General features: G+C 34.9%; 3 protein-coding genes and 1 long non-coding RNA gene across 10 annotated transcripts; 2 read left to right on the forward strand and 2 right to left on the reverse strand.

The window, feature by feature from the left end:
* Positions 1 to 1,841: 1,841 nt before the first annotated feature.
* CGGBP1 (CGG triplet repeat binding protein 1) lies at positions 1,842 to 5,689 on the reverse strand. The gene is given in 1 exon segment (XM_028503876.2): positions 1,842 to 5,689. A coding segment is annotated over 1 exon segment (504 nt). The 5' UTR covers positions 5,675 to 5,689; the 3' UTR covers positions 1,842 to 5,170.
* A 2,538-nt stretch (positions 5,690 to 8,227) lies between these two features.
* ZNF654 (zinc finger protein 654) lies at positions 8,228 to 85,449 on the forward strand. Of its 6 annotated transcripts, XM_028534125.2 has the most exons (9): positions 8,229 to 9,137; positions 38,159 to 38,304; positions 52,472 to 52,553; positions 69,090 to 69,225; positions 71,820 to 72,022; positions 72,621 to 72,760; positions 78,518 to 78,659; positions 81,911 to 84,254; positions 84,801 to 85,449. In XM_028534125.2, exons 1-9 carry the CDS (start codon positions 8,949 to 8,951, stop codon positions 84,806 to 84,808), a joined length of 3,390 nt encoding a protein of 1,129 aa, XP_028389926.1. In that variant the 5' UTR covers positions 8,229 to 8,948; the 3' UTR covers positions 84,809 to 85,449. The 6 variants fall into 6 exon arrangements, with proteins under 6 accessions (XP_028389925.1, XP_028389926.1, XP_028389929.1 ...); XM_028534124.2 differs by lacking the exon at positions 84,801 to 85,449 and having other exon boundaries at positions 8,228 to 9,137; positions 81,911 to 84,642; XM_028534128.2 differs by lacking the exon at positions 69,090 to 69,225 and having other exon boundaries at positions 8,231 to 9,137.
* Positions 31,709 to 90,644, reverse strand: LOC118498870. The gene is made up of 3 exons (XR_004901358.1): positions 90,511 to 90,644; positions 84,203 to 84,284; positions 31,709 to 32,232 (listed from the first exon to the last, which is right to left on the reverse strand). It is a non-coding gene; the product is annotated as an uncharacterized LOC118498870 (long non-coding RNA).
* Positions 90,465 to 97,310, forward strand: C2H3orf38 (chromosome 2 C3orf38 homolog). 2 transcript variants are annotated; one of them, XM_036017956.1, is made up of 3 exons: positions 90,465 to 91,002; positions 93,413 to 93,654; positions 95,352 to 97,310. In XM_036017956.1, the coding sequence occupies exons 1-3, from the start codon at positions 90,876 to 90,878 to the stop codon at positions 95,925 to 95,927; spliced, it is 945 nt and encodes a 314-aa protein (XP_035873849.1). In that variant the 5' UTR covers positions 90,465 to 90,875; the 3' UTR covers positions 95,928 to 97,310. The 2 variants fall into 2 exon arrangements, with proteins under 2 accessions (XP_035873849.1, XP_028360381.1); XM_028504580.2 differs by having other exon boundaries at positions 90,468 to 91,002; positions 95,349 to 97,310.
* Positions 97,311 to 117,054: the final 19,744 nt, after the last annotated feature.

Genomic DNA, 117,054 nt, shown 5'->3' on the forward strand with positions numbered 1-117,054 from the left:
TGTTCTGTAGGATGTCAGAAAAATAGAATTGCTAGATTAAAAATAATGCATATTATTACAAGTGGATACATGAGCATGGTAAGAAAAAATTCAGAGGGAAAAGGACATAAAAACAAGTTTTCATTTACATTGTTTTAACATTTCCTTCTATGCTTAAACAGAAAAGTTTGCAGTCTGTCATCTTATAGAATAAGTACCTTGGCAGAAATGAGACAGACCTAAGGATCCCACCCTATCCTGTATGTTTGTGGAGTTCTTTCAATTGCAGTTGAGAATGTTGGGCAGGTTTGAGTCAAATTGTACTTTGCTCCATTGTTGAGAAACTGTTTCAATAAAAACATATTTTCTACCAAAAAATGATTAAGATAATCATTAGTTAATGTGTGATTAGGTATACCGGTGATTATCTTGATATCCAATATTCAATAAAACTCTTGATTTACCATGGGCATTGAATTAAAATGTGAGGCATGTTATTTTTTATAGGCATTTAAATTATCAGCCCCATTCCTCAATCGATTTTAATCTGGAAATTGACTTTTTATAGATTACATAGACTATTAGATTTTCGAAGAATATACAGACCACTGAACTGTTTCTTATGAAATAAGACTTTCAGAAGATGAAACTAGTGATAACTATTTGGCTGGTAACTGACTAGTGTCATGCGTTCTTAAGGCGTTGCTTAACAATGTGCACCCTTCCCTCTGTATTGGGACAACGGATCATTACTAGAAATAAAAGGCTTTTAAAATTTTCTCTGATGTGTCCTCATTGGCTAGTGCAATTATCAGGCACACGATAGGGAGCCTGATAGTACTCAATAGTTGAGTACTAGTTGATTGTATATTATTCAAATTTAACCAAGAACTCGGAGAGATGGAATTTTAAATGATCTAACCTTTAAATGAGAGCTAATAAGCACTCACTCTAAATAATATGCACATAAACTAGTTAAAATTATGCAACATAGTGGAGAGGTAATTAGATGAAAAGTCATGACATACATATGAAATGTATCCCATTGTAAGTCAGTCCTATTCTACAGGGCTAGGTTAGTTAGTCTGATCCCAGGAGCATCTTTTTAACCATGACATACATTTCAAGTATATGATGGAATGTAATTCATACAGGAAAACAAAAAGGAACTGTTATGAGACCCAGAAGCACATATAGTCAGTTGGTTTACATTTAATAAACATTATAAGACTCTTTAGGAAAAATGAAGACAGGTCTCTGACGGTTTGGAAATATTTAACTGGAAGTTCAAGTATTGCCTGATTTGTTAAGGTGTTTTCTACAATTCTGATTCCAGGACACATAAAAGTTAATTACTATGTAACATTACTAAAAGGCAAGGCCATTTTCAACTTCTACTTTTTTTTTTCTCCGCACCCAGTGGCAAGTAAGAGCATAGCAAATCTTTCGAAACCCAATAAAACTTGAGATGCAAATTAGGCCCATCTTTGATAACTGGTATTTTTAAAAATAGAAAATTAAAAGCACTGATTAAGCTTATTTAAATATTACCTATATAATATTTGGAGAAAAGGGCTATTTGTGTCTATAATGTGACTCCGACAACAGAATACATGCTTTTATATGGGCATTAGGATGAATAATCCTAGAGATATCACAAAGATAAAAATGAATGAAATTCTATTCATCTTTTAGAATTATGAAATGTTAGATTCACTCAAAAAACAAAATGTGCTTTCAAAAACTTCTGAAACAAATTCTCTTTGAAATTTATTTCTAAATGTCAGAGACAAAACTTGAAAAGCTATACATTTGTACTAACACATGCATGAGCAAAAAAAAAAAAAGAAAAAGCACAGGAGTACAAAAATGAACATAGTAAAATTTTAATGAATACAGTATTCTGGATACAAGTGGAATACCACTAGGTAAGAACTGTATTTACCTCAGAAGTCTATGATAGTATGGATTCTGATAAACCAATGTTTAAGATAGCCACTTCACTATTCACATTTTAATCAGTGCTGACCAGAAGCTAAAGCAATTAATTTTAGGCTAAGATTTTTAATGAAATTATAGAACAAATCTACTATTAATGAAGGTGATATGTACTCATTTAAAGGCAATTGGGGCAGGTCAATCCACAGAGAGCCCTTACAAAGACTAAGCACCAAATGAATTTTTGTGGCTTTCATTTTGGGCCACCTTAAATTTTATTTTGTTTAAATGTGTTTTTCATTAACACACACAAATGCTTTTGGGCAAAAGTTTTTAACATGGAACTTTCTGCTTAGAGATCTTGTCAATTGTTACTTACTATAGTTTCTAAGCAATGAATACTTCAGAACAATCCCAGCCAATACTTAATTTGTTACAATTCTAAGATGTAAGACATTTTCTTTAAAGTTTTCTGGTCCCTGAAAAGTCAGTAGAACCAAATGCATTAACTGTAAGTAGTTATTTGTTTAGAAAAGCAAGTCTTAACCAAAGATGATAATGAATAAAAATAACTATTTAGGCTCTCATACATAATCTTTCCAAATCTCCACCCTGTAAGAAATGATTACAATGTCCTTCAGGCTTGCTATATGCCCCATAGAAACAAAATAAACCAACAAGGAATTTAATATTTCAACTACCTAGGAACTATTTACTAAAGTGAAATTCTGGAAGACATACTACTATACTTTGAAAAAACACTACTAACAGATAAGCATGTATTGAAGAAGGCAATTTATAAATGAAACATTACAAACCTTATGTTTATGCATACAACTTATAAAATAGAAAATGCTATTCTTCCAAATAGTATAGCATCACACTAACACTATATAGTTAAGATTAAAAGCTTCTTTACACACATCCACTACACCTCACAGGAGTATATACCTTAGATATTCTCTTTGTTATCTAACATATGCCAACCATGGTTTCACAGACTTGTACGTTTGAGCAGGCTAAAACAATCATTCTGCTTTATCTATTTAACTATAAGACAAAGTTAACCAGTTGCAGGAAACAAAAAGTGTTAAAATCAAGTAAAGAAACACACCTAAACCACCACAACAGGATGAAAAATGCTTCTAAGGACCTGATATAATCCTAACAAGAGGATGGATTATGCCCCTAGATATTATAGAATATGTGGGAATAGTCTGGAGCCTGGTGAAATACATTAAGATATATAGACCTAAATAATCATTAAATCCTAGCAATGTAAAGGTGAATTACTGGTGTTTTTCCAGTGAAACGTCATCTGGTTTACAGCTTAGGATTACTCAATGCTGTTCTGTCATTAAAGGTCTGCTATCAGTGCAAATTAATATCTAAACAATAGTGAATCACATGGAATTTTGAAAAATTACAATGACTACAAATCTAAACTTATTTTGTATTCTGAGAATAGTGCTATAAAACTCAATTATTTTCCCAGCTTCTTAAGACATTCTACCATCACAGATAATTCAAATTAAACATGGTTTCCTACCAATTCTTTAGTAGAGGAAGTAAAAGCAAAGTACATGCTGGTCTTCTCAGTTATGTGCTTTATTAATGACAGCACTATTTTAGGCATTTATTGTGCTATTTTAACATAACTGAACATGAGAAAAACTGGTAGTTTAAATTTTGACTTTTTTTTGGTGGCAGGCTTATTTTAAAATTAAAGCAAACTAAGAAACCACCGCCTCCCCAAATCCACATCAAATCTAAAATCAGGTAGACACTTGGACAACCTGCTAGGAACTTAAGTCTGTAAAAGAAATTTAGACATAGAAAACTGTTACTGAAAAATATAAAGTCTAACCTTGTTCTTATTCACTTTAGTTTTTTTAAGTTAAGACTTTGTGATAAAAAACCTTAAAGATAACTCCAGTTGTTACATAGGGCATCGTTGTCAGTGCTTTGTAGTAGAAATAATATTTTGTAAGTATATTAACTTGATATGGCTTTCAAAGAACTTGTTTTTTTTTAAAGCTCTACTCCATGTTAAAGCTGTTAGTTTTTAAAAAATATACTTGGGTCTCCGATAACCGTAAATAGTGAGGCTTAGACAGAGATCATTTCCTGAACATGGTTGACCTCTAACAGAACTGATTAGTTTCTCATCCAAACAGTTTTGTAGGATACTGCCAGATCTCCCCTACAAAAAATCTTACCAGTATTTTTAGATGATTGTTTACTATCCATTAAAAACCTTGTGCCACCAGAGGCAAAGCACATAAAGTGAAAGTAAACTTGCTTCTAGTTTGCTTATCCTAAATAAACTCTTATGAAACCATGTGGAAAAATTAATGTATAGAAAGTAACTTCCTTATTTTCCAATCTGTCAGCCAAAAAAATTACTAATTTTCTGTAAAACAGAAAACTATCATAAAATGTCTACCTGTTTAAATTAAAATGACCATCCTGAAGTCTTTTAACATGAAGACATTAAAAAAAGCTTACAAACTCAAGATGATATTGAAACAAAAGTTGTAGTTCAAAAATTGTGTTCATAGTAAGACTAAAATCATGCCACTGCAAAACTCCCTATGGCTTTTGGCACTGACATGAAAAGATTTTAGTCTTTTGGTCACTTGAAGCTGCTACTAAATATAACAGTAAGTCCTTAAAATGGGGGAAAAGGATAGTTAAGGTAACTACATCATATACAAGTAAAGCACAGTTTGAAATAAACAGTCATTTTCAGCTAGGGATCTGAATATACAACAACAGTTGTCCACCATCCCTTCCATTTTGAGGATCCTCTAATCAGAAATAATTCCTTTAAGTTACTGTGAGTAGTGTTGCCTGTCAGCAGCTTCAATTTCCTAGGCTAGTCTTCAATCCAAGTAATTAAGTAATCTCAGAAGGAATAATCATATATGACAATAAGGTAAAACAGCAGGGTACCTCTTCCATGCACAAACATTTTAGGAGAAAAACCTTCAATTTTAAGGATAACCAACCATCAGGTTTAAGGTATTCTAGCACACTCTAAACCCTAAGTTTTGCTTTACACCATTGGTGACTAAAATTAACAGTAAGTATAATGGCGATTTTTTTTTGCCTGCAACTATATACACATTGACAAACTATTCTGCATCACATGATTTCAAATGAAATAAATATAAAAATTAACCATACAATTAACACATAACCTTAATACTCCACATTATTTATCTTGATCACAATGGTGGTAACCTCCTGGTCAACAATCTTGTGAGTTGAGGAGCTGATTCTCATTCTCATATCCATCGGGTAGATATGCTCTCCTCAGCTGGTCTGACTTAGGTATGGAGCCTCCGTTCTTCACATGGCGAGACAGGAAAGCACGGACAGCTGGGTGATCAGCCTTCTCAAGTGGGATGTTGGCTTCCAGGCACATTTTCACAAGTCCTGGATAAACACTGACTTTCTCTGTTTGGGCAGTACTGTTGCACTGAAGGGATGCAGTTAGAGGCCTTTGCTTCTTTCTCACATTCTGCTCTTCAAATTCTGCCTTCCTCTTGGTATGAGTCTTTGACTTGAGGTGGTCACTAATAGCAGACTTGCGAACATGATTCAGAACCACATTACAAGAAGTGCAGAAGAGTTTTCCTCCATCTTCATGCAGCTCACCTCCAAATTCAGTGAATCGATCCAGAGGAGTCACATACAAGCAGTCTTAGAACGGTTTCGAGCAGGGTGGTGCTGTCACTACAAACCTTTCCATTCTGACTTTGAATAAGGTTCTTTCAAGATAAGAGAAAATATAAGTGTTATAACAACAGTTGATTTGGGAAGCAATTAACAATAAAAAGTATAAACATTTTAAGATTAAAGATTTCAGAAAACTAAATTTAAATTAATAGACCATGTATCCATTACTAGTAACAACTACATGTAGCCCTTGATTTTGATGACATTCAAATAAATTAAAACTATTAAAAAAGAACTGCAACTATCCCAGATGCCACTATCTTTTAGGAAAATCTAATTAGGTTAAATTTAGGGTATTATATTAATTTCATCCAATTTTGATGTGTATTTAAGTTTAAAAGAGCTGCTTTTCCTTTACAGTTCTGAGGCAACTCATTTTAGGAATACAACTATAGGTAACTGTAAACAAAGCTTGTTCAAACAGGTGTGTAACTAAACTGGCATAATTCTATATGAAGATAAAATATAAATTTCCAAAACTGCTCAGAGAAAAAAGTAAAAAAACAAAAAAGAAGACAGAACACAATCAACATCAGAAACATCATTAAATTTTCAAGTCAAAATAGAGTTCAGAGTAAATCATTTTTTAATGTTAATATACCTCTACTAACTTTTCAAAGGTGATTAAGACATATATACAAAGTGCTTTTCCTAACACCTTTTCTCCTTTTTTCATTAAAACTAATACATTTGTTAATATTTATTTCATTAATAATTAGAAAGTTAGAACAAAACTAAGAACTTATTAACATAGTACCTAGTACATAATGGATGTTCAAGTACAATTTGTTGATTAAATAAAATATAGTCCCAATTTTTCCAAATATTTAACTCAGAAGCAGCTTAATATTTCTGACTTATCCCAATAACAAATTTTTATGATCACTAGCCAAAAAATCATGGGTGCTGGTAACTTAAGATACTGAACATTAAATGTCCTTGGTGGTGACCATTTGTTCCCTGGGGCCCTAGATATAAAAAATTAAAAGGAAGTTGACTTGGCCAGTGTGGCTCAGTGGTTGAACCACACTGTAATCAAAAGGCTGTCAGTTTGATTCCTGGTCACGGCACATGCCAGCTGGGGCATGTGCAGGAGACAACTGGTTGATGTTTACCACATGGATGTTTCTGTCTGTCTCTCGAATGAAAATGAAATAAACCTTAAAAAAATGACTTTCATAGAATTCAAGATGGAACTCTGTTCTGTATAAATACAATAGAGACAAATTCTTAAGTGTGTTCTGAAGAATTGTGCTTTATAAGTCTCATCAGAAACAATGGTGTTAACCTATACCTGAATTCAGAGGTGGGGAACATGAAATCTCCCTCAAAAGAACTGGAATTTGCCAATGTATTAGACACCTATGGACACAAACTCAAGAGTATTTAATATTTCACAGAAAATCTTAAAGTATAATAAAACTTAGATTTTAATAGGTTTAATTCTATTTTTGCCAATTAAAAATCTGTTTAATGTTCGACTTTCCTGTGGCAAAAATTGTCTTTGGCTATAGGGTTTCAATGGCAGATAATGCAGATGTTTCTGCACTAACTAGTTAGTGATTAACCATTATACATTGGTATTTTAAGCTAATGGTGTGTATTTTACATTCCTATAGCAAATCAGCAAAACATTAAATATTTGTGTCCAGTAATGCCTAAATCTCTGAAAAGTCTTCTGTCCTTAGTTGAATTTCAAATTTTAAAAACATGTTCGTTATTCTCTGAAGCATAAAATGCTCAATCACTTGTAATGATGTGAAAGGCCTATCGCAATGTCTTGTAACTTCAAGTTTGTTTGTGTTACTGCAGAGGCACCCACCCAGTAGAGGAAGTTCGAGTTCACAGACCTGAAGAACAAAAGTGTTTTCAAAAAGAGGTAAAGATATTTTAAACGCGGAAGTTAAAAAGAGCATCAATTACCAACAAAAGAGAAGCAGCGAATCACTTACTAGAGCAAAATAAAAGTCATTAGAGTTTTCAAGTTTTGAATGTTTACCGGATTGGTTTCCGGTTTTTCTTTCGTCTTGATATTTAGTAGTAAAGGGTCTCCAGCGCAAAACCAGAGAAGCCCGAAATCCTGGCACTTTCACTTTGTTCAAACCGGAGACTCCTTCAAATCAGTTTTTCAACAAGTGGTGGTGAGGAAATAGTTTCTGGGCTTGCACCCTGTTTTCCCTGCGATGCTGGGAAGTCATGCCTTTTCTGTAAAACACGGCAACAAATGGAAAGAAAAAAAAACGTGGGTAAGGTAAGAAGAGTGGATGAAAATGTTAACATCAACAACTGCCACTTTACAGGTGTCTTTAAAACCTCTCCCCTTAGGAAGCTCTACACAAATCCGGATCCCAACATTTACCCCAATACTCCTCCACCCACTCCCTTCACAGTTGTCTGTCCCGCTTTTGCTCCTCCCGCGCCCCAGGGTTCTGGAGAAGAAGAGAAAGGCGAGCGCGGGACCTTTTCGCATCCTTGACTCCCTCCTCCCGCGCAAACCCTGGCAAGCCGGCGACCCACCGCCCCTGTCCTAACTGGATAGGGCCGAGTTCCAGTTGCCTGCCGTGGGCCCCGCAACTCGACAGCAGAGTTGGCGGCCGTCTCAGGGGAGGAGGCGGTTTGCGCCTGACGGAGGCGGCCGCTGACAGGCTTCCAGTCTCCTCCCTCTTCCTCCCGCCGACGACGCCCGGGATCCGCCCCCGGCTCTCGCTTCGGGAGGAAGGCCCCGGGCCCAAAGCCTGCACCAACGGCCGGGCCCACCCTCGGCTTCCCAGGCTTCTCGTTACCGTAGGATCCGGGCGGCCGGTAAAGGAAGTGGACGAAGTCCGATTGGAAAGGAAAGAAGAAGAGGAAAAGGAACAGGGGTTAAGTAGGCAAGGAAGACTCGTCCGCCGCTGCCGCCGCCGCCCCGCCGTTGCTCGGTCGAGCCTCCGCGGCGGCCGCCGTGTCCCCCACCGCGCCCCGTTCCTCCTGCGCCGCCTTTGGCAAAGCTCGTAGGCCGGCCCCCAGCAACCGCCGAGCAGCAGTGACCAATGGGCACGGGGTTTATCAAAACAGGCGGCTAATTTGACCACTAGTAGTGGAAAGGCGGGCATGTGTATGATTGGCGGCTGTGTTTCTTCAATGAAAACTGGGGGCGTGGGTGGGCGGAGCCGGAAGTAGAGCTAGACGGGAGGCCCCTGTGGGCCAGGGGCTGAAGGAAGGGGGAGGGGACTAGAGGAGGTTAGCCGAGGCAGCGGCAGCGGCAGCGGCGGCGCAGGGGCTGGTACGCGCTGGGCGGTGAGAGCCTCATGGCGGAGGAAGAGAGCGACCAAGAGGCCGAACGCCTCGGAGAAGAGCTCGTGGCCATTGTGGAGTCCCCGCCAGGTCCTGCGGGGCTTAGAGTTGCAGGCAGCGGCAGTGGCGGCACTGGCGGCAGCAGCTGCGGTGGCGGCGTCGTGGGGATCAGCAGTCGGGATTACTGCCGACGCTTCTGTCAGGTGAGGCGCCTGTCGGCCGCTCGGACTTGTCACTCGGGTTCTGGGCCTCCCTGCGTCTTCTGGCCTTCTCGTCTTCGAATCCGGGCTGTGTTCGCCGCTCACCGTACCAGCTCAACAGGGAGAGTAAGGGTGAAGCTCCCTCTTCTGCGTATCTAGCTTGGAGTGGGGGGCGGGAGAGGGACGAGGATGACCCGCGGATTTAGGGTTGCTGAGAAAGTAGAGTTTGCCGGGGTTAGAGGGGCTGGAGAAGGAGGAGCCGCTGGCAGGAAGACTCTGTAATACTGACAAGCCTCTCTTTCCCCAAACCGACCCCTTTCTGCCCGAGGGTCCCGCCTTCTTGTGTTTCCCACCCTGTTCCTTCCTACTTCATTGGGATAGTCTGGCAACATTTCCTGTCTTCTCTTCTCCGCCCCTTGCCCCCTTTAGTCTCCCCTTTTTCGGAGATCGGAGACCTGCGGTCTCTCTACTGCTCGCTCTCCTGTCATAGCCACCCCTCCCCCTCTGGTAGGGTCTCCTGTCATCCCCTCTGGAGACTGCACTGGGCCAGTTCTGTTGGTTTAGGCGCTGACCCACGGTGATTTAGTTACTTTTTTAGTAGGTAGGGTTAGCACAGTGTGATTGTCATCTTTTCTTACCCCTTTCCTCGACGTACTCATTCTTTTTTTCTAATTAACCGATAATAGAGTAAGTTTCTTTAAGCTATTGCACCCGTTACATCACTATGCCCTCCCCCCCGGCCCCGCTCTTTAAATTACAATGCATTTATTTAGTCTATAAAATACAGTGTCTGAACAGTAAGAACCAATTGTTTACTTGGTCGACCGTCACTACAGTTTGTTGTAGGTTGAAGTGTTTGACCATCATCAAATATTATAGCACCAAAATACTTGTTTAGGGGTAAAAGTTGTGTAGTCTACATTTACATCTACATATATTTATAGCTTAAACATTTTGTTCTCATTCACAATAGTCTTGTTTTGCAAACTGTTTTGGAAAAAAGTTTTACTGATTTTTTCACCCCGTTCCTTTGTTTCAAAAATTTTGTTTATTATCTCGCATGTGTATAGGGGTTTAAGTCATGGTTCCACCACTTCCTAGTTGTTACCTTGGACAAATTACTTAACCTCTCTGTGCCTTAGTATCTTCTTCTATCAAATGGGGATAGTAATTAAATGAATAAATATGTAAAGGGTTTGGATTCTTTACATATTATGTAAAGTTAGCTCTTTCATCAGTAACAAGTTGGAAATAAAGTTAACAGAAGTAAGCATCATATTTGCTGAAATTTGATTTTATGCCTTCCCATGCATTGAAAGAAGATGATGGAGTTGAAATTTTCAGATAAAATTTTAATACTTTAAATTATCTTTTGACTTGCATTTCATTCCTCCTTCACCACCATAGATAAGTTGGCTTGAAGGTGGGAATTGTTTTGGTATAAAGGTTGTGTTGTTTTTGTTTGACATTGCTTATTATTTATTTATTTATTTGTTTATTTATTTATTTATTGAGAGGTGAAGGGAGAGAGAAAGAGAAGGAGGGAAACATCATTTGTGAGAGAAACATGGATAGGTGCCTCTTGCTCAGGCCCCACCAGGGATGGAACCAGCAACCCAGGCATTTGCCCTAACCCGGAATCTAACCAGAAACCTTTCTCTTCACAGTACCACTCCTAACCAACAGAGCCACACCACTTCAGGGCCGCATTGCCCTCTATTTAGCGACTTTCTTGAAAATGTTTTTTGTTTGTGTATTTATTTATTTATTCATTCATTCATTTATTTATTTATTTTTGGTGTTGGCATTCACTGGGTTTAGAGGTTCAGTGACTTTACAGTACTTGTTTTATAACTTTTACATCTAGAAAACATGTTGTCTGTAGACTTTGTATCTACAGGAATTCTAAACTTCTGAAAAGTAGATTATAATAGATTTTTAAAAATACGTATATTCATAGGTTGGAAGTCTCTTTTTATCCTGTGTTTTGCTCTTGTTATCATTAATGAGCAACTTGATTTTGGCTACCTTGAACTTTAATTTACTTGATCAGATAACCCTTAATTGCTGAAATTGCATTGAAATTTTACTTGAGGGCCACAATGTTTTTAGAAAATGTTTAACTATGCTTATTATATTTCTTCAAATCAGTTTTAAGAACAGATGAATAAATTTTGCCTGTGAAATATAGTCTCTGAACAGTGACAGTAAATTAAGAACATATGAAGTTGACTGTATTTTTTAAATCCCACTACCACCTAAATATTACAAGGGAAAAGAAAACCTAAACAGGAAGATCTTAACGAATTTTTATTTTTACACTGCTAAATTATGAGTTAAGTTATATTTACATACTTTTATGTTACTTTTACCTGAAACCTCATTACATATTTTATAATATTCTTTTTGTTTATTTATTTATTTATTTATTTATTTATTTTTAGAGAGGGAAGGGAGGGAGATAGAGAGAGAAACATCAATGTATGGTTGCTGGGGGTTATGGCCTGCAACGCAGACATGTACCCTGGCTGGGAATCGAACCTATTTTATAATATTCTTGATTAGCAATAGATCTGTTTTTAGGGCTCTTGTCTTGGTTCCATCCTGCAGGTGAGCTTTGTCAAGTCCTTTTGTACTAAAACTTTAAAGGTGGATCCCTGGCTGGTGTGGCTTAGTGGATTGAGCGCAGGCCTATGAACTAAACTAAAAGAGGTCTGTTCAATTCTCAGTCAGGCCATATGCCTGGCTTGGGGGCCAGGTCCCCAGTTGGAGGTGTGCTGGAGGGAACCAACAGATGTTTTTCTCACACATGGTTGTTTCTCTCCCTCTCTTTCTTCCTTCCTCCCTTCTTCTCTCTCTAAAAAATAAATAAAACATGCAAAAAAGAGATAATTCTAATAGTCATTACAAAAAACCTTTAAAATAGAATAAAAGATTACCTGTATTATGTTGAATTTTATCAATTGATTAATATAATTCTAACAGTATAGTAGTTACATTTTATTTGCCAGTGAGGGAAGAATGGATTATGTAATCTAATTCCCCAAATTTTGTTTTTAAACATTTGGTTACCTAATATTTACTAAGGGTATAGTAACATTAGCACTCATTAATAAATGACTTAATTGTCTGTAATCCATAAAATAGATAATATGCACTTGGGTGGGTGATAGTTAGCTAAATATGACTTATACACACAATCTTGTGGCACTGAAAAGAGAGGCTCCAATTTATTTTCCTTCTTTTAGAGACAAATCTGAATAAAAATTTCTTGGCAGTTAGTTTGGTGGGTGAAGGGAGAGAGGAAGGAACACATCAAGTGAGGTTCTTGTGTCTTTTACCATAAGGCAAAGTAAACAGAAGACAATAGATAAGTAATAAATTATGCATGCATTCAGTGCATTTAAGGATATACTTCTTTATTTGAGAAACAATAGCAGTATTTGTAAAATCTCAAACTAAGGGAATAATCCCTTAGGCTTCACCTGATTTTTTGTGATGATGGGTTTGCAACATTTTAAGTGTTGATTTCCAAATACTTACATGGTATAATGTTGACTAACTGCCCCTATCACATCCTCCCTTGGCTCTTGCTAGTAGATTCTCAACAAATTCTTAAACAGAATTGACTACCAACTGATATTTAATTTACTGTGAGTATGAAAGGAAGGGGAAATAACTTCAGATAGCTCCTGTTACACAAGTTTCATAGTTGAAATTGAGGCCTGAACAAGTTAACTTGTCTTCAGTTCTGGTAGATAGATCAGCTGGAATTTGGACCCAGATTTACATTTATATTGAAAGGCAGATTAAAATTATGAATAAATTCTCAAATAACTATGAAATGAATTGTTTTTGGTAAGTTGTGCAAAGGGGAAAAATAATTACTGGAAGTACTCAGGGAATCATGGATGACAAAATTTTAAAGTACTCTTTTATTAGGCCAAAGTGTAAAAAATATTTGAAGAAACAGTCTGATTATTATTTCTCAGATTTGTTACCTGTTGTGAACATTTCTTCCATTCCTGACGATTGTAATAATTCAACTTAGTTTTTTGCTAGATATATTGAAATTTTTTATTGTAAATTGATTGTAAAGGAAGCAATTTAAGGTACTTTCTTAGTTCAATGCTAGAATGACTATAGTGAATGATAATTATTTCTGGAAACACTTTGATATGTTGATTAAAAGACTTTAAATTTGTTTCTTACTAAAATGGGGTAAATAGTCATCCCATGAGGACATCATGAGTATAAAATGAATGTGAAGTGTTCAGTACTATACCTTGCACATGGATAGGCTTAAATAGATAGAGGCTATTAATATTTCTCTTGTGAACTCCTTTGAAAGTTTAAGAGGGACCTTAGAGATAATCTAATCTGCAGGTCACTTCTAGCTGTATCCCCCTACAAACTTTAGAGGAAATTTAGCAATGTTACAATTCTAAAATTCTGTTACTCAACTAGAAAAGCTAAATGCCCATGATAAAGCACCAAATGATTTTCAACAACAGCTACATTTTCTTAGAGGTTTTGTTTCCTGTAGGGGATTATTGGCACTGTCTGGAGATATTTTTGATTGTCTTAGTTGGGTGGGTTGCTACTGGAATCTAGTGGGTAGAGGCCAGGGATGTTGTTGAACATCCTACAATATGCAGGTAAACCCCAACAAAAAAGAATTACCTGGTCCAAAATATCAATAATGCCAAAGTTGAGAAACTTGCTCTACTCTTGGTTTGGAACTTCTTTATTTGAGAAACAATAGCAGCATTTATAAAATCTCAAAGGTACTTTATATCTGTATCAGGTACTTTATATCTGTAACAAATAAGTAGAAAAAGAGTACTTTATGATCCTCAAATAAATTTTAACAACTACTGTATACCAGGCACTTTAATAGTTGCCTAACAATCTAACAGAAAAAAAGGGTTTGCCTTATAATTTGTAAAATACATGCTGATGTCTCTTCCTTCAGAGAAATTAAAGTTTTAATTGTTTTAGAAAAACACAATTCTTATTTCAGTCTTGGTAATTTACATAATATTTATAGTTCTTTGAGTAGTTTCTTAGGGTATAATATGTTTTTTTAACAATTCTTGCTATTAATTGGTATTATTAAAAATTTTACTTCTAATTTTGGTAAGTGTTTTATGTATACTTGGTTTAAAAAGTCATACAAGACTTATGTATTAGGAATTGCATTTTGCTGCTAATAGAGACCTGGCTTGAACATGACTTTTTACTTGTGTGAAAAGTCTTGAATAGACAATATGGGGGTATGGTGGTTTTATCATTATTGTACTATCATTTGCTCTTTTTTTATCAGTTATCCTCATATTCTTATCTCAAGTTTGCCTTGTGATCCAAATTAGTTGCCAGAGTTCCAGCTATCACATCTAATTTCCAAGTAGCAGATCAGAGTTTTTTCAGGGGTAAGCCAAAAACATCTTGTCCTAAATCTTACTCAGTAACTACCACTTCCATCTTGTTAGTTATTCCCATCTGAAAAGAATGTTTGAGATTTTTTTAGTATTTTTTCCCTGATAAAAACATGTCTATGCTTCTGTTCATAAGGAAGGAAGAAAACAAGAATGGAAATTGTAGAGGTAACCACTACCCACCCCCGCCCCGCCTTGCCACAGCTTATAACAAAAAAAAATAGCAATTCATATTCTGTCTCTTCCCTTCCAGGTATATTCCCCAAAGGCAATTACTTGCAACTGTTAAGCTTTTATGATATTTACCTCTATGGTTATAAATAATTCTTTTCTTAGTTGTAGATATGATTAATTAGCCTGCTTGATGGAGGGAGAGGTGGATACTGCCTTACCATCTTACTCTTTAGCATGTACACTTTGTTTTGCCTCATGTTCTCTGTACCCGCTTTCCTTCCCTCTAACGGTGCCCCATTATGAGTTCATTTTCTCCAGAGAATTAGTTTCCACTGATCTAATAGGGAAGGGGATCTAGAGGAGATGTTCAACTGATCTTTCTGTTTTTAATTCTACTTTTTCCTTCACTTTTGGAGGAGTGTGGTGTTTCAACTTCCTGAGATTCAGCATAAATCAGCTTGTTCCTGAACTCACTCCCTCCTTTCTAAATAATAGCTATCTAAATGTTGTCTGTCATCTCTCCTTTTTCATTGTTTTCCTCCTTATGAGTTTAGGTCCTTTACAACAAAAATATTTTTACTATTAATGGCATTTTTGAGTAAGAAACGAAGTAAATTTGTGTTCAATCTGCCACATTTAACTAGTAGGAGAAAAACTTTTAAATGAAGTTCATTGCTTTTAAGTTTTTTAATGATACTGTCATTTTGCAGTTATGCCAAACAGAAGTCAGTCACCAGTTGTACTATTATTGCTGACAATGATTCTTTTTGATTTTCTGCCAAAATATGCTAAACCTTAATAATTACAAACAAAAGTAAAAAAGAAATTGAAAGTGAATTTTAGGCAGCTGTGGTAAAATATGTATCTGATGAGGTATTTGAAAAAATAAAATATGATCAGTAAAATATGGTCAGTTGATGTGCCATTTAATATATTAATATGTAATGGTAAGGATATTAAATTAGGTCATTTACAATCTAAAGTAATTTACTTAACTGAAATTAATTTTAGTTATGTTGTAAATCAGTTATAGTGGTACCTAGTCTAAATTGGAGAGTATTTTTAATTTTTGTAATTTCTTGTGAATGTAACATAAGAACCTTCTGTTTTCATATAATATATATTACATTGATTTCTCGGCTCCCTATTTCTTTGACAGGTCAGTTCATCATTTCAGCAGTACACTCTGTTCAGTATGGATCTGCTCTCTAGGAAGAGACCCAATCAGTGTCATCTGGTTAGAGCTGTGGTTGGAATACTGGTGGCAAACTAAATATGAGAGGAGGTCAATCTGTATAATGTGATACATAAGATTCTAAAGTTTATTACATTAACACTCCATATCAAACACTCAGTACTCTCCGCTCTCTAAAGCAGTGGTAAAAATGAGCAGTGGAAAAAGGTGTCATTGATGTTAGGGTTGAAGTTTTTCACTTATGTGAGGCATTGTGCATACAGTAGTAAGAAAACAGGCATTGTCCTTGTTTTTGTATACAGTTAATACTTTGATAAGTCCTATAGAGAAAAAGAGTGTATAATACAGTAGTCTCCCTTATCTGCAGGGGATACTTTCTAAGACTCCCCAAATATCTGAAACCATTAATGGTACCAACCCCTGTATATACCATGTTTTTCTTTTATATATGTACCTCTGATAAAGTTTTAATTTATAAATTAGGCACAGTAAGAGAGTAACAATAATAACAATAAAATAGAATAATTATAATAATATACTATAATAAAATTTATGTGGTCTCTCTCAAACTATTCTTATTGTACTGTACTCACCCTTCTTGTGATGATGTGTGATGGTACAATGCCTGTGTGATTAGATGGAGTGAGGTAGATACACTACACAAAGGTATGGTCCACATCCCAGGTGGGACGGTGCAGGACTATGCAAGATTTTATCATGTTACTTAGAGTGGCATGCAATTTAAAACTTATGGGTTATTTCTTGAATTTTCCATTTAATATTTTTGGATGTTTCCACAGATGACTGAAACCCTAGGTAACTGAAACCCTAGAAAGTGAGATTGTGGATAGGGTAGGGGGTGGGGATTACTGTAATAGAAAATGGAGGCTTGTAAGAGGCTTGCTTATTTTTGGATTCTTGGGCAAGTTGAAATCTGCTATAACATTTTTTATTCAGTTTGAATATGTTGAAATTTAAGATAATTTTCCTTATCCAAAGAGAGATAAAGAGAGCTGGATTTGCAGAATCCAGAGTTCAGAAGTGAGGTCTGGTCATCAAAACCTGTGTGGATGGTATTTGAAGCCATGTTTGTGAATGAGTTCACATAGAGACATATATAGAGTGGGAAAAGAGGAGGCCCTAGAAGTGAAGCTTCAGGAACTCCACAGTTAAATGGTCTTCATTTGAGTCTCCAAATGAAGTCTGAAAAGGTTTAGAGGTTGAAGAAAGCCAAGGAACTGTGGTATTGACAGAAGACATGGGAAGGGAATATTTCAGGATGGAGTAAATGATTGCTGGTGTCAAAAACCATTGAGATTCATCCATTGAGATACATGGTGACCTTTGATGACTTTAGGTAGTCTTCTAGTTTGAAGACTGGGAGGCAAAGAAATAGAGACAATAAATAAAGATAACTTATAAAAGAGAAGGAAAGATATGGGTGGGAGCTGGAGAGGTTGTGGATTGTATGTGAGGATTTAAAAAAATTGGTGAGAATTTGACATGGTTAAAATCTGATGAAATGGAATGATTCATTTGAAAGGAAGAGGTAAATCTACAAAAGGAAGAAGGGATGATGTATAAAATAAGATTCTGTAAAGGGAAGGAAGGACAAGATAACAAATGGAGGGGTTGCTTTATATAGGAGCTTTGGGGTAGGAGGAAGGTTCATCTGTTGAGAGTACCTGGGGGTAGTTAGAGATTCAAGGTGAACGGAGTTCTAAAATGGTAACTTCATAGACAGGTAGATTGAATTAACCTACAGAATCATTTGAGTGTGCTGAGTATGAATGTAGAGTGACCACTAGTCTGTCCTTTTGTTCAGCAGTGTTCATCTGTATGGGAGAAGGCATGGGGAATATGATGAGTAATAGTCATTTAGGGCTGAGCACACACAATATACTGCAATTGACCAGTTAATGAACTTTGAGAAAGAAGGGGACAGGCTCATTTTCTGGTTCCATTTGTCATAAAACAGTACCGTACTGAGAAGTGAAAGGAGAGGAGATAGAAAAGGGAAAGAAGTGATTCTATGAGTAGATATTAATAGGCAGTTGCACAACATTGCTCTGAGTACTGTGAAAAAATGTGTCTGTATGTGGTTATATGTAATGTCCCAATAAATCATGTACGTAGTGTATTAATAGATATTTCATAACTGGAGTTTACTAAAATTAACCAGTATATGTTTGGGTTACTCCAAAGTGGAAGTGCTCTAAATACTCACTAACACTGTTGCTAATAATTCAGTATGTGTGTGTTATGTTTTTAATATTTGGAAAATTATTTTATTGGAATGCTCTCTATATATAACTCATGTTTTGACTCTTTTCCATGTTATTAGGTATTCTGATAGGTCTTTTACCTGTTTTATCTCATTTAATTCACTACCCTACAGGATATGTGCCATTGTTCTCATTTTATAGATCAGGAAACTAAGAGAGATTAAATGGCTTGACTAAGTAAGTGTAGCTAGCATGTGATACATACCAGTCTGGCCAGTCTGACTGTCAGGAGCCCATGTGCTTAGCTATTCCAATATGCACACATACTATTTTTTATCTAGGAATATGCATTTGGTATCTATTATAACATTTGTGCATATCTTTAAATATATGTACTAAAGCAGTTATTGACTGAGTAGAAGTGATTTAAAAGACTCAAGGCAGCAGGAACTAAAGTTGTTCATGAGTGTAAAGAGAGTAAACAATCAGACTCAAGCTATTGGAAGTTCCATATAGGAAGTGACTCTCAACCCTTTTATTTTTTCAAATCCACCTTAATGGGATATACTTCTCTCAGAAGCAGTGGCTCACTATAGTGGTTATTCTTAAAATGCAAGAATTATGATAATTATAAACCAGTAGCAGTTATTTATGTTGTGTTCTTGAAGAAGGGCATGGAATATATTTTAGTTATCTTAAATGATTCAATTTCAGAATACCAATCTTTCCATAGTACTTAATTTTAACCTGAATGTTTGGAAGCCTTACTAATCCAGAGTACAGTGGATGTACATTTTTAGACTTTATTATCTGTTTTTTCACCATGCTTTGGAAAATTTGCCAGTGATTTCTCAGGTTATGGACCTCATTAGTAAAGTCTCAAATTTATGTTCCATGCTCATGAAGGTATGGTGAAATGAATATCTAATTTTCAGCTGGTGGCAGTAAAAATCACCACAACTTTTTGGACCATAATTCATCAAAGTATATTAGAAATGTTAAAAATAATTTGTACCTTTTGACTTAGTAATTTTCCTTATAGCATTAATTTCCGAGGAAATATAAATTTGAGCATAAAGCTATACATCATAGCATTAATTATAATTAATGAAAGGAATGAATTGAAAATGAGGAGCAACCAGAAGATCTAAAATAGTTTAAAACTTCTCTTCCCTTATGAACAAAAATGTTACTCAGTCTTAAAAATGTTTTCAATGACTATAATGACCTAGGAATATATAATATGATAAAAAATTAGGTGGGAAAATTTGTTTGTAGCAGGATTACATGCTTTGAATGTAGGCTGGTCCATTCCCACTATACTCGTGTGGATTTTAGAGGAGGAAAGTACTATACAATAAAGAAAAATTAAGTGAGCTATTTCTCCAGAAACAGGATTTCTTTTTTTAAAATTTTATTTAAATTGTTGTTGCAGTACAATTTTCTATCTTTTACTCTCATCCCAACCCATCCACCCAGGCCTTCCCTTCTCCCTCCCATTTCCACCTGCCCCTAGTTTTTATCCATGTGTCCTTTATACTTATTCCTGTAAACCCTTCCCCTCTTCCCCTGAAATTCCCTCTCCTCTCCCCTCTGAACTCTGTCAGTCTGTTCTTTATTTCAGTGTCTTTGGTTATATTTTGCTTGTTTCTTTGTTTTGTTGTTTAGGTTCCTGTTAAAGGTGAGATCATATGGTATTTGTCTTTCACTGCCTGGCTTATTTTGCTTAGCATAATGCTTTCCAGCTCCATCCATGCTGTTGCAAAGGGTAGGAGTTCCGTCTTTCTTTCTGCTGCATAGAATTCCATTGTGTAAATGTACCATAGTTTTTTTGATCCATTCATTTACTGATGGGCATCTAGGTTGCTTCCAGCATCTAGCTATTGTAAATTGTGCTGCTATGAACATTGGGATGCATAGGTTCTTTTGGACTGGTGTTTTAGTGGTCTTAGGATATAGTCCCAGCAGTGGAATTGCTGGGTCAAAAGGCAGATCCATTTTTAGTTTTATGAGAAAATTCCATACTGTTTTCCATAGTGGTTGTACCAGTCTGCAATCCCACCAACAGTGCACTAGGGTCCCCTTTTCACCACAGCCTCTCTAACACTTGTTGTTTGTTGCTTTGTTTATGATGGCCATTCTGACTGGTGTGAAGTGGTATCTCATTGTGGTTTTAATTTGCATCTCTCTGATAGCTAGTGATATTGAGCATCTTTTCTTTTCATGTGTTTCTGGATCCTCTGTATGTCCTCCTTAGAGAAGTGTCTGTTCAAGTCCTTTGCCCACTTTTTAATTGGATTCCTTGTCTTCTTAGAGTGGAGTTGTATAAGTCTTTGTATATTTTGGAGATTAAACCCTTGTCTGAGGTATCATTCGCAAATATGTTTTCTCATACAGTTGGTTCTCTTTTTATTTTAATACTGTTTTCTTTAGCTGTGCAGAAGCTTTTAATTTTGATGAGATCCCATTTGTTTATTCTTTCCTTTATGTCCCTTGTTCTGAGGGACTTATCAGTAAAAATGTTGCTGTGTGAAATATCTGAGATTTTCCTGCCTATGTTTTCCTCTAGGACTTTAATGGTGACGTGGCTGATATTTAAGTCTTTTATCCACCTTGAATTTATTTTTGTGTATGGTATAAGTTGGTGCTCGAGTTTCATTTTTTTGCACGTAGTTGTCCAGTTTTCCCAACACCATTTGTTGAAGAGACTGTTTTTACTCCATTTTATGTTGCTGCCCCCTTTGTCAAATATTAATTGACTGTAGAGATTTGGGCTTTTCTGGGCTCTCCATTCTGTTCCATTGGTCCATGTGCCTGTTTTTATTCCAGTACCAGGCTGTTTTGATTACAGTGGCCTTGTAATACAGTTTGGTATCAGGTATTGTGATCCCTCCTACTTTACTCTTCTTTCTCAAAATTGCAGCAGCTATTTGGGGTCATTTATGGTTCCGTATAAATTTTTGAAGTGTTTGTTCTATGTCTGTGAAATATGCCATTGGTACTTTAATAGGTATTGCATTGAATCTGTAAATTGCTTTGGGTAGTATGGACATTTTGATGATGTTAATTCTTCCAATCCATGAACATGGTATATGTTTCCATTTGTTTGTGTCTTCCTTAATTTCTTTTTTCAGTGCTGTGTAGTTTTCTGCATACAGGTCTTTTACTTCCTTGGTTAGATTTATTCCTAGGTATTTTATTTTTCTTTTTGCTGTGTTAAATAGGATTTTTTTCCTGATTTCCAGAAACACGATTTCTTGAATGATAATCCTTAGGATCCATTCACATACTTCTGGAAGTCTGTAAACTCTCTGAAATTATTTGCAAGAAGTTATCTTTGCATTTCCTTGGTGAGCAGGTCTAAGGTTTTTCACTGTTTGTTTTTTGTTTTTAACAGATTCTCTAAAGAATTACAAAACCTGCTGAAGTAATACAACCCAGTAACAAACACACCAAAAGATTATGGACCTTTGCTGTAAATTATTATGACACAAGTAGCACTGCCTTTTTTTTGCCAATAAAACTTTATTGGAGTATGCCCATTCATTTTTATATTACTGGTTTCATAATACAGTAGGGCTCAGTAGTTGGGTTGGAGAAGAATGTATGACCCAAGCTGCTTTCTGGCCCTTTAAGAAAAAGTATGTCAGCCCCTGTCCTAGATTCTTATTTATTCTTTACAACAATCCTATGAGATAGATACTATTTTTATCTTCATTTTGTGAATGATGCATCTGAGACTCAGAGAGGTTAAACAGCTAACACCAGATCACACATTAGGAAAGGGAAATACAGATATTATAGTGGTTACATGTGGGTAATTAAATGATGGATGATTTTTCATATATTATTCAAATTTGCTATAGTGAGTATATATAACTTATAAATCAAGAGGGAAGGAAATTATTTTTTTAAAAATTAGGTAAAACTGAGTTGTGAGAATCCTAGAACTCATTCATGCTTTCTTATTTTGATTTTCTACCATGTCATCTGTTTTTATAAACTTAGAATGGATATGCAATTTTTGTTTCCCTTTTTGGTGCTTAGCACTTATTATGCAGTGCCTCCTTAACTCTTGATTTTGTAAAAAAAATTTTATTTATAGTTTCTTTAAAACTTTCTGTATTAACTGAAGCAGTTTTTTTAACTCTTGAGATTTTTTTGTCCTTTGTTTTATATTTTGAAGTTAACTTCAGTAACTATTAAGTGCTCATAATTTAATAGGTGCTTATAAAATGCTGCATGTATGTCTGACAGTATGTAATTTACTTTTCTTAATATCAATCAAGTGAATTATCCTTAATTGAGGCATAGATCTAGATAAAGTATTATACAATAAAAGTGTCATATGAGGTATTTCTTTCAAAAGAAAAATTTTGTTGTATGCTACATGAAAAACTGTGTCCTAATAATTAGAGAGGGGATTTAGGAAGAACAGGTCACAACCCCCCTGCCTTCAAAGAAATGCATCATCCAGTTAGGGAGAAAAGGGGGGATCTAAGTACAGCATTTACTGTTAGGACCTTGATCCAAACCACAGTCTCATCTTTCCCCTGGATTATTTTATCACCTTGCTTCTAATTTTTCTCAGTTTATTCTTCCCACAGCCAAAGTAATTCTTTTAAGGACATGAGTGAGATCTAAAATTCTATGCTTTTCTATCTCAGACTCAAAGCACAAATCCTTAAAATGGCCTGAAGGACTTTTTGATCCAGCACTTATTACTCTTTGCTTCCACTACTTACCTTCACTTACACTAGCATTTTTGTTCTTTCTTCAATTTGAATAAGTATGCTCCTACCTCTTGATCTTTGCACTTGGGTTTGTTTTGTCTGCCAGAAACAATTTTTGTTTGGATATCTGTATGGTTTGCTCCAGAACCCTGTTCAAGTGTCCCTTTATGAGAGAGATGGAGGTCTTCTGTGAACACTCCAGATAAAATATACAGTAGCATCCCACCTCTAACATTCTCTTTTCTCCTTACTTTGTGTTGTACTGTTTTCCAAGGTACTTAACATCATGTAACATATATGTGTACCTATCTTTCTTCAACTAAAACTGAAATTAGGGTAGTTGGTACATTGTGAGCACCCAGTAAGGTTTGAATAAATGAATAAGTAAATATAAATAAACCCTAAAACAGAAAAATGATGATTAGTACCACTAAAACAGTGTATATTAAGTCCTCCAAAAGTTTAGTTGGAGAGACAGTACTTCCAATAGAGATAATTTGGGAACGTTTTAGTGGATGAGGTAACATTTGAATTGAGTTGTAATTGTTAACATTAAAATGTAGGCATGAAAAAGGAAGTGTACGGGTAGGACGACATTGTAAGTACAGCAGATAATTTTGTCAAAAGGTAGATGGCATGGTGTATTTATGAACAGGTGGTTAGTTGTCTTCAGTTGTGATTCTTAAAAGTGTGATTCCCTCACCAGCAGTAGAGTAGCATCACCTGAACACTATTAGCAATGTAAATTCTTGGCCCCACCCCAGACCTGCAGAATCTGATACTTGACCTGGGGCCCAGCAATTTGTTTTTCATAAGCCTTCTAGATGATTCTGATGCATTTGAAAGGTAGAAAACTCCTGGACTAGAACATATATATTCAGAAAAGTGTTTATGGGTATTATGATTAGAAAAACGGAACTGGTCCAGATCTTGGCTAAGAGTTTGAATTTTGTAGGAAGATCTACAGATTTAAGGGCAAAGTAGTGCCATTATTAATCTTAAAATATTGTTTTAAGTAAAGGAGGTAAAAAATGAAAGCTTAGACAAAAAAGGAAGTGATTAGAATATTACAGAAAATGGTGAGTCGAGGGCCTGGTTGGGGAGCGACAATGAAAATAGAGATACAGGAACACTTTCAAGAAATATGAAAATGAAGTAATTAGCATCTGGTTGAATGTGGACACAAGATACAAAGAATTACTTGAAATTGTAGTGGGTTTCTCATATAATACCTGGGAATATGATAGTATTAACAGTAAACACTGGAAGGAACAGTTCTAACAGTGGAGTTTTGACTATTGGATTTGAAGACTTAATCTAGTTTACAAAAACAACAACAGAATAGCTAATCATTAGCCACAATGAACATATTTATTAATCTTGAGGATACTCATCCCACTTAAGAACCATGCATTCTCAGATAACTGGTGATAAAGTTTATCAAAATACAGAACTCAGATTTTCTTTTTAGAACTACCTCATTCAGTAATAAAGTCTGCTTCTGTGTTTGTGAGTTAACTTCTTTATGATAATTTTCAAGTTTAAAATTTCCTTTTAATTTGGGAACAGGGGACTAAATATAAAAAAAATAATAGTCTATCTAGTTTGATTAAATGAATTATCTGCCATTATCAAGTTCACGAAGAGAAATTATAGTCTAGAGTCCAAAGAGGTTAAGTTCTCAAATTCCTCCCTTCCCAGAATATTGCTTAACTAAAGCCAATGGATTTTTCATTGGCCTCTAATGGTTACACCTAGGGATTTTTCAGGAGCTGTAGCTTGGGTTGTTTTCCTCTAATGGAAGTGCTTCTTTTGCACCTCTAAAGGAGAATTATTTAACCCCCAGTCTCTTTTTGTACTTGCTTTTTGCTGAATCAGGAAGGTCAGTAGGATAAACATTTATTACTCTACCCAGTTCACTACCCATTAAATTTAGTAACATTAGTAATTCCTTGAATTTAATACACAATGCAGTTAACTCACATTACTTTTGCCAAGATTTAGTGGTATCAAAGGGAAGATGTATTTACAGAAAATGGTACCAAGTTAACTTTGGTTTCAACTTCACCAGGGTGCCAGTCAGTTGTGCCAACTGTCAAAGTCTTTAACTTGTATTTAAGTTTTACTGTGAAAATTCATCAAGTAGTTAATTGTGCCACTGTGTGTTTACCATATTTTTGTTGGGTGGGAGCACTTAACCTGAACATAATCTACTTCTTTGAAAGTTGTATATGAATCTCCGTCTTACAAAGTATACAAATTTCTATGGCTGGCAGCCTCGGGCACCAGGTCTTACTTCATGTTTCCTCCTTTAGATTTCCTTCATATTAAAAGGTTTTAATTTCCATTTCTTCTGGTACTTCTGTCCTGCAGTAACTCTAGATTCCATCTAGTGGTCCAGCTTTTCTATATTGCCTCCTGTAAAGAGTATTACTTCTGGTGTAAAAAGCTCAAAGCACAGTAACCACAGCCTTGGTGTTCTGCCCTTGTCTGGATTTCTCTGTTCAACAACCTTTTTAGTCCTTTACTACCTTGGCTATTGCAACTCCTTTTGAAATTTTTGGGCCTACTGAGCTAAAATTATAAAAGCGTTCCTGTTGTGCCCCATATTTGTATAATTTGGATAATAACCATAAGTGAGTCCATGAAATACTGCTTTTAATGTTTCTGATGTCTGCCCTCATAGGAGCCCATTGAAGACTATCTTTTCTGCCACTAGATTTTTTTTTAAACATTTTACTTATTTTTAGAATGAGGGGAAGGGAGGGAGAAAGAGTGGGAGAGGAACATTCATGTGATGAGGAAACATCATCAGTTGCCTCTTGACCCTGGGTGAAACCTGCAACCCAGGTATATTTTCCTGACCAAGAAGGTGAACTGGCAAACTTTCACTTTGGGGTATGACACCAACCAAGTGAGCCATACCAGCCATGGCTAGACCTTTTTTTTTTTTTTTTAATCTTTACTGTGCTTTTAAAACTGTTCTAAGCCTTGGATAATTTGTTCTACTTCATTGGAAGTGCACATATTCCTTTTGGTCACATTTCCGTTCAGTAACGGAGGATATTACCATTTCAGATAAATATAACTGGGTTTTGTGTTTGTTTAAAATTTTGGCATATTTTTTGAAGATTTTATTAATTTTTGGAGAGAGGGGCAGGAAGGGAGAAAGAGAAGGAGAGAAACATTGATGTGAGAGAGAAAAATGGATCGGCTGTCTCTCGTTTGCGCCATGACCAGACCAATTCCAAAACCCAGGCATGTGCCCTGACAGGAATCCAACCAGCGGACCTTTTTGCTTTGCTGAACGACACCCAACCAACTTGAGCCACATTGAACAGGGCTGTTTTAAACATATTCTTAGGTACCTCCTCCTGTCTTCTTTTTTCTTTTTTCCTTAGCTTTTGGGCCCAGGTTTTAATATTCTTTAATTATCTCTTATAAGATATCCTGTAATGTCAATGATGAAACGTCTGGGAATTCTGAGTTCATCAAAAAGTATTCATTAGCAAATAGATTTTGCCAACTCTCATCTCCCTAACTTAAGAAAATCTCACAAGCTCAAGATCAAACCTAGGATTGACCTGCTATTTTGTTTTTCTTCAGTGTTACATTTTGTTATTCATGCTCAGGGGCCTAACTTTGAGGCTCCTGGGCACGCTGCTTTGTAGCACCATGCCATACTGTACATTGCCCTCTGTAATAACCATAGACAGTCCATGGCTTACAGTGGTTCCATTTAGGGTTTTTTTTTTTGTTTTTTTTTTTACTTTATGAACAGCTCAGAGCAAACATGCATTCAGTAAACTATACTTCAGATTTTGCATTTTGATCATTTCCTAGGCTAGTGATATATGATAAGATACTCTCTTGTGATGCTGGGCAGCAGTGGCAACCAGCTATAGCTCTTCCAGTCAGTCATGAGGTAAACAACCAGTACCCTACAGTATGCTGTGTTGCCAGCACTTTTGGATATTGTGTTTTCACATCCCCTCATATCTACAAAATGCCCATCTATGTTTCATTGTGCTTCAGCTGTGTATGTTAATGGTGAATACCCATGTAACCATTCTGTTTTTCACTTTTAGTATAGTACTAAATAAGTTACATGAGATATTTAATCCTTTATTATAACATAGACATTGCGATAGATGATTTTGCCCAATTGTGGATTAATGTAAGTGTTATGAGCACATATAAGGTGTCTAGGCTAAGCTATGATATTCAGCAGGTTAGGTGTATTAAATGTATTTACAATGTTTTCAACTTATGATGGGTTTAACTGGTTTCAAATCCACTGTAAGTCAAAGAGCATCTGTAGTAATTTTGAAATGTATCTGAAATGCCGCAGATATTTTTGAGGTAATATTTATTTTTTAATCTTTCAAATCTGTATAGTCTTCATGTTACCTTATATAAGCAGTCTCAATTTTCTCTTATAATAGACTTTATTTTTTTTCAAAGAGCATGTTATCATAGTTGGATTTCCATTGTGGTTCATTCTCAGATTTCCATCCTACAGTTACCTTGTATTCCTCTGTTAGGGAGCTTTGGAACCAGTCACCCTTCCTTTCTAATCAACTAAAATATTACTCTTCCCTACCTGATTCCATTTTCAAGAACACATACTTCTAGTATATATGGTATATATATTTCTTTTTCAAATCTGTCTAGTCTAACTTCTTAAAGTGAATTTAATGCTTAAGGAAGTCCCTCTCTTCTGTCTTAATTAACATAACCTTATTTTTTAGTTTCCTCACTGTTATTTTAATTGTAAGTGTATCATCTTTTTAAAACTAGTTTAGTTCTTCTTGAGATTGAACAAATCTAGTACCTAAAGTTAGTGTTTGAGGCATAGGCCTTTTAAAGTTCCCTTTTGGTCTTTGGATTTGTAACAATTTCTTCTGCGTAAGAAATGGATTTATGCTCTCTATGATAATATGCCCTTCTCTATCTATTCACCTGATAAAATCGACTGGCCATCTTTGTTGAATTCAGATAAAATCAACAAAGCATTGACATCTACAGCATTGATTAGATTTATGGCCTTATCAACTTAGAAGCTACGTAAGATCATATTATGGAAGTGACTCTAGAAGCCTTTGGACAGGTCACATGAATGTAAGAGCTGCTTTGAGAAATTAAGAGAGAGAGGAACAGAATTAAGTCAGCTAATCTAGGATTAATACTAATGATTTAAAGGCTAGACATTTGCACACTAGTGTAATAAGACCCAGATGGAACTTAACCAACTTTTCAGTTTAATGCTTTGGCATGTGGTCTTTGTTGAGAAACCAGACAGAAGGAACAACAACAACAACAACAACAACAATTCTACCTGCTAATGTCTAAAAAACCTATATGATTAAAAGACTTAAAAAATCAATAATATAATCAATGCCTCAACCATACCTGCAAAACCATCTGTGGCCAAGCCTTCCTAAGTTGAAGTCAGAGGCTGAGTTCTGCTTGGCTCACCCTAGTTAAGACATTTATCAAGTGCACACACGTGTGGGTACCACTAGCAGCAGGTATACACAGAGGTATGTCCACACCACATTTCCATTTGATGTCAATATACATTTCCTTCTGCATATATTTAGGAGTTCCCTTGTCTACATGTCAATTTTAATGTTTATGAGGGAAATGTTTGATATATTACTTTGCCTAGTGAGTTGGGAATCGAATGAAAAATTTGGGATCAATATTTAAGCCTTTAAAAATAAGCCTACTACTTCTTTGGAAGCGGAAAATTGGGACTTCAAGCAGATACTCAGGTAGTCTCAGAAGACCTTGGCCTGCTTCACACCATATGGATTCCTGCTATGGTTGGTAGCTTTGACTAGATAATCAAGAAGGTTCCTTTTTAGTAGTAAGATTGTATGGAATATTAAGATTTGGAGATGCTTACTCCATTTTCCATTTTGTAAAAGGTTTAGTCTTATTACATTTACAGAACCTATTAAAGCCTTAATGTTACATAAATATTAACTTAAGAAGTAATGAGCTGAACAAACTGTGCTTTATTGAAACCCCAAAAGAACTGGGTTTCAGACTGCTTGCTACTAAAGAGTATGCCTTTTGCAGATATCAAACAGCTTTAACTTACTAAACTTCACTTCTATTTTGTTGGTTTTTAACATATGATTATCATGATAGAAAAGGTGAAATGACAAGTGACTTTCTTTTTTTGAACAGAACTTTTCTTAATTTTGATTCACAGTGGAAAACTGGGGTGGGGGAATCCTCAGATATTGTTCAGGCATGAAGCATTTTATTTGTATTGCTGTATCTAGGATATGCTTCATTGGTCAATGAGTATTGAGGTAAGTCGTTGAAACACAGCGGTAGCTTTTGAATAGATTTTACTTGGGAGTGGCTGGTCTGCTTGCCAAAAGTAAGTAAAATTTGTTGTAATAAATCATGCTTGGAGACAAATAATTAAACAGTTCAGACTAATGCGATTAACCAAATAACGCTTAACCTCATCATTTTCTTAAAGTGTACTGGTTATAATAGTTCTTGTTTTTTATGTGCCAGGAATTATGCTAGATTTTAATGTGTATCTTGCTTAGTTCTTCAGTAGCTCTGTGATTAAAGTGATATAAAGTTTATTTTATGGGAAACTTAGACTGAAAAGTACCAATATAATAACTTGGCTAATATTACACAACTATTAAATGACAAAGCCAGGGCCATATGATTCCAAAACCTATATTCCTTTCACAGGGCTGCCAACCTACTTGCTTTATTTTTCCATCTGACATCTCCCAAGGGTAAATCTTGATGTGTAATTAGGAAACAAAATAGGGAAAGTAGATGTAGAATTGTGCTTATGTTATATTTAAATTAGCCTCCAGAAAGTAAATGAGAACATTGAAATTTGAGGTAAAAGATTGAACAAAATAATTGAGCTAACTTTATACTTAATAGAAAACAGGAAAAGAACATTGGTGTAATATTCACTAAGTTATAGACCTTACTAGAAATTTGTCAGTTTTTCCACTAATGCTTTGGGTGTTTCAGGATGTTACTGCTGACCTAAATATTGTATTTAGCTGTTATTTCTCTGTAATCTCTTCTAGTCTGTAACAGTTCTTCAGTTTTTCTTTGTCTTTCATGACCTTGACACATTTGAAGAGTACTGATCATTTTTTTTTTGTAGGATATCATTCAGTTTGAGTTTGTCTAATGATTTCTAATGATTGAATGAGTTTGTACACTTTTGGTAAAAGTACCACAAAAATGCCATTGTGTCTTTCTTGGTGAACCATATCAAGAGATTTATGATAATATCTTGTATTACTTACCTTGATGACTTGGTTAAGTTTGTGCCTGTGGGGTTTCTCTACTTCTAAAGCTACTGTCCTTGTAGTTGATAAATGTCCTGAGGGAGATATTTTGAGACTACAAATATGCATCTCAAACTTTCACCCACTAATATTAGTGTTGATTATGGATTTTGTCTGCAACATTCATTTCTGTGTAAATACCTAATGGTGATTCTCTTTTTCTTTCTTTCCTTCTGTGTTTATTTTTTGGGATTCTACTGTTAGGAAGAACTGCCTCATCTCTAAAATTTATTTATTTATTTGATTATTTGTATTAGTATGGACTCATGGATATTTATCTGGTTCCATGGATTAAAGCCTAATATTGTCATCACTTTTATTTTGTTGCTCAAATTGTCCTGGCTTTAGCCATTAGGAGCCCTATCAGGTTGGTTCCTTGCTTTTATATCCCATCATTTTTTTTTCCCTCTAGCATTTGCTTACTTTCTGACACCAAAAAATGTTCCAGTCTTATCTTATGTTTTCCCTACTCCAGCCCTGCTGGAGGAGGGCTTTAGGAGCCTAAGTTCCTTGTGCTTGAGGAGCTCAAGTTTCTTTTGTTTGTGGAGAAAAGTGTGTAGAAACCAAGACTTGGCCCTAAATGTGCATGTTACTACTGTAATGTTATTGCTCCTAGGTCTTCTTAGAAGATAGAACTAAGTATATTTATATGAAGGGGGACTAAAAATCTGGAATTATCTTCTGGTGGGTGGGCCCCTTGTAGTACAGGCTCCCCCTATGACATGAGTGTTCTAGGAACCCATCTGTTTCAGTGTACCAGCCAGCGTTACTGTGAGAGACTGTGTTTGGCTTCAGTGATTTTTTTTTTTTGAAGACTTTTTCAGTGTGTTTGCTCATTTCATGTTGGATGATTTAGGATTGCACCTGCCCATACTGCGCAGTGTTCATCATTTTTAGATCCAAAATGGCCCTACCTCCATATCTTACCCTTCCTCTTCACCTAGTGACTTTTCTGTTTCCCCGGGTGAAGAAAGTCCTCAAAGGGAAATATTTTGCTGATGTGGAAGAGGTGAAACAAAAAACAGCAGAAACACTAAAAGACATCAAAATCAATGAGTTCAAAAACTTTTGAGCAGTGGAAAAAACATCTCAATAAGTGTATTGCATCAAATGGAGAATACTTTGAAGGTGACTGAAATTTAAACATGTAAGAAATAATAAACAATTTTTTTATAAATACCATTTTTGGGATGTCTCCCCTTATATGTATAGTAGCTGTATTACAAATTAATAACAATCATACTGAATGGGGCAGAGGAAAAACTAAATGTTTATTAAAATATTTATTTTAGGTATTTAGAAAATTAGCAAGTTTACCATATTTCAACGTGTATAACGTGTACTTTATTGTCCAAATTTTTGAGGGAAAAATAAAGATATGTGTTATACATGGGTAATACTAATTCCATATGTATATAAATGTTTTTGATTCTTTTATTTATGCTTATGCATTATAAGTGTAACTCTAGAAAGCAGTAATAATATCTGTATGAGAAATAATACCTTGGAAATGATCATTGGTTTTGTTGAATTTATGATGGACTTGCAACAAAAACAGTTTAGGCTAATGATTTTCATTTCAATGAAATGAAACAAAGAATGATGTATTGTTATCCACTTGGTAAGACAGGTGATGCCGACTTTATTACCAGAGGGTGAACAGCACAACAATTCTCTCTGTACATTTTAGGCAGGAGAAATTATTGAAAAATCCCTTGGAAAATGTCAAAACAGTTTTTATACACTGCAATCTTTAAACTAAAAGTTATTAAATATGCTAAAAAGCATGGCAACAGAGCTGCTGAGAGATACTTTGGACCACCTCCCACAGAGAGTGTCATCAGATTGTGGAGGCAACAGGAAGAAAAGCTTCTTTAGGTGCCTGGACAGAAGAAGGCAATGGGAGGGAAACCTCCAAAGTGGCTGGAGGTGGAGCAGGAGGTGCAGACCTGGATTCTGGAGCAGCATCACACTGGGATGTCTGTTTCAACCAAGATGATACAAGAAGGTAAAAAGATTGCACAAGAAAAAAAATTGATGATTTCTCAGGGACACCTAAATGGTGCTTTAACTTTATGAAGAGAAAAGGTTTGAACATGAGGACACAAACGAAACTTGCCCCAAAACTTCCAGGAGCCTATGAGAATCAAGTTTTGGAATTCAATTCTTATGTTATTAATTTTGAAAGACTTACTTACAGCTTTGAGCTGTCTCAAATCACAAATGTGGATGAGGTCCCACTCACATTTGATGTGCCATCCGACAGAACTGTGGACATCAAAGGAGCAATGACCGTGGCTGTTAAAGCTAGTTGTAAGAAAACACATTTCACTATTATTCTAGCCTGTTGTGCAGATAGGACAAAGTTCCACCTATGACCATCTTTAAAAGAAAAACATTTCTGAGAAAAGATTCCAAGTGGAGTTACTGCACACATGAATAAAAAAGGATGGATGAATGGAGGCATGAAAATCTGGTTTAACAAAGTCTGGTCACAAAGGCCTGGAGGATTACTTAAAATCTAGCTTTGCTTATTTTTGATCACTTCAAAGCCCATGTTACACAAAGTGCAAAAGCAATTGCAGCAGACTTGGAAACCCAACTTGCTGTGATACTTAGTGGGCTAGCCAGTCAACTGCAACCTCCTGATGTGCCAGTATGCAAGCGCATTAAGGCCCTAATGAAGAAAGAGTGGATGCTGTCAGCTGGTAGTGATTTAACACCTACAGGCAGGATCAAGAAGGCATCCATTGCCAAGGTTTATGACTGGATCCTAAGATTGTGGAATGATGTCAAGAAAGAAGTGGTTGTGCAATAGTTTAAAAAACGCTGCATCAATAATGCTGTGGATGGAACTGAGGATGATGCAGTTTACTGGGATGAGGAAAGTGACTCTTCAGAAGACAACGGTAAGGTAGAAATTAAAGATGATACTTCTGATATCAACACTGCCAAGAGTTCTTGGCCTTCTATGATGTGTTCATACTGTAAATTTGTTATTGGTACATAACATTTCTTGTACCATAATTTGTTTAAAAATAAATGCTAAAATTCATTTATAATAAAAAAAGTATCTAAATATAACTAAATAAGAAATTGAATAAAAAAATGAAAATGAAAGATTTTTTTTCCTGTAAGTTTTGGTTAGAAACATGGGTGCACATTGTACACAGGGGCGCAGTATACATGGCAAAATATGGTACTCAGTGCATAGATTATATTAGTCTTTTTTCAGCGGATTAATATAGGCATGTATTATAGAGATTTTTTGAATCTCTTATAATGAAAGATAATAGTAATGTGCCTTCTGGTTTGTTATTTAGATCTGGAAAGTGGATGGATTCACTGTATATAAAAAAGGAAAGAAGTTAACAGTGAACAGCCTACTAACACCTGGGGACTGTGGGGTGTCTGAAACTTTGAAAGTCGATGACAATGGGAGACTCGGATGAAAATGACAAGAGTTGTGAAGAGCCAACTAATAGAAATAAAGTCATGTTTGATAGTGTGTTGATGATATATAGTCTAATATTACCTGGATTTAAAAATTAAGAGGATTGTATTTGCTTAGTGATTAATTTGTGTTTGATAATCTTTGTTATATTAGAAAAGGTAAGAAATAAATAACCATATTTTAGTTAATCAATTTATATGATACTTTGAGGGGTTCTTAAACTGCTACATTTGTATTGTTTTTATACATTTGTAGGTTGCCATAAGAAAACAACACAGATTTGGTGGCTTGAACAACAAAGTATTTTCTCACAGTTCTGGTGGCTGGAAGTTTGAGATCAGGGTGCCAGCTGGGTTCTAGTGAACCTTGCTCATAGATAGCCAACTTCTCTGTGGATCTTACATGGCCTTTCCTCTGTGCAAACGTGTGGAGAGATGAAGAGAGATCCCTTTTCCACTTCTTATAATAAGGCCCACAATTCTCTCTGATTAGGACCCCTTTCTTATAACATCATGTAACATTAATTATTTTCTAAAAGCCCTATCTCCAAATATAGTTACATTGGGGATTAAGACTTTAACACATGAATTTTAGGGAGACGCATTTCAGTCTATACTAATCTGGATCATGTATGTTAATATTCCTAAATAATGAAGGTCATTTTAACTTAATAGGTTTACATTAAATCTGTGCTTTGACAGTTTTTTGACAGAATGAAACTGTGTTCATTCTCAAAATAATTTGTCATGTAAATTAAGATATAACAATATATAGTATATACTGTATTCCTTATAGAGCAGGGTATATGCTCCTATAAATGAGAGTGCTGAGAAAGTACTGTTGGATCATTGAAATCTTCCAGCATCTGTCTTTGGCAATAGCTCTGCTCTTCTGTTCAACTCCCCTTATGTCATGGCATACGTTTGGCTTTGGCTGTAACTTCTTTTAGCAGTATTCATACAGTTTCTATAATTTATAGTAAATTGCATTGCAGTAACATGTGTTATGCCCTTCAAAATGGTGGGGGGAGGTTTCTACCAGTCTCTAATAGACTGCTGATCTTTTTTTAAAAAATATATTCTATTGATTATGCTATTACAGCTGTCCCATTTTTTCTTCTTTATTCCTCTTCACCCTGCACACCCCCTCCCTCCTGCATTCCCCCTTTTAGTTCATGTCCATGGGTCATACATATAAGTTCTTTGGCTTCTATATTTCCTATACTATTCTTAACCTCCCCCTGTCTATTTTCTGCCTACCATTTATGCTACTTATTCTCTGTACCTTTTCTCCCTCTCTTCCCCTCCCACTCCCCCGTTGATAACCCTTCATGCGATCTCCATTTCTGTGATTCTGTTCCTGTTCTCGTTGTTTGCTTAGTTTTTTTGTTTTTTGTTTTTTAGGTTCTGTTGCTAATAGCTATGAGTTTGTTGTCATTTCAATGTTCATATTTTTTATCTTCTTTTTCTTAGATTAGTCCCTTTAACATTTCATATAATAAGGGCTTGGGTGATGATGAACTCCTTTAACTTGACCTTATCTGGGAAGCACTTTATCTGCCCTTCCATTCTAAATGAAAGCTTTGCTGGATAGAGTAATCTTGGATATAGGTCCTTGCCTTTCATGACATTGAATATTTCTTTCCAGCCCCTTCCTTCTGCAATGTTTCTTTTGAGAAATCAGCTGACAGTCTGATGGGAACTCCTTTGTAGGTAACTCCTTTTCTCTTGCTGTTTTTAAGATTCTCTCCTTATCTTTAATCTTGGCTAATGTAATTATGATGTGCCTTCTTGATCCTCTGTTTCTTAGACCATTTTCTTGGAGAATTTATAACTGTGATAATAGTTGATTTTAAAGGTCCAGGTAAGTACTGTTCTTTGCAGCAACTTTAGCATTCTGACCATTATGTTAAGACTGTTACTTATTAGAATACAAAAGAAAAAGAAATATGGAAGATGTGTTGCACTGTGTGGCTAGCTAGAACACATTCAGATTATCATTCACATTATTAGCTCTCATTAGCTGAGCATTTATAATAGCTCTTATAACACAGGAGAAAAAATTCAAACCAAAAGTGCAATGTAATGTATACTGTATTACATATGCTGAGGAAAAAATGTAAAGGAGAAATGGTGTTATAGTGGTATGTTAATAGCAGTATCAGCCATGACATTGAACAGTGGAAAACAATATGTAAATCTCACCCTATTTTGTTAATGTGTCTTAAAGCGTATTGTGGCAAACATTGGAAGTGTTGCCTACACGGAGTATTATTGTGTTAGATTTAGGATCAGCTAGATCAGACAGGTATTACCAGCTGAATGTTGGTAAATGAAAGAAGCTGTAATGAGAATTGAAGCTGAAAGAAGAAAGTTTCTCTTCTAAGAAGATAAACTCAGCCCATAAATAGAAAGTGAATAAGGTTGTAAGTAGATAAGGATTAGGGCAAACTACTTGATACTGAGGACAGAAAAAAATGTGAGACTGGCAGGTGCCTATTTTTTATGCAGTACAAAAACAGTATTGCCCTGGCCAAAGAGAGGCAGTAAAGCTGGTTAAACCCTTCAGTAAAGAGAAAATTTAAAGCCAGAGAATCACTGTTTATCTAACATTCTCTTTGGGTCTATGGCAGTTTAGAAAAGTCTGCTCTCCTTGGGGTCATAGTCAGTAGTAGTTTTTACTTTCCAGCTAGTAAGGAATACAAAATCTGGAAGGGATACATGTTCACAGAGATGATACCTTCTAGCTTTCTTTTTTATCTGACATGGTCCTGGAAACATTAGAGATATGTGCTAGCTACCTGGTATTGCAATTTGGAATTGTCAAAGAACTGTGAAGGGTCTGAGAGTTTATCTGAGCCTGCCATAGTTTCATGGATGCTGGTAGAAGACAAACTCCTGGGTGAGAGATAAAGGACTTTATTTCTCATAGCACAGCAAGCAGCATGAGGTTCATGTTTATGGTGGTTCTCCTGGTCCTTCAAGTCTCACAGAGGTGTAGTACGTGGCTCAGGTGGATCCTGTCCTCAAAGTAGGTTTTTGTCACAGCTGAGAAACCCCAAAGTTAGGGAACCCTAATTTTTTTATAGTAGTCTGAAAGCGTATCTGCCTGACCTTTGCTCCATAGGGAAATAACATCATGACTATACTAGACAGTAAACAGGTTCACTGGTCTAGAGGGAGATATCATCTATATTTTTCAAGGTCATTTTCTATAAATATATTTGAAAAAGATACAGGCTGTCAGAGCCTCTTTTTGAGAATTATAGGAATACAAGACAGCCATGGAAAATTGTCTCCCAACAGGAAGTAGTATGAAAAGTCATTGAGCTCTGAGTGTTCTTGGCTTTTTTATTCTGTACCAGTTTTTTAAGCTTTTAAATCAGAGTTCGAAAACTTTCTGTAAAGGGGCAGATATTAAATGTTTTAGGGCTTTGTGAGCCTATAATTTTCTGTCACAACTATTCAACTTGGCTTGTTATGCCAGGAAGCAGCCATACGTTAATCATAAAATGAGTGAACCTGGATTGTGTTTTCAGTAAGACTTCACAGGCATTGAAATTTGAATTTCACATGATTTCACACATCAAAAAATTTTTTTAATCATTTAAAAATATAACATCCATTTCTTACCTTGTGGGTTTTACAAAATAGGTTGCAGGCCAAATTTGGCTTATATGTCATAGTTTGCCAACCCTTTTATTTGATAAATTTTAACGTATAATACATTGTTTTAATACAGCAGTCTTGCATTTGAATAATGTGTTTATATAGATTTATAGATCTATATGATCAATATTTTATAGTAATTGGTAGTTTCTAAAAATATGTTTCATAAATTATTCCAATTTAACTTAAGAGTAAGCATGCAAGATAAGCATTAGTATTTCCATTTATGGTGAGAAAAGTAATGCATAGAGAAAGTAGGAGACCTACCCAATGACAGATACAACACTGATTATATTCTAGACTTTTTCTCCATAATATGTTATAGTTTCAACTTTAATAATCAGAGCATCATGCCACTATATCTTTAATATCCATTTCTTGCCAGGAAGCTTAGAGTTCAGTTTTACAAATAAAAATAATAATGCATACTCAATTCTACTTTTCTATATTACTATATCCTAAAGTCTAATTATTTTAATATTAAAAGGCAATTTGATGAAAGCTAAATATAGGAGGTGAAGAGTATGTGTTACAAAGTTTGGCAAGGACTTGGCAGCTGAACAGTATAGTCATTCATATAATATAGTTCTTTTTCACATTTTCAAAGATAATAATTATTTTTAGATGTACACCATGAAAATTAAACAATAAGGACCTCACCTGCATCATCTGTATTTGTGCTTAACTAATAGTTTAATTTATATAGCAAGTTTTATTCAAATTTTTAAACTGGAGATGTTGAGAATATTTTCTATAATGCACTCTCTGGATTGCTTCCCTATCAGGTGGTTGAAGATTATGCTGGAAGATGGCAGGTCCCTTTGCCGCAGCTTCAAGTTCTTCAGACTGCCCTTTGCTGTTTTACATCAGCCAGTGCATCATTCCCGGATGAATGTGAGCACGTACAGTATGTTTTGAGTAGCCTTGCTTTGTAAGTACTCTTTAAAAATATTATTTATCATGATGTGATTGAACTTTTTTTTATTATTTCTTTGGGAAGGCACCTTTCGTAAAGTCTTCTCTCAAAAAGAACCGACCATTTCTTCATTTAAGTATTTATGTTTAATTTTGAACATTTCATCACAATTTTACTTTTAGTGTCAAAATTAAACAAAATTATTACTATACATTCTCAGGCCCCACTACCAGCACTTCCCTTTCCTTTTTAATTCCCTAGATTGTTTTGGCAAGCTGTAATGTTAAGTCCCAGAATATAGCGATGAAGGCCACCATAATTATAATTAGCAGGGGGACCTTAAAAGGAAACTCTTGGTTTTTAAAAAATACTTGTAGAAGACTTTTAGTTAAAGATCACAGAGTAAGGACTTCTGACTAAGTTTGAAGCATAGGTAAACATACTTTGCCTCCTGGTACAATTACAGAAAAAATTACAGCCAGATAGCAACAAAATTAACACCCAGAACCATCAGAAAATCAAGTTGTATGGAAGTTGGACAACCAAGGATTTAAAGAAACCACATTCATCTAGACAGGTAGAAGGGGTGGAAATGTAGAGATGGGTGGAGAAGGGTGGAGACCCAGGGTGATGTGTAGAGGTAGTCACAAATGGATGGTCAGTCACATTTTCTTGTTTGGTAGATAAAAACGAGGAGGGATACCTTGGGAGTGAAGGATCTCATGCCCAGGCCAGACCACACAGCCCAGGGTTCCAGAGCCAGGATGATAAATCCCGGTAACTTCTGGATGTAAAAACTAGTGAGGATTGGGGCGGCAGACAAAACTGCCAGATTTTTAGGACACTAAAAGGATCCGCACAGAGTTAAAACTTATACACACCCACTGCCTGTGGGATTCAACACCAGGGTATCAGCTGGAAGGGCACCAGTAGCATATGGGGAGTAAGTGAAGTAACTGGAAACTGGGTGTGTACTGGGCAAACCTCTGGAAGCCAGGTAACAACATTGTCCCTCCTCTGAGTCCTCCTCCCACACAGAGCAACAAAGTGGTGGACTGGGTTGCCCCACCCTAGCAATTACTTAAGGCTCAGCCCCAAACATCTTACAGGTGCCTTTTCTATAATATGTCATGCTACTAAGACAGGGAGTCAACGCAGCTCTATCTAATACACAAGGATGCTGTGAAATTGAAGAGAGAAAGAAATATGGCCCAAAAGAAAGAACAGAACAAAACCCCAGAAAAAGAACTAAATGAAATAGAGATAACCAACCTAACAGATGCAGAGTTCAAAATGCTAGTTATCAGGATGTTCAAAGAACTCACTGAGTAAGGCAATAGCATAAAAAAGACTCAGGCAGAAATAAAGGTTAAACTAAATGAAATAAAAAAAATTCTACAGGGAACCAGCAGTGGAGGAGATGATGCTGAGATTCAAATGAGTGATTTGGAACATAAGAAAAAAGCATTCAATTAGAACATCAAGAAGAAAAAAATTAAAAAAAAAAAACAAGAATAGGATAAGGAGCCTCTGAGACATCTTCAAATATACCAACATCTGAATCATAGGGATGCCAGAAGGAGGAGAGGAAGAGCGGGAAACTGGAAATCTATTTGGAAAAATATTGAAAGAAAACTTCCCTAGTTTGGAAATAGACATGCAAGTCCAGGAATCACAGAAAGTCCCAATCAAGTTGGACCCAAAGATGACCACTCCAAGACATGTCATAATTAAAATGCCAAAGGTTAAAGACAAAGAAAGAATCTTAAAAACAGCCAGAGAAAAGGAGAGAGTTACCTACTGGTGAGTTCCTATAAGATTGTCAGCTGATTTCTCAAATGAAACTTTGCAGGCTAGAAGGGACTGGCAAGAATTATTCAAAGTGATGAAAAGCAAGGACCTACAACCTAGATTACTCCATCCAGCAAAGCTATCATTAGAATTGAAGGACAGATAAAGTGCTTCCCAGACAAGGTAAAGCTAAATGAGTTCATCATCACCAAGCCATTATTATATGAACTGTTATAGAGACTTATTTAAGTAAAAGAAGATGATCAAAACTATGAACATTATAATGACAACAAACTCAAAACTATCAACAACTGAAAAAACCCTAAGCAAACAAGCAAAACAAACAGAATCATAGATAAGGAGATCACACGGAGGGTTATCAACTGGGAGGGGTATGGGGGAGAATGGGGAAAAAGGTGCAGGGATTAAGAAGCATAATAGGTAGGTACAAATTAGGGGGATGTTAAGAACAGTATAGGACATAGAGAAGCCAAATATTTATATGCATGACCCATGGTTGTGAATTATGGTGGGGATTGCTAGAGGGAATGGGGCTATTATTCAGAGGAGGGCAAAGGGGGAAATACTGGGACAACTGTAATAGGATAATCCATAAAATATATTTTTAAAAAAGTAAAGATCACAGACTTATGTTTATCCTTTTTACCCTCCTAGATTCTACTAAAATTACAGCAAAGAATTAAGAGATAGAAATAGTGAAAAGAAACGTCATCAGTGAATGAAAGATTTCAACAATTTTCTGAGGGACAGAAGATAGATAAGTCTCAATTGAAACATGGCAGAGCAAGTCACAAATTAATTTGATTTTTGTGTGTGTATGGTTTTTGTGCCTCAAATTGCATTTATATCACAATGGTGGGTTTTGGTATCATTTATCAACATTATAAAATAGAATAGAAAATGAGTATGTCTCATAAGTATTATTTTGTGAAATGTTTTATTTATTTATTTTTAAAAGAGTTTATTTTATTTTTAGAGAGGGAAGGGAGGGAGATAGAGAGAGAGAGAGAGAAACATCAATGTGTGGTTGCTGGGGGTTATGGCCTGCAACCCAGGCATGTACCCTGGCTGGGAATCGAACCTGGGACACTTTGGTTCCCAGCCCATGCTCAATCCACTGAGCTACACCAGCCAGGGCTTTTTAAATTTATTTTTATATCCAGCCATATGCCAAATAATGAGTTTTGGCCAATGATAGACTGCATGTACAATGGTGGTCCCATAAAATTATAATGGAGCTGAAAAATCTCTATTGCCTAGTGACATAGCCATCATAATGTCTTAGTGTAAAGGTTGCAAAATTCACCAAGGCTGTGATTGAACTGGCAAAAAACTTTAACCAGGATGTGGATGAGAATGATAATGGGGACATCTAAGAGGTGATACCTGAAGAAGTGAATAATGTGGATTTGTTGGAACTGGAACAAGAATGTATAGGTGAAGAAAAGGAAAGAGAAAAAGAAACTGCAAAAGAAAAAGAAGAAAGTTGATAGTTCAGGATTAGCTAAAGCATTCGAAGATCTTACCAGGCTCCTTAAAACGTTTAAAACCTGAACTCCAACACTGAAAGGTTTTCATTAATAAAAAGGAATGTTCATGGTGCATTATCTGCATACAAAACAATCTATGAGGAGAAAAAGAAACATACCAAAAAAGCTACCATGGATATATTTCATCTCCTATCCAAATACTAACCAGGCCCAACCCTGCTTAGCTTCTGAGATTAGACAAGATCAAGTGTGTTCAGGGTGGTATGGCTGTAGACCCGTGTCTCAGAATGTATTTCTATTGTTAAGCAACTGTTAAGCAACTCATGACTTTGTAAAACATTTTTTAAAAACTGCTGGTAGCAATTAAAACAAAATGATCCTCTACCTTATTAGAGAGGAGGAAGTCAGCTGTCCTTCACTCCTGCCCCCAGAAGCCTAGAGAGGTATAGAATTTCAACATATAAGGCATAAAGTAGAGAGTAGGAATGCGATATTTTTGGCAGTATGCAGATTAAAGCATTAATAGAAGTTTTTCCATACAGGCCAATCACCAGGCCTTAGGGCCAAGGGTAGGGTGGAAAATGGTATTGCTATTTTTTTTTAATATTCTGGCCATTTTGTCTCTTTGAGACAGCTAGCTGGTAATATCCTAAAAAAAACTCACCAGTCACCAAACCTGCAATGCTATGGTTAGTAGACATGCTTAAGAAACTTGCAATTAATTTGCTTATGACTTTATTCTTAAAATTAATGAGTATTCTGGAATCCTCAGACACACAATAGGAATGCTTTAACATGAAAAAATATAATGAAAACAATAAAAAATTTTGGAGGAAATAGTGTTAATTTTGAAAACAATAAAATTAAAAGATAAACAAAATCTATAATTAGTATTTTCAGAGAGAATTGAGAAGATATATTTAATGTTACAACATCAACATACCATGCTGAAAGGAATAATGAGATACCAAAATGAGTTCGAGGAAATTAAGAAAATATAATTGTTAAAATTTAAAGTTCTGTAGGAAGGTTAGAAGGTAAAGTTGAAGAAATAATGCAGAATGTAAATCAAAACCAAAGAGAAGGGATGTGTTTTTTAAAGAATGATATGGTAGCTCCATGTAGGAAATTTGTTATTTAAATTATTTGAGTTCCATAAAAGAACTTAGAGGAAATACATTAGAGGAAATTTTCTAAGACATACTCATAATAAAAGAATTTCCTAGAATTGAAAGTCATGAACTTCTAGGCTGAAAGAAACCAACAAGTACTCAGCAGAATGAATGTGAAAGATACTCAGCTAAATATATCATATTCTAATTTCAGAATATCAAAAATGAAAAATGGTCCTGACCAGTGTGGCTCATTTGGTTGGACATCATCCCTCAAAACGAAAAGTTGCTAGTTCTATCCCCATTCAGGGCACATGTCTGGGTGTCTGTTGAGTCCCTGGTTGAGGCGTGTATAAGAGCAACCAATTGATATTTCTCTCTCACATCGAGGTTTCTCTTTCACATCAATGTTTCTCACCCTCTCTCTCTCTCTCTTCCCCTCTCCCTAAATTAAAAAATAAAATTTAAGAAGAATGAAAAACAGATTTGAACACCTGGAGAGGAAAAACTAGGTCATCTATAAAGGAACAAACATCAGATTGATATCAGTCTTCATACAACCAGAAATGGATGGTAGAATATAATTAGTATCTTTAAAGATTTGAGGAGAAATTATTTTTAATGTAGCATTTTATACTCATTCAAACTGTCAGTTGAGTGTGAAAGCAGAAATAATATTACCAGGCATGTAAGGACCTAGAAGATTGACTTGTCCACATACTGTTTTGGGAAGTTTTTAGAGAATGTACTCTAGATGAGTATGTCATATAAAAAGACCAAATGACAGTGAATCTAGAAAACAGTGGCATTTACTTAAGGTAGAGGGAAAAGATGATCCAGGATCACTGCCAAATAATAGCTCTTATGGATATGTCACCTCCAAGAGGGAAATATCCTGTAGAAATTGAGATATGGGACTAACTTTGAGAATCTGGAGCCGTTTAAGGTAGTGGAAAAGTAGACAAGGCAAAGGAATTAAAAAAGGAATTAGACACTCCAGGAAAACTAAGAATGATCTGAATAGGAAAGGATACATAGTCATAGCAAACTACTTAATGTGTACTAAATGTTATTTCTATATTCTTATCTTCACTGGAGGCCATTTTTTCATTACTTTTTAGGGAGATAGAGAGGGAGAGAAAGAAACATTGATGTTAGAGAGAACCAACAATTGGTTGCCTCCCTTATATTCTCAGACAGGAGATCATATGTACCTGGACTGGGGAATCAAACCTGAAACCTAGGTATGTGCCCTAACTAGGAATTAAACCTATAATCCTTCAGTTACAGGACAAACACTCCAACCAGTTGAGTCATACCATCCAGGGTTTTATGTAGTTTTCTTAATGTAAATGATGTTTATTGACTTTAAACTTTCAAAGTACAAAATAATTACAGAATAGAGGGAAATTATTAACTTTTCAATATAAAAATATTTAATGGAAGTTGTGATTTGAAAGTGAAGACAGGACACTAGTATCCTTCCTTTAATTTTTATTTTACAAAATGGTGTACCAGTAGTACATGAAGCCATAAATAAATGTGCAAGTTATAAAGATATATAATAGATAAATATAATAAATAAATAAATAAATAAATATTAGGAAGGTGGAATTGATTTTGTGAGGAATTAAATTCTCCCAGAGCAGGGAGTCAAAAAGATAATATTTAAAATTGACAAATCAAGAAAACAGCAAAACTTATTATCAAAAGCTATTAAAAATATTGAAAGTTGTTGATTTTGGGGCATTGGACTAGTGAGAGAGGGTTGAAAGCCTTTCTATACATGTAGCATTTCCAAATCTTGAAGATGTGTTAATTTCATATATACAAACTATATTTTTTGTTTTATATATATAGAATTGAAAAGAATGCATGTACATCATGATTCTTTATAGGATTACCTGTATATATTTAAAATTATAGGGGCAACTCAGTGAGATGATGGATATGTTAACCCCCTTGGTTGTGGTGATTATATCACTATCTTATGTATATCAAAAATCAGATTGTACACTTTAAATATATACAATTTCTGTTGGTCAGTTTTATGCCAATAAAGCTGAAAAAATTGTGGAGAGAAGGAGCATTTAAGATATAATATTACTTAGATTTATAGCAATGAGACAGTTAATAAAACTTTTATATTATATAAATATCATATTAAAATATATTATGTTTTTATATAATTTTTATTATATAAAATATATATTATATAAAACATTAAATATAATGTTTTTCAAGCCTAAATGAACATGGAAATGTATTAGAACTTTTGGTTTAGAATTGACAAATATTAGTCAATCTAGTTTAAGCCAAAAAATAAAAAATGGGTGGGGAATTCATTAGATGAGTGCACTATGGAAAAGCAAGTTCTAGAACTAGTTTCAATATTTTCTTTTTTCTTTTTGCTATTTTTAAAAATGTATTTTATTGCTTATGCTATTAGTTGTCCCAATTTATTCCTCTTTGCCCCACCCTCCCCCTGGTACCCCCTTTCAGTCCAGCAATCACTGCACTTAGTTCATGCCGATGGGTCATGCATGTAAATTCCTTGGCTACTCCATTTCCTTTCCTGATCTTAACATCCCCCTGTCTATTCTGTACATACCAATTTGTAATTTTAATCCCTGTACCTTTTCCCCATTCTCCCCTTTCCCCTTTTTAAATGATAACCCTCCAAATGATCGCCATATCTATGATTCTGTTTCTGTTTTGTTCATCTGCCTTTTTTTACTAGATTCTATTGTTTATAGTTGTGAATTTATTGCCATTTTAATGTTCATAGTTTTTGAACTTTTAGTTTTTTTTCAGTTAGATTTTTTTTTTTTTTGAGTTTTGTTCTTTTCTTTCATTTGGGCCATATTTCGTTGTCTCCTCAACTTGGCAGCTTCCCTGTGTTTGTTTCTGTGTATTAGGTAGAGCTGCTTTGACTCCCTGTCTTAGTAGTGTGGCCTATTGTAGAAAAGCACTCAGTAAATTGGATGGGGAGGAGCCTTAGGTAATCACCAGGGAGGGAGGGGCAACCCATTTGAACCAGGTTGGAGTCTCAGGTATGGTATCACTGCTTTGTGGCTCTGTGTGAGGGATGGCTCAGAAAGGGGACTATGGCCACTGCTTGTCCTCTGGAGTTATGTCTGGGAGATAGCTGTCCTCTGGCTCTCACCATGATACCAGACACTGGTGACCTTCCAGCTGGAGCCCAGAGGAATTGAGTCTGCCTAAGTCCTAAGTTCGTTGTAGTCCCTACTTTAAGAGAGACTCCCGAGAGTCCTACCGTTTGTTCTGCGGCCTCATTCCTCACTGGTTTTCACAGCCAGAAGTTACATGGACTTACCTTCCTGACACTGGAACCCTGGGTTGAGTGGTCTGGTATGGGGCTGGGATCCCTCATTCTCAAGGTATTCTTCCTGATTTTATCCACTACACATGGATGTGGGACTGCCAGTTCTGCTTCTCTGCCCCTCCTACTTTCCTGCCTTTCTGGATGAATGTAACTTCTTTAATTGCTTGATTGTTGTACTTCCATACAGCTGAATTTTCTGACAATTCTTGGTGATAGTTTTGTAGTTTAGTTGTAATTTTTTGCTGTGGTTGTGTGAGGAGGTTAGTTGTGTTTACCTATGCCTCCATCTAGTTCATGATTTTCTGAATCCAGAGAATGCAATATCATTTGGAACTGTTTTCTCCCTTTCCATCTTTCCCTAGGGGCTTCATTCTCTCAGGGCTGCTGACATTTCTGCCATTAAGTTTAGTTTATTAACCAAGGGAGAAGAAATCCCCTTCTCACACCTCTAATCCCCAAAATATTTGGGGGACTTGGGCCCAGCCGAGATTAAGTGTGCCCACTTCTTGGACTAATCACAGTGTTGAGGAGAGTGTGGTAAAATGTTTGTTTTAGCCTGATGACAAGTCTGCACTAGGGGAAATGAGGATACTATATTGGCAGCCATTGGCAACCATATCAGAACCATAGAAATGATGGAGGGATACACACTTCCCTCAAGAAGTTAGTGAGATAGTGGAAAAGAGAGCTAGGTAGAGTATAAAGACTATATTTATATGTTTATTTTGAAAGCTGTCAAAACAGTTGTTATTCTCTAGTGATTTTGGAGGAAAACAAGTGTTAATAGAAATACACTATTTTTAAGCAAGAAGCATTATTCTTGTTACAGTATGTTGACTTTCCCTCCTTTTCTATATAATCTTTGCTAGCTTTAGTGATATAATGTGAAAATGCTTTTTAGGCTTCCAAAAATACTTTTAAAAATATTTGTCATTTGTTGACTTCTATTTCATTACTTTTTAGATTTTTGTTACTACTGCTTATAAAAAGAATATTGTATTAAGCAGAAACAAATCTTACATAAGGTACAGTCCTAGACAAAATAAAGGATGTATCTTACTGCTTTGTCAAATAGTAACCTTTCTTATAAAGAAAAGTTTCTGTATTATTTGAATTTACTTTAATAGGAAAGTTAATTGTATTTTTATTACCAGAAGAAAAATGTGGAAATAGCAACATGGTGGTATTAAAAGAGCAAGCCTGTAATTCTAGTTTATTTAAATAAGTAAATAAATAAGCCAGGAAATTCTTCCCACAATTATTTCATAATTATACATTCATTCATTCTGCAAATCTGTTTGGTTTTAGGAATAAAATAGATAGTTTGGTCCTTGTTCTGAAAAACTTTACAGAGCTAAAACATATTGAAGAGTCACATTGTTATGTATTTGTAATCATGAAAGAATTACAGACACAATAAGAGTATAAGAGGGGACCTGACTTGGACTGGGAAGTTATGGAAAATTTGCTGGGTGAGCTAACACTGGAGCTGAGCTCTGAAGGAACAAGAGCAATAAATTAGATGAATAAGCAGGAGACCTACCCAGGGATGGCAAACAGAATGTTCAAAGTACCTGGACAGAATGTCAGGATATTAATAGATTTCATTATAATTCATATGTTTGTAGAATTCTTGTTTATGATATATATTATGTGTTTTTTAATTTTTTTAATCACTTGACATGCTAAGAATTTATAGGTAAGCAAAAGGGTTAACTTGATATCTATAATATTCTGTATATAACTATATATAATATTACAGGTATAAAATATGTTAAACATATATTACTGTATTCTTTGATAGAAGTAAAATCATCTCTGTTTGCATTGACATTATATATAGAAACTCTAAAGACTCCACCAGAACACCCTTAGTACTAATAAACTAATTCAGCAAGGTTTCAGGATATAAAATCAATGTATAAAAATTCTCTTCATTTCTGTACACTAATAACTCTCAGAAGAATTAAGGAAGTAATCATATTCATAATTTCATCAAAAAGAATAAAATACCTAGACATAAATTTCATGTCTAGGATATGAAAGACCTAGACACTGAAAACTGTATGATACTGATAAAAAAAATTGAAGATACAAATAATTGGAGAAAAAAAATGTTTATAAATTTGAGGAATTAATACTGTTAGAATATCCATGCTACCCAAAGCAAACTACAGATTCATTGCACTCTCTATCAAAAATCCAATAGTATTTTTCACAGAATTATAACAAATAATTCCTAAAATATGTGTGGAACCACAAAAGATCCTGAATAGCCAAGGTAGTACTGAGAAAGAATAAAGCTGGATCATCACTTTTCCTGGTTTCAAACTATATTACATAGCTAACCAAAAGTGTATGATATTGGCCCATAGATTAGACAGACATGTAGATCAACAGAACAGAATAGAAAGCCCAGAAATAAACCCATGCATACATGGTCAATTAGAATACAACAAAGGAGCCAAGAATATGCAGTGGGGGATGGACAGTTTCTTCTGTAAGTGGTGTTGGAAAAACTGGACAGCCACATTTAAAAGCATGAAACTGAACTACTGTTGTACCATACACAGAAATCAACTCAAGATGGATCAAAGACTTGAACATAAAACCTGAAACCATAAAACTCCTAGAAGAAAATAGAGACAGAAAGTTCCTTTGACATCAGTCTTGGGGATGATTTCTTTCTTTTTTTTTTACTTGACACCAAAGGCAAAGGCAACAAAAGCAAAACACTAGTTGGACTACATCAAACTAAAAAAACTTGTACTATAAAGGAAATCATTAGTCAAAATCAAAACAACAATGAGGTATCACCTCACACCTGTTAGAATTTTTTTTTCCCAAAAAGATAACAAATAAGAATTGGCAAGGATGTAAAGACAAGGGAACCCCTGTGCACTGTTGGTAGTTGTGTAAAATAGTGTTGCTGTTGTGGAAACCAGTATGGATGTTCCACAAAGAATTAAAAATAGAATTACCACATATCATCAAGCAGTTCCATTCCTGGGTATTTATCCAAAGGAAATGAAAACACTAACTTAAAAAGATACTTGTACCTCTGTGTTCATTGAAGCATTATTTACAGTAGGTAAGACATGGAAACCTCCGATATGTCCAGTGATGGATGAATGGATGAAGAAAATGGATACACACACATATATAATAGAATATTATCATTCATAAAAAAGAAGGAAATCTTAATATTTGTGGCAACATAGATGGACTTTGAGGTCATTATGCTAGGTGAAATAATTCAGAGAGAAAAATAATATCATATATATGAAATCTAAACAAAACAAAACTCAGATATTCGGAACAGGTTGATAGTTGTTGTAGTGAGGGTTGGGAGGTGGGCCAAATAGGTGGAGGTGGTCAAAAAGTACAACATTTCAGTTATAAAATGAATAGGACATTGGGATTTAATGTACAGCAAGATGACTATAGTTAAAAACATTGTATTGTACATTTGAAAGTTGTTAAAGGGAATAGATCTTGACAATTCGTATCACAAGAAGAAAAAGTTGTGATTGTGTGGTGATGGATATTAACTAGATTTGTTGTGAAGATAATTTTCCAGTATATGGAAATATCAAATCATTATGTTGTACACCTGAATCTAATATAATGTTACATGTCAATTATAGTTCAATAGAAAAGAAAATCCTACAGTATCAAGGCACCAAGTCAAATTTACATATTTTTTAACATTTAATAAAAATAAATATGTGACTTAATGTTGGCTGTAGCCTCTTGGTTATGGTTTTCTTAAGCTATGATGTTCTGAAAAAGTTTTCTGTTCTAATTTTGGAACATGGGGAGACCAAAAATAATTTCCTATGGGTCTTGTAGGAAATGATCATCAATAGATTTATTTTTGTTTCCTCTTCCATTTCCTTTTTGATTAAGATCTATAGATTATTTCAACCAAGATCTAGTTAGGGAAATGTAAGCCATGCTAGATAATTCATTTTAATGAATAATTAAATTCATAGAACCTCCTTTCATTTAATTCATAGAACCTCCTTCAAAGTTGTTAGAAAATTGAAAGAATAGATAAGAAGAGGATGGTGAATCAGACTTAGCACTCTAGTAAGTTGCTGTTAGCCCTAGAAATGGAAGGATAAAGGAAAGAGGAGGTATTGGTAGAATATAGAGACTAGAAATGGTTGATGAGGGAGAAGCACTGATTTGTGTAAAAGGAAACCTCAGAAGAGATATAATAATTACATCTAAGAGGACCCTTTAACCACAGATCAAGAAATTTATAGAACAAGCAGGATAATTTGTGACACTGACACACACACACAACCATGTAGATCACCTGCATGCTTAACATTCAAACTCTGAAAATCACTGAGAAAATCTTGAAGGCTGCAAGAGTAAAAAGATACTGCCTAATTTAGAAGACTAATGATAAATACAGCAGACACCTCAGGAACTGTGCAAGCCAGAACATAATAAATTGACATCTTTAAAGTGCTGAAAGAAAAAAATTAAGTCTTAATTTGAGAGGGAGAAACAAGCATGTTTTCAGGGAGGAGAACACTGAAAGAATTCATTACCAGAAGACCTGAACTGCAAAAAAAAAAAAAAAAAAGTACCACAAGCATGATGCTAGACAGAAAATGTACCCAGAGAAATGAAGAGAACTGGAAATGGTAAAACCTGAACCATACATGTAAAATGGAATATTCCTAACTTTTAATCACTGAAACAACTGTCTAAAGCTGAAGTTGGCAAACATTTTTTCAAGGGCCAGATGCTTTAGACTTGAGGACTGTAGAGTGTCTGCTGTAACCATACTACTGTTCTTGTAGCACTAAAGCAGCCATAGATAATACTGTAGACATCAGTCTTAGTTCCCCACATCAGAGCCATCATAGAATTTATCAACATTTTCATTTTTATAAATGTGAAGGAAAAGTGGTATTTCAACTTCAAAAAGTTTTACTTATTTAATTGAGTAAACTAGAACATCTTATTGGAAATAAAAATTCCCCAGCATTTCTTTTCTGTGAAGTAGTCTTTTCTCCTAGTTTTCTACTGGGTTTTTGACATTATAAAGAATTATCTGTGTAAGCTTTTCAATTAAGGAAATCAGCAAAGATTCTTCCGAAGTGAATCATTTTGCTTTTGACTGCATTTATGGTTTGTGTCTGTTGACATTTAAAAATTTAGTCAAATTTATAAAAATATCAGTTCATGGGGTATAGTTGCTATGCTATGCTTAGAAGGGTCTTTGTAATTATTGTGTAATGCTTAGGTCTTTTATCTAATTTTTAAAATGATACAGTTTCATAGTTATGTTTGCATGAAAAATTTCAGTCTTTATTAGTGATTTTGATTAAAGGTAAAAAATATTTAGAAAAATACAACTTTAGCTATTTCTAGTTGAGTATCTTCTACATTTCAAGAGTTTGAAGGCTCTGTCATTTAGGATTGCAAAGTAATATATAATATTATACTTTTCCATGCTTGTGATTAGGAAATAAGTCATGTTTCTTTCTGAACAAATGAATTAATGAATTATTAAAGGCACATAAAATACTTAGTAGCATATTTTCCAAATAACTCATTTATTTTTAACACTTTTTTATTGTTGTTCAAGTACAATTTTCTGCCTTTCCCCCCCAGCCCTCCCCACCTCCCTCACCTGTTTCCACCTCCCTTTGTTATTGTCCATGTGTCCTTTATAATTATTCCTGCAAACCCTTCACCCTTTTTCCCTATAATCCCCTCCCCTCTCCCCTCTGGTCACTGTCAGCCTGTTCTCAATTTCATTGTCTTCGGTTATATTTTGCAAATAACTCATTTAAAAATGAGATTTGAGGCAGTCTGCTATAAGCAGGATAATGATAATTTAGGTAAGCCTAGAGTTTGAGGATCCATGTTGTCATTAATTAGATACATAATTGGTGATATCGCTATAATATAAATGCTAGTGGAGAGTTTCATGGTGCCTCTGTAATATATTTTTGTGTCAATTTCTCTATCCCTTATATCCCTCTGAAAAAAATTAGATTTTGAATTTTTTCCCAGGGTCCATTATATTAGGAGTGTGTACTCATTTTAGATCATCTTCACATGTGTAGCCAAATTTTGGGCACCTGGTATCCTGTTGTTTTTTTCTTTCTCTCTCTTTTTTTTTTCAGTGTGAACCTAGTAGGCATGAGTAATGTAATTATGCATTCTGTAGTTCTAGAACTTAAGTGCATTTCTTTGTATTTTCCTCGAAGATGCTTCTGTTAAATTTTTACTGAAAATGTAACACGAATCCTAAATGACCAGTGTGTTTCAAAACCAACTATTTTAAAACTAGATATCTGATAATACATAACTGTTCTCTCTTGAGATTCTCTTAAATTGGGACAAAAAAGTCAAAGAAGCAATGAAAATTATTATTCACTTATTCTTCCTAGGAGTTTCTTTGAGTTGCTGCTGTTCTTTGGAAGAGATGAGTTTTATGAAGAACCCTTAAAGGATATTCTTGGATCATTTCAGGTAAAACAATTTAATACTTCACACTTTGTCTACATTTAAAGCAGGCCTTTATTCTCCCCTTAAAATAGTATATTGGTTATTTATTTTTTGTAATTTTTATATTTAACTAAGGTGGCAATGTTTAGGATCCTGTTACACTAGTGGAAAAAGTGTTTCTTAAAATGAACTTTTAGCTGTATTTCTAAGCAGTTTATGAATAGGATTCCAATTCTACATTTGCTATACCAGAGCCTACTGTCACCACCAGTGTAGATTTCTAAGCACATCCTGGACATACACGCAGTTTTTATTTACAGGTTTTGGTTTCAAAGCCCATGTAGAACTTCACCCTTACCTAGACTAGACTCAGGCTGTCTGTTCCATGCACTTTTCCCCTTGGCTGTACCCTGATTTTTTTTTTAATTTATCTTCTCAATAGCCTCCCCAAGATAGAAGGTAGATATTTTTGCACATTCTGTATGAGAGAAGAGAATAAAAAATATCCAAGACCTCTCTTGTAGATGGCAAGAACTTTAATCTTTTTAGCATTTATTTACAAAGAAATACCTAGTAGTAGTACTTGGGCTCACTAATGTGTGTCATTGGCATTATCTCATCAGCACTTCTCTGAGGTAAAGGAAGATGCGCTTTGAGCTCCCCCTAGGGGCAAAAGTGTTCACACAATGTATCTTATGTTTATTCCAGTGGTGTTAACAAGAAAGGCTGATGATGGTCAAACACCAGTATTTGCTGTCCACCTTTAGGAAGAGTCCAGTGCTCTCTTTCACCTAGAATTTTTTTCATGTTTATTTAAAGCAAGCTTTTACAATGAATAGATTTTTTATAATGAATCATTCTATTGCATATACAAAAGAGAAAAATGATAAGCAAACTTAATTGTGTCAAGTATATCTAAAACTTCTTCACATTCAGAATCTGAGTCCAGATTTGCTTTTCCACTCACCTGTTGATGTCTGTTTTTTAATACCATTTTGTCTTCAGCAACATCAAAGTGTTAGTGAAATAGCATTTTCTAAAATAATAAAAACTAAAGCCCATTGGAATTTGGCTTTTTTAGAAGCTTAGGCTGGCTTTATGGTTCTGTTCAGCAAACTTTTGACCTGCTTCAGAGGTGTTGTTAAATTAGATCAATTGCTCTACACCCATCCCACATGTTTGGTTCCCAAGAATTAAAAAAGTTCTCTGCTAGTTTTGGATTTTATTCTGAGTTGCAATATATACTTTTGCAAGTTTCTGTGCTCTTTGAATGTCCATTCAAGGAGAATTACAACTACATCATGACCATTATTGGGCTGCCATGAATTCTAGGATATTGAATATAAAAATATTCTGACTTTAGAGTAGTATAAATATTTAAAAATACATGTTAGAATCAGTGAAATTAGGAATGTTATAATAAACACTTTACTATATCTATTCCTACATTCAGCAAAAGAGGTAAAAATACCTGTCGTCATGGAGCTTAATTGAGCCTATAGTCAAGTATTTAAAACTTACTAATTTCCCATTCATTTTTTTCCTTTGAAACTTGTATTCTTGGCAATCCATTCTTCAGCTTTTACTCAAGCAGATATTTATTGTGTTCCCACTATATGCTAGGTACTAAGCTCTGGGACAAATAGTAGTAAGCAAAAACAGAAAAAACTTGTTATTGTGGAGTTTGATTCTAATGTGGAAACAAATACAATAAACCAAACTTGTAAATTAAGAGTATTTTAGAATGAGTCAAATGACTGGGAGAAAAATGAAGCAGGCGGGGGGATAAGGAGTGCTGGCATAGTAGTATTGGGGAGAAAATTTTAGCTTTAAATGGGTCGTCAGGGAGTCCCCTCATGGGGATGGTGACTGAGCTTGGACGGTGGGAACCAATGAAGTGTCTATAGAGTAGATGAGAGACAGTATTTGACTGGTTTTAAATGTGTGAAATCTTAACATTTTGAAGGGATTTATTCTTTATTTTTATTTTTTGTGAGCAGTATATCCATTCAGTTATCAATATAATCATTTCTTCAAGGGAGAGTTTATGGTTTTTGTGCCCATTCTATCTCCTGCTCAAATTCTTAAGCCCGCTGCTTCTCCTTTTTGTTGTGTGTGTGTATATTTAAATTTCTCTGTCATTTCTGCCATTTTGTTGCTGTGACTTCTTCCTACTCAGCATTTTCTGGAGCCTTTAACTCCTGCTTAGTAGGACAGACTTCACCTTTTTGTTCCACTTGTAGCTTTACCTGGAGAATTTTCTGAACTGAGCTGTTGCTGCTTGTGCTTCTCAGGCCTGTGTGCCCTTAACAGACCCAGGAAGGTATAACATGTAGTCCACTGTGTACATTCCCCTAAAATCTTGTATTTAATAAGCTTCGTGAATTTTGCAGGGTTTTGACCGACCTTTGGTAATCCAATAGCAATCCCAATATCATCTTCTGAAAATTTTTTAACTTATATTGCTAGTATAAACTGTGTTTCCCCAAGTGATTTCTTTCTGTCCAGCTTTCATACAGATTCATACCAGCTTAAGACTGTGCTCTTTCTCCTCTACCATGTACCTGGGGAATGTTGTAAAATACAGATTACCGGCTCAGTAGCTCTGGGGTGGAGACTGAGAATCTGCACTTCTAATATGCTTTGAGGTGATGCCTGTAGTGCTGGTCCCTGGACCTGAGTCCCTCAGTGGACTAATATTCTTTGTTGGATTTGAGTTAATTATTCCTTTTGTGTCCATTCTCCACCCCCGCATTCCAACTGTGAGTCTACTAGTTTTGCTACCCATTCTGTCATCTTGGGCAATTTCTTTGTCTGTTTTCTGCATTTGTAAAATGGGGACAGTATTGTACTCGCAGCATAGGGTCATCAGCTTGGCATCATTCATAGCAAAAGATCTGACTTAAAGCTTAGGGCAGGCCTTAAAACCTGTCTGGTGAAGAGTGTGAGCTCTCTGATGTCATACTACCTGGACTTATTTGTCTTCACAGTAAGACCAACACCTAGCCCTTAATTAAGCTCATTTTGTTCTTCCATGAATTTCTTTTCTCCTAAAACCTAAGCTGTTCAAGTAGAAATATTTTAAAGATTTATTTGTTTTTAGAGAGAGGGAAAGAGAGAGAGAAAGAAAGGGAGAGAAAGATCAATGTGTGGTTGCCTCTCACATACCCCTTACTGGAGACCTAGCCCACAACCTAGGCATGTGCCCTGACTAGGAATCAACCGGTGACCCTTTGGTTCGCAGGTGGGCGCTCAATCCACGGAGCCACACCAGCCAGGGACAAATAAAAATTTTTAAGTCTTATCCACTGACTATAATTTTTCCTCTGGCTTATTCCAAGAGGAAACTTTATTCTTAGAGCCAGATATTCCATTTACTGGCTTTTAAAAGTCTGCTTGTTTACCCCTTGGTTTCTGACAATTTTTCTTTACCTCAAAGCAAGAACATGCATTTTTTAAATCTTCATCCGAAGATATGTTTATTGATTTTAGAGAGAGGGAGGGAGGGAAGGGGAGAAAGAGAAACATCATTGTGAAAGAAATATCGGTCCATTGCCTCCTGTACATGCACCTGACAGGGGTCGAACCTGCAGTCCAGGTATATGTCCTGACCAGGGATTGAACCTTTAAACTTTTTGTGTATATGACAGTCTTCCAACCAGCTGAGACACCTGGCCAGGGTGACACATTTCCTATATGCTGTACCTACCTCATTATTATTTTTAATTAGTTCATTGGGGAGTTTTCCATAGGCTTGTGATTGAATTCATACACTAGGTCTCCAAACCTCATTAATTTAATTAAATTTTCTAGATTCCCAATGAAATGACAAAAATAAAATAAGGAAAAATTCCTTATGAATGCTAGAAACTAGGACAAAGACCTCTATCAAGGGGAATTTCAGGGGAAAAGGGGAAGGGTTTATAAGAACGAGTATAAGGACACATGGATAAAAACTAGGGGTGGGTGGAAATGGGAGGGAGGAAGGGAGGGTTGGGTGGGTAGGTTGGGATGGGAGTAAAAGATAGAAAATTGTACTGCAACAACAATTTAAATAAAATTAAAAAAACAAGAAGAACTTGGGTAAACCTGCTCTGACCAGTGTTGGTTCCTTTAGGCGTTATCTGGTTTGATTTCTGGTCAGAACACGTGTCTGGGTTGCAGGTTTGGTCCCCGGTTGGGGCATGTACAGTTGACATCAGACTACTTGGGCAAACAATACTTGATTAACTGAATGAAGATAAATAGGGGCATTTGAGGGAAAGATAAAGAGGAGTGAGACATTCAGTGCTATCTAGTAATGCTCCCTGCCTCCCACCACCAGCTTATAATAACTGGGGCTGGAGGAAATGGTAGATGGTGGGGCATTTGGTGTGTGGCTTTTTTTTTTTTTTTTTTGGTAAGTTCTTGTTTTATCAATACACTCATGAAAAGTTGGCACAACCACTGCAGATAAAGTCAGTGGAGAATCTTTACTCCTTTTATCCAATCTCCAGCTCACTTTGTGCCAGCACCAACATTGGCCTTTGCAGTCCCCTTGTCTTTCTTCAGTCTGTTCTTATGTTCCTTTTGTTCTTTTCTTGTCATACAGGCCATGTCTTGTCATATAGGCTATGTCTTGCAAGTGTATGTTTAGGTTGATTTTTCTTTGAAATCATAAATCATGCCAAAGCCAGTGGCCTTGCCACCACCAAAGTGGGTTCTGAATCTAAATATAAAGATAATATCTGTTGTGGTCTTACATATTTTGGATAGTTTTTTGCTGAATTTTCTGTCTTAGGTACTGTTGCTTTCCTAGGGTGAAGGATGTCAAGGACCATTTGTTTCCACTGGAGTAGTCTGTTGGTCATGAACTTCCTGATCCAAGGATAGTTATTGTGTTGTTCATGATGGTAGCTGATCTTCAAGCAGTCAGGAAGGAAAAGTTGTTGGTACTTCTTGAGAGTGCACCAAGTGTGCATTGGAGCCCATAGAACAGGAATCTTGATATGACTGTTACACCTACATTAAAAATGGGATGTGTGGCTTTGCATGAGAGCATTCCTTCTATTGAGAGAATGAAGGTATAACCCAAACCAAAGGTAGTATGTCCCAATACACAGAGGTAAGAAAATCTTATAAAGGTGTGGTTGTCTCATTATAGTTTCCTCTTTACATTGATCTAACAAATTAAAACTTCTCCCTTCTATGTTGGTTTGGGCTTGGAAGGTTGGTCAGAGATTTCCCATTAGTAAAACAGCTCTCTGTTCCAGATATTCTAGATAAAGATGAATAAAGAGAATAACACCTTTTATAATCAATTACATGATAAGATAAGACAGTTAAAAAAGAATCAGTTATGTTCTTATGCAGTTGAGTTCAGAGTATCTTCCACTGAAATGGGAAGTGAAATTGTAAAAAAGGGACAACCCCCCAAAATGTATGGAGGTAAAATACTGTATAGAGATGGAAATACTAAATTAAAAGTGTAGTAAAGGCAATCAACAGTAGGTTAGCTTCAGGAAAAACCAAATTAATAAAGGAAATGGTCTCTAAAAAATAATTTTCTATTCAAAGGTATGTGCAGCCATATCTTGTAGTAGTCTTCAATTTTCAGGGTAAAGGAAAGTTCTACAAATGTAAGACTTATATAGAATAAGTAAGATTTCAACGAAGAAAAAATATAATCAAGCTGACCATACTTTGATAACAAAAGCATAAATAGATACTGTCTAAGGAGTTTTTCAAGAGAAGAAAAATAGTTTAATACAGCTGACAAGAACTATAATTTATTAGAGAGGACAAGAGAAATAATAGTTCAAGTTCTTGGGAAACAAACCAGCTACATGTCTTCTGTCAGGAAAACAAAAAAGTATGACAGCTGATTTAGAAATGATTGAAACAAAGAATTTACTAATAGAGTTATTAGAGAATAAAAGAAATAGGATTGACCTGAGGAAACAAGTTAAAATTAGATTATTGTTAATATGACTATTATGAACATTCTATTAATGTCAGAAATGTTCCTAGAAAAAGGAAATACAAGTTTTAAATAAAAGTAATCATTTGGAACTAAAATCCTATTGTGGTTTTGACTGGATGGGGCTAAGGAAGATACAGACTAATCAAGTATATTATTAGGTATCTAAGCTGAAGTAACCACACAGGGTAGGACCATTCCTTAAATGGGTGGGAATTACAAGGAGAAGAGCAGGATATAAAAAGAAGGTAAGTTCCATTTTAGACACAGTTTGAAATACCTTTGGAATATCCAAATACTAATGCCCAGTGATGGTTAGACTCGTGGGTTTATATTTGTAGCCTCCAGTTTTTATTTTTTAAACCAAGAACATGTAATACTTTAATAAGTCAAGAGAAAAATAGATGTTATGAAGGTTTTTTCTTTTTAATTTAGAAAAATAAAAGAGAGTTTGGGGAAGCCTGCAAAATGCCAACCAGTAATCTAGAAACCTTACTGCTTATAGCTCTGCAAATGTGTTAATGAGTCTGCCCTCGAGAGAAAACTCTGACCTGAGAGAAAAACTCTATCCCTATCCCATAGGGTCAGTGTATAAGTCAGATCTTTTGTTTTAAGACTAGAAGTAAGCCTTAGTTAAGCTTTCTTCCCTTGGATTCCACCCAGTTTTTTTTGTTTTTGTTGTTGTTGTTTTTTTTAAATCTGTTTGTCCTTCTTTAGGTGAATGGGGGCAGGAGCTAGAAGTGTGTAGGGGATATACCCTTCCAAGCAGGAGAAGGCCCAAGGCTATTTTATTGTAATAACATGATAAGAGAAAAGCATAAAATAATAAAAAAGAACCAGCACAAGAGAGAGGAGGTTAAATAAATTGTTCCCATCCTGTTTCACAGGAGTAAGTGTTGATCTTCCCTTAAGTGTTAGAGTGTATATTCATTGGCATTATAAACCAGCACACCTCCCAGATTTTCTTATTTTTAGCTAATATGAGGAAGTTTAGAACTATTGACTTAATACCAAAACCTTCTGGACAATATCCCCTTACTAGACTTCATGGACTGAGTTGCCCAAAGGCTTAATTTGGCAAAGGCCTAATCTTGGTATTTAAAAACACCAAAATAGTCCTGGTGTTTAAAGAATACTACACCATATCAGCTTAATAGCAAGACATTTTGTGAGTAGCAGTTTCAAAATTGTGTTCTGCTATTTTCTTTCCTGATAGAAGTTATTTCTTGTCTCCATGCCATACCATTTGGATTGCACATGACTTTTCCCCCTTAAATTTTTCCACTGTTAAATCAAAATATATATCCCTCTGTGATTTGATAGTCTCTCTACTGTGCTGTTCGATGGGTGGGCAGAGACTGACTCATCCCTGTGTCTCTAACACTTGCTAGTCTTAGTCCCTTAGTACTTATGTTGGCAAAAACAAATGAAGGATATATAAATCCACAGAACTTCTATCTGATGTCTAGCCATATTTTTCATTTCTAAAAATTTGTTTAGAGATGTATCATCTTGCTGAACTCTAAAACACAAGAAACAATGAGGCATATTGTTGAAAACTGTCTACCTTATAGTTCATTGGTCACTCGTGTGTACAGTAAGATAGAGTTCAGTAAACATATTCATGGGGTAAAACCATCAAATATTTACTTGTGGATTTTACTTTGACAATGTGCAGAAAAAAGAGAATCACAGTATGTTTGTGAGAAAAGTGCAAGGGAAAATAATCATCTATGAAAGAAACATACTTGACAAGTATGCCACATATGTATAGTACTGGAAGTAAAAAGGATTGGTGTTAAAATTAAAGTTTCAGGTTCTGAAATCATTTGTAAAGATTATATTCCTTTGACAAATCTTGTGTTGAAATAGGTAAAGTTTTGATATTTTTTTCCACAGTAATTTATCTTTTTAAAATTATTTTTATTATTTATTGCTAACATATTAACAGTTGTCTCTCATCCCCTCACCTTTGCCCACCTCCACCCAGCCCTGGGCCCCACTTTTACCACCACCACCATGCCCCCCTGGCCTTCACCACATTGTTGTTTGTGTCCATGGGGTATGCATATATATTCTTGGCTAATCTCATCCCTCTCTCTTACCCCCTGAGATCTGGCAGTCTGTTACATGTATCCATGCCTTTGGTCCTATTTTGTTCATTAGTTTCCACATATAAATGAGATTATATGGTATTTGCCTTTCTCCTGCTGGCTTATTTTGCTTATGATAATGTTCTCCAGGTCCATCTGTGCTGTTGCAAAGGGAAGAGGTCCTTCTCTTTTATAGCCACGTGGTATTCCATTGTGTAAATGTACCACAGCTTTTCTGTCCACTCATCTGTGGATGGGCACTTGGGCTGTTTCTGGATCTTGGCTATTGTAAATAATGCTACATGAAAATAGGGGTGAATATATTGTTTCTGATTGGTGACCCAGAAGGGGGATCACTGGGTGGAATGTCAGTTCCATTTTTAACTTTTTGAGGAAACACCGTAGTGTTTTCCATACTGGCTGCACCAGTCTGCATTCCCACTGGCAGTGCACTAGGGTTCCTTTTTCTCCACATCCTCACCAGCACTTGTTGTTTATTGATTTATTGATGATAGCCATTCTGGCAGGTATGAAGTGATACTTATTGTAGTTTTAATTTCCATCTCCAGCACTTGTTTATTGATTTATTGGTGATAGCCATTCTGGCAGGTATGAGGTGATACATATTGTAGTTTTAATTTGCATCTCTCTGATGATTAGTGATGTTGAGCATTTTTTTCATATCAACTGGCCATCTGTATGTCCTCTTTGGAGAATTGTCTATTCAGGTCCTTTGCCCATTTTAAAATTGGATTGTCTTCCTGCTGTTGAGTCATATAAGTTCTTTCTGTATTTTGGAGATAAAACCCTTGTCTGATGTATCATTGGAAAATATGTTCTCCCAAACAGTGGGTTCCCTTTTCATTTTGTTGATGATTTCTTTTGCTGTGCACATGCTTTTTTAATTTGATGTAGTCCTGTTTATTTTTTTCTTTGTTTCCCTTGCCCAAAGTGATATATATATATATATATATATATATATATATAGGCAAAATAATTCTTGTATATATCATGAGCTCAGAAATATTTTCACTTCTCTGCATTTTTTAAAATAATTTTTTGAATAAGGAAATACCTTACTTCAGTTTAACTGTTGAGGTTTTACTTTGAAGGGACACAAGAGCCTGAGTTATTTCAGGCTTAAAGTACTATATAATTAAACTTGAGACATGTAAGCTCAAGGGACCAAAAGCAATCCTCCAAAAGATAGGACTGTCAGTGTCAGTAAGTTCTTTATTTCAGGAAAAGTTAGTGACACATGGAACAACAGTCATCTAAAAGAGTGTACTGCACATCAGTGTGTATTAATAGTTATTCCATACCACAGTGTCAGATCATAAAGGTTGTATATCCTGAGCATCTTGCAGTCTTGTGTTGTCAGGAGCAGGCATGTAAGTGCCTTCAAAATCAATGATACGATTAACACTTTGGAACTAGCTTTAAAAGCACATCAGGATTAGTGGGGTATTTGTTGTTCACTGAAAGCTGATTTTGTAGAGTGCCCTAATATGGATACATACTAAGTAGACTTACAAGCATGCTAGTGCTTGCAGTAGTTTATATATTCCCAGATAAAATATTAGACCATAGAAAATTTAGCTTTCAAGAACTGTAGAAGACAATCTAATTTTTTAATAAATGATGCAGCTGAGGACCAGAGAGATTCATTCATTCATCTATTCAGCAATATTTACTGGAGATTAAATAACTTGCCCAATTTGTAGCACAGTCAGTATTGTGACCTGTTCCCTTGATTAGACTCCAGCGCTCTTTCTGCTGAATCATATTTTGTATTTATTTCATTGTGTAGAAATCTGTGCTCAAACCTTGCATATACCTTAATTCTTGCTTCAGGGTCAGTCTTACAGGTTAAAACTACAACAATCACACTTCTCTGTTGGCTGTATTATTTCATTACTTATTTAAAAATGTTAATGGAGGGGTGTATTTTCATTAGCATGGCAACCACCAATTAATTTTGGAATTTGTGCTCTCACTTGATAGTTTTACAGTATTTATGACTAGCTTCCCCCTCAGATAACACTCTGCCAAATTTAAGAAACATTTGATTATTTAAATTTTTAAAAATTATATAAAAATGTAATTGTTTATTAAATAGATAACCAATTAGATAATTTAAATATTCATTTTTTCAAAAGTTAAATGAGGGATATATTAAATAGTTCAATAAGGACATGATTCTAGTTATTTTTAAAAATCAAATATGTCTAATTTATAGGTATCTGCATTTTTATAATTTTGGACTGGGAATCACCTTAAAAATTGTTTAATCCAATAATCTCTTGTAAACCCCAGTGGGGTTTGAGGTTCCTAGAAGCAGAATAAGGACCTAGGTCTTACTCTTAACCCAGCATTCTTTCCAGTATTTCTTAATCTTTTTATATGAAATAATGTAATAACCATGTGTTTGCAATAATGTATATGTCAAAAGATGAGGTATAAAGAAATGTTGTATTTATACTACTAGCTTAAATGCTTCATAATCCAACTTTTTAAAACCTTCTAAAAACTTCCTTATTAGAGAGATGTTGGAGATAGAAACTTTATTGTGGTTATCTGAGCGATACCACTATGATGAAGACCTAGACAAGAGTATAAGCCTGTAGAAGTAGCAAGGAAGAAGCAGATTAAAAAAACTGACATGACCTTAAGATCAACAGAAAGAGTTTTATATCTGATTCTAAACATAAATATAAATACAAGTAACCTAAAATCAGGAGTTTGCAGACCTCTGATATCTTACCCATCTAGGTTTTGTTTTGTTCTTCTTTTTTTTTTTTTTGTAAAGAGTTTGAGCACATATCCCCAGTATATGTATATTTATTATTTATGTACATGTACTAATACTATATATACTATGAAACAAAAATACATTTTAAAAGGATAAAAATAAAATATTTAACAGTGTAAAAACTTTAATGGCATCAGTGTGATTGAATATGCTTTATTTTTGAAAAATTGTAATACTTGGTCATGTAATAATTCAAAGTCTGATTTTAAATTTAGTTTACTTTGATATTTGGTTTTAATAGCTATCATATAGGTGGAAAAGATACCTTTGGTAGATCTTCATGGAAAAATTTCATTTCTAAAATTGTGTTTCCTGGTTTTAAATGCCTTTCACCAAATTTTTAGAGTTTTGTTGAAATTTGAGTATTACATTTTCATTGTTCCTAAAGTCAGTGTTTTCTTGAATAGTAACCATTTTCAACAAATGAATTTAAAGTGATCCAGTTGAAAGATTTTTCAATAGAAAATTTTAGCTTAAGTTTTTTTAATGGCATAGATACAAGCTTTATAGGTGACTTTTTAAAAAAATTATTTACTTATTTTTAGAGAGGAGGGAAGGGAGGGTGAAAGAAAGGGAAAGAAATATTGATGTGAGAGGGAACCATTGATCAGTTGCCTTTTGTTTTGTGCCCCCAAGCACCAGGGACCAAACCTGCAACCTAGGTATGTGCCCTGACCAGGAATCGAATTGCCAACCCTACACTTTGCAGAAGGGCACCCAACCAACTAAGCCACACCAGTCAGGGCTGTAGGTGACATTGGTTATTTATGCAAACACTTCTAAACTCATAAGAACTTTTTTTTGAAAAGCAGTAACTTTTTCATTATCATACTGTCTTCTTTAATTTATATGGGTAAAATCCAGAGTATTCATTTCTTCTAAATCATCGGGTGAATACTCCTCAGGAACTTAAACACAAAAAACAACAGCAAATATGTGATAATTTTCTTTTTTGCAAAAGAAAACTGCATCACATCTTTAAATTTTACAACTTTTGAAGTGCTTCGTTGTAAGATAACGAAAGTGACAATAAAAGATATCATGATCATTGTTATCTCACTTCAAGTATTATATTTTAGTGTATTTTAAAGGCTCTGTTTTTATAAATTAACCAAATTAAAGGCCTTTTATGTTTTTGCTCTGATTTGTTACAATAACTTGCTTATGAATGAATATGACTATGGTATTCTATAATTTTACTTAGAAATCTATATTTTGTTAAAATAAGACAGATAATGCATAGTACTTCTTAACACATATTTTCATAAAATCCAATTTTGATTTTAAAATTTTAAAAAACTTTAAAGTTATTTTTAAAGATTTTATTTATTTTTAGAGAGGGAAGGAAAGGAGAGAGAGAGAGAGAGAGAGAGAGAGAGAGAGAGAGAGAAACATCAATGTGCAGTTGCTGGGGGGTCATGGCCTGCAACCCAGACATGTACCTTGACTGGAATGGAACCTGCGACACTTCGGTTTGCAGCCCGTGCTCAATCCACTGAGCTAGGCCAGCCAGGGCTAAAAGTTATTATTGAAAATATATCTTCTTTGGTACACTTTTCCTTTCCTAACTCTGTATGAAGAAGCTTTTAACTACCTAGGAATTAAGATGTTAACACTAAATAAAGCAAGGTCTTTCTCTTACGTGATAAACACCAGATTGCACTGGTAGACACCTTCAATACTCTGCCAGTGCAGGAATTACCAGGAGAAGGAATTAAATTTATTATGGATGGAGGGAGCTAGTGCAGGCTTCTCAGGGAAAAGTGAGACTGTGGAAAGACAGTTAGGAAAGGATTTAGTTAGGTTTACAGGAAGGTTTAGATAGGTTTAAAGAAATGTTTAGATAGGTTTACCTGAAGTTCCAGGAGAAAGACCATGATATGAGAAAAAGTATAGGCAAGGAAGTAGAAGATGAATTTGAGAGACATGGAAGGGACCGAGTAAAGACCTCATGATGTATAACAGCTGACTGAGTAGGTAGGTAAGTCCAGCGGCCTTTAAATATAAAGTTGGAGCATTAAGACATCCTGTGGTAAGCTGACCAAGGGTTCAGAGCAATTATGCAGAATGGCCAGAATTCTGATCTGCACCTTCACAGACAGGTTCTACTGGTCAACTCGAGTTCAGCAATGAGTTCAGGCAATGAGTTCAGGGAAGAAAAATCTTGTAAAATAAAACATTAAACCCATGCCACACTGATACCAAAACAAGAATGAGGCAATGACATAAGGTTGAGTAGAAATTTCTGAGAGAATTATATGGGGTGGGCATAAGTAGGTTTATAGTTGTAAGTATAAGAAAAAGTTTATTCTTGTATTACTTATTATTGTCCTTTTTCTATATGAACAACTGTACATCTACTTTTGCCTACCCTTGTATTTAGGCATAGTGCAGTGGGTATCAATGACAGCAGATAGATGACTTAGTAAAGGATAAGGTTAATATACAGGTCCAAATCTTTAATTAAGTAAATGTTCTTAAAAAAAAATAAAGACCACAGTATGTACATATACTCTAAAAAAGATTGGTTGTGAATTCTACAGTGATTTCAGTGCTTCCTTTTTCACTTTGAAGGCTTTTAGATTGAATATCATCCAAAAAATCCACTATACTATTTAAGGAAGGAGGGGACAAAAGATACCAACTTATTTGTTCTCTGTCGTCCTTTGCCTTTTTAAATAGAACAAAGTAAAATATTTATTTAATCTTTATTTCCTGTCCAAAGCGATTTCTCATAAAAGTGGTCTCAAAAATAGGGTGTACTTGGGCTCAAAAAGTGCACACACACACAAAACAAAACTCATTTATAATTTTTATCTTACAAAAATGAACTTAAGTTAATTTGCTAATTTTTAGTGGAAGGATTGGTGGGAATACAAGAATATAATTTATAGTATGAATATTTATGGAAGTACATACTAACTGTAGGAAATGCAATAAAAAAAGTATGCCAAAATTGACTGTGGGGTGTAAGACCTTGTAGATATACAGATAGATCATCATGGCTTTCCACTAGAAATTTCAGTTCAGTAGGTTTGAACTGGGCCCTAGGAATTTGTTATTAAACAAGACCTCTGTAAGTGTTTCTTATTTTCAGCCAAGTTTAGGAAATTAGCAGTAGACCTATTATACCATATCTTGATATCGCCCTAAGTCTGGTTCTAGGTCCCACGGTGTTAATGGCTGTATGATTGGTGCCTCGCTTACCCCTAACACAACTAGAAGGATGGGATGTCTGAGGGCTCAGCAGCATTGCTAAAGCTCACCAGTGATTCAGGGGCTAGCATCCACTTACCTTATTTCTTGTGCTTTGATTAGAACAAAAGCCATCTTGAATTTTAGGGGCACCAACGTGTGTCTAGTGTAATTTAGGAGTTTGTTTATCTTGAGGTTTGAAATTGATGATTGTTTTTAACCATGAAGCTGTTGCCACAGATCATTACTTGTTCCATGTGATGTATTTTTTTTAAAAAAGCATAGCTGATCAATAACTTTATATCTTTCCTGGCTGGCGTAGCTCAGTGGATTGAGCGTGGGCTGGGAACCAAAGTGTCCCAGGTTCGATTCCCAGCCAGGGTACATTCCTGGGTTGCAGGCCATAACCCCTAGCAACTGCACATTGATGTTTCTCTCTCTCTCTCTTTCTCTCTCTCTCTCTTTTTCTCTCTCTCTCCCTCCCTCCCTTCCCTCCCTAAAAAAAAAAAAAAAAAAATTATATTTTATTTTTTGAATGCTGTAACATGCTGACATATGGAACTGTAAAAAATAATTTTATGCTGAGGTAACTGGGTATCCTAGAGTAAAATAGTTATTCAAAATGTTAAAATATACTAGAAGAAATAGTAGCTATCATTTTTTAGGTGCTTACTATGTGTCAGGCACTGTACCAAGCACTTTTCAATACTGTTTATAATTTAATCCTCACAACAATCCTATGAAAGTGGTATTTTTAGTATTTTTGCAGAGGAGTCAAATGAAAGAGCACAGAGAGGTTAAGTAACTTGCCCATTGTTTATAGGGTTTGTTTTGGACTGTTTTTGCTTGCTTACTTCCTTTTAATTTGGGAATGTCCTAAATAACTTTTAGATGATACTTACTTTCATATTTTGAGTTAAGGATCCCTTGACTTCCTTGACTGAATGATTCTTTATCTTGAAATTAGATTTCTTCTATTGCCTTGATGTCTTATAAAACAAAAACTCTTGTATATTTTAACAAAGAATGTGAAGTGACATGTAGATACCACTTTGCAATGTTTGAATGATGAAACAACGTGACAATTTAATAAAAGCAAAGTGTTTATTGTCACTTTGAGTATGTAGCTTAGTAAGTTATCGAATAAGTAAACTTTGTGACTATATACAGGGGTGGGCAGAAGTAGGTTTACAATTGTAATACAAATAAATAATACAATAATCGATAGTAACACAAGAATAAACTCTCTGTGTTGTGTACTTACAATTGTAAACCTACTTTTGCCCACCCCTGTATATCATTTTATCCTGAAGCTTTGCCTGTGACTGTTACAAATTTTTAATGCCTGAGGACTTTTTTTTGAGCACAGAAAGAAATTCTGGCAGCTGTTTGTTTTAATCGATGTGCAATTTATTCAAATTTTAACATTGCCAATTTTAATATCTAGTTTTTTCTTAAGGCTTTAAGCTCTATTTATGCATTTAAAAAATAAATTTATTAACTTCACTAGGCCCTCAGTTATAATCTTTTTAAATTACCAAATTAAATACCCTGAAACATTTTAAAACACAACACTGAACAAAGTAATGAATCAAAAAGCATAATCAAACAATTAAATCTTGTAAATCTAAATCTGATTAATCAAATTTATCAATTCAGTAAACCAAGTTCTTCTAAATATTAAACATTGCTTACAGATTTATTACATAATTCATATTATAATCACAAGTCTAAGATATCAGATTCTCTAAAAACATTTCAAATATCTTTTTAAAAAAATCCCAGAATATGCATAGACAAATTTTCAGTTAATGCCCAACTTATCAGTACGTTTTAATCTTAAATCTAATGCAAAGTCTTCATATAGGTTGTATTCATTCCTTCAGCCTGCCATTTCTTCATCTGAAGACTACAAATGTACTTACACAACAAAGTGGAATAGAATTTTCATCTTTCATCCCTCTACCACAACTAAAATTATACATTTGGGATTGGGGCAGGGCACCTAAGTCTGCCTGTCAACCAGAGTCTGCATTAGACCCCACTACCCCCTTCTCATTGTCAGGGCTCTTGCCTTCCCCGTTAACACAAATTTATGAGCTCTCACACAAATTTAAGTGAGTATTTTAAGTTTTACATTTTTGCAACCTGGTTCTTTTCCTAGAAATGATGCATCCCTTAAGTTTTTTCTTATGTTTTTGCAATGTGATCCTCTTTCTAGAAACGATGCATCCCTTAAGTTTTTTTTCTTAGGTTACACTTCATCCCTATATAATGGGATTTCCTAAGTCCACTTATGTAGAAACTGTGTAACCTTTGGCATTAAAGTCAATTTGTGTACTTCTGGGGTTTTGACACCCTACTTAGGTTACTCAGCAATCCTTTCTCTTTTATATTAATAGCTGCCTCATTGGCCATCAGTCATTTTATTGACAATGATGATCAAGTTTAGTTTTTAACCCCTTTAAATTCATAAAGCCAAAATGATTTTTCTCTCCTAGGAATGCCAGAATCACCTCCGCAGATATGGAAATGTGAATCTGGAACTGGTGACTCGAATCATTAGAGATGGTGGCCCATGGGAAGATCCAGTGTTGCAAGCTGTTCTTAAAGCCCAGCCAGCATCTCAGGAGATAGGTACTTCAGGAGACTCAAAATCAAAACCACCATTTGTGAGAAGCAAACAGTTTCACTTTCTAATTAGAGCAGAAATACTGATTTTTATTTTATAATATTGAGTAAGAGTTATGTATTTTCACATAAAGCGTGTTTGATTTGTTGTACTAACCTGCCCTAAGAGTGACTTTTAGCACTAGACTGAGGTACATTTATTTCTAGTAATTTCTCATTTTAATGGGAATTCAGAGTGTTAACACATTTACTTGTTCAGATGTTACAGAGAGTTCATTTGTTTTTGTCTCTTCAGTTATATTTTAAAAATCTATTTAAGTAGGAACACCTTTTTTAAACAAAACAAAAGGAAACTCCCGGCTTAAGCACATGAGATCTCCCTCATACAGGAAACCGAGGGCTGGAACTCATCCAATTTTTATCACCACTACTGTATATCCTGTACCTAGCCCAGTGTTAGGTATAGGTATATGTTGATTGATTGAATGACTACATGATGAATGAGTGACTAACTAAATAAGTAAATTTTAATTACAAATACTATAGGATAGTATTTCCCACACTTGATCCATTAATAGAAGTTAAATTTTCTCTTATTCCCTTTCTACCTGCATACTTCTTTGACATCACCTCCTCTCAAACCTAGAAGCACAGTGGTTCCTATGGGCCAAAATTTTCTTTTGAAGAAGGAGGCTCTGTCAACTCCTTCTAGTAAATTATTAAAAATATATGTATATATTAAATTATTGAAAAATATACATGTATATTATTTGCCATATTATTCCTGAACCACAGAACATTTTTGATCCCCAAAACTTAGAAAGTAAGCTTAGCAGTAGTGAATAAACACAAAAATGTAGAACACATTTGAAAGCATGGAGAGAGCCTCTGGAGTGCAATTATAAGCTGGCCAAAGGGAAAAGGCAGGAACTCTCAGCTTTGGAACCATTCAGACCTTGGTTCAATGAGAAAGATACTTCATGCCACAAATTGTGCTGAGCAGGTTAGGTTCTTTCCCAGGGTCAGGGGTAGGGGTAGACTGTGAGTAGAGTGTAGTGGAGAAGGCGCTATGATTCATGGGTTTAAGAGCAAGCCATCCCAGATAGAAGTGTGGAGGCCTAAGGCACAGATGTGAGAGGTGAAAAGGCCAGCAGCAGTAGTACAAAGTTGTGGCGTGAGATAGGAGGTAGGACAAGACCAGCAGAAAAGGGCTAAGGTATATATGTGACAGTGATATAGTGCTATATACCAAGGGATACAAAGGAGACTGGGGAAGGAATTAAAGAAATGAAGACAGAGGCAGCTAGAACTGAGGAGGAGAGTTGGATTATTGAGGAAAGATATAAAGAGCCAATACAGGTAAGGCAAGGGTGACAGACCAAAGGAAACTATGAGGGGAGTGGGGTTAGAGGGGATAGCAGGTACACAAAGAGCTTCAAAAAGAGTGAAAAGGGGAAAAGAAAGTTTGCGCTTTGGGGAGCTTTTAGGCTTCTTCGAGTAGGAGCTAGAACAAACATACTTGGTTGCTGTGAGGGAGGGCTGATGGCCTTAATATATATATATGTATAGTTCTTCGTACATAGATAGCCCTTTCATACTTACATTGACATACCTCCTCATTAATATGGATGACTGTTCTCATTGTTAATCATTAGGGTAAAAACTAAAGTTTATCTTTGCATTAACTTTATAACTCAGTGTCTGTATATCATACATTGGAAACAGATTTGCAAGGAAAATGTTGAAGCCCAAATAAAACATCACTCATAAGCATTTTAGAAGCTATCATTAAATATATATAACTAATTAAAATACTTTTGGGTTCAAAATCATGAAATATGTGTTCCAGTTCCTGCTTTGCCACTTAATTTTTGTCTTTGGGCAAGTCATTTGACCTCTCTAAGACTCAGTTTTGTGATGTATAAAACAGATACTATGATACCTGTCATAAGGTTGTTGTTAGGTCTAAATAAATATGTAGGTAGAGGTGTTTGTATATTTTTAAATTGTGTAAAAGCAGGTATTTTTAGTAGTTATTCTTGCTGATACATGAGCATATATTAATAAGCAGTCCTTTTGGCTTAATCTTTTGTTGAAAAGGAATAAAACGTATGTATTTTACTATTTAACTTTTTCATTAACTCAGATTTCTCTATAATTAATCTGAATTAATGTGTTTTTAATGACAAATTAAGATTCAACCTTTTCACCTTAATAGTAATGAAAATATTTAGCCCTAAGAGATGAAGTACTAATCTTAGGCTAGAAATTCCAGACCCAATGTTATTTGAAACATTTTAACCTATTAGTGAACTGAAAAAATAATGTTTCAGGTTTGTTTTTTATTTTGCTTTTTACTTTTTATACTGAGAAGATAGCGACAGATATTTCTTGAGCACTGTTTTGTTGTCACTGTTCTTTCCATTTTTCCAATCATATAATTGTATATTTTTCTTCACAAACTCTAAGAAAATGCTACGTAATTAACTACTTAATCTAATTAGGTGCCATGTGTTGGTGCTAAAGTTTCAAACAACAGTCAAGAGTTTGAGAAAATCTTTTCTTGAGAGTAATATGAGTCTGTTCTCTTTTTAACGTAGTGAACAAATACTTAAGTTCTGAAAATCCACTATTCTTTGAACTACGTGCCAGATACCTAATTGCTTGTGAACGCATACCTGAAGCAATGGCTCTTATTAAATCTTGTATAAATCACCCAGAAATCAGCAAAGACTTATATTTCCATCAAGCACTCTTCACATGTCTATTTATGTCACCTGTAGAAGATCAGCTATTCCAGGAGGTACTGTTTAAGATTTTGTTTGCCTGTCATTATTTTAACCTTACAATTAAAAAAAAAAGTAGCCCATTCTTGTTAAATTCCTTTTATAGTAGTACCAAAGGCTTTTAGATTACATTATGTAGATGTGTTCTCTTTGGCACCATTCTTTAAGCTTATGTTGAAATAGACAAAATCTGACATTAATAAATGATGAAATTAATAAAACACTCATTAATAAGCATTATTTATGTTGAGTTTCTGGTGTTATAAAGATCAAATAAAAACTGAGAAGCATTATGATTTTGCCTTTTAAATAAAATACTAAGAAATTAAATTTCATGTTTGTTATTTTGTTTTTTCAAGATGAAAAGAATCTTTCCTAATATGGACCCTACTTACCTACAAGTATGGACATTAATGAGATGAAAAGTAGTCATTGTAAACTGTAGGTTCTATATAGTAAAACTATGAGACTATGAGAATTTTTCTCTACAGTTCATCATTGTCTTCATAGAAGAAAACTAGAAATCTAATTTCTGCTGAATGTTTAAACATTTACTACAACTAGCATTTTAGATATTTTTAATGAGATGAACTGATTTTTCTTTTCCTCTTATAGCATTTATTGAAAACTGATTGTAAGAGTGGAATTGATATCATCTGTAACACTGAAAAAGAAGGCAAAACTGTGCTAGCCTTGCAACTCTGTGAATCTTTTCTTATTTCACAGCTCCAGAATGGGGACATGTATTATATCTGGTAAGTGTTCCTAATATTGAAATTGAAATAAGATGGGGAACAGAAGAACTGGTTAGCAGAGTTTGGACTTCATAATTTTTAAAAAGTTATGTGAAAACATTAAGCAAGAAGCAATAGTAAGACCTAACAGTTGAAAAAGAGAATGATCATGTACCAGTAATTGATACTATAAATGTTTAAGGTATGTGCTATAATGAAACAGGTATGTTTTAAATTAAATTTGGAGTGTGAAGTTTGGTGGGGTTTTTTTTGAGACTTAATTTTTTAGAGCAGTTTTATGTTTACAGCAAAATTTAGAGGGAGGTACATTTTCCGTATTTCCCCTGCTTCCCACACATACATATCAATATTACTTACCAGAATGGTACATTTTTACCAAGGTTGAACCTACCCTGACACATCATAATCATGCAGTCACAGTTCATTTTTCAGTAAACTGTTGGTGTTTTGTATCCTATGGGTTTGGACAAGTATATAATGATATAATTCATCATTATAGTATCATACAGAGTACTTTCACTGCTGTAAAAATCATCTGTGTTCTGTCCATCTTTCATTCTGACTGCCACTTCTGGAAAGCACTGATTTTTTTACTATCTTCATAGTTTTGCCTTTTCAGAGTTTCATATAGTTAGAATCATACAATGTGTAGCCTTCTCTAAATGGCTTCTTTCCCTTAGTACTATATATGTAAGGTTTCTTTTCATAGAAAAGAAAACCTCTGTCTTTTCCTAGCTTGATGGTTCATTTCTTGTTAGTGTTAAATAACATTCTCTTGTCTGGATGTACCACAGTTTATTCATCCATTCAGATGCTGAAAGGTGTTTGGTTATTTCCAAGTTTTGGCAATTATGAACAAAGCTGCTGTAAACATCTGTGTTTAGGTTTTTGTGTGGACATGTTTTCTCTTTTGGGTAAAGAGAGAACGATTTGGGATCAAGGAGAACGATTGCTGGAAAATATGGAAAAATATGTTTAGTTTTTTAAGAAACTGCCAAACTGTCTTCCAAAATGATTGTACCATTTCTCACTCCCACCAGCAATATATGAGAATTCCTGTTGCTCATCCTTACCACCATTTGTCAGGGCTCTAGATTTTGGCCTTGCTATAATATAGGTGTATAGTGGCATCTCGTTGTTATAATTTGCATTTTCCCTGATGACATATGATATGGAGCATCTTTTCATATGTTTTCTTGCTATTTGTATATCTTCTTTGTGAGGTTTCTGTTAAGATATTTGGCCTGTTTATTTGAGTTGCTTGTTTTCTTATTGTTGACTTTTAAGAGTTTTTTGTATATTGTGAATAATAGTCATTTATCAGATGTGTTTTTTAATAAATATTTTCTCCCAGTCTGTGGCTTGTCTTTTAATTTCCTTGATACTGTGTTTTACAGAGCATATATTTTTTTTAATTTTAATGAAGTCTTGCTTATCAGTTACTTCTTTCATGGATCATATCTTTGGTGTTACGTCAAAAAAGGCATCACCATACCTAAGGTTATCTAGGTGTTCTCCTATGTTATATTCTATAAGTTTTATAATTTTACATTTTATATTTAGGTCTGTGATCCATTTGGAGTTATTTTTTGTGAATATTATAGGGTCTGTGTCTAGATTTATATTTTTTGAATGTGGATGCCCCGTTGTTTCAGCATCATTTGCTGAAGAAACTGTCTTTGTCCATTGTATTGCCTTTGTTCCTTTGTCCAAGTTCAGTTGACTATATTTATGTAAGAGTATACTTTTTATTTTTTATTTTCTAGGAGAGTATACTTTTAGTTAGATTATGTAAGTTTTATTCAAAAGTTTACCCAGTAAGTTGGATTTCAAATAGAGGAGGGGATCAGGGGGCAGTGGTACGACATACAGTTAGCATTATATCATTTCTTGATATGTACTTATTCCCAAACAATGTACTCATGACTATTATAGTAGGTCTTTTCCTGTGATAGGGATAGAAATGTTCTTTTTCCTTGGCTGTATTAAACTATTTAAACTGGATATCCTCAATCTTTTCATTTTAATATGCTCTTTAAACAAATGGAATCATGTGTAAACAACAACAAAGAGGAAAACATTTAATTTTGTTCTTTTCTTGACTAACCAATTTCTATTCTCTAAGGAGGGACCTTAAAATAAAACAGTACCTATCTTTCCTGCTCCTGGCCACAGTTACCCTCCAAGAACAGAAGCTGGGTAATGTAACTCCCAGCTGCTTAACTAGAAAGGAATCTGTAGGCTGCTTCTTTGTCCTTCCTTCTGAGTAGGCTGAGTTCTGATGGTCTGCCCTCTTATTTCTTCTCTCTTTCCTCTATATTTCTATATGCTGAAATCCTTTTTCTAAAAGTTGATTTTCACTATAACTTGAAGAAGCAGGATTACTTCTAGCTTACAAGGTCTGTGTTGTCTTTTTCATCTGGCCTTCCCTGTGATCAGCTTACCCTTTATCTGGACTCTGAGGATTAAGACCTCATCCACAGTCCAGTTTTGCTGCATCTCAAGCTAGTGGAGTAAGCTACCAACCTTATTTGTCTTACCATCACTAAATAAATAAAATAGTAATAGCAGCTGCCACTAGTTGCTGAGTGCTTCCCATAGTCTTCGCTGTGTATGTTCATTATCTTACTTACTCCAACAACTTTATGGGGTAGATAATATTGTACTGATGCCATTCAACTAGTAGATAAAGCCAGGATATAGACCCAGGTGGCCCGACTCACAGCCTCTGAATTTTAAGGGTGTTTGTAGAGTGTGTTATAGCCTGTTCTCCTCACCTAGATAACTTGATAAATTTGATGATTTTATTAGTACTTGCTACCTGGTAAATAGGTATACCAAATTGGTGCTGTGTTTTCTAAAGGAACCTCTGTTTGAAAAGAAAATATAAGTTTCATTAAAATATCCCCTTTAAGTCTCCACAAATAAGTCTATTAGTGATTTTTAGGGTGTTTTGTTTTTTCTTGTGTTCTCCTTCAAAACCTAGTGCACAAGTAAACCTGAGACTCCTCTTATAAATTCAGTCAGAATAGAGCTTCATAACCATGTTTCTGCTTTACCTGCTAGAAAGCTAAAATTCACATTGGTAGCCCTCTCCTGGCAAATTTATTAAGATCTTGGTATTATATTTGGTTTACCAGCTTTCCTCCTGAGTTAACAGAAACAAAGGTAAGATCTCTCTCTTCAGAAAAGAAAAAAAAATATTGTACCTTGATGATGTCTCTCTAAGGAGTCTCAAATTATATTTTGGAACAAGTTGGAGAATAAATATATTTCTAATACCTTAAACATTCATTTGTATAATATTGAATGGAATATTTTGCCATAATTTCCAGCTATCATTTTTTGTTTTTAAATCTGTTGCAGAGATATGCCATATCTTTTTCAACATCTAACTAGTTTAGGGAAAATGTAAATAGTATAGGCATTCCTTAGAGATACTGCAGGTTCAGTTCCAGTCACCACAGTACAGCGAGTATTACAAACCAGGGAGTATCACGATAAAGGAAGTCATAATCTTTTACTTGTGGAGGGTCTTCAGTTTGTAAGAAAACACAACATGTGTGTATCACAATGAAGCAAAGTGCAAAAAACTGATGTATGCTTGTATTTACTGGAAAGATACTGGCATATGGCATACGCGACAAAAAGGACAGGGATCTAGTTGGTCCTCAAAAGAGAAGTGCTACCAGGGACACTTGAGATTGCTAGGGTTTTTTGTTTTTTTTTTTAAGTTACTTTTTCGTGTCAGCTGGTTCCAATCTCTCCTATTGCAGACCAGAAAGAATGTCAACAGTCCCCATGCTTCATAGTCTAGAGTTGAGAACATTCTAGAGTTGAAACTGACTGGGATCAGTTTCCTGTTCTTGAATTAATATCTTAAGGAGGGTGAGAAGGGTCACATAGGAGACATGGCTACTAGGGTTCCAATCTTGTGTATTAGGGCATTGCCAGAAAAAGGTGGCTCACTGTAAACTTGGTAATGCCATGTCTGGTAGCATATAACACCCTATTGATATATAGGTCTCTCTCATTCCCAGTCTCATGTTTTTGTCACTATGTCTATACAATGTATCATTGAAATTTATAATGTATTAGTAGTTAGGGAAACAGGATCTATAAAATATAAGCAAGGAAATATATGAAAGGCATGAAGTCAATAAGAGGGATAAAGACCTGTTCTGAAATAATTACCACTTTGGGGTATTAATGAAGGCTTTTGTGAAGAGGCACTTGGTATGGACATTGAAAGATAAGCTCATCTTAGAAATAAAGAACTACTTTCCAAGAAGAGTAATCAACATAAACAAAAATGGGAATAAATAAACTATAAGGAGACCAGTGTAGAAGAGTGCCCAGGATTCAAATCTTGATGCTTTTGATTTCAAAATCCATGTTTCCATTACTATTGACAATATATGGCATCTAGAACAAGCATCAAATGAAATAGTCTGGAAGGCGGAAACAGATCAGTTTAGAACCCTATAGAATTATTAATATATAAAATTAAAGGGCCTAAGGTGGTACATGGAGAAGAATGGCTGTGGGGAAAAATATAGTCAAAGTGGAAAGACTAAAAAATTAACACGTTAAAACAAACAGGTTAGAGGAATGTTTAGTGTCATTGACTGATCTAGGAAAAGATTGTCAATTTTGCAGGAATGTTATTTGTTCTGATAGGATTATAGTGACAGAAAGCAATCTTAATTGAAATATACCTAGACATGGAAATTGGTAAAGAAGTCAGAGCTACAGATTTGGGAGCAAGGTGTGAAACCCAGTGAGCTCCCATAGGAGTACATATGCAAAAAGAAAAACAAAAAGAAAAGTTGGTGGTGGACTGAAAATTATGAACACCACACAGCTAGTTTGAAATATGGGGAATTTTGGTTTTTTACTGCTAATACATTGCTTGCCATCATTTTCTGTTTTGTGTTTTCTGTATCGTCTCTGTAAGTAGACTATTCATACCTTCATGATAGTAGTCAAGTTGAATCATGACTTAATAGTTGTATATGCTGGGCATACTCAGCATACTCAGTCACTTTAAAAAAATTTTGTCATCAGTTATTTTAATGCTTTTTAGATTATGATGCTTTATGTAACTAGTGATATATTTAAAGAATTCTAATTTGCTAAAATATGATATCTAAATATATCAATTATATCTCATAATTTTCTTCCAACAAAACCCACTGCTTCATCTAATAACCTTGTTTGTGTAATAACCTAAGCCATATTTTTAGAAAATGATCCATAGCTTGTATATATTGAAAGTCTACATATTATTAATGGAAGAGCAGATAATCTAAAATGTTTCAGAATCAGTACTATATTTAAACTTTGGATCTGTAGCACATTTGGTATCTTAATAAACTGAAAATGAAAAATATGAACTATTTTTTGCGTAAAGGCTATAGCATTGATTTCTAAATTGGCAATTAGAGTAAAGTTTTTTTTATGTAATGTTGGTGCATTTGGATTAGAATTTATTTTGATCAAGTACTAGAGATGCCTTAGGTTTGTCAGCATGTGATTGAAATTCATTCCTTATCACTGCAAAATTGCAATTTCTGAAATTTCCCCCCACTAGCTTTTATTAATTCCATATAGGTAGTAAAAGTAGCTTGGGGTTAACATAATGTCCTTTTATATCCACTTTGTATGTATCTCAGCCAAGAAATCAGTTAGAGATAACTAATGTCTTCATTTCAATAAACTGTATTTTTGATATTTCTCTTTTTTTCTCATTTACAGGGAGTTGATTTTCATATGGAGTAAACTTCAGCTTAAGTCTAATCCTTCAAAACAAGTTTTTGTAGATCAATGCTACCAGCTTCTAAGAACAGCAACTAATGTGAGAGTCATATTTCCTTTCATGAAAATCATTAAAGATGAGGTAAACAGGATATATTTACCCCTTCATTTTAAGTTAAAATTAAATAACAGCTCAATGAAACTTGAATCTCTTGTGAAAATATTTATTTGACTATAAATTTGAAGAGGGTATATAATTAAATAAGTTTATCATTTTAGTAGAATCTTAATTTGCAGATGAACTTTATCTATAGACAGTGCCTACACACTATCATAAAGAAATATGGTTCATAGTTTTAAGTCTGGTATTTAGGTTAAAGAAACCATGAATACAAGGCATTTTTGAAACTTAAGGACAAATTTTTAGAGTTAAATAGTATAAACCCATTAACTGTTTTTAAAAATAGTCCTGAAGCAAGTTTTGATGGACCATTTGCAAGTGAGTACACTTCTACATGACTTATATAGACATGAAAATAGATCCTGCCAATCCTTTAACTTTTTTCTCTCAAGTATTAACAAGTTTAAATACAAAGATAGTAAAGATAAAGCTACCCTACATTTTAACTGAATCATTATGCAGGTTACATAAGGAGGCATCCCTTAAGTAATATATTTTCTTATATTTGTGCATTTATGACATTCATTATCACATCATTCATTAGCTATATGACCATGTAGTGATCATATTCCCATGACACAGAGTTGACAGCATTACATCAGAGGTATTTTTTCTATTTCCTATTTATTTTGCTAATGGCCTTAATAGCTTCACCATTATATAGTGAGATGTCATTATGTATTGTTGAATTTAACCTCTCTCCCTACCAAAAAAGGAGGAAAAACAAATAAATTATGCCATAAAATACTTTTCAACATTTAAGGTGCATCAGAGTCATCTATAAAACTTCTTTCAAAAATAAAAGATTTATCTATATATTTTTTTACATATGATTCTCATTTGCACCAAACATTAAGAGACTTTGTTAAAGAAAGTTTATAACATTGGGGAAGTTCAGCCAATTATCAGAAAGCTTTTTTATTTTCACAAGTCTGGTCAACCTAAGAATACATTATAAAAGGAAAATTTCAAAGATGAAATAAATATTTAAAATGTGCTTAATTGTTTACACTGTACTTAAAAGATTTTTATTTAATGGAATAGATCACTTACATGCCTCAGTGCTGTGAAAAAGAGCACAATACCACATGAGTTCAGGAGACACAGATGGCATATCTGAAAAGGCTCCACAAAGGAGGATGCTTTAAGCTAGGTTTTGAATGACAGATGAGGATAATACTAATATTTGTATTTTACAGACCACTGTTCTCATGTTACTGTTTATCTCACAACTGTTCAGTGACATTAATAGTGTAGCAGAGAAACCTGGGGGGAGTATGTAGAAGATGAAACTAATTGGTGGGACTGTAGAAGTTGAGGGTGGGTTGTTGGAGATCCTAAAGGGATTTGAATTCTACATTAAAAGTTGGAACTTCAGTCGATAAATGTACTGGAATTTTTAAAGGATTTCAGGTAAGGAAAGTGTCCCGTTTCCTTTGTCCTTTGTGATGATCCTGAAATTGTTAAACTTGGGCAGTTGGGTACATTATAACTTCATGTGGCAAAAGAGAGAATGTAAACAGAACTTTGGAGAAAGAAGGAATTTATGTTTTGAAACAGTAAAATTTGAATCTGTTATATCTGGAAAATCTAGGTGGAACTATCTAAGTGTAACAGACAGAAGGAGGAAATTTGAATTCAGTAAAGGATTTCAAACTGGAATGATGGATTGATAGGAGAAAACTAAACTCAGTGGAATAGATGTGATCTTATTCAAAGTCACTATATTCTTTTTTTTTAAACAGAATTCTTTTTTTTAAGATTTTATTTATTTATTTTTAGAGAGGGAACAGAGGGAGATAGAGAGAGAGACAGAGAGAGAGACAGAGAGAGAGACATACATCAATGTGTGGTTGCTGGGGGTTATGGCCTGCAACCCAGGCATGTACCCTGGCTGGGAATCGAACCTGGGACACTTTGGTTCCCAGCCCAAGCTCAATCCACTGAGCTACGCCAGCCAGGGCCAAAGTCACTATATTCTAACTTCTCTGCTAACCATAGGAGGATATAAAAAAATGGGATACTGTATTATTTAGGAATTCAAAAATTCCTAGGAATTTAATAATTAAAAGTAGGGGGGTAGGGACATACACAGGTTGTTATAAAACAATATATACATGCTCCTTAGAAATAAGTATAAGTTATTCCCAGTGGAAAGAATGGGGAATGCCTAACTCTAACCCAGGGCAGGGACCAGAATGAATGGTGAGGAAAAGCTTTTCAGAGTATAACTGCCAAAGAATGAATAGGAGATGTGTCAGAATTTACCAGCTAGATAAATTGGGAATATGACGTACAAAGTTAAGGTCTGTGTGTGAAACTGTAAGTAGTTAAGCAGGGTTGCAGAACATGTAAAGGACTAAGTGGACATAAGGATGGTAAGGTGTCTTCCTCTCTTATCATTTGTAATATACCATATGTAGATAGTATGATGTATACACACATACAATTTAAAAGACATTATTTGTACCTCTTTCTATTCAAACAGGTATTTAGATCATTTCAAATTACTAGCAGCATTATTTATAACTTGAATTAGGGTGGACAGACAACAGATTCCTGAGTAAAAGCTGATGCAGTTTATTTTGAGTCATAAGTAAAAATTTCAAAACTTGAATAATTTTTTTGGTAACTTCCAGTAGGTTCATTCTGTTACCTTATTAGATTTGGAAAGATTGTAATGGCCCTCCTCATGTGGCCTACATTTCTTCCTGTATTTGGTTAAATTATGTTAATTAAATAGTGCAGCTTTATGAAAGATTCCATAAGCAGTTATTTTTTTTAAAGTCTAGTTATTTTTTGACATAAAAATTGATAAATATGTTTAAATTCATATAATTTAACCCTTCTGCCACAGAATAAGATTAGTACATGAAATAAGAAACTTAATCTTCGTAAGTTTATGGAGCATTTTGTATTTTAAATCACCATAAGGTTATGAAGCATTTTTTATTATGGTTAGTGATGCTTGACAAATTTGCAGATTAACTAAATTAAAAGAGAAAATGCTATCTTTTTCAGATTGTCAAATTTAGAAAGATTTATTTATATGTTAAATAAGAGTTAAGGCTATCTACTGAGGAAAGTTACACATTTGGAATACTGTGGGTTTTTTTAAACTTTCATTTTAGGGTTGTATTTTTAAAAGGTAAACTAGTTAGTGTAATATTTTTAAAAAGGTATTTAGTAGTAATATTTTTTTCTTTTTACAGGTTGAAGAAGAAGGCTTACAAATTTGTGTTGAAATATGTGGTTGTGCTCTACAACTAGACCTTCATGATGATCCCAAAACTAAATGTCTAATTTATAAAACAATTGCACATTTTTTGCCAAATGATTTGGAGATCCTCAGGATTTGTGCACTCTCAATATTTTTTCTTGAGCGCTCCTTGGAAGCTTATCATACTGTTGAAGAACTTTACAAACGTCCTGATGAAGAATATAATGAAGGCACTAGTAGTGTTCAAAATCGTGTTCGTTTCGAATTACTTCCAATTTTAAAAAAGGGATTGTTTTTTGATCCTGAATTCTGGAACTTCGTAATGATTAAGAAAAACTGTGTAGCATTACTGAGTGATAAATCAGCAATTACATTTCTAAATGAAAATACACTGGAAAATTCTACAGGTAATGTAAGAAAGACAGTGGAACAGAAAGATTTAGATGAAGGGCTTGACTCTCTAACAGATCAGAGCACTGGAGAGCTTGATCCTGATGATATATCTGGAGCCCAACCTAAAGGCCATGTTAATACAAAGAAAAACCTTACAGCTCTTAATGCTACTAAAATAGATCACAATGTCCCAAGACATCGGTGTATGTTATGTAACAAGGAATTTCTAGGTGGTCACATTGTAAGGCATGCCCAGGCTCATCAGAAAAAGGGCAGTTTTTCCTGTGTAATATGTGGTAGGAAATTTAGAAACAGAGGACTTATGCAGAAGCATTTAAAGAATCATGTTAAAAAAATACAAAGACAACAAATTGCTGCAGCTCAGCAGGAGGATCAGGAAATTCCTGCTTTGGGAGAAATAAGTTGTTCCAATTCTTTAATTTCACTTGAAAATGAGAATTCTCATAATAAATATTTGGAAGTACAGACTATTAATACTTCCAGTGATGGAAATGAAGAAGTCATCCCTGCACATGTGGCTGAATTCACTGAAATTCCCATAAGTGTATCAGAAGATGCTATTGAAAACATTATTGAAAATGGCAGTACTGATACTTACATAAATAATGTATTAGAGCCTTTACCTGTATGTGAGGATGACTATGAGGAGGAAGAGGATGAAGAAGGTGATTTTGAAGATGATTATGACCTGAATCAAGAAACTTCAGTACTTCATAAAATCAATGGAACTGTGTGCCATCCAAAAGACATATATGATACAGATCAAGAAGGAAACTTTAAGTGCCCTGCTCTTGGCTGTGTCAGGATATTTAAAAGAATTGGATTTCTAAATAAACATGCAAGGACTGTACATCCAACTGACTTGAATGTGCGGCAAACCGTAATGAAGTGGAGCAAAGGAAAATGCAAATTTTGTCAAAGGCAGTTTGAAGATTCTCAGCATTTTATAGATCACCTTAATAGACACAGCTATCCAAATGTGTACTTTTGTTTGCATTTTAATTGCAATGAGTCATTTAAGCTGCCATTCCAGCTTGCTCAACACACAAAAAGTCACAGGATATTTCAAGCTCAGTGTAGTTTCCCAGAATGCCATGAGCTTTTCGAAGATCTTCCTCTGTTATATGAACATGAAGCTCAGCACTATTTAAGTAAAACACCAGAATCATCTGCACAACCAAGTGAAGCAGTTATTTGGGATGTTCTTACAGACTCAAATCCTAATCATCAGGAAAAAGACTCATCTAGTAATGAGAAACAAGCTGTTAGTCTGCCAGTTTCTACTAGCAAATCAAGGAAGGATTTTACAGAACCAAAGACATGTATAGAAAGTATGGAAAAGAAGACAGACAATTTAGTTCAGAATGGAAATGAACATTCTGATTATACTGTTTCTGATATAAGCTTGATAGACCAAAAGATGCCTGACATAGAGCCAAATTCTGGAAATAATTGTTGTAGTAGTGATTTGGTCAATGGACACAGTGGAATAGAACAGACTCCTTTAGTTTCATCAGATTCTGCTTTGAAAATTGATACAAATAGAATCAGGACAGAAAATGGTTCCATTTTACCCAGTGTTCTACCACAAGAACACAGTACCCCACCAGTATCTCAGGCACCATCCAAACCAAATCCGACCAGTGAACATACTTCATATGGCTTAATTTTATCAAAGCCATATGTCCGACCATTGCCTCCTAGTTACCTTGATGAACGGTACCTTAGTATGCCAAAACGCAGAAAATTTCTGACTGATAGAATAGATGCCTATTCTGATCAAGATAACATTTGTAAAAAGTCAATGAAAAGACTAAGATGTGGCAAATGCCTGACCACCTACTGTAATGCAGAAGCACTTGAGGCTCACCTTGCACAAAAGAAATGTCAGGCACTCTTTGGATTTGATTCAGATGATGAAAGTAAGTCTTCTATCTTCTTAGTAGGTATATCTGTAGAAATAGAAAATGCCATAGATCTTTGAGGTTAAAAAAGTAACATTTGTATAGCACAGTTAGGTGATACTATTCCTGTTTTATAGATCAAAGTCAAATACACAAGTTAAGTAATTTGCAAAGGCACAGGCCTATGAACTTGTGGGAGCCAGAACTTGTACACAGGTTTTTAATACTCTTTGATCATACCCTTTCACTGTATCTGAGGCTTTTCTTCATTTTAAGTTTCATGTAATTAAAGTTCTAGAAAAAAATAATTATGATGGGAGTGTTTTTCATCTACATGCTAGAATATAAACCAAGTGAAATTGAGCCTCTTTAGAAAAATACTTGGAGTCAGAAAGTAATTGAAAAACAAACAAAAAAAACAAAAAAAGAAAAAGAAAAGCTTGTCTTTCTACTGATAATCAGTATTCTTTGAATGTGTAAGGGTATAAATAAACAGGGATCTGACTTAGAATTCCAGATGAACATCTATAAAATTTGAATTAATAGACCTGTTCTCTTTTACAGGTGCCTGATAAAAATGTTTGAGAAAGATCTGTTGATCAAGCAGTAGTGTGAAAAAAGCACTACAAGAAAATGCATCATCAGTTTGCTATTTCCCTGATGGCCTTAATTTTAGAGTGGTCTTGGATTACTAAAGATAAAGACAACACACATTGTCCAGAATGAACTCACAGAGATGTGCTGGGTTAGATTTCAAAAGGGTTATTTCAAAACTCCCAAAGTACCAGTTATCCAGAAAACCACATTTTAAAAAAAGTTTGTGAGATTAATAGCAGCATGTTCAGTTTTGCTTATGTGAAAAACATATTCAAGCAACTAGTCAAAGAGAAACAAGCTATGGCCTTACAGAAAGGGAAAAGTTAACCTGTTATTTAATAAAGGGGAGGGGGTTGGTTTACAATAAAGTATTCTACAAATGGGATTTGTTTTCTTGTCATGCGTAATCAGATTATGACCTTCCCTTCTTGTCAAACATGATTTAAGGAATCACTGTTATTTGCTTTACTATAATTTAGAAACTGATACATGAAAATAAAACTTGACTTATCACCATTCTGTTCATAATACATTGTGACTTGTTTCCAGATGATTGAAAAGACAAGTCAAAGTTCAATGAATGGCATGCTAGCATTGAAAATTTGCAAAACAACAGTGCTTTAATAGAACCTTCCATTTTCCATTCTTACAATACCAGTGAATTGTAGTATTTAAAAGGCAGCAGTGTCAATTAAATAGAAAAAGTACCAGCAACTACTTTGGGGACAGATTAGAAGAACCTAAGACCATGAAAGGCTGTCTAGTTGAAGGAAAACACTGAATTACAAATTATTCAATGTGAATAATAGTATAAGCACACTGGGATATTTCTATTTGTATATAGAGTAGTGTTAGGACATTGCTTGACGATTCATAGTAAGGTCCTATAGACAGTGATGTGAGTTATGTAAGTACAGCCATATAAAAATAACTGGCTGTAAGAAATGTAAGCTAAGAATCAGGTCAAGAATTCATTGGTTTTATTCAGTTAGGAGAGTTAATTATAAAATAAGCCATACTACTTATCTGTTTGTATTTATTAGTGATGAATTTGGTCTGAATAGTAATTTTTATATATATATATGAAAGGAAATATTTACACAAAAATTTGCACAAGAATACAGTAAGATATATTGACACATTTATTTTCCTTAATGACCAGTAATTTTCCTAAGGAAGATTTTAACTTAATTGTCAATAAATTGTTAAGACAAAAAGTGTTTTTTAAATACCCTCTCAGATATGTTCTATTGGGTTGGCCAAAAAGTTCGTTTGTTTTTTCTGTAAGATGACCCTAGTAGCGCTTAGTTGTGTTTAACTTCATTGGAAGGAATTTTATTACATTGTATTGTGACAGCTATTGTATCAGCATGCATTTAAAAAAAAAGGTATCAAAATCGGTGAATTTTTGTGCAGCCATTTCAATATTGAAGATAGAAAAAAATACACATTTTTGGCATATTATGCTTTATCATTTTAAGAAAGATAACACAACTGAAATGCAAAAAAAAGATTTGTGCAATGTATGGAGAAGGTGCAGTGACTGAATGTGTCAGAGGTGGTTTGTGAAGTTTTGTGCTGGGTATTTCTTGCTGGCCCATGCTCCACCATTGGGTAAACCAGCTGAAATTAATAGTGATCAAATTGAGATATTAAGAACAACCAACATCACTCCATGTGCATGACAGGTGATGTACTCAAGATATCCAAATTAATAAAGTTACTAGTGAAAATGAAAAATGTGTCATTTTATGGAAAAAACTAAATGGACTTTTTGGCCGACCCAACACTTGTACATTTTCTAAAAGAGGAAGGTTAAAAGACCTCCATTTACCTAACAGTGTGTTAATATGTAGCAGGGATAAAACGAACAAAAGGCAAAGGCAGATTCTTCAAAAACTGAGCTAGTATCGTACCAGTGTCAACCAAATATTCCAGTATTCCAACTGACACATTTTTGTTCAAAGTAGATAATCTCATCAGCTCCTACTATAGCCAAATACTTTGAATATTAAAACTTCTTGAATGAACTTACCAAGCAAGTGGGACATTTCTTTCAGGGTACACCCAGATTTTATTAAATTAGGATTTTCAAGTCATGATAGGTCATGATAGATCAGACATCTAAAAAATTTCCCAATTTTATTAGCTTATTTATCATGGACATTCACTACTATGCAATTGACAGTCATACCATTCCAATATAATTTAGTGTTGTTGTTTTTTTTTAAATGTAGCCTACATTAGGCTGTGTGACTTACTTTTAAATAGCACAAGTACATACAAATTAATTAGATTTTTTAAAATTCTTTAAGGTCACCTTAAAATGTTTTCCATACTCCCTGAGACTAAAAATACAACACTTGAGATTTGTTTCAGTTTAGTCTAGAATAATCATGCAATAAAGTTTGTTTGGAAACTAGTTCATTTGAACAATTATGTTTTTTTTTCAAATATAATTTCTGCTTCATATTCCATAAGTTTAAAATTGCAAATTAACATTTTTAACTTATTTTTTGTAAGTTGAAACTACCATGTCTACAAAGTATTTTCATTGACTTTGTAGTTCATACCAAGATGTTTTAAACATATACCATGTGTGATTTTTTTTTGTCTTTAATTTGAAGTTTTATTTCTGCTTTTGTGTTGCTGAGGGAAAACTTTCTGAGTTCAAACTGGTTTATACATAAGTCAAGGAATGTCTTATAAAATTCTATTTGACCACATTGTTCTAACCTCTTAATGTATTTCTCAAATAATTGCTATTGAAAGAATGTGTACATTTTATGTATGTTTTATAAAGTAAACACATCAGTTCCAATAGTTCTAATCTGGAATCCAGAAGAAAAAGAAGCTTTCTTTTTCCTCAGTTTATTCTCTTTCTTTTCTACTCCTCTTTTGAGGATGTGTTATCTTAAATTGACCAAGTTTCAATCCTTTGTTTTTAAATTTTAAAAAATTGCCTTCAAAACATTAAATACTAACTTTCTGTTATGTTTCAGTAAGGTCAAGAAAACAGCAAATCTGAATTTTTGCTGCTCAGATATTATGGAGGAGGTAGAAAGGGGGAATCTCCGTGGATAAGGACACTGGTACTTTGGGCTCCAGCCATAATCGCTTTTGTTTTTTCTTAACTGCCAGTTATATAATGACTAGATAATTTATAACATTGAACTTGTGATTCTTCTCAAATCACAGGTGAAGATTCAGCCTTTCATGTTTGGTTTAAGCTGTTGTATGGATTAAAAATCTAAAAGGGATAATAGTGTTTATTTTTTAATTTATTTGGTACTGTAAAACACCTTTTCAGAATGACTAAATGCTGCATATGCATTTTGGGATTGTTAATATGTGAAAGATAATTACAGGTTCAGCAAGAAAGGGATTTGTGCTTCCTTGTTGAACATTATTTTACTTTGCATTTTATAAGAGTACAAATTAAAACTGAGCCATTGATGCAATAAGTCAACAATAGTGTCTCATTTCAAGAAATTTTTTGTACTGTACATAGATTTGTTCAATAAAACATTGTCCTTATTGGTAATGAAGTGGTCAGTTTTATGTAGCACAATGCTTCAAAAGGAATTAGGCTTAAGATATACATTAAATAAGAAATTTCTATTATGTTTCATAAGAAAATGAGGTATTTCAGTTTATATTACCATGTTCATATTGAATGATTTTTAAAAACAAAAAAGATAAATCTAAAAGTTTATATAAAAATACTGTGTTAGAAATTATTTTAACTAATGTCCACATGCAGGAATTACACATTGCTAGAATTACTAAAGTCATTTCAGGTAAATGTTTTCAGTGTGAGATAGCACACTCTGCAAATTTAGTTGGAAGACAAATGTGAGAACTCTCCAATAGCAAGGCAGGGGATGGATTCATCTATGTTGGTAATTCTCCAAAGATGAAGAGTCTCTGGTGGAATTTAAAACAATAAAACAAAAACTTTGAAGTCATTCATAAGTGAGATGCAAAAGACAAAATTACCTAAAAAAGCATTTCAGTGGGAAAATAAGCCAAGTAATCTGTACCTAAAAGACATCCTTGAGCATGAGGGCTCCTACTGTTTTGGTTCACTAACAAAGGAAAACCCCCTACACTATTTGCTGTAACTTGCAACTGGAAAAAAAAATGGGCCCACTATAGTAAAAGAACATCTTTAATGTGATAAGTTAGCACTGCAAATGGAAGAACACATACTGTGTTGAACACAGTGTTTTGTGCAAATTACAAAGGTTATGCTTTGAAAAACACAGAAAGTTATTAAAGCATTCTAGAGATGAGATCTAGAATTCTGTCTATGAATTATGGTCAAGTGGTCTTAAACTATCAAATAAATATATTTGAGGTATTAAGATAAAGTTACTGGGTTTATCGGCCCTTTCCATTTTTATTTCCTGAAACTTGAGGAATTCTGAGAAGCAATGAAATACTCGTATAAGTAAGCTCCCAAGATAAATAGGTTGCTTTTCATGGCATGATGTAAGATTCATACTGATTTCAAGAACCAACTGATAACAGACAAGTTTTGGTTATATAGCAAAATTTGAAATGAAAGCAATCCAATAGTACATGGCATTTGGGGGTGCTGCACACTGCGAAAAAAAGGCTTCTTGTTTTACTAAATTACTGTGTACCAGCTATTTTGTTTGTGTAATCCCTAATTGTGACAGTAGATAAGAACACTGCTTTTTAGAAGCCTAGATTCAGAAAAGTTAAATAACTTGATTAAAGTCACATAGCTAATAACTAGGTGGAACTGAAATATCAAATGTGTCCTAAAACCTTTAACTCCATGCAGTTTTTGGTCATGCAGTTTTCCCTACAAATGTAGAACATAAGCGGATCTAATAGATCCAGATTGAGAGGGCTAGATTGTCTGATGATTATTGATTTCAGGGACAAAAAATGAAGTTAGCTACAGACTTCTACCAGCAGTGATTCTTACAGTGTGGTCCCCAGAGCGGCAGAATCAGAAGCACCTCAGAATTTGTTAGAAATCCTTATAAAGCAAGTGATTTGAGTCTGACTCCTAATCCAGACTTCCTTCAGGACAGCAGGACTGTCTTTCTCTCTCGTGAATGTGGGTGCTAACAGCTAATACGTGTTGCGTTCTTTCTGAAGAAGGGACAGGCACTGTTCTTCATGCCCTCCTTCTGCTGCACCCCCTTTGCCAACAACCTTTGTAGGTATCTCTTCTAGATTCATTTCGAGATAGGAAACTGTGGGACAAAACGGCTTGCCCACGGTCACCATTTGTAAATGGCAGAGTAAAACCCTGGCCTCCGACTTCCAGCGTCCTAACTTTAAATTGCTACGCGACAACTGCCCAGCCTAAAACTAAGCCCCTACTGAAGCAACAGCCAAGCTCAGCTTGAGAGGGAAGTAAGCAGAAAGACAGGCAGGTGAGGCATAGGATGGTTGCAGAGAAACAAAAACAACTTTTCATAGTCTATTGTTAAAACCATAGCATTTTAACACAGTACTATACAATTTAAGAGAATCAAACTATAGGCACACCCAACTTCGAAGCGGCCCCATAGGACTTTCAAGCCCTCCAGGGGGCTGGGCCTGAGGACGGGGAGGAGGTACCTCCATTGGCCGGCCCCGCGGCATCACGGGAGTTCGCCGTACACTAAGGGGCCGACTCCCGCTTTCCACGCACCTGCACTGCGCAGCCGCCCCAGGCACTCTGGAAGGAGGCACTCCTGAGGATTCAGGGCTTCGCTTTCCACAACCAGCTCTCAAGTGGAAGGTCGATGTTTTCGGTGTAAGCGGGGTGCTGCCTAAAGTGAGATTGGCGGGACCACGGTCCGTACCTGCCATCCCGGAACGACAAGTTGGAGCACTGCGTTTCCTGATTGACCACATTGGCGGTCACTTCCGCCCAAGGGTTTGGAATACCGGAGGCGCTTTGGATACGAACAGCACGAAAGGCACTTCCGGTGCCTGTTGCCAAGGCGCCGGCCCCTTGGGCCTAAAGGAGCGACATTATTGGCGTTGTCCTCTCCCCCCTACCTGGGGGTCGAGATGTCGGGGCTCAGCGACCCAGAGAGAGAGGGCTGTCGTAACATGCTCGCCCTACTGGTTGACGATGATATCTTGGCCCTATGCGACACCATCACAAACCGCCTAGTGCAGCCTGAGGACCGCCAGGGTAAGGCTAGAACCCTATCCCCAAGGCCGGCCGCCGCACCCGAGGCCTCACTGGCCCCCAGGTAACGGGATCTTGTGAGTGGAGGAGGTGCAAGGCCTTGTCCCCAACTCATCCTGTACTGCGCTGGGGAGGAACCTTCAGGAATCTCGGTCAGCGCAGCTGTTCAGCAGTTTTGCAACTACAACGCAACCTCGGGTTGCCTCGCCGCGCCCAGTCCCTGGGGGAGGTTGTGGCAGTCGAAAAGGCGCTGGTTTTACCCATTGAGTGTTATAGGGAACTATTTGTTGTTTGGAGGAACCAGAGTACGTGAATAGTCACTTGAGAAAAAAAGGGGAACCAGGGTGTATTCCATTTTGTTTTGATCAGCTGAGTGTGTCAGCTGCTGCTCACGCATTTTCAAGCTGGGAAGTTTAAAACATTTGTATCAATATACTGGTTAAAACAACCACTGTAATAAAAGCAGGTGGTTTGAATGCATGTTTTTTTTGGATCCAGATTGTTTTCTGAGATGATTTTTTTGTAGTCGAAAAACCATTTTCAGAGTCAAACATTTCGGTAGAATAGATTTCAAGGGTTATTAACATTCAGCCTGATTGTAATGAGTACGTATAAAAATGAGTAGCTTAAGCGTTTCTTTTGGTGTGTCACCTGTCTAGTTTTATTTTAAATTTACTGGATTTTATTTTTAAATGTAAAAATTACTGCCCCCTGCATTAGTAAAGGCTTACTTACTAAGAATCAGCTTTTTAAGATTGTAGTTTTCTACTTAAGTCAGGTTTACATTGTTATCATTTAAGAAAAATCTCATCTGAAACTTCGTACCATAAACATTACAAGAAGAAATTCCTATGAATTTAGACTGAAAGTGGTTTTAGACTTAATGTAGTTCTTCACATTTATATATTTTACATTCTAATCACCTCTAAAGACCAGGTGAGTGAATTTAAAATTATAGTAGATTAAAGTGCTGGATTTAATTGATGGATTTAAAAGCAAATAAAAATGAAGTTCTCAGTACAAGAATGTTAAACGGTTTGAAGAAACATTTCTCGAAGAGGAAAAAAAATCAGTAAACATATGAAAAGGTAACCTCTTTAGAAAGCAGCGAAATGAAAACCAAAACATACAATCTTTTTTTTTTCTATGTACCATATTGGCAAAAAACTTAATGTATAAACTTCAAGCTTTGGTGATCCTGTACAACTTTTAGAACTACCTCTTTGGAAAACAAGTTGGACATTGTCTCCTAAAATGAAAGATTGTTTATTCTGAGGCACACATTCTAGACTGAGCTCAAACTTGAATGTGCCTATGAAATCACTCAGGGATCTTGTTAAAATGCAGATTCTGGTTCAGTAGTTTTAGTGTGGGTACAGAAATTTCACATTTTTAACAAGCTCATAGGTAATGCTCATCCACTTGCCCCTCTGCAGTGGGAGGCATATGAAAGTAGTAGTTTGTAATTGGACACGCACGATAAAAAGAATGATAGATACTTTGTGATATAGCCATATAATTAACTATGGTTCAACAGTGAACATGAAATAACTAGACCTATGTATATTCATGTAGTTTAATCTCAGAAAAAACATTAAGGGAAAAGATTACAGACTATTGATGGGTTGAAATTTACAGTGTTCAAAAAATGCAAAACTATATTGTTTAGGGATGCATAGTTATGCTGCAACTACTATTTTTAAAAAAAGGGAGAATAGTAAATGACATTTAGGATAATAGCTACCTGTGAAGTGGGTGGGAAGAGGGAATGGTATTAAGTAGGAAGGTGTAAAATTACAGCCTCAAAGATGTTAGTTATTTCCTGTGTTAAGCTGCATGCTGTGTACTTGAGAGTTCATTTTATTGCTATTCTGTGTACCTCACACATGTTAAAAATAATCTTTGATTTATCATTTAAAATAATTTTCTAATTAAAAAAAGTACAATCGGGTTTGTGCCTGTTCTTAGAAGTATGGTTATTGATACTTCATGAATACTTAAGTTTCATTATGTATAGAATGAGGAGATTGAACTAAAAGTTTTTGCACATCTAAATATTGTAACTTTACCCATTTTTATGGATTGTAACTGAATTTAGGTCCATTGGACTTATTAGAAACTTTTTTACTTTGGCTCAAATTTTTTCTTAAAACACTATAAAAGAAATGCTAAAAATTCACTTTATCTTATAAAAAGTGAAATGAGAGGGAATTTTAGGTAGGGAAGTTTAAAGCCTAAAGAAATTTCTTAAAAAAAAACAAAATCTGACAACCCACTACCTATTTTTAAAAAATGATAACCATCTCACGTAGAAGCAAAAATGCATGACGAGTATAAATAGAGTATCTGCTGACTTTGGACAAATGTACAAGTGACTCATGATTTTCTATTTATCTTTACAATTTCCTTCTAGATGCTATTCGTGCAATATTAGCATACAGTCAAAATGTAGAAGAACTTCTGAAGCGTAAAAAAGTCCACCGAGATGTCATATTTAAGTACTTGGCATCACAGGGGGTTATTATACCTCCAGCTACTGAAAAACACTGTCTTATCCAGCATGCAAAGGATTATTGGAAAAAGCAATTACATCTGAAATTGAAGGCAACACCAGAGCCAGTTAAGACCACTATGGATGTTAAAATCTTTCAACAGGTAAAAGTGATCTTAGAGTTACAACCTGAACCATAGTTTTGTCTCAGACTCTTTAGCCTAATTCTAGATCTGGGGTAACATGTTAACAGTTTTTTAAAATAATTTTTAGCTTTACTTCATATCTTATGTATTCTAAAGGAAGACCAATAAAGCATCTAAAAGACAATATTTCTGACATTTAGTAATGTATATAAAATATTATTGTGATTTGTGAGGCAAAAAAAATTTATCCCCTTATCAAATCAGGAGTATTTGGTTTTTAAAAGAGGGTGGATAGACTGCTGGATCAATGTAATTTTAATTTAGCCTCTAGTTTTCTGTAATTTTTTTTTTTTTTAACTTTAAAAGAATGCTATTGCCCTGGTTGATGTGGCTCAGTTGGTTGGAGCATCGGCCCATAACTGAAGGGTTGCAGGTTCGATTCCTGGTCAGGGCACATGCCTAGTTGCAAGTTTGATCCCCAGTCCTGGGCACTTACTGGAGTCAACCAATTTTTGTTTCTTTCTCACATCGATGTTTCTCTTTGTCTCTCTGAAAGTAATGAAAAATGAATGAATGAATGAATGCTATTGTAAGCCCTTTCTCATTTTGAAAACATTCTTTGGTATTAAATTGAAAAAATTTCATAAAAGAAACTTATTCATTACATTTGATTTTTTTTTAACCTAGAAAAAACTCTGTTGTAAATTTTCTCTGGCTGATGTTGGCTGTTCGTTGTCCTTTATATCCCCACTGTACATTCACACTGTATATTGTGTGAATATTTAAATGTTGATTGAATGAACCTCTGTGCCATTTGCAGATTTTTAAACTACATACCACATTCAAAGTGCACTTTGAGTTAATAAGGTTTTACAGTGAGAGATATTTACCTTCACATTAGGAAAGAATCTTACAAGGACTTCCTTAATGTACTGAAAAGAACTTTGACTTTGAAATCATGACAGATGTGACTTCAAATTAGTGTCTGCCATATTAGATGTGAACTTGTGCAAATAACTTGACCTTTCTGAGCCTTTAAAAAAAAATCTATAAAATGGGCATAAGGATAATACCTAGATCACAAAGCTAGTGAAGTTAAAAGGAAGTAGAACTTAAGTGCAAAGCATGGTGCCCAATATATTAAATAGTATGTGCTCAGTAAATGTAAGATTTCATAACATGTAAATGAGGTATTATGCTCTGGAATAAATAAGTGAATGAAAATCTAGCCTATCAGGTATATTTTTACAATAACATTTTCTTTGGGGCAGGGAGAGAAGTAGTGTAAAAGCCATTGTGATTATAGAAAACAACCTATTTCAATATTAGAAATATCTATTTAAAAGCTGATATTGTCAACTTCATGATTTATATGCCACAGATATATTCACTTAAAGCATACATTTGAAAGTTTTTGACATATTTTTTCATACTTGTGAAACCATTGCCACAATCAATAGGAGATGCTTATGTAAATCATTATTGACTGTACATGATGATATTTTAAGAGGCTTTGTTAAACTTTAATTTCTTAGCTGGATTTTTAGATGTTTAATCTTGGAAATTCTAAAACGATTTTTCCCCTTTTTGCAGAGAGAATTTACTATGCATGGTAGTTTTAGTGAGTTTACATGTAGTTCATATCCCTTCTGAAACAGGTTAGATAGAAAAATAAGAGAATTAACCTTGGTTTTATTTTGTATTTTAATCAGCAGGAGAAAGAAGATAAAACTGAAAAAGTTGATTTTCGTCAGTTAGGAAAAGAATTCTGTCACTGGTTCTTTGAACTTCTTAATTCTCAGAATCCTTTTCTTGGACCACCTCAAGATGAATGGGGACCACAGCACTTCTGGCATGATGTCAAGCTTAGGTTTTACTATAACACCTCTGAACAAAATGTGATAGACTACCAAGGAGCAGAAATTGTGAGCCTTCGTCTGCTGTCACTAGTGAAAGAAGAATATCTTTTTCTCAGTCCCAACCTTGATTCCCGCGGATTGAAATGTGCCTCTTCTCCCCATGGTTTGGTTATGGTTGGAGTTGCTGGGACTGTCCACCGAGGGAACACTTGCTTGGGCATTTTTGAACAAATTTTTGGACTCATCCGCTGCCCTTTTGTGGAGAATACTTGGAAAATCAAATTTATCAACCTGAGAATTATTGGAGAGGCTTCACTTGCTCCCGGAGCATTAATGAAACCAGCTATTAAATTTGAACCAAGTGATCTAGAGGCCTTTTATAACGTAATCACTCTATGTGGTACCGGTGAAGTACAACATAATGTAAGGTAGGCATTGGGTCATGGAACTAGAGACCAAGCTTTATGCAGTGGAAACAAGACATTGTTGAACAAAAGAAAATTGAGTTTAGGTTACCCTGTAAAGCAGTAAGAACTGTATGTCAATCTATAAAGAAACTCTTCTAGGTATTACATTGACATTTTAAATGAAATATCTTTTTTGACTATAGACTAATATATTATGTGAATACTTGCCTCTTTCTACTCAAGTTGCAGCAAATGTTCTGAGGGCTTAATGCAGTTCATCAAATAAATTCTACTTTAGATGTTATAAACATTGTGCCTTAGAAACCAGGTAATATTTTATTTAACTAAGTGAATATTCTGCTAATGAGTGTGCTTTTCATGTGGGAAAGGAGTAATGTATTCAAGGCTTCCCCTTTTCAAATTTCTTTTAGCGGTCTGGATAATTTTACAAACACATCTTAATGACTATTGTTTTTTTCAAAGTACATATATTAGAGATGTTTAATGTGAAATCAAAGTTAATATTTTAGAAAACTTGAATGACATTCTTATGCAAAAAGTCCAGCAACTTAGCAGGTGTAAAAAAATTTACTTTGCCTTTTTAAAATTTGAAGAACATACTTCAAAGTACCGACTGTAGTCCAAGGTAAATATTTTATAACCTGCAACACTTCCTGAACTGTTTCAGACAATGATAAGTGCTGGGCTCAAGACAGACCTTATCGTGTAAGGCTTTAACAGTTTTATGGAGTATTTATTGTAACACCATATAAAGGAAACACACTGTTGAAATTTTTCAAAAGATGTGCCCAATTTCTAACCCTTAAGTGAATTACTGTATTCCTCTTGCTTGATGTTGGATGAGGTGAACCAAAAAAAAAAAAAATTACAATCTAAGAGCATACTCCCTCATCATAAATTAAAATTATTAGAATTTTTTCAACTGTGATTTGTTTTACTAGGTTTGAGTTATGAGGTTAAGTTGCCAAATTAATTACATATTTGCTTTGAAATTTAAATTTCTCATCACCCAACAGCTACTTGCCGATCTGGATTTAGTTTGTAATTTTAATTTCCAAAATGCCCATTGGGAAAAAATTCAGCTGGGAAATGTTGTGATGCTGTATTGTACCTATTGACTTTCTACCTTTAACTCTGCTTGTGATCATCTAGGGTGACTGGAAAGAATTGTGGAAGCAGGAAGAAAATACTTTCTTGTTTTTTTTTTTTTAAGTGTCGTACCTCTAATGAGGAGTATAAATTGATGTGTCCTAAAAAACTTAATAAAAGAGGGGAATCTCTTTTCTCAGCTATTGGAATAGCGTATTGTTTAAAGCCAAATTTTCTTTGAGAATGGCATTATAACATGTAATTGATAAATATCCTAAGTAAAGGATAAATTAAAAATTATTTTCATTCATTTTCTTTGTGCTGTTGATGTCAAGGTCTGCAGAAATATAACTATGGATGCTCAGGATGGGCAGAAATTACTTCTAGCTATCTGTAAAATGGAATTTTTTAATATGTGTGATGCTCAGGTAAAGCTGCAAACTGCATGTTTGCTTTAATCACCCTTGAACATTTGAAATTTTCCTGATACACTAAATCTGTTGAGAATTTGAGTTATGTTTTATATCCTGTGAATCCCCACAGCTGGTCACACCTGTAGGACATAATGTTTAATTGAATGGGTGAAAAAGTGAGCAAAAGAAGCTTACATTCTGTATAGAAGAATCTGTGTCTGGGTTTTTGTCTTTGGTGATTCTTATCAATGGCGTTTTTTTGATCACATTGTCAGTTTGAGTTTTATATGTGGATACACGGGAACTCTTAGGCCTCAAACTAACTCAGATTTGGGAAATATTTGAACTTTAATTTAAAATTTCCTGAATTTCAGAAGTCCAAGGTCAGAGTGGGATATACTAGCAGGGGCCCCAAGACTACCTAAAAACTGTTAAAGGGAAGTGGATAAACTTCCCAGTTTGGAGAAAGAAATTTGTTCATGAAGCCTAAAACTTGGGTAGGCTTCTAAGAAGCCAAGAAGAACAGTGCAGATTGAACTCTCCTTTTACCTACTGCCCTTGCTCTGTTCATTTTAGCATAGGGCAGAGACCCCCACCCCAGCCTAGTCTCTTGCTTTATCACATTCAGCTGGTGTTTGGGAAGTCTGTGGAGGCAAGTGGTAAAGAATAAAACTTTCTATACATAAATCATAGTAATCAGGTGGTCAGATCACAGGAGCACTTGGATTTGATTTGCTGTAGCTTAATAATGGTATCACCGCATTTTTCGAACTATAAGACACACCCCCCAAATTTGGGAGGACAGTGGGGGTGCGTCTTATAGTCCAAATGTAGCTTGCCTGGCTTGATGTGGGGGTAGGAGGGTGCAGCGGTGGAGCAGGGTCACAGGATATTAAATATTTTACCACATTTTTTTCTTTAAAAATTTCCCTATTTTCCTCTTCTAAAGCCTAGGTACATCTTATAGTCCTAAAAATATGGTATACATCAAGTATCTTTCTGGGGAAATAAATCTCAAAGTAATAGTAATATCAGTATATTAGTATCTGGAATGCAAAAAATTTCATGTGTCTCATTAGTGAACAGTAATAGGAAAAAAACCATCTCTAATTGATTAAATCTACTTGCAAATGGCAAACACTTGTTAGGAAAATGTTCTTGGGTTTTCAGAAAAGTTAACATTTTTATGCTAAAGGAAGGCTAGTTACTTAGTCCCAGTAAAAATTTTAATAGCACCAGAAAAAAATTTAAAGAATAGTGGTTTAATTTTAAAAATAGCTAATAGAACATTGTGTTTTAACAAAATGGCTTTTGTGGCTAAGTACATCATAAAAATGAATGAAAATCATACCTTAACATTTTTCTTAGTATCTGTTTTCACAAATTTAGATGCCCTTTTCTTCACTCATTCCTAGTTAGGGTTGTGGAGAGGTGTTCATCGACCTTTTGAAAAATAAGACCTATGTTTCCTCTCCCTAGAAAAAGTATGTTTGCATAAAATACTATAATTGTTGCATATTATTTCATTGAGTTCTTGGACTTCTTTAAAGCACATCTGTGAATCTTACAGGAATTCTTATACTTCATGTTAAAATACTGCCATAATAGTTTTATTTACCCCCAGACTACTGTTCTACTATATTAAAAATTAAAGTTATTTTTGGAAACTTTGTGCCCTTGCCAGACTCCCAAAGCTAGAGTACTAAATCTTATACATGATTCCTAGGAAATCTTGTTAGTTTATGATAGCTGTTTATTTGTAAATTATAGTTTTCAAAAGATGTCAGATTTAAGACAAAACCTACTGAAATATTGTCAAGTAAAACAAGAATCAGAATTCATTTTGACAAGAAAAATTTGAAGAACAATGAACATGCTTTAGAGTGATAAAAATGCGAAAAGGAAAATATTTTTAGAAATATTTTCCCAAGACCCTCACAAAAACTACCCTAAGAAGGTATTTAAAAATATGAACATTTTCTCTGAAGGGCCTCCATACGTGATCTACTTTACACCATGTGGTCTCACCTCACCTCCCACACTCACCCCCCACCCTATTTGTTATCTTTGTATGTGGCTAGTTTGCAGCTAGCACAGCCGCGGTGCTAGAAACAGGGTTTTCTGTATCTGGGCTCTCTGTAACCTTATTTGGCATATAGTTACTGAGCATCTACAGTTCGTGACTTACTGAGTCAAGTGCAAGATAAAATAATTCATTACTAGGTTATGTATGTAAAATTATGTTGAATTCAAACTTCAGTCCCTGGGTTTAGATGTCTTAAGGTGTCTTGGATGTCCTTAGATGCCTAAGGTGTCTACATATAGCTGGGGTTTGTAATATCCTTTTGTATGGTCAGAACGAGAAGAAATAATATAATTGACATTTTAAATAGCTAAGTCATATCTTTAATAATCTAAGTCATATAGATTTTATCAATAAAGAATATAGGATATTTTGACAGATCACTATTTAGAGTTAGAAGGAGAATATTTAAGAATTGTATCAGAGTGCACTGAATCTTTATAGCTTATTTTTTCTAGTTCAAACCTTTCTGGAAGTCTTTCAGTAAAAACGTGTTAATATTAAAATTGAATGCTATATTTGCTGTGAGTTAGAATGTACCTCAAAATATTAAACCAGAATCTGCAGAATTACTTGTGTTAATTAGAATCAGAGGTCTAAAATTTGTTACCTCCTAATTTCTGTTATCAGTACTGACAAGTTTAATTTTCCCTTTTAGTTAGTTATTTAGTCAGGATTCTTTGGTTAGCAGTTTTCATTTTCAGTTTTTAGATACTCTGAATCTCAAGTGTGAAATTATATTTGAGTTAATGAATGTAAGGATTGAAGGAATCCCCTGCAGTCCACTGCCAGCTGTGTTACTTGAACAATGTGGTGTTTTCTGAACAAAAAATTAACTAAGGAAAGCCTTTTTTCCTGGATCCATTTAGTTGCATGAGTTTGCATTCATCTTTTTCATCTCCCATTTTTAACTCTACTAATAGTATCAACACTTAATTGTCTCAAATTGTTGCATGTAAGTTACTTTTGCCTCCTTACATAGATCATAAGGAAATAAGTTCTAGGTAAATTCTTAGAACTGGTGAGTCTTACTTATTTCACAATCTTTTCCCCCAGTGCCTTGCACAAGGATACATAAGCTAAATTTTGGGTGCTTAATATGCTGGGTGCTTTTCTGTGCTCCTTGTGTTTATCATCTCATTTCATCCTGTGGACAGCTAAATGAGGTAGATATCATTGTACTTCTTTTACCAAAAAAACAGGGTTGAATGACTTGACCTCTCAGCATTTGGAGCAAATGCCAGAGCCTAGATTTAAAACCAGCTGTGAGAGCCTGAGAGTCTGGTGATAACTTACTAAGTTATATTGCCTCTTACATGTGGTAGGTTTTTGATGCATCCTTTCCGACTGGTTATCTTCAATATGAAGGTTGTCATTTTCTGGCACTTACTGCCAAAGCAAAGATGCCTTTACTCTGTATTGTTTATGGAAATACAGAATATGAGTGTCAACGCACACTGTATTGTGTTTTAATTAAACCTCTTAAGTTGCTCATGTAGTTATTTAAAACTGCTGGGATGACCCTGGCTGGTGTGACTCAGTGGATTGAGTGCCAGGCTGAGAACCAAAGGTTCGATTCCCAGTCAGGGCACATGCCTAGGTTGTGGGCCAAGTCCAAGCAACTAATACAATGTATCTCTCATACATTGATGTTCCTTTCTTTCCCCCCTCCTCTCTCTCTAAAAATAAATATTTTTTTTAAAAAAGAATGGTGATTGGGTAATATAAAATAATTATTTAAATATTTAATAAATCCTAAATATAAAATGTATATGTACCCATTATATCAAATTTCTTGAACTCATTGTCACATCACAGTCTCCAGTCTTCCCTTCCTGTTATGACTGTTGTATTTTCAGCCTGAGAATTAGTCTTTTTCGTGTGTTCAATTTCTTGCCATTTCTGGGTATAGTACAGATACAGTATTGTTTTCTATTTCAGCTGTTGCTATAATTAGACTCTTTTACATAAACCTAGACTTATTTTCTGCTTTAATATTTCTTACATGTTTGTGACATTCCCTTAAAGTACAGCTTTCATCATATTTTCCGTGTTCAGAACTTCAGTGGTGTTGCATTACCTTCAAAGTCTGGTTTTCATAACTAGCTAAATTGGATTCCACTCATTTTCACACATCATTTGATCCTGCATTTACTACTGTATATGTAGTCTTTGTATTTACTTATCCTATACTATCCCTGTGCTTTTATTGGCAGGTATATGAAGTTGTAGATTTAATTTTTTGTTGTTTTAGTCTAATAATGGAGAAAGAAAAGAATTATGATTAAAACGGAGTTAGCAACTGGAAATTTCAATAAGTCAAGCATTTTTTCTCTTTAGGACATGTATGTCATCTGTCTAGAATAATCTTTCCCCAGCTTTTTGCATGGCTGTTTTATTTACACTTTTGAGGATTTGGGTTAGATCATGGGTGTCACTCATTTTCACAGGGGGCCATATCAGCCTTGCAGCTGCCTTCAAGGGCCAAATGTAATTTTTAGAACTGTATAAATGTAACTACTCCTTAACAGGTAAGCAAGAGCTCAGCACTGCCACCGGGTAGAAACAAGGTGTGGGGCTAGACGAAACAAGGTGGAGGGCCGGATTCGGCCCGCCACCCTTGTGTTTGCCACATGTGTTAGATGTTTCTTCTCAGACCAAGTACACCCTGTTGATAATATTTATGAGAACACCTTGTTTGTTTTAGTCTTAGTACTTAGCTACTTTAATTTATTAATTTATAATCTTCCCCACTAGATTTTAAACTGAGAGCAGAAACTGTTTTCACTTTCATTGCATTTCCATTGCTTTGCACAGAGATTAGGTATTCAGTATTTACTAAAGATACAAATAAAGGAACAAATGCTGCTGTTCATTCAGAACCTTATGTCAGTGTATTCCTAGTCCTTTTCCTGTCTGCTAAAGACAATGCCTAGCACATATATTAGATGCTTAGTAAACATTTGTGAAATGAACAAAGCCAAAGTTACCTTCCTGAATATGGTATATGAGCTCTAGTACAATCAACACTCTTTAAGAGATAAAATTATTAAAGCTTTATGCATTTGTAAAAGATGAAGAAACCAACCCCCCCCCCCCCCCACCACACACACACACATAAGTAATGTGCTGGGAACTACACAATTTTGTTATGAACACTTTTCCCTGGGATTTTGAGGTTTTCTTTTTTTTACCACAAAACTTGTGTTTTTTCTTGCTCTTTATTTCCAATCTGACTACTGCAACTACCTTATTTTGAAAGGATTTAAATTGTAATCGTTGATTTCTTTATACATAATAAACCAATTGGGTAAAGTGATTTTTAAGTCTGAAGTTACATGGTTTTATGGTTACATGTCTTCTTAGCAACTCAAGAATATTCCTTTTAAGTAAATTTGTAGTTCATTGCTAAGGATTTTTATTTTGCTTCCTCATAAGTCATGCTCATTGAAAAACACTTCATTCTTTGTTTTTTTCCTAACAAGTATACATTTTTAAGAGTGTGTGTAATGTGTGCATTTCTGTTTATAGGAAGGAAAGGCAAAAGGATGAAAATATTACACGTCAAATCTACAATAGAAAAAGGAAAAAGTACGAAGACTTTAAAATATTTTCCTATTTTCTAACCACTAGAAATCCTAAAGTTTGAAACTACCATTCTGTAAAACTCTTTTGCTTTGTTGCATATGTTCAAAATATATTTTCATGTGTTAATCAAGAAAAGTGGAAAGTGGTTTACAGATGGCCAAATTATAGATTGCCAGTAATCTTTAGTAAAAACAAAGATGTTACTAACATAACAAAAAAAGTCCCCACCAATGAACTACAAATTTCTTCAAAGAGAATTGGAGTTGCCAAACAGTTAAGAGTGACATTGGAGACAGTGATATATTTGGGCAGGATTTTTTGTAGGAAGATGGCACTGAGTACTGCTCATAAGGTCATTGAGTTAATTCTAGGAAGTTTTAACAGGACACATTTAACCAGAAGAAGTGGTTTTGCTGTATTGACTCCATTGGTCGGAGACCTTTATGACAGATTTGGCTTAGAGTTCAGAAACAAGGTAATTGGGATGGGTAAACATGCCAGGGGCTTGAATGCTGGAACGAGTACAATACTCACAAAATCATTAAGAGAAATTTTATGAACTCCTAGGAATTAAAAGAAATTGTAAAATGAGCCATAATTCTAATTCTAAAAGCAGCCTTAAACTATGACAAGGATTTAGGACTAAGAAAAAGTTGGTTTGAAATAATATATCAGTGTTTTCTCTTAAATATTCTTTCAATTTTGTAAACATTGAGCACTTTACCATGTACCAGGTATTTTTTAGTTTCCTAGCTTTTCTCACTTTGTTTAATATGTAAAGTAATGTCTACTGTTTAATAAAGGGTTTATTTTATTAGAAATTGCCTCACTGCGATCTCTTATTGGTGCCCTTGTTACCACTTTAACTGTTGTCATGTTTTAGGGTTTAATCTGAATTGTAGGTAAAACCCTAACCTTTGGATTAGAGCAGAGCGGCTGAAAGAGTGGCAATCCTTGGTAAACAGCCTGGCAGTTTCAGACAGAGGGAAAAACGCACTGAAACTTTTTTCACATAGGGAAGATTTTGCCAATTTTATGCACATAATTCACATTTTATAAATTTCAATGTAATATGACTTTTATAAAAACTCATTAACGGTGTTCTGTTGTTAGTGTGTGGTTGTTAGGTACGTATGTAACATGACAAGGACCATGTTGGTTAGGTTAGCTCTGCCAACACGAAGTTAATGTGTTCATCTTCAGTAATGGACTTTCCTATTGATTTTAATGTTACGGCAAATTTGTTTTTTGTGGTTCATGAAAATAGTAACAAATACCACCATTAATTAAAGACCTTAATGTAAATATTAGGAAGAAACCTCATTGTGAATGCAGAATTAGAATGTGTATGTGCTGTACAGTTGGTTTTGAGTGGGATGTTTTCAACACATCAGTTGAATTACATAAGGAAGTTGGCCTGCGACCTACCACTGGTTAGTAGTGCATGGTCTGCCAGTATTTGCATGTCACTATCAGAATTGTCGCACTTGGTATGTGAATTTAGTTAAGTAGTTTTATTTTTCCTGAATAACTGTAAAATATATAATACATCTTAGTTTAAAATCTGTCATACAAGGTGGAGAAGAGTCCAAAGTTACAAGTATCATGCAGAGTTGTACTCCTTAAAGTAAAACCAAGTATAAACACTGCTACCAGTTTCTGTCCCAGATGATTGGCACACACAGCACACTGAGCACTTGATGACAAGAAGCCATCTCCCTTAACATCATTTGCTGGGGTCCCTGCCTAAGATCAATTACTTGGACATGAAGACATTTTAACATCTCTTGATGATTGTTAATGATAAGATCTTGATGATCTTAATGATTATGTCAATTTTTCTGTTTGTATTTTCTGCTTTGGGCCATCGGATATAATCCTCAGAAATAATGCATGCTAGCCTCTAACAACTATGAAGCAATCTGTTACTTTTGTGTCTGTCTGAATTTGTAGGCTAGGTTCAAATATTAAATAAATCTGTAGCAAAGTAATAAACACTGTTGCCGCAAAGCTTGTACAAACAGTCTCAATAACAAATTCCGATTAGAAAACAATGTTATTAGAAAAGTTCTAAGAAGGTTGCATACTTCAGTAACAGCATAGAAGAGCAGTTCCTATTATATGCATTCTGGAGGATATTTATTTTTTCAAGCTATAAGAGAAAGTTTGCTTAGAGGCAGTCACAGAGTTAGAAGAAGTGAACTGTAGAAGAAATGGGCTCAGGAAAGGCATTACAGAGGCAAAAGGAGAAGGAGAGAGGGAAGGGGGGAGGTACGGTATGGGTGTGTTCTGGAAAAAGCACAGCACTGGGTCCCCTGTCTTAAGGGCTTTTGTATGGAGGTCTTGGTGGAATATTCATCAGCCCTCCAGGGGTGCCCCTCAGGGTTGTGGTATCCATGGCTAGGTTGTCACCAGAGAAGAGAGGGTCACTTAGTGTCAGTGCAGCTGGTCCTGAGGCAGCCATGGGTCGCTCTGACTGGTTTTGCTGCTTCTCTGGGCCTGAAGCTGAAACACAGCTGAGGCCTGTGTCACCTCCAAGGGTTAATGCTTAAGGAAGTGGTGGTACAAGGGCTTGTAGTTTTGCCCTTTGCTAGATACCTGGGGCTCTCCACCCTGGGGACCCTCTGTCTCCTCCCTCTGGGGATGTAGCAGGTAAATAGGACCCTCTGGGGATCTGTTGAGGCGAGTCAGCTCATGCCTATCTACCTGCTACATCCCCACCCTCCCACCCCCCTTAAGGATCTTGGCTCTGAATTTTCTAAGGGAAAGGAATGTAGGGTCTCTTCTATGGCTACTTCCTGCAGATGGAAGGGGGTTGCAATGGTGTTTAGGGTCACTAAAAGTCAGTAGTCTCCGAGTATGAATAGGGCTTGTAACCTGTTAGAGGCAACTTGTATTATAAATCTTCATGTTATTGGGGCAAGAACTAGAACAACAAAGAATTATGGTGGACAGTTCTAGAGGATATTTTGTAGACAAAACCATAGATGTACAGTGCCTAAATCATTATTTGGCATAAATGACTGAGAAGTCCTTGAATATAAAACACAGATTACACAAGAAAATAAGTTTTGGTGAGGACTAGAAAGGATATGTTAATCTTTAATAATGGTTCACCATTTTGGGGGCGGCAATGATGGTGGTTGTTAGGTAAGTAAGAGGCTTATACAAAAAGTCGTCAACTCATCCCATTCTTAAAAGAGCAGTTACTTGTTCAACAAGAAACCATGAAGACCCTGATTCAGTGTTGAAAGGAATAGAAATACAATGAAATTTTACCTCTTGTGTCTACACCAGTTTTTATAATGGCACTGTATGAAACACTGGTCAGGAAGTTACAAAACTGTTTTTTAATCCAGTTATGCCTCTTCAGAGGAAAGGCATTTACAGGAGGTTTTGAGATAAAAGCAGAGATTGAAATATTTCTTGGTGACATTGTTAGTGTTAGTAAAGGGCTTTTCCTTGATGTGAGGTATCTCGCTTGTGGCATCTCAACCAGTCTGTCTACTGTCGTGAAGAGACATCCCTCCCTCCAGGTCCATAGTGTGAACTGTAATGGCAGGGAGTTGAGATGATTTTAAGCTTACACAACTTTTGTGCAAATGGCTCAGTTTTACAGAACTTTATTCCCCAGTAACTCCCCCAATCTCATTTTCCTGGTTTACTGCTGAAACAGGATATTTGGGTACTTATTTAAAACCACTCCCAAATACTGCAGCATAATATGAAAGAATACTTTCCTAAACTGAGTGCAAAGGACAGGTTGGGAATCCATTTAACACCATCTGCAGGTAGATTTTTCTTTTGGTGATGCTAGGTAAGAAGATCATTGTGAAAGTATGTGACGAATATTATATGTGGATCAATAAGAAAATGAGCAGTTATACAAATCACATGTCTATTTTTAGAATACCAGTGATAAACTTCCTCTTTCAATATGAACATAGTAATATAGAACAAAATTATGGGAAAACATAACTGCTTATACTTACACATCATTTTTAAGAGAGGTTCAACAAGTTGTACACTAAACACTTATGCTGACCTGACTTTATATACTGTTTTTTTTCCTTAAAGCAATAATCACCTTCTCACATGAGCATTGCAACTGAAAACATTGCCTGCATTTTTTTGTTTGTTTGTTTGCCTTATTTTTAAACAAGCATTCATTGCCCTTATTTTCTGTCCTTTTATAATCCTGATATTTTGGCAATTTTTCAGAGATCACTTCATTCCATACTTTCTCTTTCCACCCAAATTAAGGCTTAGTTTGAAACATTATCAGTACTGGAATGAAAAATACTTTTTTAAAAAGCTATTTTCTTTTGTTCACATTTGATGAATTACAATGACTAATGACATGTCACTTATCAGTAGACAGTCTTTCTTTTAGAAATATGTAAAGCATGGACCTGTTTTGTATAATATATTGGAGGGAGGGGAGAGTCTCAATAATTTTTATGTTCCTTGTTATTTCCTAACCAAAATTAAGCTTCTATTCATTATCATAATTAGTAAATACATAAATATGTCATACTTCTATACTTACATTCAAATGGCTGGCTATGATCCTTCATTTTATAGGCTAGTCTTTATCTTTTTTAAATTTTTAATTGTTATTCTATTAGAGTTGTCTCAATTTGTCCCCCTTTGCCCTCCTCTGCTGCCCCCCCCCCCCCACCTCCCACCATCAATCCCCACACCGTTGTTCACCTCCTATAGGCTAGTCTTTGTAAGGCTGGCATTTCAGAAGCTCTTGAACTTGCACATTAGGGAAAATTTCAAGTTGTTCACAAGTACTTTTTTTAAAAAGAGATTTTATTTATTTAGAGAGAGGGCAAGGGAAGGAGAAGGAGAGGGAAACATCAATGTGCTAAGGTTGCCTCTGGCATGCCCCCAACTGGGGACTTGGCCCACAATCCAGGAATGTGCCCTGACTGGGAATCAAACTGGTGGTGATCTTTCAGTTTGCAGGCTGGATCTCAATCCACTGAGCCACACCAGCCAGGGCTCACAAGTACCTTTAAAATACCCATCCCAATCACAAGACTTTGCATAGTGATGCATTTAACTCTTACCTATAATAAAGGTAGCATGCCAATAAACAAGTTCTCAAGATACATAAAGTATAGTGAGTAGTATAAGTATATACCACTCTTGAATAAGCAATAACTAATTTTTAAATACTCAGTGAAATTGATTCTAAAAGCTTTTAAAATACTAAATTGTAATTCCTTTTAAACATGTTTATTTGGTTACATATTGCTAGACACAAATTTGTGAAGGCCCAAGCACCACAACATACTGTTGCAAAACTACCTGGCGTTTCATTCCCTATTGCATTTTTTTCTTTCAAAATTAAGAAGGGGTCAAGAACATTTTATCCTCCTCTTGTTTGGAACCCAGATGCTGCGGCTGATTATTTTGAAGGAAAGAAGTTTGCAGTAGCATCCTAAAGTAGAATGTGGAATTTTAGTGACATCTGGTGGCCAAGACTTTTCTCTGAGTTTTCCAAGTCTGCCTAATGGAATTGGCTTTGTAATAGTGGACTTGCAGCTGGAAAACAAACTTCTAAGGGCACCTAAAGATTTTGGAAAATTTAAGTTGGTATAAAGGCTTTTAAGGTAATCAATTTCCTTATCCCTAATCTCCTGCCCTCTCCCTAAATGACCTTGACTATACTCAGCCTTGCTTTATAGTTACCATTCTTCCACTTTACACAAGAAAGATCTATTTCTCTTGCACCTTCTCAGCCTCATTGTAGTGCATTGCCTGGTGATAGCAAAATCTTTTGGGTTATTGGAGTTGGTACAGTTGAAAGGAATCACTACAGTAGTGTCCAACAAAAGTTTTTCAAGTGGCTGCTAAGCTTTAAAATTACTCAGTTTCTACAAAATTAAAAAAATTACAGTTTCATTTGATAGATCACTTTCTAAAAATAAATCTTGGCCATAAGTCATCATCTTCTGAAATTTTTCTTTTGATGTAAAATTTATACTATAATGTACAAATTTTACTTAGGAATATGTTCAAAATATTGGATGATACTATAATTCCATTTCTCTTATTAATGTAAACATGATTTTTCATGCTTGTATCAAAAAGTGAATATGATTGATGAACTCATATAGCAATAAATTCATCTAATTAAATTATGATTTTCAGTAAAACGTGTGAATTATATTGTTTAGATGACTTAAATAATACTAAAAATTATAACAATCCAGAAGAAAATTTTAGCACTTAAAACATAGAGTTATTATTTTTAATTATGAAATTTTTCTTACATAGAAGTGTTGTGATTAATAAGTCTTTTAAAGCATAAAGTATATCACATTGGGATAAAAATCTGTGGGAGAATCAGAATAAAATTAGAAATTAAAGGAATACAACTAAAATTTCTAATTATAAAGAGGAACCTATTTATAAATATTTCAGTAGATTTGGGGGGTAGAGAACTCAATGAAGTTGGATACATTTTAAAGAATGATTTAACACTTCTGTTTTAAAAAATAGAAATTACTTTTTTGCAGCTACTTAGTAATGTAATGAAATATTTCAAATGTTAACTCAAAACTTGGGAGGTGATAAAGTTTTCAACATTCTTTTAGAGGATAAGGTAGCAAACAAGTTTGAAGAGCAGGACTTGATGGTATTTAATGTGACCTTCATTTCACTCTCTCAGATAGATAATGTTGGGGAGGAAAACCACTTTCACTCATGCTTTAGATATGTGGTAATATTTTCTGAAACTAAAATGAAGACAAACTCTGAGTACTTAATAGAACATTCCAAATCAAAACCATATTCCCAGATCTAGGGAGCTATGGTTATTATAGCATAAACTAGAAATGAAAACAAAAGAAAAATTTCTGAGAAGTTTTCTGATTTGTCATATTGTAAGATTTTATTGGTTATAAGGTACATTATTAATTTAGTTACTTTCTGGTGGTAAAAATTAGCATCGTGTTCAATGGATATATAAAGAAAAAAATCCTATATCAGAAATGTTAAGTTTGTGTGCGGGAAGGGGGATGAGGAAGTATATTAAAATTGAAGAAATAAGCTACATACAACAGGTTTTTAAATAATAGGTTTTAATTTTTTTTAATGTGGTGATGGTGAATGTAGTGCACCAACATTAACATCTCTAATAACAGCAAACAGCAACTGCTGCCTTTATGGTCACACATAGTTATAAAATATGGTTATTATTTTTATATAAGCAGAAGAAAATTTAATAAGGAAAAAACAGCACAGTTAGTTCTAATAGCCTGGAAACATTTACAGAGTGAACTAAAAGTAAAGAGCAAGACTTAGATTCATGTAGAACAGAGGTTGGTAGACTGTGGTCCAAGAGCCAAAGCCTGTTCAACATGTGTTTTTCTAGAACACCTTGAGCTGAGAATGGTTTTAATGTTTTTAAATGGTTGAAAAAAATTAAAAAAACATTTGACAACGCGAACGTTACATGAAATTCACATTTTATTGGAGTGTATCTATGCTCATTCATTTATTCTTGGTCTGTTTTTGTTCTACAGGGCAGAACTGAGTAGTTGTGACCAAGAGTGTATGGTTTGCAAAGCCCAAAATTTTTGTTATCTGACCTTTAACACTCATTTCCAATGCAAAGGAGCAGCCTCAAGGCAGGATTTGTGACGTGCAAACAGGCACTGTGATGGTAGTGCAGCATGATGGAAGAAGGACAAGTAATAGAAGAAAAGTCAGTAGAGTAGAGGTGGGTTAGGGCCACCTTTGGAGACTTTACGTTAGACATTGAGATGCCTCAGCAGTTTTCTGAGCCAGGGAATGGTTGTCATAATACTCTTAGAAATATGAACTTAGCAGCAGTATGTAAAGTAGATTAGAACACAGTATTAACAACCAGGATGGAGAAGTTAAAAGATTATGGTGGTGGTATAAATATGAGGCAGAGTATATCTGGTGCCCAATTGTGTTAGAAATGAAAAGAACAGATAAAAAATTAATATTTACTAGTAAATAATAGCAATATGATTTGTAAGATCTTTTGAAATTAACCAATCACCGAATTCTCTCTTGAGTGCAGTGTTAATTTACTCATCTATTAAATTGTTTATTCATTATGAATTTATTCTGTGCTCACTGTGTTCTAAGCACTAGTCTTGGTGGTAAATAAAAGAGCAGTGAACAAAAGAGACTAAAAAATTGCAGACCTCATGCAGACTACATTCTGGAAGGGTAAGAAAAGAAATGGACATGTAAAATATAACATAGTCTAGGACAGTGAGTGCTATTGGCAAAAAACAGTGGTCAAGAGGGTTAGGTTATGAAGGGGAGGTCATGATTTATATAGAATGGGGAGGGAACACTTCCCTAAGAAAGAAACATTTAATGGAATAGAGAGTGGTGCAAAAGTGAATCACGTGGCTATTCAGGTAGAGGTAATATCAAGCATACAACTCTGGAGTTGAGTGTGGTTACAGGTGTGAGGAATGTCAAGGAGACCAATAGCCAAAATGAATCAGTGAGCAAGAGACAACTAATGGGAAATGAGAAGTAGTGAGGGGCACAAAGCCACAGCTTACACATCATCATAAGAACTTGGGCTCATACCCTAAATGTGTGAAGCCATTGGAGGATTTTGAACATAGAGGTAGTGTTATCTTATATTTTTAAAAGAATCTTTGGGAGAGAGTCAGGGAAAGGGTTGTTGGAAGCATTAAATCCAGTTAGGAAGCTATCTGCAGTAAACCAGGCAGAGGTGATGGTGGCTCAGACAAAGATGTTAGCAGTGGAGGTTGTGAGAACTAGTCAAACTCAAGGTAATTTTCAAAGGGAGAATTGACAATTTCCTGATAGCAAAACAAAGAGAAGAATCAATGATGACTTCAAAGCTTCTGCCTTGAGCAGGTGGAGGACAGACTTGCAATGAACTAAGGTGGAGGAAACTACAGGAGGAACAGAGTTGGGGTAGGAGTGACGTGGAGAAAGACCAGGAGGGTTTTTTTTTTTAATATGCTAATTTAAGATGTTTGTTAGATATCTGAGTGGAAATGCAATTTGCAGTTGATGAAATGATAACTCTGGAGTTTCTCAAATAGTATCTGAAAACTGTCAAGAAGGCCTAAAGCATGTGTTTGGAGACGCCAACCAAAGGTATAAATTTGGAATCATTAGCATAAAGATGTTATTTAGTGCCATGAGAATGGCCGACACCGTCAAGGTATGATGTTAGACACTGAAGAAGTCTAAGCCCTGAGTTCTGGGTCCCTCCACTGTTAATAAATCAGAAATGAGGGAAATATATATATTTATATATACATATATATTAATGTGGCACTGACATTTTTATATATTACTGATATTATTCTCAACTTTTTAGTTTCTTTTTTCCAAATTAATGTTTTCTGGGTTGACCTTACATTCCTTCTTAATTTTATATTGATGTTGAATGATGGCTATCTGCCGAAAGGATATTCTAGGATTCTACTGTCTTATCTGGAAAAAATGATTTTTGTCCATCAAAATTAAATATTACCTTCCTCAAGGAGGTTGTACTTTGAATAGCTAATAATTTAAATATGAATGAGTAGAAAATTCATACCTAATCAAGGTGATGGGGATGGGAGGAAAAGTTTTGTAGATTGTAAATGTTGAATGGTCTACAATAGGGTCAGGAAATACTTTATTCCAAACTCCTCCTCCCTCCAGCAAACCATAGCAGATACCAGTAACCAGTCTTCTCATTCTTTCCTACTGAGCTCAAAGCAGGTCACACATTCTTGCATACATTTTCCTAGGTACCACTCCTACTCCATTGGTATTAGAAAGATGTATTATCTTTCATCTCTGATCAGTCTGCCTGTGCTTTATAGAAAATGCAATTGCCTTGTTAGTTTCTTCAGAGATAGCTATGTCCTTGAACCACAAAGTCACCATTTGTAAATATGGTCAATTATTCAATAACATTTATTTTACATTCTGACTATGAATTTTATTCTGTTCTAGGAATGTGGGATATATTTTGCAAGTTTATAATATAGATATATTTATATACTGGCTCTAGTATTGGGAGATGATCATTTTGTAGTAAATTCTCAGTAGTGATTATATAGAAGATTAGGTTTAATAATGTGAAAGCTGTATTTCTTTTTTTTGTTTTATTTTTATTTATTTACTGATGAAGTTTACATTTTTATTCTAAAGGATATAGTATATATCTTTTAAAATTTAATCATTTTTAGCTCATAGCAATATTTTCATTTTATTTTATTTTTTAAAATATATTTTATCAATTATGCCATTACAGTTGTCCCATTTTTTCTTCCCCTTTATTCCCCTATGCCCTGCACCCCCATCCCACCAGCATTCCCTCCCTCAGTTCATGTCCATGGGTCATACATATAAGTTCTTTCGCTTCTCCATTTCCCATACTATTCTTAACATCCCCTGTCTATTTTGTACCTACCATTTATACTTCTTATTCCCTGTACCTTTTCCCCCGTTCTCCCCACTTCTCCTCCCCACCGATAACCCTCCATGTGATCTCAATTTCTGTGATTCTGTTCCTGTTCTTGTTGTTTGCTTAGTTTATTTTTATAGGTTCATTTGTTAATAGTTATGAGTTTGTTGTCAGTCTTCGATCTTTTTCATAGATAAATCTCTTTAACATTTTATATAATGAGGACTTGGTGATAATGAAGTCCTATAATTTTACCTTATCTAGGAAGCACTTCATCTGCCCTTCCATTCTAAATGATAGCTTTGCTGGATAGAGTAATTTTGGATGTAGGTTCTTGCCTTTCATGACTTGGAATACTTCTTTCCAGCCGCTTCTTGTCTGTAAGGTTTCTTTTGAGAAATCAGCTGATAGTCTTATGGGCACTCCTTTGTAGGTAACTGTCTCCTTTTGTCTTGCTGCTTTTAAGATTCTCTCCTTATCTTTAATCTTCAGTAATTTAATTATTATGACAATTTTGATGAGAAGTTGGCTTCACTAAAGCCAACTTTTACTTGTTTGAGAGGATTTAGGAAGTTGTGAAACATGAGCCAAGACCAGCCATTCATGTGGAAAAACAGCTTGGGTGGGCCCACAAGTTGGGTGATCCTCTGGGGATCTCCAAGGTGGGTCAAACAATGTTAGCTAGGATGATGGAGTCTCAGATATGGCACCAGCCTGCCAGCTCAGTCTGGATGGATGTGGTTTCTTTAATCCCACAGTTGTCAGACTTCCATTCAACTTGATTTCTGATGGTCCTAAGTGATGGTTGTTCTGTATTTTAGTTGTAATTTCGATGTGGTTGTGTAAAAAGGTGAGCCGTGTTGCCTCTGCCTCCATCTTGACCAGAAGTGAAGACTCTTTCAATGCATTTGCCCATTTCATGATGAGTGATTTACAACTACACCTGCTCACACTGCAGAGTGTTCAGCAGTTTTTGACCAAAAACAGCATGACCCCCATGCTCCATGCTCCCTATTCATCTAATCTCACCCCAAGCAACTTTTGTTGTTGTTTTCCCAGATGAAAAAAGTCTTCAAAAGGAAACATTTTGCCAATATGGAAAAGATAAAACACAAAAATGGCAAAAGCACTAAAAGGCATCAAAATTGATAAGTTCAAAAACTGTTTTGAGCAGTGGAAAAAATGTCTTGATAGGTATAATGCATCAAATGGAGACTACTTAGAAGGTGACTGAAGTCTAAACATATAAGAATAAAGATACAAGTTTCTTCAAGTAAATTTCAGTTTCTTTTGGGTCCCCATTGTGTATTCCCTAAAAAATACTGAGAAAGCAGTTGAGAACCATTTATCTGCTAAATGGTGGTGTTAAAAGACATGCCCAGTCAGCCCTGTGCATCTGCTGGTTCCACATTCATGGATTCAACCAACCATGATTGTATTGAACATGTAGAGACTTTTTTTTTGTCATTATTCCCTAAACAGTACAACAACTATTTACATAGCACTAACATTGTATTAGGTATTATAAAGTAATCTAGAAATGATTTAAAGTTTATAGGAGTATGCACATAGATTATATGCAAATACTCCACCATTTTATATTAAGGACTTGAGCATCTGAGGATTTTGATATCTGTGGGGAATCCTGAAACCAATCCCCAATGGGTACCAAGGAATGACTGTAGTTATGATTCCATTCAAAGGAAACAAAAAATATATTAGTGGAAAGAGAATCTTCTGGAAGGAATTTTTTTTAGAATGATGAAAGAGAATGAAAAACAGTTATATAACTAGTGCTAAGAAAGGGACTAAGTAAGTGGTCATAGCTTCATCCTAAAGTGAGGTGAGGGAGTTAGATAGAACCAGTGTAATGATTCACAGGTCACTGGTGCCTATTGAGAGAGCAGTTTTAAAAAAAAATGACCAAGAATCTGATGCATTGTTTAAAAACTCTAATAAAGTTCTGATTATAACTTAGTTTTTAAACAAAATTTCTTATGTTACTTTAATTAATTGTAACATTTGTTTACAATTCTTTGATTGTTTCTAACTAACTTTCTTTACTATTTTATCCCCTTTAGGGACTTTCTGAGCTTCAGGACATGTACCAAACAATAATACTCCAGAAAATAGGTACAGGAAGCGTAGAGGAACAGTGTAGCTTCATTTTTTTCCCATTGACAGAGATGTCCTTCAAAGCTCTAAGGTTTTCAAAAATTATTTTGCTCCAATGATTTTAGTGATAATGCCTATTATTTTACCTACATCCATGGAATTAATGGAATCAGTTTATGTTGTTGTTTTTTAATGAGAATAATCAATTGTTAAGCACATAACATACCCAGTCCCTCAAATATAACAATATAATTTTGGTATTCCATGTGTTTTAGTCCTTTAGCTAGAACATTTACATGGTCTGACTCACATCTTGATAGACTCACAGCTGCTTCTTTCTTTAAAGTATCCAAAAAAGTCTTAGTACATTCTAAATATGTGGCATTTGGTTTAAAAACTAAATTTGTTTAATTATTATTTTCACATGCAGGATCATCATAGAACCTTAAATGTAGAAAAGGCCTTAGAGAAAATTAATCTGTGTCTGTTGATGCATGTGGGATGAAAGTCCCAGGAAAATTAGAGGATTAGTTAAAAGTCATGTGACATGTTCACACACCATACATGATTCAGACTTATACAGTTATAAGGATCAACACATGATAAAGTGGTTAAACAATTACTTGCTTACCTCATTAGTTCTAGATATCGTCAGACTTTGACTGTGGACATGAAGTTCTGTTAGGAGCTGATGAGGAAAAAAAGGTGGTGATATCAATCTCCCTGCCCTCTGGGAAGTGCCTGCTTGGGGGAGATCTTTGCTGTCCCAGCTATAGATTCTGATAGAGAAAGTTGTCAGTGTTGGATGAAACCAGAATAAGTGAATGACTTTAGCTAATAAAATATCTTTCCTCTATTATATGATAAAATTACTGAAAAGCCAATTGAGAGATAGTATAAATTAATGTTTTTTAAACAAAGTAGTCCAACTCATTGAGCATTCACTTCAACCCCCCAAAAAATTGTAGCCAAAAGGTTTGACCAAGGAGGATTGGGCAAACAATTAAAAAAATATATTGGTAGAAATAGAACCTTCTGGAGGGAATATTTTTAGATTTAGATAAATCTAAAATTTATTTAGATTTTTCTCCCTTTGTCCTTCATTTATGAAATCTCTTTACTCCTCACTCAATACTAGAAGAGGGTGGTGCACAAAGACATTTGAAGCTAGTCTATATGAAAACAGTAGACCTTTAGATTTGTAATCTAATTCTACAAAGTTTTTTTTTTTTAAAGGAGCTATTTTTTTTTAAAGATTTTATTTATTTATTTTTAGAGAGGGAAGGGAGGGAGATAGATAGATAGATAGATAGATAGACAGACATCAATGTGCGGTTGCTGGGGGTTCTGGCCTGCAACCCAGGAATGTACCCTGACTGGGAATCGAACCTGGGACACT

Source organism: Phyllostomus discolor, chromosome 2, assembly GCF_004126475.2.
Source record: "Phyllostomus discolor isolate MPI-MPIP mPhyDis1 chromosome 2, mPhyDis1.pri.v3, whole genome shotgun sequence".
In the NCBI taxonomy this organism is placed as follows: domain Eukaryota; kingdom Metazoa; phylum Chordata; class Mammalia; order Chiroptera; family Phyllostomidae; genus Phyllostomus; species Phyllostomus discolor.

Bases quoted from the DNA above. Each gene is read 5' to 3' on its own strand.
- C2H3orf38 (XM_028504580.2), top strand. From the start codon at position 90,876: ATGTCGGGGCTCAGCGACCCAGAGAGAGAGGGCTGTCGTAACATGCTC. The intron at 91,003-93,412 runs GTAAGGCTAGAA...ATTTCCTTCTAG, and splicing joins GCAGCCTGAGGACCGCCAGG to ATGCTATTCGTGCAATATTA. The intron at 93,655-95,348 runs GTAAAAGTGATC...TATTTTAATCAG, and splicing joins ATGTTAAAATCTTTCAACAG to CAGGAGAAAGAAGATAAAAC.
- ZNF654 (XM_028534124.2), top strand. From the start codon at position 8,949: ATGGCGGAGGAAGAGAGCGACCAAGAGGCCGAACGCCTCGGAGAAGAG. The intron at 9,138-38,158 runs GTGAGGCGCCTG...CTTCCCTATCAG, and splicing joins ACTGCCGACGCTTCTGTCAG to GTGGTTGAAGATTATGCTGG. The intron at 72,023-72,620 runs GTACTGTTTAAG...TTCCTCTTATAG, and splicing joins AAGATCAGCTATTCCAGGAG to CATTTATTGAAAACTGATTG.